The sequence below is a fragment of the Gracilinanus agilis genome, chromosome 1 (assembly GCF_016433145.1).
Source record: "Gracilinanus agilis isolate LMUSP501 chromosome 1, AgileGrace, whole genome shotgun sequence".
Lineage (NCBI taxonomy): Eukaryota > Metazoa > Chordata > Mammalia > Didelphimorphia > Didelphidae > Gracilinanus > Gracilinanus agilis.
In genome coordinates, this window is record NC_058130.1 from 99,563,709 (window position 1) to 99,707,887 (window position 144,179).

The 144,179-nt window shown below is 40.0% G+C and overlaps 3 protein-coding genes across 7 annotated transcripts in view; 2 read left to right on the forward strand and 1 right to left on the reverse strand.

Moving 5' to 3' along the window:
- The first annotated feature begins 553 nt into the window (after positions 1-553).
- SUSD3 (sushi domain containing 3) lies at positions 554-79,675 on the forward strand. Its single transcript, XM_044683549.1, has 5 exons — positions 554-745; positions 56,171-56,359; positions 62,433-62,580; positions 71,927-72,094; positions 79,001-79,675. Exons 1-5 carry the CDS (start codon positions 652-654, stop codon positions 79,224-79,226), a joined length of 825 nt encoding a protein of 274 aa, XP_044539484.1. The 5' UTR covers positions 554-651; the 3' UTR covers positions 79,227-79,675.
- Positions 48,472-49,683, reverse strand: LOC123232527 (ATP synthase subunit ATP5MJ, mitochondrial-like). The gene is made up of 2 exons (XM_044658975.1): positions 49,640-49,683; positions 48,472-48,800 (listed from the first exon to the last, which is right to left on the reverse strand). Exons 1-2 carry the CDS (start codon positions 49,681-49,683, stop codon positions 48,599-48,601), a joined length of 246 nt encoding a protein of 81 aa, XP_044514910.1. The 3' UTR covers positions 48,472-48,598.
- Positions 79,676-88,710: 9,035 nt separating the features above from the next.
- CARD19 (caspase recruitment domain family member 19) overlaps positions 88,711-144,179 on the forward strand; it is a 56,043-nt gene continuing 574 nt past the window's right edge. The window contains exons 1-6 of one of the 5 annotated variants that reach the window (XM_044683632.1): positions 88,711-88,807; positions 119,195-119,337; positions 132,240-132,393; positions 140,278-140,337; positions 141,214-141,285; positions 142,828-142,878. In XM_044683632.1, the coding sequence (XP_044539567.1) occupies positions 88,792-88,807; positions 119,195-119,337; positions 132,240-132,393; positions 140,278-140,337; positions 141,214-141,285; positions 142,828-142,878 (496 nt within the window). In that variant the 5' untranslated portion in view covers positions 88,711-88,791. Of the gene's footprint in view, positions 88,808-95,170; positions 95,285-119,194; positions 119,338-132,239; positions 132,394-140,277; positions 140,338-141,213; positions 141,286-142,827; positions 142,879-144,179 lie in introns of those variants that run through there. The other 4 variants (XM_044683683.1, XM_044683790.1, XM_044683736.1 and 1 more) reach the window with 4 other exon arrangements.

Sequence of the window (144,179 nt, forward strand, 5' to 3'; positions counted from 1 at the left end):
CTGGCGGCCCCGCCCACTGGGGGCAGTTCCTCATTTCCCAGCCCGCCCCGCAGGGCCCTGGAGCAGCTGCTGCAGGGAGGCTTGGGCTGGACTGGGCTGGGCTAGGGGAGGGTTGGAGGGAGAAAGGGCGGGGCGGCCCGGGAAGGAAAATTGAGCTCACTGCTGGGGCTGCTGGAGCCGGGGGTAGAGCTCTGGCGCCAGTTTGAGCTAACCTAACGCCGCCTCAGCGTCAACCTCAACCCCAGCCCCAGCCTGCGGTCCGCTCGGCCGGGCCGCCCGGGGACACCGGCGCTGCTCTCGGGACCCTGCGCCCTACTGGGGCTGCATGGAACTGTCACCTTTTCGGAGCTGAGCGGCTCCTCGCTGGGCTGGGCTGGGCGCGCGAGAGATAAGGAAGGAGGCAGGAAAGAAACGAGGAGAGCTGTGCGGGACAGGCTACGGACCGGACTGGACCTGACCGCCAGCTGCTGCCCTCACGCTGCCTACTCCAGCTCTTCTCTCTCTCTCCTCCTCCTCCTCCTCCTCCTCCTCCTCCTCCTCCTTTCTTGTCCTCTTCCCCAGCTCCCTCTGTACACTGTCTCTCGGGTTCTTGCCGGAACCTGGTGCCCCCGGGGGAGGTGACGGGGGCGCACCGCAAAGTGGTACGGAGCGATGTCCGCAGCCACGGCGGCATCGGGCCTCGATGTGTCCCGGACAGCGGTGCTGGCGGACGGCGGCGGAGATCCCGTGCCCAAGAACCGCACAGGTGAGATGGACCTTGGGCTGGAGTGATCGATGGACTGACTGCTCCCTGGGCTGTTTTAGGGGAAGTGGGCGAGATGAAGGAGAGAGGAGAAAGTGCCCAGGCAGCTGCCGGAGCCTTGGGCTTCGCCCGCTCCCCTAGGGGACTGGGACAGCACTGGGGTACTGTGCTCTGGAGGTGTCAAACGGCCCAGGGGAGCTGCGGGCGGAGCGACGCCCAGAGGGGAAGGAAACACCTGGATTGGGCTGGAACAGTCTTTCAGGGAGACTTCATGACTCCCCCGAAAGGAACGCTCCTTCCTCGGAGCCCAGAGAATAAGGAGGGAAGTGATGTCAAACATGGTAGTGAAATAGTCTTCCCTTCGGGTCAGATAATTTGTGGGGCTTTCAGCACAGCCATGCAAAGTACTGGGGCAAGTGACAAGTTAACTGGAGTCCTCTTTGAAGCAGAGCTGAGGCGGGGACACATGGTTTTTATGGGACTGAGAACCACTTTAACCCTCGGCACTCCCCTTTTAACCTGTCGTTGAGGTTTGCCGAACTTTGTTTTTTTAAACCAGGGCCCCTAGATCAGCCCGGCTGGCTCACAGATCTCTGTGGGCGGGAGAAGGTGCTGATGTATTTGCTTCTGTAACCCTCCCTTTTTGCTGTGGCAAATGCTCAAACTGTGTTGAAAAAGGAACTTAACCCCCATCCCCTGTGAAATCGGGGCAAGCACTAACCCCAGTGTTAGAGGTGGAGCTCTAAGGTGAGCAGCTATTTAGCCATAGATGACAATCTAGAAATGGCCTTCAGGTTTATTTCCAGAGTAGTATCAGGTTTGGGGTTTGTTTTCTAAAAAGGTTTGGTGGCAGGACCTTTAAAATAATTAAATAGATATGATTTACCTTGGAAAGGGGTCAAGGCAGCCTTCTAAATGACCAGTTTTGAGAGCTGTGATCCCTACATTCCCTTACCAAGAGAAAAGGCAAGCTGATTGAAGTGATGAATTTAGAATCTCAGATCCTTAGAGCTCATTCAGTCCACTTTACAGATGAAGAAACTGAAACCAAGAAAGGTTCGGATGACTTGTTTAAGGTGGCACAAATAATAAGGGGTAGAGTAGAAATTCTGACCTGGCTATATATCCAATATTCTTTTCACAAGCCAGACTTGGAAACTTTTTTGAGATTGGGGTGGTGGAGGTGGTCCTGAAATAGATTTCTTTGGTGTAGGGAATCTCATTAAAAAGTGATGATTGGGGCAGCTAGTGATACAGAGTCAGGGCTAGAAATGGAAGATCTTGGGTTCAAACTGTCCTCTGACACTGCCTAGATCTATGAACCAGGGCAAGTCACTTAAGCCCCATTGCCTACCCCTTAACTCTCTTCTGCCTTGGAAGCAGACAAAAGGTAAGAGTTGTTTTTTTAAATGATGATTTAAAAAATTGTGCCAATCTGCCTCCCAGTGTTAAAAGTTGATGCCTCAGCTCCCATCTCTTAGTTTAGGATCAGTGAAAGCTGCAGAAAATATTTGGGTCCTTAATCAGAAAGCAGTAGCATTCAGAAATCATTCACTCATGTTGTCCTGTCTGCTTTCACTGGTGTTAGAGGCAGGTTAGTGTTAGTGCTGTGAAACAACCTCTTTTCAGGAATTTGTTTTGGGGACCCTTAAATGGATGGAGACAAGTTACATAGACACAATTAAATTATTTCTGCTCACTCAATGGGATTTGCTAGAGGACAGTAACTTTTAAAGCCACAAAACAGAATGTGCTCCTGCAAGTCAACTTTACTAAAGTAATCCATACAAGCAGGAATTCTTCCTCCCACAAAAGAACTTAAAATGACTAGAAAGGACAGAAGATGGTTTTTAGCTCTAGGAACATTGAATTAAATGCAGTGCCTGTGAAAAGCACATTGAAAATTTTCAGGGAAAGAGCTCTTCACAGAAATGGTATATTCAGTCTTCTGCTAAGAAGAGAAATGATACTTTCCTGACAAGTGTGCCACTTGTTTCAAAGAATGTGAAGCCAGGACATTGTTCCTGCCATTAAAATGGACAGGTTAGTAGGTATGTGAGCACTTTAAAAAGAAGATTGAAACAAGGGATGGAAACATTTGGAGATTTTGATTGTTTCATGTCTCCTGTGCATTGCTGAAAAAATTTCTCCCATTCTACAGTACGACAATTTTATGGGTAGAGTAGGTAGAGTGCTGGGCAAGGAGCCAGGAAGGCTAAGATCCTACATCTCACACTTTGTAACTGTGTAGCCATGCACATATTAACTTTGCACCTCAGTTTCCTTTTCTGTGAAATGGGCATAAAATAACTAGTGTCTCTATAAAGGGGTTGTTGGGAGGTTCAAGTGAGATACAAAGCATGAGAGTGCTCTGAAAACTTTAGAGTGCTATATCCATCAATCAGCAGGCATTTATTCAACACCTGTCATGTCCAAGATTCTGGAGAAGGTCAGGAAATGCCAAGAAAAAATAAAGCCCCTGACCTCAAAGAGCTTTCATTCTATCTGGAGAGACAACATGCAGTTATATGTATGTGTGTATGCGTACATGTCAGTTCCAATTAGCAATGATATAAATGTTAACTATTGTTAATAGTATTCACTCTCCTAGCAATTCCTATAGTTCTTCTGTGCCATACAGTTCAACACTTATTATAGATTCTCTTATATGTAATGAATATACTAATTGGAGTCATAATTGGAGTGTTTTCTTCAAAAATAGGCCTTCAACTCTGCTGCTTTCAGGATGAAGTCTATATCTAAAGTCCATGTTTTGTATTTCACATAGCACTTACCCTTACCAGGACTGAACACACTATAAAATAGATCCTCAATAAAGGTTGTTAATTATGATGATTTTTAAAAAATAACATGGCCATTTATATTACCTATAGCAGACTAGTTGTCATCTGGGTGGGAGAGGGGAGGGAGGAAGAGAATCCAAATGGCAAAATGTCAGAAAACAATTGTCAAAATTTTTTTCTACATGTAATTGAAAAACAGTTAAATTTAATAAAAAATAAGTTGCTAAGAAATAGTATGATGATTAAAAAAAGATAGAGACTGATTGGAGGCTAGCAGATGACCAGATCTGGCGGATCCCTTTTCACTGAATAAAATATGTCACATTTTATGGAGGAGTGGCCTTTACACTGACCTAAACAATCATTAAAAGACCCTGCACTTTGTGGATGTCTACAAATTGAAGCCGCTTCTGACTGTTCCCAGTAGGAATGCAGACTACTAACTGGGATTCTTCCTGGTTAAAGGCTTATAAAATAGCAAAGCATAAAGTAAAATATAATCACCTCTGCTTAGGATCAAGATATTAAGGGATAGAAGAGACCTTAGAGATCATCTGTTTAAACTCCTTTATTTTGCAAATAGGGAAACTGAGCCTCATAGATAGGAAGTAACTTGTAAAAGGTCACACAAATTGTTAGTAAGGGAGCTAGAATGATAACTGAGTTCCTCTGAAAAGAAATCCAATTAGCTCACCATTGTATCCCACTGTTTTACCCTGTGTTCAATGTAATGGTAAATGAAATGTTTTCTGAACCCCTTTAATAACAGTGCATAGAAATGCATTTCATCTCATATCATCCCATCCATTGGTTTTTAGAGATATAGCGTGTATACCAGCTAGAAGCTTTTCTCATTTTTTCCTTCCCCCGTCAGTCCAGCTTTTATTTACTGCCTTATGTCCTGAGACCTTTATCTTGATTGGCTATGTCTGTTCCATATAAGCCGAGGTTATGTACAGAGGAATATGAACATAGATAAAGAGCTCCCTGAGGTCATTGGCCATCCTTTCTCCATCACCTCTGAGTATTCCTTTAAGTTACTAGGGGACAGATGCTAAAATGGTTTAGTCTCTTTGGAATAATGATCAGCCAGCATCAGGAAAGTCAGAAAACTAATGCCCTAAGCAGTTCATGCTTCCAGATTATGCTTTTTCTTACCTGCTTCTGCTGATTGCACTACTCTTGGCTTTGACCAGTTCAGGGTGTGTAATTGCAAAAGGGGAATTTTTTCCCCATCAGTACTATGAGCAAAGCAGAATTTTAATAGTTAAAATGCACAAATTAAGACATCTCCATTCCAAATGTTTATATGGCTATTTGTGCCTGACCTATGGTAGAGCCTTCCAGGCTTATATTGGTCTGATCAGCCACAGTCAGACACACTATTCATTGACCCTGACATAATGATGTCATTTTGGTCCTCCTGAGCACAAAGGACAACCACCATCACTGCCACTCCTTCAAAGGCTTCATGCTTTGGAGAGGATGTACAGTGTGTGTCTCATACAAAGATGACACCTCTGGCACATTATTACTGTTTTTCTATTGGTGGGGATGGATTGTAATAGCCCATCTTCACTGTTTCTTATTCCTCTTCTGAGATGTACCATGGTGTAGTAGAAAGAAGATAAGACTTGGAGCCAGAGAACACAGGCTTAAATCTTGCACCTAACACTTATTATTGAACCTTGTGACCCTGGGCAAGTCACTTAATCTTCTTGAGACTTGGTTTCCTCATCTGTAAAGTGGGTATAATAGTACCTCCGATAATTAGTGCATAGTTATATTGTGGGGAACCAAAGGATTTAATATATGTATATACATGCTTATACATATTATATATGTATGTTATATATGTACATATACATATTATGCTTGTATATAGCATATGCATATATATTATATGTAATAGAAATATAAGTCATTATTGTACAAAATGTTTTTTAAGCCTTAGAGTAGCATATAAATATAAACTAATTATTTTTCTTCTTAGCTTTTTTGGTAGAGTTCAGAAAAAAATTATATTGGAGGGGCAGCTAGGTGGTTCTGTGGATAGAGAACTAGGTCTAGAGATGAGAGGTCCTAAATTCAAATATGACATCAGACAATTCCTAGCTATGTGACCCTGGGTAAGTCACTTGACCCTAATTGCTAGCCCTTATCACTCTTTTGCCTTGGAACTGATACTAATATCAATTCTAAGACAAAAAGTAAGGGTTTTAAAAAAAAGAAATTATGTTGGAGCAAATCTTTATCTTACCATTATCCTTTTTTTATTGAATATTATAGAGACTATTGTATACATGGAGAAAAAACTGCTTTTTTAAATTGAGTAAAAATATCTGAATATAAGCTTATTTTTCATAAGCTTTCTGAAGGAGACTTGAAGACAATTCCAGTAGTAGACAGGAGAATGGGGATTACTTGTCCCTCATCTTCTTCCTTTATGACTGATTTCTTCTGTTAGGACCCCTATATTTTGAAAGATTTTTGGTATCATGTAACTTGGAGATATGCTGAATATTTGGTACAGTGGCATCTATTATTAAAAATGTTGATCTCAATTTTTTATGGAGCAATGTTTTCTTTGGGCATTTGTGGGCAACAGTTTGATCTGTGGTGATGTTCCAGGTCCCATACTGTTTATTTGAGGATATTTTGAGATCTGCTTCTTTGTCATCTGCAAGTATATAACATATACCTAGCTTCTGATGTACAATAGTCACCTCTCGTTCTAGATATTTGGCAGATACTAATTTTTTTTTTTTTTTAGCTAACTATGCATTGCATGATTTCTACACTACTGTTTCATTCTTCTCAGGTTTTTAGGTGGGATTTTTAAATAGAAATGGTCTTGGAACAAGTTGCTATTCTGCTTTTCCCTTATATTTTCTATTCAGATGCATAAAGTAACTGCTTTTTATCACTGAATAAAAGTATTGGGATAGCAGGGCACCTGTAGGTTCACTGAAAGCATCTTTAAGATAGCCTCAGTAGTAGGCAGGAAATAGGGATGTTATCAACTTCATCCAATTAGATAGATAGATAGGTACATATGGAGGCAGCTAGGTGGCACAGTGGATAGCCTGGAGTCAGAGGGTTTTGAGTTTGAATTTGGCCTTAGACACTTACTAACTATGTGGCCCTGGACAAGTCACTTAATCTTGTTTATCTCAGTTTCCTCATCAGTAAAATGAGCTGGAGAAGGAAATGACAAACTACTTTGGTATCTTTGCCAAGAAAACTCTAGCTGTGTCTGATTCTTCTTGACCCCATTTAATCAACTAAACAACAACAACAAAATGTGCCAGGCACTGTGCTAAGCATTGGGAATACAAATATTAAAAAAAAAATTCCTGATGGGAACTGAAGATAAAAGAGATCCAAAAACTGGGATGTGAGGGTGGGCATGTACCTGATCAGAGAAGGGCAGGAATAGATCCAAGAGAGGAATGAGTGTGATAGCTCTGGGCACTTCTTCAAATGGAAGTTCTGGGCAGAAATTCATCCATTGGCAGGGTAGATGTGGAGGGACACACAGGGGCAGAAGGATGAGAAGCCTGCTGGAATGGAAGTGGAAGAGTGTAGAAAGTCACGAATGGAGCTCGGTGAAGAGTTTCCATGTGGTTTTGATTTCTTCCATGAGGTCTCTTCATTTTGGAAGCTTTTTGTTCCACTTAGTTTGGAGATTATAACTATGTGGTGTGATGACATATATCAAAAACAGTTATTCTTAAGTTCTTATGGATCAAATTTATACCCTGACAATTGTGGGAAATGGTTTGGACTGTGATAATAGTCTGGTTCCAGTACAGTTTGTTAAATTTTGAAGGATAGGTAGGATTCTGTATTTTGTAATATGAAGAGTTGTCATCTCTCCATCACTGTGGAATAACAAGCTTCTTGTATATAATTCTTGGCCACTCGATTGGGTCTTCGTGGGTGCTAGTCGATGCTGACTTTCTGTAACCTGCAGTTACATGTCATACTATTTCTGTTGGTTCCTTGCATAGTCATTATTGATCATCAAATCCAGGCTCCTTAAAGATAACCTTTTTGTGATTTCTGGTGACAATGACAGTCTTTTATTGCTAATATGAGCTTCTCTGTTTCAGTAAACAAATCCATATGCCAGCCATTTGATTGAGGCTTATCATCATATGATTGGCATTGGTTGAGTTCATGTGAATTGTTGCCCATGAAGGGCAAACCTATTGATTCCACTCTTTGGTCTTTAGCATTTCATAGGTTCTATTTGGAGGCAAAATACTCTTAACTTTGACAAATCCCATGATCTTTGCCTATTGTTGGCCTTTACTTTTATTCTGTTGTAATGTCTAGTCCAGAATATTTCTGTAAGTTTTAAACTTGTTTATCGTCTCTTTCAGGTGTCCTTTTTCTAAAGAATACTAGCTAAGTACAGGGATTTTTTTATGGGTGACCACAGGTTTTCATGAGACAGCCTACTACAATTTGAAAGAGGTTATGACACACATTTGTGGATGGAGCATAAAGCCACTGATGTACTTTGTTCTATGCTCTTGGGAGAGAATTGGAGATAATTAAGGTTTGGTCCTTGACCTCATGGAGCTTACAAATCCAGCAGGAAAGATAGGAAAAATATACAAAATTACAATCCTTTATAACAAATATGCAGCAAGTACAGAGTAAAACAATATAAAAAAGAGCTTTTGAAAATAAAGATGCAATACAACATTGTAGTTAGAGTGCTGGGCTTGGAGTCAAGATGACCTGAGTTTTAATCCCATTTCTGACACTTTACTGTGACAATGGCAAGTCACTTAACTTCTAGATGCTATCTACTAAGTCTTACATGGATTGCTTTCTAAAGGGAATGCTACAGTCAGAGAATAGTATAGAGAAGATCATAGAGTTGAGAAAGCATTGGATTTATAAAAACAGACATTAAATAGTTTAGTTAGACTGGAGAGTAAAATATGTGAAAAGGAATAATAGAGGAAGGCTGAAATCATAGGTGACACTAGATTAAGAAGGTTCTTAAATGTTGATCTTCTATCCATCTTCTCTTCCCCCTCAACTGAGGACCTTGCCTCTTTGCTGAAAATATTGAGGCCATATGATGTGAGCTGCTTTTCTGTTTTTGTCTCTAAAACCCTTGACATCATCCTCCAGGTGGCCCATCTCTCTACATGTGAGCCTGAAACCTATCCACTCCCATCTTTTCCAGCAGATCAAAATACCAATCATTTTCTGATTCTGTATGTCTCTATTTATCTCTATCTTTGTCTCACTGGTTCTTTGATAATATGCACAAATAAGCCCCAAATCCCACTTAATCATACCATTGCCTGGTTGTAATGTTTTATATATCTCCTCCCTTGTGAAGCCAAGCTCCTAAAAAAAAGGAATCTATACTGGTTGCTTCTACTTCCTGACCTCCCAGTCGAAATCCTTTGCAATCTGGCTTCGGGCCTTATCACTCAATTGAAGCTACTCTCTTCAAAATTGCCAACAATCTCTTAGTTGGCATATCAGATTTTTTTTTTTCTCAGTTTTCATCCTTTTTTGTTGTTTAAACCTCTGTGCATTTGGGACTATTGACTACCCTTTCTTTCTAGATATTCTCCTCTTTGGATTTTTATAACACCACCACAGCTGTTTCTCCTACCTGTCCAACTGCTCCTTCTCCGGCTCCTTCCCTGGATCATCATCCATATCACTTCCTCCCCCAGCTCTGGGCATTCCTCAAGTTTTTGTCCTGGGCCCTCTCTTTCTTTCCTCCTAATCATTCTTTCTCTTAGTAATCTCATCATTCTCCATGTGGATGACTCACAGATCCATATATCTAGTTCTAGCCCCGACCTTTGATTTAAAATTTAAAACCTTCTCTGTTAGGATCTATCATAGCAGAAGGACCAGACAATTGAGATGAAGTGACTTACCCAGCTGGGAAGTATCTGAGGCCAGATTTATACCAGGTCTTCCCAACTCCAGGCTGGCACTTTATCCACTGAGCCACCTAGCTCCCACTACCCCTACTCTCTCTTGAACTTTGGTCCAACACACCTAATTGCCCATTTGATATTTCAAACTGAATGTCCCAGAGATACCCCAAATTCAATATGTCTAAAACAGAACTCATGATCTCTCCCCTCAAATCCTTCTCCCTTCCATACTTCACTGTTTCTGTCAATGACACCAGACTCCAAATATTTCCACTTCTGTCTCCACAGTATCTTTCTCATCAAAACTTTTGTCTCTACTCACAGAGTTCCAACCACCTTAGTTCAGAACCTTTCCACCTTCCCAAGTGATTTTCTGTAAATGCAGCTCTGACCATGTCACTTCTCTATTCCCATCAACTCTAGTGCCTCTGTGTTGCTTTTAGGGAAAAAAATATCAATTTCTCTCTTTAGTTTCCACCCACAACCTTGCCCTCCACTTATTTTTCTGGCCTCAATGGACATTATTCTTTCTTCCCCTGGCACTCAACTGAAATCCAGCTGAACTGGCCTTCTCTTTCTTTATTGCACAAGACATTCCACTCCCCCATCACCTGAAGCAATGCCTTTGTACCTGCCAGCAGGCAGTCCCTCTTCACTTCTGCCACATGGAATCTTTTTCTTCCTTTAAATAATAGTTCAATAATACCCGTATAACCCTGTGGAATTGCTTGTCAGTTCTGGGAGGGGGGAGGAAGAAAGGGAGGGAGATAATATGAATCATGTAACCATGAGAAAAAAAATTTTAATAAAGATCATAAATAAACAAATAATGCCTCAATCACCTCTTTCTACAGGAAGTTTTTCCTGATTTCCTGTCCCCTTCAGTCTCCTACCTGCTACTCCCTCCTCCCAAATGATCTTGTAATCATTTATTCTGCCTATATGTTCTCCATTAGAGGGCAAACTTCTTGAATATAGGATTTTTCTTACCTATTTTTATCCCTAGCACATAAGCATTTAAATAAATGCATTGATTGGCTGAAGGATAAAGAGTTTCCTTTTATTGGACTGGCAATGGGAGCTTTTAAAGTCCTATACAAATGCTAATTCTTATGATAATTATCTCCACTGTGGTCAAAGTTACACATTTGTGGGAAGGGGAATTGGAACTGGAGTGCATTTTGTGGTCATAGGGTACGGGTTTGTCTTTACCACTGAACACTAAATCTGACTGCTCCTTGGATAGTAGATGGCACAGTGGATAGAGTCCAGCATTTGGGTTCATCAAGACCTGAATTTGAATTCAACCTCAGTTATTTAGCTGTGTGACCTTGAGCAAATCACTTAACCTCTCTGCACCTCAAGTTCCTCATACTCTATAAAATAGAAATAAGAATAGCATCTGTTCACCAAGCTTTTAAGATCAAATGAGTTCACATACAAAGCACTTTGCTAATGCTAAAGTGTTATGTAAATATTAGCTATTATTTTTGACACAGTTATTAGAAAATCAAACTACTTGCAGATAAAAAGTTACTGGTTACTGATAAAGAAGTCCTGTATGTAGTCAGTCCATTGACTAATTAGCAAAGTTAGAACTGGAGCAAAGTTCAAAATCAACAAAATTTAAGGTTAGGACAAAGACAAGAAGATACTAAGAACAATTAAGAGGCTTCAACCAAACCTATTCAAATGAGCTACTGTTTGCAAATAAAATGGAAAGTAAGTAATGAAGTTGATGTTGATTGTCACTTTTTCCTTTAGAAGCTTAAATGATGTGGTGAAATCAAGAGAAGTGGAAGAACAAAGGAACCCAGAGACCATTTGAGCTCTTTGCCAAGCAAAGATAAATGGCAACTGCAGGCAACACTAGATTAGACTACAAACTCTAGGGAGGAGAATGTTAAAAGGTTGTGAACAGTGTCTCCTCTTGGAATGAGATGGAATTGAACCTGGGATGTTATTGCTTGCAGAGGATCCTTGCAGATGAGCACTGGCTCCCCAATTTGGTCTTCTAGAGTTGCCTGAGGCACTCAGATTAAGTGATTTGCTCTTAGGACTCTGTTTGTTCCCCCTTCTTCCCCACTCCCATTTGTTTTTTATTTTATTTCTTCTCAATACATGTAAACATAAATGTTCAATATTATTTTTTTTATCTTGAGTTATTTCTCCTCTCCCTCCCTCTCCTATTCCTCTTTGAAATGGCAGGCAACTTGAGGTAGATTATATGTTCAATCATTCAAACATTTCCATATTAGCCATGTTGCCAAAAGAAAATGCAGACAAAAAAAAGAATAATAAAGAAACTAAAAATTCAATCTGTAGTCAGATTCTACCAGTTCTTTCTTGGAGGCAGATAACATTTTTCATCATAAGTACTTTGGAATTCTGTATTGCTGAGAATAACTAAGACATAGTCAATCATCATACAGTACTGCTGTTACTGTGGATAATGTTCTTCTGGTTTTTCTCATTTCACTTTGCATTTGTTCATATAAACCTCCTGAGGTTTTTCTGAAAACATCCTGTTCATTATTTCTGTTTTTTTCTTTACTCTTAACTTCCATCTTAGAATCAATACTATGTATTAGTTCTAAGGCAGAATAACAGTAAGGGCTAAGGAATGGGAGTTAAGTGACTTGCCCAGGATTACACAGCTAAGAAGTATCTGAAGCCAAATTTGAACCCAGGAACTCCTGTCTCCATAACTGGCTCTATACCCACTGAACCAGCTGCCCCCTTTATCATTTTTTTTTTATGGCATAGTAATATTTCATCACAATCAAATACTATATAACTTATTCAATCATTCCCCAATTGATGGGCAGCCCTTTGATAGCCAATTCTTTGCCACCACAAAAAGAGTTACTATAAGTATTTTTGTACATATAGATCCTTTCCCTATTTCTTTGGTATTTTTGGAATACAGACCTAGTATTACAGTACTCACAGGACTTCTTGATCTTAAGTTGAAGGAGTTATCCACTGTGCCATGATGTTTCTTAACTCAGAAGACCCTTAGATGAAGTGAAGGGCAAAGCAAGTCTATAGAAAGTTTGGTTTGTGACTCATTTGAACACAATGTTTCCAAGAGCTTTCATAAATGTCTGGATTGGGGGCCTCTAAATGGCTCAGTACATTCAGAGCCAGGCCCAGAGATGGGAAGTCCTGGATTCAAATGTGGCCCAGAAACTTCCTAGCTATATGACCCTGAGCAAGTCACTTAACCACCATTGCCTAGCCCTTACCATTATTCTACCTTAGAACCAATGCACAGTATTGATTCTAAGATGGAAGGTAAGGATTAAAAAAATTTTTTTTTAAATAATATATGTATTAACAGGAAGACGTGAGATAGATAAATGGACCAAATTTTTGGAGATGATAGCTCTGGTCAGTCTTTATCTGGATTACTGGGTTCAGTTCTGGTGGAATACTGATAAGCAGGACAGAGAGTCCTGAGGAGTACAACCAGGGTAATGAAGGAAGGATCTCTTTCATGCTATATAAGGTTTTGTTGAAGGAAGTAAACATTTTTAACCTGGAGAAGAATAGACTTCAGGGAAGGGGAAGGGAGGAAGGAGCTTGCCAGCTGTGTTCAAATATTTAAAAGGCTTTTATGTGGATGAGGGTCCAGACTTGTTTTTCTTAGCCCCAAAGAGTAGAGTGAAGAGTAGTGGGTTGCCGCTACAAAGAGGAAAACTTAGGTTAGATATCAGCAAAAGCTTTCTGACAAATAGAATTATAAAACATGGAATGGAATATTTTAGGACAGTTAAGGGGTCTCCCTCACTTGAGGTCTTGAATCAAAGATTTGATGGCCACATATTGACAGAGCAACAACCATATTTGAAACTTATTATTAGGACCTTATGTCCCTTCCAGGGAAGATGAATTATTACTTTAAAATGAAGTTGAAAAATACAGTGGACTAGAATAGAAACACAATTAAGAGATCTTGTGTTGGAGATGACACAATCTTGAAAACTTTGGGGGATTATTTTTGCAAGTTATCTCAATGAAGGAAGAAATACCAAAGGAATAGAAAAAATAATGGGCAGATATTATTGAACCCTTTAAAAGGCTCTCAAGAGAATATCACATTTTTCCTCATCTTTCTGAAATCTTTATAGGCGTGATCCATGTATATATCAAGGGTATCCTTGATGAGAATGTGAGAAAGTGTAAGAATTTAAAATTAGGTTTTTATGCTAATATGAGAATTCTAAGGCAATATTGTGGTCACCGATTTAAAATATTATAGCTCAAGTCAAAATGACTTTTAGTAGCGTTTATTTACAAAGAGGTGGAAAGAATGAAAGTAGAGAAATGTAAGAAGAAGGTAGAGAAAATGTCTAGCCTATCACACTAAATGTTTGCTCTGGTGTCTGGCTCAGCCCTGGCAGGGCTTGTTAACCCTCAGCCAGAGGACCCAATGGTGTCTTATGCAAGGGTTCTATAGCCTCCAGGGAAAGGAAGGCCTCTCTGGATAATCTCTCCAGAAGCCAGGAAAGGAAGGCCTCTCTGGAACTAATCTCTCCAGAAGCCAGGAAAGGAAGGCTAGCTACTCCCTCACCCAAGATGAAGTCCAAAGGAGAAGATCCAGGAGCAGTCCTCCAAGAAACAGTCCAAGAGTCAAAGTCAAGATCCAAGCCAAAGGTCAAGTCCAAAGCCACCTCCAAAGCCAAGTCACTAGGAAAAGCCCCTCGGACAAGAAGTTCAGGACTTTTTATAGTCCTTTTTCCAGGTCATTTCCTGTCCCTTCTTCCACTTTACAGGAACCAATTACAGTCTTTCAATTTGCTTAGCACTGCCCAAGGGGTAGTCTGTGGCCTCTGGAGTTGTCATTCACTTTAGTAAGTGACTTGGGAACTCCTTTACTTAGTGTTAAGTAGGGGTGTTTAAGTTTTTGGTTGATTAATTTAAAAATTGCTGATTGAAATTTTGATTTACTCTTCACAAAAGGAATAGGCAGGTTTTCTATAGCAGATCCCTCACATCTTTATAATTACACAATTGACCCAAAGATGCAGAAAATATAAGACCCTGTGGTATTGATTGTTTTTCAATTATTAAAAGAGGGGGAAAAAAAAACATTTGTCTGAGTTAAAAGAGTCTTAAAGGCTCTCCATATGAAGGGATCTTATACGCACATTAGAATGATGTAAGATTCCCTTATAATTGCAAGCACAGAAAGAACTGATTAGTGACTGATTATTGTCTAATTAGGCATAAAAATGAAGTAAATACTCCCCAGAGATGTTAGCCAATATATCATGGAGGATATCCGGTACAAGAATCAGTAGTACTGAAATTCCCTATAGCTGGTCCTCAAAATGTTTGTGCTTGAAGATAATATTATATTGATTCAATCATATCAGTTTCAAGATAATCAAATCAAGAACTTAAAGTACCCCTATTTGACACTAAGAGAGTTGCAAGTCACTTACTAGAGTAAGCTCACACCTCTAAAGGTCATTGTTCTCTGCCTTGGACAGTGCTAGGCAAATTGAAAGACTTCAATAAATTCCCGTAAAGTGGGGGAGCGACAGGAAGTGATGTCCAGAAAACTGCTTTTAAAAGACCAGCTCAAGGATTCATTCATTCACTCTGTATCAGTGAGCCAGACTGGAGGAGAAGACTTTTCCTCTGGATCCTGAGTTGGCTTGCTGGGTGAGTAGCTGGCCTTCCTTTCCTGGCTTCTGGAGAGATTAGTTCTGGAGACAATTGCCTTGGCTTTGGAGGAGGCTAAAGACACCACTGGGACTTCTGGCTAAGGCTGGAAAATCCACGTGGAAACAGTCTTGGGGAAGCCCTATGGGGACTGAGCCTGGCTTCTTAGGAGAAGGGCTGGTAGGTTTATTAGAATCTGTCTCTTTATTTACAGTTTTCTACTTTCATTCTTTTCACCTCTTTTAAATAAAGCTTCTAAAAGTCATTTTGACTTAAGCTGTAATATTTTTTAGTAGGCAACCACAATATTACTTTAGAACTTTCATATTAGCATAGAAACCTCAATTTAAATTCTTACATCACAGAATATTAAAGGTGCTTCTTACTGAGATCTTTACTCAAGAGATAAGCACAGAAAAATATTCTAAATAAATAAATACTTTTTAAAAGGAAGACATGAGGGAAGGATACAGTGAGAAATATAATGTAAAAACAAAATATCAGTAAAAATATATTTTAAAACAATAAAAAAGAGATAAGCACAATTGGCTAAACTGGGGAAATTAAGTGGGTGAAAAATATCAGTTGCCAGATAATGACATATAGTTGTATCACCAGTTCCTTGAACTGATCCCTCATTGCTTCTATCTAGGACAGGCCATGAAGATGGACAATACTTAGAAGAGATTCAGGGAAATATGGTATAATAGAAGCCAAGGCAAGATATACTCTTATGCAGGAAACAGTGGTTAACATTGTTAAATGCTTTAGAGACAGTGAAGAAGATGGTGCCTAGAATTTGATTTGTTAATAGATAACTGGGGACTTGAGAAAAAAATTCAGTAACTTCAACATCTTGATGTTATCTGTCCTCTTCAAAAATAAAGGACAAACAACAACAGATATCAGAGCCTGATCACAAATGATGGAGTATGGAGTGAGCAGTGATACCCTGGAGGCAAGGGTATAAACAGCTTTATCAGGTTTGGCAACTGAAGAGTACAGGGAAGGATTGGATGGTAGTTGGATGAGATAAAAGTGCCAAGAGGCTTTCTTTTTTTAAAGATAAAGGTCTGCTTGTATTTGTAGGCTGAGGGGAGAGAGCAACTGATAAAGAAGAGATTGAAAATACATGAAAAGGGGATGACTGTTTGTGCAAATTATTGAAAGAGTTGCAAAGGAATGAGATCACAAATCTAGGTAAAAAGGTTACTTTTAGCAAAGAAAATAGTTAGCTTTTCTAATCTCTCCAGAAGCCAAGGAGTTTTGAGCTGTAAAAGCAGTAAGTATAAGGTAGTTTAGGACAACTTAGTTATATCTTTTCAGGAAAGTAGGAAGTACTATCATCTGCTATATGTGGTAGTGGATAGTGGGGTGCTTAAGAAGAGATTTTAAAAATTTGGAATCATCAGTTGTAGGGAATGTGAAAATTCATAAAAATATAATAAAAGTATTTCCAGGCATCCTTGTAGATCCTCTGAGAGTAGTCATAACATAAATTTGTAGTAATTGTCATCAGCACTCAATTTTGAGTTTCTCCTACAATATTCAACAACTTGGGATAGTTTCCAGATCTGAGGGTCTGCCTGGACTTTCTGAATTTTGCCCACTTTCAAGATCATAAGATTTAGAGTAGGAAGGGACCATAGAAATCAGCTAATCTGGGGCAGCTGGGTGGCTCAGTGGATTGAGAGTCAGACCTAGAGATGGGAGGTCCTAGGTTCAAATCTGGCTTCAGACACTTCCTACCTGTGTGACTCTGGGCAAGTCACTTAATCCCCATTGCCTAGCCCTTACCACTCTTCTGCCTTGGAGCCAATACACAGTATTGACTTCAAGACAGAAGTTAAGGGTTAACGAAAAGAAAAAGAAAAAAGAAATCAGCTAATCTAAGTTCCTTATTTTGTAGTTGAGGAAAATGGAGTTCAGAGAGATAAAGCAACAAGGACCTAGTGGCACAGGGTATAGAGTGCTGGATCTAGAGTCAGGAAGTCCCGAGTTCAAGTCTAGCTTCAGACACTTAATGGCTATGTGACTCTATCCTTAGTTCTCTCGACTATAACAAAAGGATAATAATGCTGCCTACCTCCCAGGGTTGTCGTGATGATCAAACAAGATAATATTTGCAAAAAAAGCATTAGCACAATGTCTGGTACAGAGTGTGGAAATTGAGTGAACACTGACTCATCTTGTGACTCAATTCTGGATCTAGCTCAGTTCTCTTTCTATTCAATTATGAGTCTAGTCCAATTTCTGTCTTGAGAGAAACTTTGTTCATTAAGGGAATTGTGAGAAAATGTTATTGTATTGTTTGAATCTAGCCCTGTTTGGCTGGAGAGCTGGACCACCTCTACCTGTTGCTTAGAAACCCTTAACTAAGGACCTAGGTTATGATGACCTGAAACCCAGTCAGATCTGAAGACTGATGTGAGGAGTTTTCTCACAATTATACATCTCATTTGACCTATAGGTTTTGTCTGAAAACTGACCCTTTCCTGGTCAATCAATTACTTTTCTATGTTCCTTTGATTGAATATGGATACTTGGGAGAATTGGGACACTTTTTTCTGATTTTACGGAATCGCACCCCTCCCAACTCTGGAAACTTATTCATTCCCTTCCTAACTCAGAAAGCCCTCAATTAGAAATCAGATTACCTAATTTTGTATCCTGTTTTATATCTTGTTAATTGTTTGCTTTTATTGCATAAAAATCTGCCTCCCCCTATATTCAGGGTCCAGTGCCAAGCTGAGGAACCCTGGTTCCGATTTATTATGCAATTGGAATGAATTGTATAATAAATCAATATGTTTAAAAATTTGAACCTTTGTTTCTCAGTTATTTCAGATTTTGCCTGTCACAATAGTAGGCTTATCATATAAGTGTTTATAAAAGGAGGAATTAGGTGGCTCAATGGATAGAGAGCTGGCCTGGAAATAGCAAGTCCTGGGATCAAATGTGGCCTTCCTAGCTGTGTAACCCTAGGCAAATCACTTAACCCCGATTGCTTAGCCCTTACTGTTCTTCTGCCTTGGAACCAACATGTAAAGGATTAATACTCTTTTTTTAATGCTTATAAAATAATTTGCTCAACGTCACACAGATATTAAATAGCAGAGCAGAGATTCAAACTCGGGTCCTTAGATTTCAAATCCAGTTCTTCAAATACACTACACTATGTGGTCCTAGGTGGGGTCTATGTGTATCAAAGCATCTAATTATCACAGCTAAGGGAAGATTCCTAGATAGTTCTTAATCAATTGTATTTGGCTTACAGATGAATGCTTCAAGTAAAATGTAAGCTCTTTGAGAGCAAGAATTTGTCTCACTTTTGTATTTGCAATCCCCAATGCTTAGTATCTTGCCTGGCACATGGTATGTCCCTAGTAAATACATGTCAAGTCATTAATGCTGTCATTCCCCTATTCCTTTCCTGTCTATGTATGAGAATTAGTTGGTTTTCAGTGGGAGGTATGTATTCTACTCAGGAGACTCTTTGCAGAAGATGGTTAGCTATCACTTTTTAAAAATTTCAGTGTTGTTCATTTAGAAAAATCTCTTGTCACATCTCACTGACTTACTTCCCACCCAGCAGAGCCATCTTTTGTAGCAAATAAATCAAGCAAAACAAATCAACACATTGGCTATGTCTGAAAATATGTGTATTTTGTACTTCTACTCTACCACTTCTCCTTTGAGACTTGACTTGCCTTTGCCCCTTTTCTTCAATCTCTTTACCATTAGTATTCTGAATTCATAATTGGTCACTACTCTGATCAGAGTTCTCAACCAATCAGTGAACATTTATTAAACATCTATTGTATGCCATGCATTGTGCTAAGAATTGAAAGTCCAAAAAGAGGCAAAAGATGGTCCCTGATTTAATGAGCTTACAATATAATAGAGAAAGTCATTCAGGATCATTTCCTTTGAGTTATTGTGGTCATTGTGTACATTATTCTCATTGTTCTGCTTATTTTGCTCAGTTTCAGTTCATACAAATCTTCTCAAGTTTCTCTGGATTCTTATCCATTATTTCTTATGGTACAATAATATTACCTTACATCCATATACCACAATCTGTTCAGCTATTCCCCAACTTATGAACACTCTTTCCTTCCAGTTCTTTGCATGCACATGGCTTCCCCCCAAGAGTTGCTATAAATACATTAGTACATACAGGTCATTTCCTTCTTTCTTTGCCCTCTTTAAGGTATATTTGCCTTTGATCCAGTTTCAGGGGTTTGTGACCTTTGCCTGTGGGCTGTGTCAAACTTGACTTTACTTACTGGAGGCAGCCAGGTGATATAGTAAATAATATGTTGGAATAAAGAAAACTTGACTTTGGGATCTTATTAGACACTTATTAGCTGTGTAACCCTGAACAAACCACTTAACCTCTATCTGCTTTGGTTTCCTTCAGTTTCTTATAAAGTGGAGATAACAATAACTCCTACCTCCCAGGGTTGTTGTGAAGCTCAAATGCGATCACAGTTAAGAAGTGCATAGCACGGTGTATAGCGCATAAATTCCTTACCTTCCTCCTCTTCATGACACTCCCTTGCATATATTCTGTGTAGTTGGAGCCTACTCCAATCTGGACTTCTCTTTTCCTCACATTCTTGTTCTGCCTTCTCTCATCCCTGTGTCTTTGCTTGTTGTCCCTTATGCCTAGAATGAACCCACCCCCACTTACCAAGCTCTGCCGGTTTTACTACTGTTCCAGTCCTTCATTCAAGGTTTACTTTAAGTGCTACTTCCCTAGATCTCCCCAACTCATCTGCCACTTTTAGCAGAACTCAGTTGCTTAGTTCCCCAAATTCTCGGACCTTTCCTCTGGGTCTGCCTCTCTTTTGCTTTTAAATGATCACCCTGGCATCACAGATTCTTAAATACATAACTTTTCTACCTTACTGTGGTGAGTGCCTTCAGAACAGGGTGTGTGAGGGAGCTGTCCTTTATACATTGTGCCAATACTGTTCCTTGCACAGAATTCTTTAGAACCTTGAGTTTTCTGCATTCCCTAGAGCACCATGTAGGTCTCTCATGTTTCTCATCCAATGCCATTCTTGTCCATGTCTCTTATAGATGATCTGCCCTCCTCAGAAGCCTTCCTCTGGCTCTTTCTGATATGACTCCAATTTAGCCCTGGGGTTCTCTGTCCATTACGTCTTTCCTTGATCCATAAACAGCCTTCCTCTTCTTCCAGTCCCTAATGATGTTTGTCATGCTGCTTTTCAAGTAGAAGTAGTGTTTAGTAACACCCAGCAACTTCCTTACACACACCATGTGTTTTTCCATTGCCTTTTGGGTTATTGTTTCATAATATCAACTAAGCATTTTAAACTTGGTGTTTGTATTGAATCAAATGGTATACATATGGTTGTGGTAGGAAATCTTCCCAAATGGGTATATTATTTTGAGAGGTACATTTAGTTATATTAGTAAATCATCCTAAGAGATAGCATAGTTGAGGGATTTTTAATCTGGAGTCCAAGAACTTTTTTTTTTTAAGTCTTACCTTGTGTTTTGGAATCAATGCTGTGTAATGGTTCCAAGGCAGAAAAGTGGTAAGGACTAGGCAATGGAGGTTAAGTGACTTGCACAGGGTCACACAGCTAGGAAGTTTCTATGGCTAGATTTGAACCTAGGACCTCCCTTCTCTAGGCCTGGCTTTCAATCCACTGAGTCACTTAGCTGCCCCCTCACCCAACTTATTTTTCAAATGATATTTTGGTAACTAAATTTCAATAGAATTGATTTCTTTTACAATCCTATATACTTTATTTTATAAATGTAAAAACATTATTCTGAGGATAGGTCCATAGGCTTCTCTTAAGAGCACAAGAAAAAGAGTTAAGAACCTCTGGTGGTGTGGACCTAGGTTCAAGTTTTGCCTTATCTCCTTACTCACTAGTTGGATGTGAGTCCGGTGACAAGTCATTTGTCTTTTATATGTCTCTGTTTCCTCATCTAGAAATTGGGGGTAATAAAACTTGAAATATCTACTTTGCAGGGTTTTTGTGAGGAACAGTACTTTACAAAACTTGTGGCTCTGTAGGCATTTGAGTCATTAGCCTAATGTCCCTCAGCACCATTTATTTACTCAAAGGCTTATGACTAAAAAGTCTCATCTCCAATAAGGAAGAGAGATGGCTAAATCAGAAAATAACAACCGATATCTTCAATCAATATCTACATCAACTTAAGATTTGCAAAGCACTTAACTTACAATCTTGTGGGTTAACTGGTGTAAGAGTTTCCCCTTCCCCATTTTATAGATATGGAAACCGAGACCCAGAGAGATTAAGTGGCTTGGCCTCAGAACCAGACAAATCCCACAGAGATAGGAATTGAACCCAAATCTCCTTCCCGAGTTAAATTCAAATACTTTCCCGTTCTCTAGACATGTCCTAGTTCAGCCTCTACCAAAATTCATCCTATTTGTGGGGAGCTTCGAAGGAAAGGAGCAAACCCTTGTGCCACTCTGAGCACCCAGCATGACCAGATGGTGTCACCAACTGGCCCTGCGGAGGAGTCTCCCTTAGCAAGCAGGCAGCATTTGCTTCTATTACCTCTCAGGCAGGTTGTGGTTTGGATAGGAATACCCAAAAGGTCTTTTTTCTCCTTGAGCATCTCTCCCTGCCTGTGCTCGCCCTGGTGGAAACTAGAGAACTCTGCTGGAGACATGTGAGTCGAGGCTGAGCCTATGGACCCCTCCCGGTGTTGCGGCAGACAAACTGAAATTAGGTTTGTCTGTCGTTTGGGCTTTTTTCATCTTTCTGTCTGTTTCATAATAACTTTTGAAGACGTTGCCTGATTATAGACTGAACTGTGTGTTGCAACAAAGGCTCTCCAGATATACCTTCAATGTATACGGCCAGATCGCCGTCTGAATAGAAACCAAAAAAAGCTGATGAGTTTTCCAGTGGGCAGAGGTCGGGGTTGACACTGAACGAAGGTTACTCTTTTCAGGGAGAAAGGAGGCTCCGTGGTTTGGCAGCTTTTCCCAGCAGCCTATCACAACCCAGTGAAAAAGGACTGATCCTCTTGAGCTTCAGTCTTGGTTTCCCAGAAGTGAGTGGCTGTTGGCCCCAGGTGTGGGTTTGCTGGGCGGGGCCGGGCTGGGGGAAGCGGTGGCCCCGTTTAAAGACGCTCCTCCGCCTTCTTGTTTTCTCTGGCGGCGAGCTCAAATCTCTCTAATCCCTTCCACCTCCCCGTTGCGAATATCTTTTAACTTTTCTAAATGTTTAATTATTCACCCCAAATACTTGCCACCAGGCCAAGGTCCTTTTACTCTGGTCATCTGCTCGAGGAGGAAAACTTATCTAAGGTTTTGCTTTGGTTCAGTTAAAGAAATGTCGGGGGGTGGGGAGTGGGGGTGGGGGGGAGGGGAAACCAGATCTTCTCTTTTTCTTCTTCCTACAGACATGCTCTGCTCTGCCCCCTGGTAACCTACATCTTCTTTCCTTATCCCCAGTCCTGCTGCCTATTTCCAATTCTGCGCTCTGGGATCCCGTTCCTTAATTTGTAAAGTTCCTTCACTTAATTTGTAATTCCCCATCTAACTCCTTAAGGAATTGCCTGTGATCCACCACTTCAGTTTCCTTACTTACTGCTCAATTACTTTCAGTCTGGTTTCTGTTCCTATCACTGAGAGGCTGGATGTAACAGAGCACCCCATGCAGACATGGGTGGGAATTAATCCGCAGCTCTGCTACTGACTACTTACTACTTGTGCGAACCTGGGCAAGTTATTCCCCCATTTAGCAGGGGTTCTTAATTTAGAGGTCTGTGAAACTTTTAGGGAAGAAAAAAAATATATATATCCCTTAACCGTCTGTCAATATTGATTCTAAGACAGAAGAGTAGTAAGGGCTAGGCAATGGGGGTTAAGTGACTTGCCCAGGGCCACACAGAGCACCAGGACTGAAGTTTGGAGAACCTGGGTTCAAATTTGACCTCAGGCATTTCCTAGCTGTGTGACTCTAGGCAAGTCACATAACTCCCATTGCCTAGCCCTTGCTGCTTTTCTGTCTTAGAATTGATACCGATAGAAGGTAAGGATTTAAAAAATATGTATATATTGATAATCATTTCAATCTAATTGATTTTCTTTGTTATCTTAGAAATTTTATTTCATGCATTTAAAAACATTCCAAGAAAGTATCCATAGGCATCATGAAATAAAAAAAGTTAAGCATATCAGACTTATTGGACCACATATGCAGAGCTGGAAGGAACTCTAGATAGAAGCCAACTAATCCAACCTCTTCATTTTATAGATGAGAAAACTGAGGCTCAAAATAGGTTTAATTGACTGTTTAAGTCCAAAGTAACATAGGATTTGAACCCTCTGACTCCAAATGCAAGGTTCTTTCTTTCTTTCTTTCTTTCTTTCTTTCTTTCTTTCTTTCTTTCTTTCTTTCTTTCTTTCTTTCTTTCTTCCTTTCTTTCTTTCTTTCTTTCAAACCTTAACTTCTGTGTATTGGCTTCATAGGTGGAAGAGTGGTAAGGGTGGGCAATGGGGGTCAAGGGACTTGCCCAGGGTCACATAGCTGGAAAGTGTCTGAGGCCAGATTTGAACCTAGGACCTCTAGTCTCTAGGCCTTACTCTCAATCCACTGAGCTACCCAGCTGCCCCTGCAGGGTTCTTTCTACTGTACTATGTGGTCTCTTTGGGGCCTCAGTTTCCCCATTTGTAAAATTAATTGTTTTGGCTGGATAATATTTAAAGTTCTTACCAATTTTAAAAGCTGAGTTCCTGTGTGTGAGCTATTGAAAGCTACTGCTTCAGGGGCAGTTGGGTGGCTCAGTAGGTTGAGAGCCAGTCCCAGAGATGGGAGGTCCTGGATTCAAATGTGACCTCAGACATTTCCTAGCTATGTGACCCTGGGCAAGTCACTTAATTCCCATTGCTTAGCTCTTACCAATCTTTCTAAGATGGAAGGTAAGGGTTAAAAAAACAAAGAAACGAGAAAACTACTGCCTCAAAGCTCACCACATCCAGTGGCCTTTTCTGAGACCTCATCTTCTTTAGTCTTTTTATAACACTTGAAATTGTTGACCGAACCTCTTCTTTCTTGAAACTCCCTCCCTGTCTTTCTTGCTGTGGAATTAGCTTGGTTTTCCTACATTCCTATCTGCCTGCTACTGACATTTCTTCCCACTTGCTAAATAAGTCTCTCCTAAGGTTCTGTCCTGGCCTATGTCTCTCATTCTACATTCTCTTCCAAGAAAGGTGTAGTTCAGTAGAGAAAGCTCAGAAGTTGGAGTTAGAAGACCCAGATCTGCCCACTTATTAGCCGAGTGGCACGTCGAATTATCACTCCAGTTCAGTTTCATTATCCCTAAGATGGGTTTAATAATAAATACTTCCTTCACACAATTTGTACAGAAAACTACAGAAATTGGGATTGCTGCTCTCTCCCTTTATTCCTAAACCTATGTTCCTGCAAATGACTCCTGAGTGATTAGTGAAGAGATTCTGAAGGTTGTTCAGTATGGGATAATCTGTTGATCAGTTCCAGGGAACTACAACTGAGTTCTAGAACCAAGTTGTTTGATCATTATAATAATACAGCTTTCAGGTTTTTATCCCCATTTCCTCTTTTGCACTGTTGTAATTACTCTGTATAGGGATAGTGGCAAGAGCCCTAGACCCAGAGTCAGAAGTTTGGAGTTCAAATCCCATCTCTGCCATTTATCATTTGTATGACCTTAGGCAAATGACTTTCTCTCTTTGGTCATGTAAGCCAACTCCTTCATTTTATTTTTTTTTTAATAAGTTTTGGGAGTTATTAACACATTTTGCTTTTCTATTACAAATCATTTTTTCCTTAGGGAGATTTTCCTCCTACATTTCAAACACCATTCAAATTGTCTTCCTTGTCATCTTCCCCCACTCAGTAAATTTCATTGGCTCTCTATCACATCCAGGAACAAATATAAAATTCTCCATTTGTTGCTTAAAGCCCTTTGTAATTTGTTCCCACCTTCACCTTTTCATTCTTCTTGTACCTTGCATCTTACCATCAACTCCTCAGTCTAGTAATACTGACCACCTTGCTGTTCCTTCCATAAAACTCTCCTTCTTTGATTATGGGCATTCATTGACTGTCCCCTTGCCTAGAATTCTTCTTCTTTATCTCTTCCCCTTGGCTTCCCTCAAGTCATAGCTGAAGTTTCACCTTCAAAGAAAGTCTTTCCTGATTCCCCTTAATTCTGGAGTGCTAAAATAATTCCCTCTTTTATCATTATTTTATTAATTTTTATTATTTTTCCTCCCCCCTTTCATAAAAGTAGTAGGGGATCCCAGATTAGCACCCGGTTGATTATTCACTAATTTATCCTGTATATATTTTGTTTGTACATAATGTTACATATTGTCTCAACCATTAAACTGTGAACTGGAGAACAGGGCTATATTCTGACTTTCCTTGTCATCCCTAGCATTTAGCACTGTGCCTGGCATATAGTGAGTGCTTAATAGATGTTTATTGACTGATTCCCTAAAACAAAGACAAACAGGTAAGTAGGTTTGACATAACTTTGTCCTCTTTATATGAAATGTATTCATCTGGGATTCCTGACCCCTTTACTGAAAAGAGGGAGTTACTTTTTTTCTCTTTATTTATTTTTTAAACACTTACTATCCATCTTGGAATCAATACTGGGTATTGGTTCCGAGGCAGAAGAGTGGCAAGGGTTAGACAATGGGGGTCAAGTGACTTGCCCAGGGTCACACAGCTGGGAAGTGACTGAGACCAAATTTGAACCCAGGACCTCCTATCTCTGGTCCTGGCTCTCAATCCACTGAGCCACCCAGCTACTCCCTCTTCATCTCTTTACCAAGCAAAGATTGAGCATTATAATTATTCACTAGTCAACTTCCTTTTCAACTCCTTCATTTTACAAACAAGAGAACTGATACCCAGAGATATGAAGTGACTTGTTCAAAGTAAGCAGACCTGGATTTCAAACCTCAGTAAAACAGGGATAGACCTAAAGTCAAAGGGCCAGAGTTTAAATCCTGGGCTTCAGTTTCTCCATCTATAAAACAAGAGCTAAGGTAGACTAGATGACTAGATGACTTCTAAAGAAACTTCCAGCTCTAAATCTAGAATTCTGTGCCCAAAACTAATCTCTTTCCCTGCCCATGCTACCATCTCCTAAAAAGACTTCCCTATTTCTGTTGATAACACCACCATTCTTTACCTGATGATCTAAACTCAAAACCTTAGAGTCATCATCTTCCTTTTATTCTCCTTTTAAAAACAGTCTAAAATATTGTTATTGATGTCTTTGTTTTTACATCAACATCATTCCCAAATAAGCCATCCATTAAAACAAAAACAAAAAATTAAAAAGAGAGAAAAGTAGAGTCCAGCAAAGTGAACATATCAACTGAGTCTAAATAGCATATGCCATGCTTCAGAACCAAGCACACCCTTTCCCCCTTCTCCAAAAAAGGAAGGATGATACATTTTCTCATCTCTTCTTCCAGATCAGGTTTGATCATTATAAAACACAGCTTTCAGTTGATGTTGTTTTATTCTTTCCCTTTACTTTGAAAAGAAAGAGAGGGGGCAGATTGTAGATGAATTACTATGTGCTTTGGTGGAGAGAGTACTCATATCAATGAGACCTCAGACCTCTTGATTATTTTAACGATCAAATGAGAAGCAAGTAAGGGTACCTTAATAATTTAAAAGACTTCTACAAGTAGGAATTAGCACTGGAATTCAATTGTTCCTTCAGGGACAACATGCAATAGTGGAAAAAATTCAGGGTTTGGAGTCAGGAGACCTAAGATGTGACCCTCAATTCCAGCAATTGCTTGCTGCTGCACAAACTTTCATTCAAGCAAAAGGTTAGGCTTAAAAATATATATATACTTGTTAGCTGATTAAAATAAAGATCCTCTGTGTTTGTCTATATTTTAAAACAGATCTATTATCATTTGGTCAGAATTTCAAAGGCTCAACCTTGTTCGTTTGTTTAAATCTTATTTTGATATCTTTTCGGTTTTACCTCATCTTTCTTTCCAAAGATATCTGTCCCCTCAATGAGTCATTTCTTGTAACAGATTAAAAAGAAAGGAAAAAGCAAGACAGTTCGGCAAAACCAGTCGATACCTTAATTGTGTCCAACAGTATAAGCAATATTGGATGTATTATTGAGGCATTGTCTAGAATTCTGACCTGAATGGGATCTAACAATTGCCTGGAAACCATGGTATCTGGATCACCAAGAAAACTTGCTAAGAAACGGCCCTTTGGGAATGGTTGTATCATTTGGGGGGTGGTGTAAATAGCCATCAGCATTTCCTGATGGGCACAAAAGATACCAAATTGTCTAGCTAATTAAGTGAAACTGGCTCTGTAGCCAGATAAGGGGTAGATGGACTCTTCTCCCCCACACAACCCCCAATCTGCTTTAGTTTTCAGTCTGTGACTCCTACCCTTCTTCAGGTCTCCCATGTTTTGTTCCTGATCCAATTCCTCCTAAAGGCTTTAAATTCTAATCTTATAAGTCCTGTGGTAAAAGGTATCCTAGGACTGAAACAAGGAGCAGTGGCATCATAGGGGTCTGCCTGTGTCAAAGGCATTGCTCTAATTTGACATGACCCTGCTCAGAGTAGAGTTGGAGGTGGAGAATTTATGAATGCTGCCCTCTCCCCCTCTCCATCCGAAGCCTATCTGGCTTGGGATGTTATTAGCAACCAGACTTTGGGGACAGTGTGAGATTTTGCAATTCCCAGAAACTGAGGTGTAAGATTACATTCAATCTATGTTGTTAAATGCAGACCATAAAAAATTTTAACCTAAGGACAAATTGCAGCCCAGAGGAAGTAATTTCCAGAATATCCCCCTAGATGTTGTTTCCATGGGAACAAATATAAGCTGACTCCTGGTGCCAGATGTGTGCAGGAGTTGTGTATGTTTCAGTCATGTTATCACAATTGTCCCAGATGTGTGAGCATGTTTGGGCCGTATTGGACCAAAGCCAAAGTGTCCATGAACCTTGTGAGAAAGCCATATTGAACCCTTCTCACTCCCCTCTCTTGCTAAGCTCAGAGAAAACTCTGGAAATGGTTGATCCATGTTATAAGAGAGATCACTGTTCTGAAAAATTAAGATCCAGACTTGTGATTGCAAAAACTATGAAATCAATTTCTGATGTGTTTTCCCTCCCATATCTAAAAAAGCTGATTAATCTAACGTATGGAAATAAATTATGCAAATGCCACCTGGGGAAATTTGGTGACTCTTCAGGAAGAGTGGAACCCACTGTGTAGGTGTTTTTGCTTTCACATTGCTGAAATTTTCCCTTGGAGATGAGAACCAATATTTATTTATTAACAAGAAAAGCACAATGATAGAATAGAACCCTATAGGTTTGGAAGTGCTGAAGAATTTTCGATTCTAAAACTCTGCTCCCTAAACCCCATTCCCTTGCTTCTCTTTCTGGGCCTTGGGCTCTGAGAGGAGATGTCAGGGTTGGTCTTTTCAGGTTCAGAGGGTTTTTTCGCTCCACCTCTCTCCTGGGTTTGGATATTTAAAGTTCTGTCTTGGGGAGAATTTTCCTCTGTATATTTATTGCATTTTTTTCCCCCTTGGGACACAGATTTGCATTTTTCAGGATTTCAAGATCCTTTTTCTTCATGATTTGGTGGAGTAGTGTATGTATTATTATCCCTATTTTTATAGATGAGGAAAATTAATTGAAATTGTTCAGTAGCAAGATATTGTTGGAGCTGAGGGTCACATCTCAGATCTCTTGACTCCAAACCCTGCATTCTTTCCACTATTGTGTGCTGTCCCTCTAGGAAGAATGGAATTCCAGTGATACTTCCCACTTATTGAGGACTTTTAAATTGATAGGTACCCTTAACGTGCTTCTCATTTGATTGCTAAAATAATCCTGTGAAATAGAGAGGGCAGGTCTTATGGAGATTTTATACGACTTGTACATTAGCTGGATTCTGCCTGAAATTCTCTTAGATACTTTGCTGCATCAATAAGTCTGAGGTCTCACTGATATGAGTACTCCCTCCAGCAATACATATAGTAATTCATCCAGGAATGAGGATTCATTGTCCCTTGTCCATGTCCTTCAGTAAATCACTTTTAGTGTATCCATCCATCCAATGTGATGGGGGTCCTTCTCTACATCTCATGACACCGCATAGGTAGTTGATACTAGTGGAGTACATGGGCTGTCCGCTGGCTATCTCCGGGCTTCCCTTTTCCAGTCATGTAGCTCTCTGATGACATTCTTTTGGTCAAATCTTGTGCATGATTCATCATTGGTGATGTGTTGTAGCCTACTTATACCCAGCATGAGCCTCTCTGTTGCCTTTTGAAGGACTCTCAATCTTAAATCTTTGGAGACTGGTTGTCAGTGACAAAAGTCCCCAAATATTTCTTTTTAAAATCTCTACATTTCCAGTCAGTGACCATCTAATTTCATATAACATTTCAACTTCACAAAAATTCAATAAAACAAAGTGTAGATAGTACCTTAGGGTGATATTTGATTTATAAAAAAATCTATGCCAGTCCCCACATAGTGAGGTCTCTAAATCTAGCCGCAGTCTGAAATCCTGATAAATCTTTACACCTATATCAGATTGAGTATTAGATAATTGGGCTCCCTGCCTCTTGTCCCTCCCGATTGCAGTCCATCTTACTTACAGCTGCCAAAGTAATTTTCCTTCAACACAGATCTGATCATATGAATCCCCTATTCAATCAACTCCAGTGACTTCCCACTGCCTCTAAAATAAAATAGAAATGCCTTTGTTTAGTTTTTGAAGCCCTTCACAACCTGGTCCCAAACTATCTTTGCAGCCTCATTGGAAGTTGTGTAAAAATTTTGTTTTGATCAATAAACATCCTCTTCTTTCTCTCCCCTAGCCTGTCCTCTGCATTGAGAAAAAAAAGAAAAAAAAAAAAAAGAAAAAAATCAAACCCCCATTACAAACATATACTCAAACAAAACAGATTCTCTCATTGGTCCTGTCCAAAAAAAAAAAAATGTCTTTATACTCTGTGAGCCTCTCACCTCTCAGGAGGTAGGTGCTATGTTTCATCAAAGTCCCCTGAGATCATGATGGGTCATTGCATTGATCAAAATTCTATCTTTACAATATTCTATTCTCCTTGTTTTGCTCACTTCACTCTGGATCCATTCATCTAGCAGTCTTGTTGAAAACTTTTCCCCTTTCCACATTCCATCTCAGCTCAGATTCCAAGCTTTTGCCCTGGCCAGCCCCCACATCTAGAGTTGTATATATGTATATGGCAAGAGTTATCTATCTAATATAGGTGCATATATGTATTATAGATTTAAAAACCAACTTCACAGACCCCATGTTAAGAACCTCTGCTTTCACACTCTTGGGTTGAGGGGAGGTAACAGTTTAGTTTTGAAAGAAGCTGGAATTACAGATTAGAAATGGGATTTCTGGTAATTACCAATGGCAGATCCTCATTATTCCTTAACTACTTTGAATCCAGAGCTTGGTCTGGAGGTGTCCTTGGTTTCTTTAAGGCTGTTCTAAACTAGTTTGAGTTCTGGCAAGAACTATTGTCAGCTGTTGTCAGAGCTATTGTCAGAGCCTAGCTAAGTCTCTCCTTATCACTGCATCATGGAGTCCTTTAGGATGCAGCTCAGGGACCATCTTTTGCCTGAAGGCTTTCCTGATCTTCCCATTTCCCAAATCCTTTGCTTTACTTTGAATATATTTGTATTTATTCACTTTATATTTATTCTGTATATGTTATATGTGTTTTTGTTTCTTCTACCATTGAAATGTTCCCTGCTCCCTGTATTTATTTCTCATCTCCTCAAGAAATAGCCTAGTGTCTTGACACACAGTGGGCATCTAATAAATACTTGTAAATATAGTAATTATAAATATAATATACAATAAGATAAATTAAAATAATAAATACAATATTGTAAATACAATAATAAATACTGAGCCTGACCAGTAAAAAGCTCTGATCACTTGGGTATATAATTTTATCACTTCCCATCTAATTCTCTGTGGTATGTGACCTCCATATGCGGACTTGGTTGAATGGGTTCTGACTTGGTCTTAAGTGCTTTGTGGCTAATTTGAGAGGTAGTAGGTAATAAAAAATAGTCATGACTGGCATTTATATAGTGACTTATGGTAAAAAGATGACTATGTGCCTCAGGGAGGTAAGGAGAGAGGGTCAGTAGGCAGGCAAATCTTGGTCATTGGAATCTGGACAGTCAAGAAGAGAATGAATAAAGTCCATGAATAAACAACTGATACAAAAATCATAATAGCTGGGCTAATAAGATCACAAGTTTAAAGCTAGAAAGATATCTCATCTAGTCTAGCCTAAAGAAGAACAGAAGAAGAAACTGAGACCCAGACAGGTTTAGAGGCTTGTCCATAGTCACAGGAGTAATATAATGGCAAGACCAGGATTTAAACTGTTTCTTTGATTCCAAGTCCCGTCCTCCTTTGTACCAACCACATCTCTGCTGCGTAAGATCCTAGGAAAACTACATAGCTTCTTTGTGCCTTAGTTTCCTCTCCTGCAAAATAGCTATAATATCCCTTGCATTATCCAGCATTCCATTGTTGTTGCGAACCTCAAAGGAGAAGCATGAGAAAAAGGGCTTTGAAAAGCATAAATTGTTCTATAAATGTGGGGGTGTCTTTTGGACATTAAAAAGGTTTATTGAGCCATTGTGAGTGCTGTGAGTCTAAGACAAGTCAGTAAACCTAAAGACCATGGATTAAAATCACATTTAAAATGTTTCACTGAAAAGTTAAAGGATTGAGATAATTTTGTTTTGATCACAAAATGTTTCACTGAAAAAGTTAAAGAGTTGAGATATTTGCATGTAGATCTATCAATGCATGAGAATTATTTATGGTACAATTTTTATCAAACAATGCTAGGGATACAGCTGGTTTTGCTGAGTCTTTAGCAGTTCACTCACCCTCCCACCCGCAGGAAATTAGCTCAACTAGGCCCTCATTTCCTGGCTCATCAGTGCAGATATTTGCATGCTTAAAAACCACTAGTCTTTCACATTGCGGGCACCTAATAAATATTTTAGTGGCTAACTGTGAATCAATTTTAATGCACTTTGACTGTAAATATCCATTTATCTCAAGGTTTCGTTGAAAACCCTTGTGCCCAAAGCAGGTGAAGTGGAAGGATGGTTTTAAATGTGGACAAAGTTACAAAAATGTAAGCATGAGTTTTAACCATGCTCTGAAGAGACAGTAAAAACAGAGAAATGACCTCCAGGGGGGCAGATCTGAGGATCTGAGAAGAGGAGTCAGAAGGTAAGACCAGAACTGTTTGTAAGGACTATGCCAGGGCTTAAGGAGAAACATGAGAGCAGGGAAGACTTCTTCTTTTTTTTTTTTAAAAAAACCCTTACCTTCCATCCATACTGTGTATTGGCTCCAAGCTAGAAGAGTGGTAAGGGTAGGTAATGGGGGTGAAGTGACTTGCCCAGGGTCACACAGCTGGGAAGTGGCTGAGGCCAGATTTGAATCTAGGACCTCCTGTCTCTAGACCTGGCTCTCAATCCACTGAGCTACCCAGCTGCCCCCCAGGGAAGACTTCTTAACAATCTTTATGTCATGGATCCCTTTGTTGGAGTCTATATAGACCCCTTTCTCAGAACCATGTTTTTGAACGTATAACATAAAGGACATAGGATTGCCAAGGAAACCAATTATATGAAGATAATTATCAATATAGATAAATATATAACTACATAAATAAACCAACTTCATGGACCCTAGGTTAAAAATACCTGCATTAGAGACTCAAATTGAGGGAAGGAAACAGCTTAGTTTTGAAGGGAAGCTGGGAATATAGAGGAAAAGTATGATTATTGGTAATAAATTACAAGTAGATTCTCATTCCTGTTATTCCTTCACTAAAGTTCTATTCTGAATCTTGAATTTGGTCTGGTGTTTGTGTTGGCTTATCCAAGGCTGTTCCAGCCATATTTCAGCTGGCAACTCTGTAGGTCTATTGTCTGAGCCTAGATAAGTTGTGACATTCTTATCACCAGGTTGGCTACAAGATGATAAATTTTTCAGCAACTCTTCTAAATTAGTTATATTCAGACCACACCACCTGCACGATAACCTTCTTCTTCTCACTGGAACTAGGACTCTGCTTCCCTGGAACTGTGGACTCTGAAAAGCAAAATAAACTGTACCTTGCCTAGATCTGGGCTACCAAGCCTCTTTTGAGACATTTCCAAGCCATCTTGTCTACATTCTGGCCCAATTCCCCCTACCACTGAAATTGGGACTATGCATTCCCTTTGGTTAGAAAGACTATAGAAAAGATATGCCTAATGTAATACTAAATGAAAACTGTCTAAACTCTGGAACACATCTCAAATGTCACAAAATGGGTTGGAAAATAGAATATACTGTGGTTTTTACAGGACATAGACATGGAGAGAGATATTGATATAGAGATGGATGGATGGAGAGAGAGAGAGATAGATAGATTTCAAATAATTTTTAATAGCTTAAAAATGAATGGAGGGGGCAGCTGGGTAGCTCAGTGGATTGAGAGCAGGCCTAGAGAGGGGAGGTCCTAGGTTCAAATCTGGCCTCAGACACTTCCCAGCTGTGTGACCCTGGGCAAGTCACTTGACCCCCATTGCCTATCCTTACCACTCTTCTGCCTTGGAGCCAATACACAGTATTGACTCCAAGACGGAAGGTAAGGGCTTAAAAAAAAAATTTTTTTTTAAAAAGATACTATGGCATTTCTCTCCCTCCCACCTCCCATTAGAAAAAAAAATCAAAACTTCTATAAAAAATATATATATAAAATCAAGCAAAACAAAATCTCATATTAGCTATGTCTAAAAATGTGTATTTCATTCTGCACCCAGAGTCCATTGCTTCTTGTCAGGAAGTGGGAACCATGTTTCATGAGTAGTTCTTTGGAATCATGGTGGGTCATTGATCAGGATTCTTATATCCTTCAAAATTGTTTGATTTATTGTGCTATTGTTGTTGTATAAATTATCCTTCCAAGTTCTACTCACTTTATGCTACATCAATTCATATCTTCTCAGGTTACACTGAAACCAGGTCCCTTCATCATTTCTTATGGTGCAGTGGTGCCTACATAATTCATATATTCAGGCATTTCTCAATAGTTTTCCTCTTAGTTTTTGTTATTTGCTAAGGCAAAAGATGCTACTGTATTTTCCCATAGAGGGATCCTTTTCTTTTTTGATCTTTTTTTTTTTAAATCCTTACATTCCATTTTGGAGTTAATACTGTGTATTGGGTCCAAGGCAGAAGAGTGGTAAGGGCTAGGCAATAGGGGGTTAAATGACTTGTCCAGGATCACATAGCTAGGACGTGTCTGAGGCCAGATTTGAACCTACCTAGGACTTCCTGTCTCCAGGACTGGCTCTAAATCCACTGAGCCACCCAGCTGCCCCCATATTTTGGTCTTTTTTGAACTCTAGGCCCAGTAGTAGAATCTCTGGGTTAAAAGATGGCAGAGTTTAGTAACTTTTGGGGCAGAGTCTCAAACTGATTTACAAAATGACTAGATATCACAGTTCCAAACAGTGCATTGTTTGGATTGTGCATTAATATTGGTGCAGAAATTTTAGAAAAGCATCATGGCAAAATGATATACCATAGCTAGAAGAAGGACCTCCACAAGTTGGGTGGTCCTTTTATGGAGGACCAATGGGAGGCCATGGATCAGAGCCCCACAGAATGAGATGTGGGTTGGCTTTATTTGCATCATTAGTATGAATATAATAGGAAGAATATTGACTTCTTCTGATGACATGCTTTGGCTTTGAGTCATGATCCACCATGATCTTATGGGGAAAAAAATTAGCAAGTGACCCAGAAAACAGAAAAGTACATAGTGGGAGGAAGGCTTCAATACAAGCTGTTGACAACTTGGGTATGAGAAGTGTCATAAAAACAACATTGAGTGCAATAATATGGGTCAGTAAGAATTGAAGAAAGTAAAAAAGCAGGTTGAGTAGATATAGTGATACCCTCTAGAGTTAAAAAACAAACAAAAAAAACAAACCCTAAGGGCATCTTTCAGGCTCTGAAAGAGTTAATCCTCTAAAAAGAATTTATTTGGACAAGAATCCTGTTGGATAAGAAGACATAAAAAGACTGTAACTTGTATGAATGGGGGGAGATGCCCGTGTTGATAAAGTCTCAGCTCCATCAATATTGTGAGTATCCATAAAGAGAAAGTCGATGGATCTGCAGTCCAGTGGATAGAGCACTGGACTTGGAGTCAAAAAATACTAGACAAGTTGCTTAACTGCTGTCTGTCTCAGTTTCCTCATCTATAAAATGGAGCTAACAATAGTATCTATCTTCCAGAGTTGTTGTGAGTATACAATGAGATAATATCTGTAAAGCATATATAAATAAATGCCAGGTATTTATTAAATATCTTTCTGCGGTTCACTGCTTCATTCTGAACACCGCTGTGGTATTGGGACCGTTTTGGGTTAATACATTTGAGAAGAGACATTAACAAGGTGTTGAGCTTCCATCAATACACACCGACACATCCATGTACTTCCTAAAACCATGATTGAACCCCAAGCCTCCAAATATGATCTGTTCAGGACAGAAGACAGCAGGACTCCCCCCTTCCTTCTATTAGGACACATTAAATTCTATTATGTCTTCTATTATAGCTCAATGGTGGAACTAGCTGAATAGCTCAGTGGATTGAGAGCCAGGCTCAGACAGGAGGTTCTGGATTCAAATTTGGACTCAGACACTTCCTCGCTGGGTGGTGACCCTGGGCAAATTACTTAATCCCCATTGCCTAGCCCCTATTCCTCTTTTGCCTTGGAAACTTAATACACAGTATTGATCCTAAGATGGAAGATAAGAGTTTAAAAAAAAAAAAAAGAAAAAAAGAACACTAGTTTTTTTGGGTTTTTTTGCTACCTCATGCTGTTGACTCATTGAGCTTGCAGTCTACTAATACTATGAGGTTTTGGGTTTTTTTTTCCCACAGAGACTATTGTCTAACTATATAAACCACCATCACCCTATACTTATGCAGCTTATTTCTAACCAAAATGTAGGACTTCTCAGACACTTCCTAGCTGTGTGACCCTGGACAAGTCACTTAATCCCCATTGCCTAGCCCTTACTGCTCTTCTGCCTTGGACCCAATACATAGCATTGATTGATTCTAAGATGGAAGATAAGGATTAAAAAAAAATAGAATTTCTCACTTATCTCTATTTCATTGTGTTAGATTAGATTGGACACTTTCGTTCAGCCTATCAAGAAAATTTGTATTTTTATTAAACTGAGAATTCTATAAGGTAGGGATTATGTCCTTACCTGCATTTTATTTCCTTTCATGTTTAACATAGTGCTGTATATACAGTAGGCATTTAATAAATGTTTATTGATTGAATAAACTAAATGTTTAGCTTGAAGAAGAATTAGCTGGGACATAATCACTGCCTTTAAACATAAAGGGCTATCACATGAGAAAATGGGATTAGATTTGTTCTCCATCCCTGCAGAAAGAGCCAACATCCAGTGGTCTGCAGTTCTAGGAGGCAGGTTTCAGATCCATAAAAGAAATATCTTCCTGCCAATCAGAGCTGTCCAGGGGTAGAACTGCCTACCTCATTATCACTAGCAGTGTTCAAGCGAATGCTGATGACCACTTGTTAGTGGCGCTTTAGACAGGACTCATCCATTAAGCAAAGAAGAGATGTGACCTAAGGTCAATTCCAGATAGAGCCTTGTAGAATTCCATTACTCCCTATGGCAAAGAGTGGCTCCATCAGTGTAATGAATAATTCTCCTTGTGAATGGCCTCAGGATATAATCTACTGATGATTTTCTAACCTAAATCTGGTCCTGTGGAATGAATAGGAAGCTTTGATTAGCAAGGACAGGAGGGCTGCTTTCAAATAAGACCATCTATTTAATTTGAGGGTATCATGACTTGAATTTTTTTTTTTTGGCTCTGGTAGGGGGAAAAATGATTAGGTGCCAAACAAATTTATTCATTGAAATTAATAGAGAATATTTTTTTAAATGTGGGCAATCATCTAGCCTGACTATCCGTCCATTCGTTGCCTTTCAACTAGCTATTTTCCCCTCCATACAGTTTCATAGCTTGTTTTAATATACATTTGAGAAAAATAGGAATGGGGAGGGTGCCCATTTGGACTGGAATAAAAGGAGTCAGATCTGCATAGTGATGCTATCAACATAGAGTAAGTGGGGAACTGAGCCTTGAATAACCAGTTAATTCATTATCAATACCAATTCATTTTCACAGATATCAGCAGTAAATGCTTACTGTGTATAGACTATACTGAGAGAAGATCCAATATTTATATTATGCTTTATATACATGATCGCATTTGATTCTCCCAACAGTTCTATGAAATGAGCAATGAGGCAGCAAGGTGGAACAATAGACAGAGGACTAGGGCCTGAACTTGGAAGACCTGAGTTCAAATCCAACCTCAGACACTTTCTGGATGTGTGACCCTGGGTAAATCACTTAAACTCCATCTCCCTCAGTTTTCTCAACTACAAAATGGGGGGATTAGTAGCACCTACTTCCCAGAGATATTGATAGGATCAAATGAGTTGATATTTGCCAGAGCCTGGCACACAGTAGACACTTAATAAATGTTTATTTCCTTCCTTCCCCTCTCTTATTTTGATGAGGATTCTGCAGCACAGGGAAATTGTGACTTGCTCTAAGATCACATAGCTCTTAATTAGTGAAGCCAGAAAACAAGCCTTGGGCAAAGGATCATAAGATTTAGGGCTAGAAGGGACCTCTGAGATTATTCAACCCAACCCTTCTTTTAAAGATGAGGAAAACTAAAGCCAGGAGAAATTAAGTGACTAGCTTTAAGTCACATAACTAAAAAGTAGCAGGGCTGGGACTTTTTTATATTTGATGCCAAACCTTTTTCTCTGGTGCTCTTGATGGCTTCTAAGATAGCCCTCATGAAGGGAATGGAAGCAGGGGACTTGGACATAACCCATGAACAGATAGCTCAAGAACAAAATAATAAATGTAGTAGATGTGAACAAAAAGCTATATAAAATGCAAGGGAGATATGGTTGGAAAGTTCATTTTGACTAAGGAAGTGGATCAGGGAAACACTTAGGGCCAGGTCAGACATTAGAGCACAATAGAAAGATGTCATTCATATAATATAATTTATTTAGCCATTCTTCAATTAATGAACATCTCAATTTCTAATTCTTTGTTACTGTAAAAAGAGCCATCCGCACATCTTAAAAGTTGCAAGGAACTTTATAGTATATTTAATCCACCACCCTCCATACCCCATTCTTCTTTTTCCATCAGTCTGATGTGTTGGAAACCTTGTTTGACCAGTGGCTTCCTAGAAAGGCCATTCTTGTTGGACAGTTTTAATGATTAGATACAGTTCTTCTCATGGCTCACTATTTCAGACAGTTCTAGTCATATTTCTCTGCCTAATCCAGGGCCATCTTGATATACATTGATCTTTCCCATCACCTTTCCACTCTTCTCCCAATTCTCCTCCACCTCATTCTGGAACTATGATCAAATCATCCCCACCATTATACCTGGATGAGATGTGTCAATCTTCTTTCCTATGACCATCCTACTCATCGACTTTTATTTAACCCTTACCTTCCATCTTAGAATCAATACTATGTATTGATTCTAAAGCAGAAGTGTGGTAAGGGCTAGGCAATGGGGGTTAAGTGACTCACCCAAGGTCCCATAGCTAGAAAGTATCCAAGACCAGATTCAAACCCAGAACCTTCCATCTCCAGATCTAACTCTAACATTGCTAGCACCTAGCTATCCCCATCCTTTCATTTTCTAAACTGAAGCCTCCTTTCCCTGGTTTCTACTTTTACCTCTTATAATACATAATTTTCAAGAACAGAAACTGCCTTTGCTTTTGTATTTGTATCCATCAGGCTTAGCACAGTGCCTGGTACCTAGCATAAAGAAAAAAAAGCCTGAGAGCAAAGTTTCTTAACAAATTGACTTTAATGATGATAGTAAATATGTCACACAAAGCCAAATGCACTGACATTGATATGCTCAAGAGACATAGAGTTAATGGATATGTAGACATCCAGCTTAGATGGAGACCCTGAGCATCTTTGGTGCCAGATCTTTATAGACAAAAGGAAGAACTTACAGACTTGTTTTCTACCCTTTCCAATAACAGGGCTAACAATTCATGTGTTATTCCTTTCAAGAGGGCTCAAAGCCAGGCAGGGGAGGTGATGGTGGTGAAATGTCTATGTCCTCAAGGGAATTTTTACAATGATCTGTGACCATTTCAGTCTCTACAGTCTTTTTTGCATAGTCATCTCAAAAACAAATCTTTATATTGGGTAAACCAATTAGGGAAGCAGGGAAATAACTTATTTACACACAAAAGGAAAGATCACATCTACAGGTCTATATGATTATTGGGGATCTGTATAATTGTAAAAGATTGCCTTAATACTACTACTACAAATTATATATAGTAGATGTCTTACACTCAGTTATTCATTTAACCAGTAACTAGAACAATCTCTTACTATTAAATCAACAGTTACAACTTAATAATCTTATTTATCTATCAATAATGATTCTGAATTAATGATAATTGTTCCAAATCAACCTTATCACTAATAAATGCTTACTACATTTTTAAAAATTCATTCATTCATTCTTTTGTTAAGTTGAAATCTCCTTTTGGGGCTGGGATCCTACTTCTTCTCAGAGGCCATTTCTTCTTCCTTCTCTGGAGTTCTCTATAGGTATTCAGTTCAATTCAACCAATATCTGTAAAAGTCTGTCATAAACAGGACGCTGTGATAGACCTGGGGCTGTAAAGTTAAAGAGTCCTTACTCTTAACATTTGAGGAGATGGAGTGTCTTTACTACCTCATGTTAAAATAATGAATGTGAAAGTTCTATATAAAGTTTTCAAGGCCTTCCCCCCTCCCCCCACTAAAACCTTTACCTTCTGTCTTGGAGCCAATACTGCAGAAGAGTGGTAAGGGTAGGCAATGGGGGTCAAGTGACTTGCCCAGGGAAGTGTCTGAGGCCAGATTTGAACCTAGGACCTCCCATCTCTAGGTCTGGCTCTCAATCCACTGAGCTACCCAGCTGCCCCCTTCAAGGCCTTTTTAAAGGCCTTTGAACTGTTATTATAGTAGGAATCCTTGGCCAAAACCCCAGGTGTGGGTTTAAGTTGGGCACACTCAATTATGAGGACATCCCAACAAATCATTCTTTTTAACTCATTCTCTAACTTAGAATTCCCCTTTTGTAGAGGAGCAAATGGCATATGTCTGAGTTGATTACTAATAAAGGGCAAAGACCTGGTTTATTCCTCTGCAATTTGGCTTTCTCTTGCAGGACATTGCTGTCCTTCCCAATGACATCCTTTTCCCATCATAGAATCACCTTTTGTAACAAAGAAGTGCAGTCAATCTGGCCATCTCCAGTCTAAGCGAGCAATATTTTACATGAGATTAGTATTCAGTGAGTAAATGAATGGATTTTCCAATTTTGCCCTGAGTCAGCCCCTGTCCCTGAAAGGTAGATTCTAGTAAGATTTAATAGAAAGAGTGTCATTAATCCTGGAGTGTGGTAATACGTGGATTTAAATTCCAACAGTTATGTACCCATGGGCATGTCACTTAATCTGTGTCAGTTTCCCCATCTATAAAACAAACATGTTTCAAATGTTGTTATATGCTGTGTAAAATTTAAGAACTATATAAATGTTATAATTATTACTGTTATCCTCCCAGTCCATCCTCTATTCAGCCACCAAAATGATTTCCTAAAGTGCTGATCTGACTATGTTACCCTATTCACTCAATATTGAGTGACTATGTCACTCAATAAATTCTAGTAGTTCCCCATCTCCTCCAGAATTAATATAAAATCCTCTCTTTGGTATTCAAAACTCTTCATAACCTAACCTTCTCTGCCCCCATCTTTCCAGTCTTCTTAAACTTTACTCAGGGAGGCTAAGTGTCAGGATGGATAGAGTGTTGGGTCTGAAGCCAGAAAGACTCAGTTCAAATATGAGAAATTTCAACTTTCTTAGCTGTGTCTCTGGGTGAGTCTGCCTCAGTTACTTCCTCTGTAAAATGAGCTGGAGAAGGAAATGGCAAATGACTCCAGTATCTTTGCCAAGAAAATCCCAGATGGGGTAATGAAGACCCAACATGAAGAAGGACACTTCTCAACAACAAAAACAAAAACATCACACCACTTCCACATACTCTTTGATTCAGTGACCACATTGCTGTTCCGAGAGCAAAACACCCCATCTCTCGACTCCTGGCATTTTCTCTGGCTGTTTCCTATGCCTGGAATGTTTTCTTTCCTCAGCTCTCCCTCCTGGCTTCCCTGGTTTCCTTTAAGTCTCAGGTAAATCCCACCTTCTACAGGAAGCCTTTTCCAATCTCTCTTAATTTTAGTGCTTTCCTCTGTTGTTTCCTGTTTATCCTATATGTAGCTTGTTTATAGGCATTTGCTCATTTCCTTAGTGTGTGAGTTTGAGGGCAAAGACTACAAGATTTTTAATTTTTGCTTTCCCTTTTATCTCTTGTGCTTAGCACATAATTGAGGTTTAAATAGATGCTCACAAACTGACTCTCTGCTTATTGACTGATTCATTGTTACCATTACTGGATTCAGTGCTTAGTTGGGTTCTGTTGCTGGAATGGAGATGGGATGGTGGAAGGCGAGGTGATGTCAAGGAACTTTCATAGAGTTGGTGCTGAAAGCCATTGAACAGTCTTCCATTTAAGGGGCTTATCTGGAGACACCAAAAGGGGCATTGAAGGATCAGTTAGGGAAGACTAAGATCCAGACCCCTCAAAAGGGACGACAGGCATCCCCAGAACTAGGGCAGCACATGAATCACTTCGGTGCACACAGGGTGCTGCTGACAGCTTTAAAACTAGGAAGAGAGGGGCAGCTGGGTAGCTCAGTGGATTGAGAGCCAGGCCTAGAGAAGGGAGGTCCTAGGTTCAAATCCAGCCTCAGACACCTCCCAGCTGTGTGACCCTGGGCAAGTCACTTGACCCCCATTGCCTACCCTTACCACTCTTCCACCTACAAGTCAATACACAGAAGTTAAGGGTTTAAAAAATAAAAAAAAAAGAATAAAAAAAAAAAAAGAATGAACAAGAAGGAATTTAAAAAAAAACTAGAAGAGATACAACCGAGGATATCTAGAGAGAGTCTTCAGCATTAAAGTCTTCAGTCCCTCTGAGAGGACGGAATTCAGGATGGTTTTGTGTGAGGACTGGTAATGGACTAATAATGTATTTCTTTCCTTATTCATTTCATTAGGGCAATTAATGCTGGGTTGGTGTAAAGGAGCTCTTTTAGTGAGCTCTGTAGGGTGTTCATTCAAACTGCTCTGTCTGATCTCCTTGACACCTGGGAGATGTGTCCATCTGCCCCGTAACTTGAAAGGAGAAAGCCTCCAAGCTGGAAGGTATGATTAAGTGCTGGGGATTTTGAAGTGTTGATCGAATTAGTCACCTTGAAGGCATTTTCTCCTGGAGTAACAGTGTCTTCCTTGTCCAATCTGTCCCTTTGCCCTGGGAATCACTGGACTTTAATTCCAACACATAATTAAGCTCTTAATTTGATCGAAGCTCTGTGCTAGACCTGAAGCTACAGAGGTTGAAGAAAAATAATCCCTGTGGCATATAACCTGAGGGGGCCAGTGATAAAAAGATGTGCCCATTATAACTGCCCTTTTTTTGTGGTAGTGAAGAACTGGAAACAAAGTTAGGTACTCATCGACCAGAGAAAGGCTATAAACAATCTGTAGCATACAAATGGAATGGAATAGCATTGTGCTGTAAAAAAAAAAAAAAAGTAATGCAAAGAACCATTGTGGTTGTTCAGTTGTTTCAGTCATGTGCAACTCCTCATGACCCCTTTTGGAGTTTTCTTGGCAAAGACATTGAAGTAGTTTGTCATTTCCTTCTCCAGCTCATTTTATAGATAGGAAACTTTTGCAGAGTTAAATGACTTACCTAAGGTAACATATTTAGACAGTGTCTGAGGTCAAATTTGAACTGACTCCAGGCCTGGCTTTCTATCCATAGAACCACCTAGCTGGCTCTACAAAATTCTTGTTGCAAAACTACAAATATCATGGCCTTAAAGAATTGCTCCATGGAGACACTTCCCCTTTGTCCTTTGCTGTAGTAGGATGACCGTGGGCATAAATTTTGCATATATTTTCAGGCTTTTTCAAATTTTGATAATTTTTGCTAATTTTTTTCTCCTTTTCCTATATTCTGTGTATATGTGTGTCTATCCACATTACACAGACACATATGCTATCTTATAGGATGACTTTTGAGGAGGGGGAAGAATACACAGAAAATTTAGGTGATGTAAAAAAAAAACAAGAAGAGAAAATAAATTTTATTTAAAATAATCCCTGCTCTCAAAAGAATTTTCAATCCCCTGGAATTAATTTTACTTTTTTTCAAAAAATCAAACTTTAAAATGCCATTTTGAGGCCTTTCTCAGATAAATTAACTGAGCATTGAGACATACTACACCATGCTTAATTATTGGATATGTTGGAAAATATATCATTGGCTATATATGTTGTTCTCTTCCAGCTGGGCAAATAAATGCCTACTCATGGCAGAATAGTCGGTAAGAAACTTAGACCTTATAGGACTGAATTCTGCCTCCTCTCACCCATAATCTGGTCACCTCATCTCATCTCTAGTTAGCTTTTCTTGGTTTTCTTCACCTTGGAGGAGAAGTGGGGATAAGAGAATGGTGGCAGAACACTCTGGGATGTGGGCAGGACCTAGAAGCAACCTTAGCTCTATCCCTTTCTTTAATAGAAAGTCTAGGATCTGAAAATAGGCACAAATAACAAATATTGCTCCAGAAGGTAAAGTAGGTTTCACCCCTCTGGCTAATTTTTGCAGTTTGTATCTGGTAAGAAATAAATAGCTTTCTTGTGCCTCCAGGAATGAGGAACTGGAAACCTTAAATGAGGAACCCAGAGCCACGTCTGCTTATTTTAGCCAACTTGACCAATTCATGTCTGAGATTGTGGCCAGCTCAACTCTTGCTCCAGCTTTCTCCACTCCCAAGAACTTCCTTACTTGCTTGTGCTTGCTCCAAGGTGCATGAAAGCAACATACCTTGAGACTCCAAATGGTCATCACACTAAAGAGGCAGGTCCGGAGCACAGTAGAGCGGTACCCAAAGTCTAAACCCACTGATGCTTGGATCCTCCATCAAGGATTACGACTCAGGTTTCATTCATCTCTATTCAACTCAAAAAGCATGATGCAAAAAGTCCTGTGCCAAAGGGCTGAGGAGATGGACCCCCGGAAAAGAATTTTGTCCTCAAAGACCTCATGTAAATTGTACCAGGAGAAGGAATGGGGACGTGACATGCACATAGATTAGGTGAGGGCAGAGGAGGGCAGACATCTAGATGTCTACAAAGTGCCCAAGTCTAGAAGTTTTTATTATTATTATGTATATATTTATTTTTACATATGTAACTATTATTTAGGCATTTATTAAGTGGCAACACAAAAACAATTTTAAGCCCAGCCCTACCTCTCAAAGAGTTCACATTCCAACAAGGGAGACTCCATGGGAACATTTATATCTAGCAAAAGAGCCCAGGACTTAGATGCTTGGTTAATGATTGAAGAAATGAATGTAAATCAGGTGCCACACATCATTTATTAACCTCAGCCTTCCCATAGAGAACCCATGTCTAAGAATCCTACTAGTCCATCGTAACATTCAATAAGGGGAGGGGGCAAAAGTCAGCTGTTTTTTGCTAAGATCAGTTTTGCATTACTGAGGAAAAAGTTGAAGAAATATCTTTTTTCTCCTGTTTAAAAAAAAATGTATTGGTGTATTTTGTTCTAACATTACAAACATCTACAGATCAGCTCTATTCTGTGAAAAATATCTTGTAACAAAGTAAAACAATTAAGTAAAATTAATATAGGCAAATATTTACAATATTACATGCATAGGAAAGTCCATGTAAATTCTATACCTTTATTATTTTATTTTAATTAATATAATTAATTTTGTTTCCCTACCCACACTGGAAAAAAAGAAAGACAAATTCCTTATATATGGTTGGGGGCATTTGGGAGCTCAATGAATAGAGAGCCAGGCCTGGGGATGGGAGGTCCAGGGTTCAGATCTGGCTTCAGACACTTCTGAGCTGTGTAACTATGGGCAGGTCACTTAACCCCAGTTAGCTAGCCCTTACTGCTCTTCTGCCTTGGAACCATTTCTAAGTCAGAAGGTAAGGGTTTTATATATAATGTGTGTATACACACACACACACACACACACACACACACACACACACACGTATATAGGAGCAGCTGTGTGGTTCAGTGGATTGAGAGCCAAGTCTAGAGATGGGAGGTCCTAGGTTCAAATCTGGCCTCAGATACTTCCCAGCCAAATGACCCTGGGCAAGTCACTTAATTCCCGTTGCCTAGCCCTTACCACTCAATACATAGTATTGATTCCAAGACAGAAGGTAAGGGTTTAAAAAATTAAATTAAATTACAATTAAACTAAAATGTAAAATATATAAATAATAATAAAGATGTCATAATGTATATATTAATAGCATAAAATATAGTATATACATTAATGATATAAAGTATATAAAATTGTATATATTTATATTAATAATTGCTAAGTATTACATGTATTATATATTAATATTTAATGTAATATATGGGGATATATATACACACACGCATATATAGTCAAGCAAGACAAATTCCTTTAGTGTTTCTGTTTATGTAACATACATGCAGCATATATATGTATATAGATAGATAGATAGATAGATAGATAGATAGATAGATAGATAGATAGATATGTGTTTACATTGTATATATAGTTGATGGAAAAAATATATGACATTCAGTCATTTCAGGGCATGCTTGACTTTTTTTTTTTTAATTTTTTTTTTAAGCCCTTAACTTCTATGTATTGGCTCCTTGGTGGAAGAGTGGTAAGGGTGAGCAATGGGGGTCAAGTGACTTGCCCAGGGTCACATAGTTGGGAAGTGTCTGAGGCTGGACTTGAACCTAGGACCTCCCGTCTCTGGGCCTGACTTTCAATCCACTGAGCTACCCAGCTGCCCCCGCCACCCTTGCTTGACTCTTTGTGACTCTATGGGAATGGTTTGCATTTCTTCCTTCAGCTCATTTTATAGATGAGGAAACTGAGGCAGACAGGTTTAGGTGACTTGCCCAGGGGCATACCAGTTAGTATCTTCAGCCATACTGCACTATCTAGCTGCCCTATGTCATGTGAACATATATGTATATACATGCCCCAGCATATATTTGCACAGATAGAATTTTATATGTTAAACCTATCACTTTGTCAAAGAGAGCATATTTCATCATCTATCCTGGTGTCTAATGAATAATCATTATCATAGTTCCTACAAAGTTGTTGGGTTTTTTTTTTTATCATTTTCATATAATTATTCTTCTGCTCAGTTCATTCTTTACCTGTTTATAAAAATCCTTAGAAGTGTTGATTTTTATAGCTGATGTGATATGATAAATTCTGTTTACTTCACTGTGCTGGGTCATATGAAGTTTCTGCATATCTTTTTACAATCATCTTATTTCTTCCTCTCTTACAATACAGAAGTATTACATCACCTTCATATACCACAACTTACTCAGCTATTTCCCAATCTATAAGCAGCCCCTTAGTTTGCAGTTTGTTTTTACCATCACAAAAAAGAGCTGCTATAAGTATTTTGTACACAGGGTATGTGCATTTTTTATAGTTTGTACATATAGTATTTGCAGGGTTTTTTATATGGATCTTTTCTGGTTTTTCATATTAAAAAATGCTCCAAATCACTACCAATCAGACAAATGAAAATGAAAGCAATCCTTAGTTTCTACCTCCTTCCCATCAGAATGGCAAAGATGGCCCCCAAATAGGAAAATGATCAATGGTGGAGGGGCTGTGAGGAGGCAGGCACATTGATACACTGCCGATAGACACTAAACTGTGTGTCCTTTGACCAAGCTAATTCCATTGGTAGACCTATACCCCAAAGGGAAGCTTGCTTTAGGGAATGGTATGGGGGAGGAATATGGAGGGAAGGAAGTTAGTGGTAGTGGTGATGTGATTTATCTACATTATGAGCCAAGACTAAAGATATTAGTAAAAAAAATTATAGCACTTTATTGGAATGTGTAGGTCCATGGCATCTTGGCTGACCTAGGGCATTCTCCTAGCTGAGCAGGAGGGAGGGTCCCAAAATGCACTTGAATTGTGTTACAGGGCAGAACAGAGCTGGAATCTGAGAAAAAACAGGCAGGTAGACTGGGTGCTGGAATCAGAGGATTTAGGTTCAAATCTCACCAGATGATTACTATCTTTGTGACCTTAAGTAAATCACTTAATTTTCTTAATTTCCTTCTTCTGTCAAATACGGAGATTGGATTCAATGGCCTTCCGGCTTTAAATCTGTGGTCTTCTGATCTATACTAGAGAATAAGGAATAATTAAAAGTGAAATAGACAGAAATTGGGAGATCTAGAGAGGTAAGATACTTGGGAATGAAGATGAGCTGTCACTGGGGAGCTAGCTGATCTGGTGGGTGAACCTGGGTGGAATAGACAAGGTAGAAGTGGAAATAAGGGCAAGTTTTTAGTGGCCAAATTTCTGAATTTCTAGTTATAGCCAAGAAACAGTGAATGTATTGCCCCAAGCCTGTTGTAGCCTGATTTCTAGGGGCAGGCTTGAATTTGTGACTGTTCATCATGAACTCACCACAGACTCTTTTGTGGTCCTCTTATCATAAAGTAAAATTCCTACCATTGGTTTTATGAGTTTCCCAGTGAAGAAATGATCTCTGAAGAAATGTTATCATGTCGACAGACCATAGTAGAGAAATGTACTTGGGTTAACGTGTATCAGCTGCTGAAAACTACTTAACATTCTCTCCCCTAAAATAGTTGTTAAGAAAGAAGACATTCCAAAGGAAACCTAGGAAGTGCTACTCAGACGATAACCAAGACAATTTGCCATTTTTTTTTTTTTTTAAATCACTTTTATTTGAGAGGCAATTATAGTTACAAAACAAATACTGAATTTGTAATGTATACATATATCAAAGTGGTATGGACTAGATAAAACAAAAAAGGGTATGATACTTCAATTGAATTGAAACATAATAATCGCCTTCCACATATGACTTTATTTCATTATGAACAAATGTCTAAAAGTTAACAAGGGAAATTGGTGAATTCCTGCTCATAGCTAGCCTGATGTTTCATATTATACATGATCCCAAAGTAAATCCAGTTAATGATGTCCATGAGCAGGAGCAGCTGCATCTGCACCTTTCAAGGCTTTGGCTCTTTTATCAGCACTTCTGATTTTGTAAACAATGAATCCCATCAAACCCATTCCTACCCAGATCTCCTGGTAAACCTGGGTGTAGTAGGGCTTCAGTGGAATCCAAACATTTTTCACCAAGTTCTGATAAAGCNTGGGTGTAGTAGGGCTTCAGTGGAATCCAAACATTTTTCACCAAGTTCTGATAAAGCATGGTTGGTTTCTGCAAGGAAGGGCGGCACGCGAGAATCCAAGCCGGCAGCGGAGTACTGCGGAAGGCCAAAGGCTCCAAAAGGTGACCCTAAAAGCCGGAGTCTCGCGGGGAATGCTGCACACAATTTGCCATTTTTAATGACTCAGTTAAAAACTGGTTCTACCAGGATCTTCTGCAGGGAATAGCCTAAGCAGTCAGCAAACTAAATCCTTCTTTGGGCTCCACTTTCCTCATAGCTAAGACTTACATAAAGCTATAAGGTTTACCATGTATGTTATCTCATTTGATCCTCACAACTACCCTAAAAGTTATGGTACTCTTATTGTCCCTATTTTCAGATAAGGAAATGGAAGCCTGGAGAGTTTAAGTGAATTGTCTTCTGTTGTTCTTCATGACCCCATTTGGGGTTTTCTTGGCAGAGATACTAGAGTGGTTTGCCATTTCCTTCTCCAGCTCATTTTATAGATGAGGAACTGAGGTAAATAGAGTTAAGTGACTTGCTCTGGGTCACACAACCAATTGAGGGTCTGAAGCCAGATTTGAACTCAGGGAAATGTCTTTCTGATTCCCAGCCCAGGGCTTTATTCACTGTGCCACCTAGCTGTCCCTAAGTGAATTGTCTAAAGTCACACAATTATTCCTGCCTCCAATATCTAGCATGCTATTTCTTGCAGCCCTAGCTGCTAATATATCTGTTGTTGGAAGGTTGGATTGGTGATCTCTTCAGATCTCTTTTACCTCTAGTAGTAAGAGGTCCTTCCCTTAACATTCAGAATTCTCTATCAGTACCCTACTGGTCTCCATCATTTTTCAAAATCATACCTTTATGTACCAACATGGCCCCACTGCCCCAAGAAAGCCAATGCAGTAACTATTTCCTGCACAAGTCTCTCATTCCCTCTTCTGAGTCTGTTTGTGCTTAGGATGTTCTCCCTCTTTCTTCTGCCAAATCTTTCCTATCATTTAATCCTATTTATTCATTCAGCAGGTATTAAGCACCTACTGTGTGCCAGGAATTTTGCTAGGCATTGAGACTTCAAAGTTAAGAAAAGCTCTTGTCACCAAGAAATTTATTAGTCTATGAGGCTGGATGTAGCATGTATGCAATTTATTATGTTACAAGATAAAATGTGAAAGGAACAAAAAAAGGTGATTTCTCTAGTTCTAGCTCCATTGTGATCATTCCTTTATTTCCCCTTCCCCTTCAACGCGTAGTATAATAGTTTATTTTTGTTCTATCTTGCATTTGTTTTTAAGCTTCTTTACAATTGTTTCTAGTAAGGGGCAGTTGGGTGGCTCAGTGGATTGAGAGCCAGATCTAGAGATAGAAGGTCCTCAGTTCAAATCTAACCTCATATACTTCCTAGCTGGGTGATCCTGGGCAAGTCACTTAACCCCCATTCCCTAGCCCTTTTTGCTTTTCTGCCTGGAACCAGTATAGGATCTACTGCAGAAATAGTCTAAGGCAAACTAAATCCCTCTTTGGGCTCCACTTTCCTCATAGCTAAGACTTACATAAAGCTGTAAGGTTTACCATGTATGTTATCTCATTTGATCCACATAACTACCCCAGAAGGTAAGGTACTCTTATTGTCCTTATTTTCAGATTGATTCTAATTGGATGCTAAGTAATTGGTTCTAATTGATTCTGAGATGGAAGATGAGATTTTTAAAAAAATTGTTTCTGGTAAAATTTCTTTCCAAGAAAGCTTGGTTTAGAGCAGTGATGGGCAAACTATGGCCTACCCACCGGCCAGATGCGGCCCCCTGAAATGTTCTATCCAGCCCCATGACATTATTCCTAATCTGACGAATACAATGAGTAGGATACAATACAATGAAACTTCAAAAGAGTTGCTTTAGAAACAGACAGATGAGCATTTCCTTTCCTTTGGCCCCCTCTTTAAAAAGTTTGCCCATCACTGGCTTAGAGGATAGGAAACTGTCTTCTCAGTTAGGAAGACCTGAGTTCAAATCCTCTCCCTGAAATATATTGATTGGGTGACCCTGGGCAAGTCACTAAATCCTCTCTGGGTCTTTTTGAAGACCCTTAAGTAACAAACTGGCTGCCTCTCTGTGTACACTGAGGGAGTTTCATTACTGTGAGTTCTCTGCATAGATGAAATAAGGTTTGATCCAAGATCTTCCACCCCACCCCCTAAGTTGTTTCATAAGTCTCACAGATAAAGGGTTGGACTTGTTCTGGAGTCACTCTTAGCTCTCCAAAGCTTTTAGTACACAGGAGATTGGTTATCCACGGAAATTTGCTGGATGAAGACTTAATACCCTACAACTTACCTAGATTTAAAAAAAGCAAAATGAAACAGGGCATTTTGATATTACATATGAAGCTATGAGAAGGCAGTGTGTGGCATAGGGAAAGGCCACCAGACCTAACAGCAGAAGGCTGGGTTTGGACTAGCTTGCTCTAAAGTTTACAGGGTTCTTTTATAAGATAATTTCCTCAGACCTTTATTTTCTCATCTGTAAAATGGGTACTGTTGACCTCATAGTGTTGTTCTGCACATAAAAATAAATCCACAGTGTCAAAGTTTTTAATAAGTATCATTGTAATTACGTGGTGAAGGGCAGCTAGGTGGCACACTGGGTCAGACAGCCCTAAATTCAGATCTGACCTTGGGCACTAGCTGTATAAGTCATTTAGCCCTGTTTGCCTCAGGTTCCTAATCTGTCAAATGAGTTGGAGAAGGAAATGGCAGACCACCCCACAGTACCTTTTTTTTTTTTTATCACCCTACAATATCTTTGCAAAAAAAATCCAAATGGGGTCATAAAGAATCAGACACAACTGAATAACAATAATTCTGTGGTGAAGAGACAATATAGTAGAGAAAGCTGACCTCAAAGTTAGGAAGATCTGGCAAGCACCTGGACATCACTTAACCTCTTAGGCCTCTAGACAACATCCTAAGACAAAGGCTTGTAGAGAAGAATGGTGACCTGCCTTGGAGAAGAGGGTATCCTCACCCAAGAATTTTTGATACCAAATGAAATCACAAGTCCAGTCCCTATCCTCCATAATTCTCTAATTAAGATAGTTTGGTATCCAGCCAAGTCAGGAGAAATGTTGCAGGTTACATATTAAAAAGGGAAAGCAGACACTGTACATTGATCTTGTACCTTTTAATTTTTAAACTTTTTAAAAGCAGAATAAATATTTTCTTTTTACATATCAAAAATAAAGTTTCTGGGCATATGGTAATAAAAACAAGAACTTAGATGTCTTGAGAATAGGGTGTAAGAGTGGAGAGGGAGGGAGGGGAAGAAAGCCTAAGAATTCCTAGAATCTCAAAGCAGGAAAGGGACCTTGGGGTACATCTGGTCCTCATTAGAACTCCAGAAAGATCAGGTGACTTTGTCCAAGTTCACACAATAAGTTAATGGCAGAAGGGAGGCTGGACCTTAATCCAGGGCGTGTCCTACTACACCAAGACAGCAATCTGGAGAATCTAGCCTAAAACTATTCAATATTCAATTTGTAATATTCAATATGGACACTGTAAATTGATACCCAGTGATGCAGAAATAAAATAGCATAGTTTTCTAGGATGGTAATAGTAAGACTAATAGAGATCACTAAAAGAAGATTATAGCTCAGATTTTCAGAGAGACTGTAGATGGCTAAGCCCCATCTTTTCCACCTTGGATGTTGCTACCAGTCTGAGGAGCAAGGCTGTGTTTCTCTCTTAAGACTTTCTTTTTTTATAATGTCTGCAAAGGAATAATTGATGACTTTTATTTGGGTTTGCCATTTCAAAAACACTAAGTGTCTAAAAGTTCCTCTCTGCCCTCAGATCTGTGTCTTTCTATCTGATCTTGCAGTGACCCTGATCTAGAACATTTAATTGGATATTGAACTAGACCTGAAAGGAAACAACTTTATGGGTTAAAACACAAGTGCAGTAAGTATTGGGCTGCCTTTACTTCTAAAGAATAGGAAGCAGTAGAAATTAAAGATGTTGAACCTCATTAATTAGCTGTTCTCCCTGTGCTTTTTAAAGATAGTCACTTTTATTTAAAAAATTTTTTAAATTAAATTTATTGATAAGAGTCAGCATTGTATAGTGGGCCAGCCTAAGAATTTTGAAGAGAAGTTCAAATATGGCAGTGGTCACATACTGGCTTTGTGACTTTGTTCAAATCATTTAACTTCTTTAAGTTCCAGACAATTCTCTAAAATTTGAAATATCCTTGCTTATTAGAGGAAATTTCTCATTCAAGTCTCCCTACAATGATAAAACCATAGATCATTCATATTTTTAAAAATACATGGAAATATTTTGTTTTGATTAGCAGACACTTTCCAACAAATACCTTTTACAAAATATATTCCCTGAAAATTTAAGGGACATTTCTGTCTTCTTTTTTTTTTTTTTTAATCTTTGCTTCTGACTTGAAATCAATATTAAGTATCAGTTGCGGGGAAGAAGAGTGAAAAAGAGTAGGAAGTTGGGATTGTGGCTTGCCCAGGGTCACATAGCTAGGAAGTATCTGTACTCACATTTGAACTCAGGACTTCCCGCCTCTGGCCTGGCTCTCAATTCACTGAGCCATCTAGCTGTCCCCATTTCTATCTTCTGGTAATTGATAAATGAATGGTACTCTTAGGAAAAGAAAAGTATTTTGTAAGAGAGAAATAGCTATTCATCTCATGTATTTGTCAGTTCTTTGTAGTTCGTAGATGTCAGACATCAAAGATTTAATTCAATAATGTTTCCAATCCACATCTTTTGTGTGATTCCATCTGCCTTAGTTGTGTTGGGACAAAATTTTGTTTTTAATTTTATATATTTAATTTTGTACAGTTAAAATTTGGGTGTGTCCAAAACTTGGTTTCCTCATCTGTAAAATGAGCTCGAAGGAAATGACAAACCACTCCAGTATCTTTGCCAAGAAAACCCCAAATGGGGTCACAAAGAGTCAGACGGGCCCCAAGTGACTGAATAACAACAATTTTGTGGTGAAAAGTCATTATGGTATAGAGATCTGAACTCTTCAAAGCCAGGAAGATCCAATTTACAAAGGCTTTGTGCCCCTGGACAAATCACTTAACCTTTCAGTGTAGTTAATTTTGTAATTATTCTATACCTTTTTTCTTTGTTTTTTTTATTATCTTTTTTCCTAGATTACATGCCAATACATTTTTTAGTAATTGTTTTCTGATATTTTGAAATCCATGTTCTCTCCCTTCATCCCCACTCCTCCCCAAGAAGGCAGGGAATATGATATAGGTTGTACATATGTTATACAATACATTTTTTTGTCAGGTTGTAAAACAAGATACATATTGCTTACCCTGGAGAAAAATTCATAGAGGAAATGAAGTGAAGAGTGGTATGTATCAATCTGCATTCAGATTCCATCTGTTCCTTCTATGGCGGTGGATGCCTTTTTCTTCATGAGTCTTTGAAGTTGTCCTGGATCCTTGCCTTGTTGATAATAGTTAAGTCATTCACAGTTGCTCATCATACATCATTGTTGTTACTATGTACAATCTTCTCCTGGTTCTGCTTACTTCACTTTGCATCACTTCATATAAGCCTTTCCAGGTTTTTTTGTGAGCATCTTGTTTGTCATTTTTTGTGGCACAATAGTATTCCATTACAGTCATATACCACAATTGTTCAGTCGTTTCCTAATTGATGGACATCCCTTCAGTTTCCAGTTCTTCACCACAAAAGAGATGTTATAAATATTTTTTTAAAAGTAGGTCCTTTTCCCCTACCTTTAATCTATATTTTGTATGGGGCTTTTTTAAAACCCTTACCTCCTGTCTTAGAATTGATAATAAGTCTTGGTTCCAAGGTAGAAGAGCAGTAAGGGCTAGGTAGCTGGAGTTAAGGGACTTGCCCAGGGACACATGGGTAGGAAATGTCTCAGGCAAAATTTGAGCCCAGGACTTCCTGTCTCTATCCACTTCATTCTCAATCCACTGAGCCACCTAGATGCCCCTAACCTATTTGCTGATTGATAATTTCCCTCTTATCTATAATTGTAAATATTATATTTAATGTCTTTAACTTAATTAATTTTACTGTTATTTATTATAAATGCCTTTTTCTGGATTTACTAACACTCTTGTCTCTGTTTACTCATTGATTCTCTAGGATTTTATAAACAGACCATCATCTTATCTTCAAGTAGAGATAATTTGGACTCTGCTTATGCTTATTCCTTCAGCTTCTTTCTTTTGTCTTCTTGCTATAGCTAGCATTTCTATCACTATATAAAATATAAAAGTAAAGACAATGGGCATTCTTGTTTCACCCTTAATTCTTTGGGGAAAGCTTCTAACTCACATTTCAACTGGGTGAAGGGGGGGGGAAGGTAATACCAAAACCAATTAATGATTAATTAACCTCAGTAGTGTTAGGCTCTCAGTGGGTTGGGGAGGAGAATCCATTCAGAGGCTGAGAAGCAATTAGGTGGAGATCATAAGTCTACTTTTTCTCAAATGAGTGAAAGAAAACTTTCTTTTTTTAGTGTTAGAAGAGAGTAAACGAGGGTGAGGGTGTGGAGCAGATCACAGGATGGTCCCTGGAGGAAAAAAGGGAACTGAAATCAGTGTTTTGCACATAGACTTAAAAAAAAACATTTAGAATAGACATTCATAAGATCTTAAGTAAAACTTAGAGACCTCAGAGCCCTTCTAATTCAATCCTCTTATTTTACAGATGAGGAAACTGAGGCCCATACAAGAAAAGGGAGTTGTCCAAAGTCACAGAACTAGGATATATTAGAAGTGGAATTTGAACCCTGGTCCTCTGACCCTAGGGCCAGTATGCTTTCCACTAGAACCATGCTACCTCTCAGCCCTAAGTACCTCAACTTCATGCTATAGGGGGGAAAGTCTTGGATTGGGAGTAGACTTGAGTCTTAGAACTACCAATAATTCATTATGTTACCTTCACCTTGAACAAATCTCTCCTGTGGTCCATAGTCTCCCCATCTCTCCATTGAGGGAGCAGACTAGATTGTCTTAGAGCTCTAACTTTCTATGATTCTGCCTATAAGGGCTTTTTGTAGTCCCTATTGTCTATGGCTATACACAGATAGAATTCACCAGAAAAAGAACGAACACCAAGAGATCACCAGTAGAAGATGATAACACGTCCCTCACAAGGATGACTTTCCTTGCCTTGTTGGATGGAGTTGAGAATAGCAGACACTGACCATGTCTTGGCCTCTGGCCTCAATCACCCAAAACACTGAGTGCCACAATCCAGTCACCTCATTCTCCATCTAGAGGATTCTTTGCATTTGTTTTCATTCTTCACAACAGATCTTTCTGGTTAAATCCACAGGTCAGTGCAGCCGAGCCTCTCCACCTCAAGGGGGCACCTTCCAAGTTATCGCTGGCAATGGTACCACTATTGGGACGATACTGATGTTCCATTGCCCTATAGGCCACCAGATGCTGGGACAAGGCATCGTTACTTGCATCTGGAGAGAGAATGGCACAGAGTGGACAAATGGGACACCAACGTGCAAGGGTAAGGACACACTCCCCTTCTTGATCCTTCCCCCAGCTTTGCCTTCTCTGTATCTAACCAAGAAGGACTCTTAAAAGCAGCCTTATAAAATGTTACTATCTGACTGAAGACCAATTAACTCCCATAAAAAGAAAAATAGTTTATATAAAATATATATTTATATAAAATATAAAAAATATAAAATATAAAATTGTGCTTCTGCTCAGCTTTCTGTTAAAAGGCTAATTATCTGTTTAACAAAGACTTTCTGCTTTTGTTAGAATTTAACACATGAAAATAAATTTAATAAGCATGGGTTCCCTAGAGAAAATGCAAGATTTGTAGGAATGCAAATACATTTGTGGAAGCATTAAGTCACAATCTTATGGAAAGGCTACAACTAATGCAAAAATACTTATTTAAACAAATAATTAGTTTGGAAAGGCATAGTCAGAGTAAACTGAACACATTTTGAGAGCTTTAAGACATACAAGACTTCAACAGCTTTTTAGAATCAATTATTCAATGATTAATAATTGCATTTTATAGATGAAAAAATAGACACATGAAGCTAGGATTGGTGTTGTTCAGTCATTTCAGTCATGTCTGACTCTTTGTGACCCCATATAGGTTTTGGGGGGAAAGATCCTGGAATGGTTTGCCATTTTGTTCTCCAGTTCATTTTACAGATAAAAAAACTGAGGCAAACAGGGTTAAATGGCAAACAGATCACACAGCTCATAAGTGTCTGAGGCCAGATGTGATCTCAGAAAGATAAGTCTTCCTAGCTTCAGGCCTGGCACTCTATCCACTGTACCACCTGACCAAGATTAAATGCCAACAAAAAGAAGTCAAAACAGAAAGCACAATGCAGGAATTTGCTGGTTGTTCTCCTCTGCCTGAATTTTCCTCTTAAGATAAAAGTAAATTCCTCCCAGATGTAGACAATGGAGAGAGGGCTCTAGGGTATAATACTTGACTCTGAGGAAAGTCTGGAGGTGCCACTCTCTGAAGTGGAGTGGTGTAAGGCTCATGAAATCAAAGGATTTGGAGGTATAGGGGCCCTTAGCATCCATTTAATCTAAGGATAGGGATAGACAATGGATCTCTGATTTCCTTGGTATAAGAAATGCCCAGGTATGCAAACTTAATACTACCAATTCAGGTCACTGAAACTTGGAATCTTAGAGGATTGCCAGAACTCTCAGAGGTTAAGTACTTTCCCAAGGTCAAACATCTAGATGTCAGAGGACTTGAACCCAGGACTCTCTGACTTCAGGATGAGTCTTCTATCCACTATACCCTGCTTTTTCTCTTTTGATTTAACACCCTCATTTTATAGAAGTGGAAAGTGAGGCTAGAAAGAAGAGATTTGACCAGGGTCACAGATCAGCAAAAATGGATGGGAATAATTAATAGACTCTACCCAGAAGTAACTGGGAATGTGTTGAAACCAGCTCATCCTAGTTTGTGAAACCAATTTCCAGTGTGAACATTAACACCTTGGAAATCTAGCAAACACTAAAAATCAGGATTTGATTTATTGGTCTGTTGATTATCTAAAATTAGGAAACTGATGGAGAAAATGTTAATACAGGCTAAGCTTCAAAAATATGTTTTTTATAAAATTTTTCCCTCAGAGGGCCATTTATTAAACATATGCCCCCACACCAAAAGAAGTAACACAATTCTGAATGATCGTTGCTGTTAAAACTGACTTCAAAACCTCAAGGAGTTGTGATTCATTACTACAGGTCCTTTCCCCACTGCTACAGATTGCAGCTGCACTCTACCTTAGGAGACAGTCTTTATGAATTGCTAGGGTTAAAAAATTCATTACCTTGTGGTCAAACTGGAAATGAGCTTCTCAAAACCTAGTAAGGCTGACCCTCAGGTGACAAATAGTCCATCACTGAGCCTCTGCTTAAAGCCTTTCCCATTTGAAAGGGCTTCTGGGGTTTCCTTCTTGAGCTTCTGGCTTTCTTGCATTCCTTTGACCCTTCTTTCCTTAACCATTCTGTAGGTCTCTATTGCTTCAGCCTCTAGAAATTATAAATTAGTGGGAAATCATGTTCCTCTCTTCTAGGCAAGCAATACTGAAGCATATTCACTAGCTCTCAATTCATTGGTTCTGTCCTTAAGAGGAAGCTTGAAGCCCAACATCTTAGTCCTCTTCTAGAGCCATGTGGTGAGTGGCCATGGGCTTAACGACCATTTTCTGGGAGCTAGGGCTTCATCTCTTCAAAGGTTTCAGGGTCCCACTACTTCTATCACAAGTATGCCCAAGGAAATAGGGATGGGCTCAGAAGGTATTTTTTTTTTTACTTTTAGTTTAGTTTTTAGTTTTTATTTCTTTAGGGGATGACTAGCCCTTTATTTTTTTTTTCCGGGTTATACATGGGTTATATATAGCAAGCAAAACACATTTCCATATTACTCGATTTTGTAGGTGAATAATTTTGTAAAACCAAAACCCCGGTCATATATGCGAATAGTCAAGGGATAAATCATATATTATAATCTTCATTTATACTCCAAGAGTTCAGAAGGTGTTTTAAGAATTAAGTTGTCATTGATCTTGTCAATAGCATCATCATTCCCCTGCCTTCCAGTGTATGCTATAGCAACTTGTAGTAATCCCCAGGGCACTGGGCTTTTTCCAGGGGCAAACACAAACCACAGGGAAAGTTAGCCAGCTTTCTGCCTTACCTGACTTCTCACCTGACTCTTCCTCTTTCATTCCAGTGGTATAGAGGAAAGAATGCTGATTCTGCAGTAAGGGAACTGGATTCATATCCACCTCTAGCATCTACTACCTCTGTGAGGTCCTTGGCAAGTCGTTTAACTTCCTTGGTGTTAGACTAGGTCATCTCTAATATCTTTTTAGCTCTAAATGTGTTTCTGTGAACAATGCAGTCAACTCTCTAGTTCAGAGGTCCGGACCAGCTTAGCTCTTGGCTAAGTTGGTTCCAGGAAGCCTCACAAGGGATAGGAATTGGGCACTTGGTAGGGTTATTGGCAATAGCTGTGACTTTCCTTTTTGGGCTATCACTTGGGGAGCAGCTAAAAGTGGCTAAGTGGATTGAGAGCCATGCCTTGAGATAGGTCTTGGATTCAATTCTGGACTCAAGACACTTTCTACTTGTGTGACCCTGGGCAAGTCATTTAATCCCCATTTCTTAGCTCTTAACCACTCTTCTGCCTTAGAACCAATATTTAGTATTGATTCTAAGATAGAGGGTAAAAGTTTTTTAAGATATATATCAATTGTCCAGCCTTCTGGATTTTGCTAACAAAGGACACCCAGCACAATGATTGGTTTTTTTGTGTGCAAAGCCCTCATTCCTTGTTGGATCTGAATCCTATTTTGGCATACCTTTGCCCTCAATTCCTTGGCAGTATTGGGGAAATATATATACATATATATATTTCCCCAAATATATATATATATATATTTTTCCCCAATTTCCCCAATATACATATACATATATTGGAACCAATGACTATTGAACATCTTTCCCTGGTCCAGCATCTAGTTCTACCTGCCATTTCCCTATTTTCTCAGATTGATGATTTGGTTAGTTTCAGACAAAAAATCTTCACCTTTCCTCCCAGAAGGGTGCATCTAGGTGCTTCTGCTTCTTTACAGAGGAGTATTTACTTTAGGTATATGTGATTTCATCAGCCTGCATATTCCCTTCACCAACACAGACCACAAGCCTGCTATAACTCAGTAAACAGACAATCTTCATCCATGGCTATGACAGAGAAAAAGTCATCACTCTATGGTCAACCTGGTGGTGATCAACTTCTCTGAAGGTGACCAGGATGACTTCCAGGTGATAGTACATTACAGGCATGTACTTGAAGACTTTCTGTGTGGTTAGGATCTGCCAGAGCTTATATGTGGTTAGCATAGCCTTCGAGAACCCAAAGTCACCTCCAAACCACAATCAAACTTCAGAGGAAAACTTAAGTGGAAGATATTCAAAAAACGATGGCTTACATTTATAGATCTCTTTATGATGTGACTGTTGTTGTCCCTGATGTCAAGAAGTCACCAATCTGAAATGTAGCTCATGGCTCAGAGTGGTGTTCTTAGAAAAGTCAACATGTTAATGACCTACAAATGGTGGGTAGTTCTTGGATTCTAGATTCTAGACAGGGAGGGAAGTGCTTTGCATTTTAGACACACTTCTAGAATGGAAACAAGACATTCATCAAGCTACTACAGTCTGATAGATATATCCCTTAAGAATATTTGTCTCAATAGCTCTTTTTGTAGTGGCAAAGAATTGGAAATTGGGGAGATGTCCATCAGTTGGGGAATGGCTGAGCAAATTGTGGTACATGTTAGTGATGGAATAGTATTGTGCTATAAGAAATAATAAGCAGGATGATTTCAGAAAAAAGATGGAAAGATCTACATAAACTGATGCAGAGTGAAATAAGCGGAACTGGGGGAGAACATACAATAACATACAATTGTATGATGATCAACTGTGAAAACTTGGCTACTCTTAGCAATGCAGTTATCTGGGACAATCTTGAAAGACTTATGACTGGAAACCACCAGAGAAAAAACTGTTAGAGTTGGTTGGATGTGGATCAAAGAATACTATCTTTCATATTAGTGTACTTATGGTTTTATTTGGGGTTTTGGTTTTATATGAGTGTGCTCTTACAACAATGACCAATAAGGAAGTGTGTTTTGCATGATCATAAAAATAAAATAAAATGAAAAAATAAAAGAGACTATTTGTCTCAATAGCTAGATAAAGTTCCAGGCCTGGAATCAGTAGGACCCAGGTATGAGTCTGACCTCAGATACTTCCTAACTGTGTCACCCTAGGCAAGTCATTTAACCTGTATTGGCTAGCCCTTGCCACTCTTCTATCTTAGAATTGATATTAGGTCAGAAAGTAAGGATTAAAAAAAAAAAAGAAGAACATTTGTCTCCTTATGTGTTAAGTCTGTGTTCATCAAGAAATCTTCACAACCCTTGTTGTGGTATCCAGCAGGTGGTACCCTATGAAAATGAAAAGTCTTTGAACAGGAACTACTCCCAGTGTAAGAATAGTAAATACTCTGATTTGTATGGGCCTTTGCAACCTAAAAAGGTCTTTCTCCTTCATTATCTCAGTTGACAGTCACAATACACCTAGGAGAAGCAGGTATCTGCATTTATTGACATTTTATAGCTAAAAGACCAAAATTTGGTGAATCTAGATAACTTGGCACTAAGGATATATATAGTAAGTTACATAATTTAATGCTCTCTCCATCATCACTCTACACCAGTGGTTCCCAAACTTTTTTGGCCTACCATCCCCTTTCCAGAAAAAATGTTACTTAGCCCCCTGGAAATTAATTTTTTTTTTAATTTTAATAGCAATTAATAGGAAAGATAAATGCACCTGTGGCCATCACTGCTTTCTCTGGATCGCTGCAGCATCCACCAGGGGGCGGTGGTGCCCACTTTGGGAATCACTGCTCTACGCCAAGTTTGGATTATATAAATTTTTGTTCTCAAGACTGATCACTTTTGGGTGAACATAGATAATTGAGGTCTTGAAGTGAAGACCAGCCTCTGGACTTCTGGAGGTAAAACCAATGAAGTGCCATCTTACCTTATAAGGTCCAGGCTGGCTCAAGCCAGCACCGGTCATGGTAGGATCAGCTGGCAGGCAAACAGCTGCTCCATCTGGAAATAGCAACATTTGTGACAGACTGACAGAACCAGTGCCAGGGCTTCCTGGGATAGGCTTATGCCAGTTGAAAGGGATGGGGAAAGTAATGGCATTTGATCTGAGGGCGCTTTCCAGCTAAGGAGCCCTGGAGAGATGAATGTTCTCTTCCTTTGTGGCAACAAATTGCCGGACCAGGCAACATCAGCATTGCAGAATGCCTCCACTGGAAACCCAAGCAAAGCATTCCAGGGGCCTTGCTGGCTGGCAGCCTAATTGTTCCCCTTTATAGGAAATCTTCTCTAAGGTAAAGCAGGGCTCTGTGGGAAGTTGAAAAAATGAGCTCATTTTCATCGGTCCTGTGATACCCTGTAAATTGTTTCCATGTCCGTTCCCCGTTTGTACAGCTCTGCCCGTCTATGAAACCTTCGGGTTTAAGGTTGCTGTGATCGCGTCCATTATAAGCTGCGCCATCATCCTGCTGATGTCCGTCGCGTTTTTAACCTGTTGTCTCCTCAAGTGTGTGAAGAAGAACGAACGGCGTCAAACGGAAAGGTACCTCATCTTGGAATCATAAGAGCTAGAGCTGTGAGGGACCTCAGAGAGCATCTAGTCCAAACTCCTCATTTTATAGAAGAACCAGAGGCCCAGTGAGGGCTTAGCGATTGGCCACAGGTCCTTTGGATAATAAATAGCAGAGCAGGAACTCAATTCTGATGCCAAATCTAGCCATTATACCATTCAAACCCAGAGGCTATAGAGTTTGTAGCAATCCTGAGATTTGGGAGAAAGATTTTATTTTCCTCCCCTTTGATTTTTTTTTTTAAACCCTTACTTTCCATCCTAGAACCAATACTATATATTGTTTTTTTTTTTAAATCCTTACCTTCCATCTTGGAGTCAATACTGTGTATTGGCTCCAAGGCAGAAGAGTGGTAAGGGCTAGGCAATGGGGGTTAAGTGACTTGCCCAGGGTCACACAGATAGGAAGTGTCTGAGGTCAGATTTGAACCTAGGACCTCCCATCTCAATCCACTGAGCCACCCAGCTGCCTCCTATATATTGGTTTTAAGACAGTGGGAGGTTGCCTAGTGACTCTGCCAGGATCACACAAGTAGGAAATGTCTGAGGTCAGATTTGAACCAGGACCTCCCATCTTCAGATCTAGCTTTCTATCCCCTGAGCTACCTAGTTGTCCACCTCCCTTCCCCAGCTTTGAATTTAATTTAATTTTAATTAGTTTAAAATTCATTCATTCATTTATTTATTTTGGAATATTATTCCTTGGTTCATGTTCTTTCCTTCTCCTCTTCCCTCCCCCTCCCATAGCCAACAAGCAATTCCACTGAGTTTTACATGTATCGTTGACCTTTTTAGTTTTAAAAAGGCCTGTAGGAAACTATTAGCTAGACTTTAGTTTGGGGATTGTTGTTTGTTTATTTTTTAAGAAATACCCAAGACATGTGTTAAAGAAGAGAACCAAAATTGAAAGATGAACAAATTTACAAAGCATTCATAGAGAGCCTAATGCTAGAAGACAGGTTTGTTCTACGAATGTCTTTGAGACTTGGTAGGAAGGAAACAACATGTGCCATACCTGGCATGTAGCTTTATCTTTTCAATTAATTAATTAATTAAGAGTTTTTTTCCTTGATTACATGATTCATGTTCTTTCCCTTCCCTCTTTCCTTCCTCCTCCCAGAGTTGACAAGCAATTCCACTGGGTTATCCATGTATCATTGATCAAGATTTCCATATTATTAATATTTGCAATAGAGTGATCATTTAGACCAGGGGTCGGCAACTTTTTTGGCCGTGAGAGCCATAAACGCCACATTTTTTAAAATGTAATTTCATGAGAGGCGTACAGTGCTCACAGTGCGCTCCTGTAACAGCACCTGAAAAAAAAAATGGACTTTATGGCTCCTGCAGAAAGAGCCATACATTGCTGACCCCTCATTTAGAATCTACATCCCCAATCATATCCCCCTTGAACCACGTGTTCGAGCATATGTTGGTTCTTTTTTTCTTCGTTTCTCCTCCCACAGTTCTTCCTCTGAATGTGGCTAGTTTTCTTTCTCATAAGTCCCTCAGATTTGTCCTTGATCACTGCATTGCTGCTAGTAGAGAAGTCCATTACATTGGATTGTGGCATGTAGTTTTTGAAAGAGTAAGCCAGCCAGGTGTGGTGGTGCACACCTTTAATCCTCTCTACCATGGAGTACAAAGCTGGTGGATCTCTAGAATTCAGAGGTTCTGAGCTTCAAATGGGTTAAGCCAGTGATGGGCAAACTTTTTAAAGAGGGGGCCAAAGGAAAGGAAATGCTCATCTGTCAGTCTATCTATCTAAGGCAACTCTTTCGAAGTTTCATTGTATTGTATCCAATTCACTGTATTCGTCAGATTAGGAATAATGTCACGTGGCTGGATAGAACATTTCAGGGAGCTGCATCTGGCCTGCGGGCTGTAGTTTGCCCATCACTGGGCTAAGCTGATCATAAGTCTACAAGAATACTATACTACAACGGGGAGATCTTGAGAGCAGAGGGGCAACCAGGCTGCCTGTGGAGAGGTGAACCAGCCCTGGCTGGAAACAGAGCAGGTCAAACCTCCTGAGCCCATCAAAGTGAGATGAGGCCCTTGGTTTTTTGTTGTTGTTGTTTGTTTGTTTTTTAAACTCTTAACTTCTGTGTATTGGCTCCTAGGTGGAAGAGTGGTAAAGTGGGCAATGGGGGTCAAGTGACTTGCCCAGGGCCGCACAGCTGGGAAGTGTATGAGGTCCTTGTTTAACCCTTATACTTCCAACCTATGTCAGAGAGACTCAGAAGGAAAAGAAGGGAGGAATGAAAGAGAAGGAAGGAAGGAAAGAGAGGAAGGGAGAGAGAGAGAGGAAGGAAAGAAGAAAAAGTGGTTTATTTCAGATGAAAATGTTAAGGAAAAAGAAATTGAATGACACTGTATATTAAGATGATATAATTCTATGAAAATTCAAGAAGCAGGAAGAGAAAAGTATGGTTGGGAGAGCATTTGGGTGAAGACTATCTATAGAGTCAGAAACAGAAGGCATCTCATCACAAGGTGAAGGAACCATTGACCTGATTCCCACCAACAGAGGAACAACAGGTATTTTAAGTAGAAATTATAGGGAACCTTGTGTCCATTCTATCTTAGAATTTATGATAATGAAGAAATAAGCTGGACATAATAACCTGATAAAGTGCCCCGAATTCCAAGGGATATGATTTTAAAAGGATTGAGAGCAAAGACGAGTAGAACCTCATAGACTAAAATTCTGAATACTCTAAGCAGAAATTATTCTGAAGAGGGAAAAGAGGAGCAATATATGTGTATATTTACTCATTTACCAATTTAGATTTTTAAATAAAAGGTGAAGTCAGAAGCAAGAGAAAGTAACCACGGACAGAGGTTAAAAATATTATACACAGCCCTGTAAGAATTGTGTCAGGGGTGCTAGAGCCTAGAACAGTGGTTTCCATTAAGTGATTTATGAACTTCTTGTGGATTCTTGATGATGGTCCAAGGGATTTGCACTGTGGTATGCTGGTAAATGTTTCAGAACTGGCTCTCCAAAAAAATTAAAAAAGGAGAGAGATGCATGACACGCTTAAGTTTAATCTTCATTACTAGCATCTTCTCCATTTCTTTAAGTTTAGACAATCAAGCCCTAATTTGTAGCATTTGTCAGTTTCTAAAATAGAAATGCTTACTCTGAAATTTTAACCATCAGCTCTTACCTGGCTCCAAGCATGACCCAGAGTTCTCACTAAAAATTCTTTTACAGTGCCTTAAGGAGTAAATAATTGAAAGAGCGTGAGTAGTATGTTAAATACCCCCGGGGGCTGACAAAACATTTTTTTTGTTGTTTTTGAAAGAGGTACAGGGATAAAAAATATTGGGAACCGCTGGCCTAAAATGAGCTGAGACTAGCAATGAATACTCAAAACATCATAAAGAATCAGCTATTCTTTTGTTTTAGAGCAATAGTTCTCCATCTTTTTGGCCTTAGGAGCCCTTTACAGTTTTAAAAAATTTGGTGACACCTCCCCTCAGAGTTTTTGCTTATATGGGTTATCTCTGTCAATATTTACCATGTTAGAAATTAAATATCTTAGTATTGCTATGAAAAGTTTTGCTCTTGCTGATTGTTCAAAAGGGTATCAAGGACCCTCAGGGGTCTGCAGACCCCACTTGAAGAATTATTGTTTTAGAGCAATAATGGGAATAATATGATAATAATAGCTAGCATTTATTTAGTGCCTACTATATGCCAGGAACTGTGCTGAGCACTTTACAAACATTATCTTATTTAATCCTCACAATAAGCCTGTGACATAGGTGCTATCATTATTCCCATTTTACAGTTGAGGAATCTGAAGCAAACAGAAGTTAAGTGACTTACTCAAGATCACACAGCTTGTTAGTATCTGCAATTGGATTTTAATTTGGGCCTTCTTGACTCCAGGCCTGGCATTCTATATCCACTGTATCACCTAGCAAAAAGAAAAAGAAAAAAGTGAGTAGGATGGTGATGATAAAAAATGAAGGAAAGAAAGCCAAGTTGCTCAACTCTTAGTTTCCTTCTCTTTTCACTTTCAATGAGAATAAACTTTGTTGGTTTTCACCCAAAAAAGTGAGGGGTCGAGTTTGTTGAGTTGGCAAGCCTAGACGAACCACGTCCTAGAGTCCTAAAAGGATTGCTAGCTGTGAGTGCTGAGTTGCTGCTGCTAGAGAGGTGTCACAGGATCAGGGAAGGTCAAATATTTTCCTAATTTTCCAAAAAAATGGAGCAAGGAAAAATTTGCAAACTATCAATCAAGCAATCAAGAAATATTTATGGAGTCAGCTAGGTGAATAGAGAGCCAGGTTTAGAGGGGGGAGGTCCTGGGTTCAAATGTGGCCTCAGATACTTCCTAGCTGTGTGGCCCTGGGCAAGTCACTTAACCCCTATCGCCTAGTCCTTACCACTTTTCTGCCTTGGAACCAATACACAGTAGTGATTCTAAGATAGAAAGTAAAGGTTTTAAATAAAAAAGAGGAAATATTTATTAGGTGCCATCTATGTGCTAGGCAATGAGGATTCAAGTGCAAAGATTGAAGTAACCCATGCTCCCAAAGAGCTTATATCCTGCGGGAGGGGAGGAGAAAACAAGCACAAAAGAAAGAAGGAAAGAAAGAAAGAAAGAAAGAAAGGAAGGAAGGAAGGAAGGAAGGAAGGAAGGAAGGAAGGAAGGAAGGAAGGAAGGAAGGAAGGAAGGAAGGAAAAAATATATATACTGTATCAGTAAAGTTAATAAATATAACTATTTAGAGAATAGTTAAATAAAAGACTGTTTCAGAGGGAAACCGTATAGCAATTAAGAGATCAAGAAAGGCTTCCTGCAGAAAGAAGATAATGCCAGAGTTACCTCTTAAAGAAAGAGAGCAGCACTGTGAGGCCGAAGTCAGGGGGGAGTACTTTCTGGCCATGTGGGATGTCCAATTCAAAGGCATGGAGATAGGAGACGGGGTGTCATGTATGAGGAACAGAGAGCAGCCCAGAGTGACCAGAGTCGAGGGGAAGTAGTGGGGCCAGGTTATGAAGAGTTTTAAAGGCTATACAGAGGAATTTGTATTTTATCCTAGAGGCAAGAGGAAGCCATTGCAATAGAGTAGGGAAGTCACAGTCAGGTTTAAGCTAAGGAAAATTACAGTGTGTAGGATGGATTGAAGGAAAGACTTGAAGCAGGGAGGCTATTTTATGATGTATGCAAGAAGTGATGAGGCTGTGGTAGCTGTGTGAGGAAAAAGAAAAGGTCAGTTTTTAAAGATGTTGTGAAGATAGAAATGATACGGATTGTTATTGTTCATCTTTTGTTTTCAAAGGGGACCAGTGACACCATGGAGATGAGCTGGCAATTGATTAGATATGTGGGGTGAAAGAGAGGAGTCCAGATTAATGAAGAAACCAAGAACTTAGGTAACTGGGAGGATGATGGTGCCTTTGACAGAAATAGGAAATATTAGAAAAAGGAAAGGTTTAAGGGAAAGAAAAGTTCAGTTTGGAACATACTGAATTGAAGTGTCTTAGGACATCTAGCTCAAAGTGTTCAATAGGCAACTGGTGCTAAAGGACTGAAACTCAGAGGAGAGACTGAGGGTGAATTTGTAGACTTGTGAGTCATCTGTAATAATAAAGATGAGAGTCAAGCCCACGGAACCTGATGAGCTTATCAAAAGAGAGAGTATGTTGGAGAAAAGAGAAGAGTTCCTAGGGTAGAACCCTGGGGAACCTCCACAGTTAGGGGACATGATATAGATGAAAAAGTCAGCAAAGGAAACTGAGGAGGAACAGTCAGAGAGGGAGGAGAACCAGAAGAGAGAATTGTCACGAAAACTCAGAGAATTAAGACTATCCTGGATGAGAGCAACAGAAAAATGATAAAGGAGAAGAAAGTTTTTTAAAGATGGGGGAGAATTACATTTTTGAAGACAGTAAGGAAGGAACCAATTGATAGGGAAGGTGGAAGATTTGAGAGCAAAATTATTAGTGAGAAAGCATACTCTAGACCAGTGAGCTTGACTTCTAGTGTTAGAAAGTTTTATATTAAGGAAAGGACGTGTGAGTCGTTATAAAGGGAAGCAGTGATCACTAAAATCCAGCATGTTCTCATCAAACTAATATTTTTTTTTGACAGACAAGTATTAGATTAAGGAAATGCTATAGACACCTAATAATTAGATAATAGCAAAGCATATAAGTAACTCTCTCATGTTCTCCTTGTAGATAAGATGAAGAAATACTGGGCTACATTTTAGCACAATAAGGAATATTTGGAACTTGTCAAATGACTAGGCACAATAGGTAGTCATTAGTCAGTAGCTAGGGAGGTCTCTAGCTGAATGCTCTTGGGATTTTTCCTTGATCCTACAATGTCAACATTTTAATCAATTATTTGGATAAGATATAGATTAATTTAATCAATGGAATGAAATAGAAAAGCACTCATTAAGTATTTACTACATGCCAAGAGCTATTATGCTAAGTGCTCGGGCCACAAATAGAAAGACCAGACAGTCTGCTCTCAAGGAGCTCACATGTTAATTAGGAAAGATAATACATAAAGGAAGACTCAGCTTCGTGGCAGATGAAAGGACCAGGAGGTATTTAGGGTCTGGCAGGCAAAGCAGCAAGGCAAATGGTAAGGTCCCACAGACCTTGGGGGCATGCCAGATGGTCCCTGACCAGCAACTGTGGAACGGAGTGGCAGGAGACTCTTGAGTTCTATTCAGAAGTGGGAATGGGAGTCAGTCTGGGGAGATCCAGGCAAAAGGGTTTGGGTAGCAGATGATAAGGACTTCAGTTCTCCATCATAGCGCTGGCTGAGGCAGACCAAGGGAAGGTCATTAAGTATTTATGCATCAGTCAACAAGCATGTATTAATCACTTACTATGTGCAAGTCACAAAGATCTCGTCAATCTTGTCAAATACAAAAAAAGATCTCAGCGGGCTAGAATACTGAGCCAAGTAAAATAAGATTGCATTTAATAGGGACAACTATCAAATTCTACATTTGGATTCAAATAATCATTCTCACAACTATAAACCACAAAAGATATGGTTTCTAGACAACAGTTTCCGTGAAAAAGATCTAGAGTTTTTAGCTGACTGGAAACTGAGTATGAGCAACAGTATAATACTCCAACAGCCAAAATAAGGTAATGCCTTTCTATTCAAGAGGACAAAACATCAGTTTTGGTTCCAAGGCAGAAGAACAGTAAGGGCTAGGGAATAAGGGGTAAGTGACTTGTCCAGGGTCACACAGCTTAGAAAAGTGTCTGAGGTCATATTTGAATTCAGGACCTCCTATCTCTGGGCCTGGCTCTCAATCCACTGTACTATCCAGCTGCCCCCCATTGGAGGATGTCAAGCAGAGTATTTCTCGGTTCTTTTGTTTTAGAAATTTATTTCTAATTTCTTGGTTCTTTTGTATTAGAAATTTAGAATTTCAAATTACGATAAAATTAGAATTTAGAAAATCAGTCAAGTAGATGCTCCCAAGGCACTTCCATATTTTAGATTCTATGATTCCAATGTAGTTAAAAATTTTAGATTCTATGATTCCAGTTGGCAGTACAAGGAACCATTCCTACATTCTCTTTAGCGCGGGGCCCCCGGGAACCTCATACCCATAATTTCAAGGTGACTGACCAAGATGTGTAGTATATTCATTCATTCATACAGTAAAATTAGTTATGCTCTTGATCTGAGCAGAGCTGAGGGCATCCATCTACTGACCAGCTAGACCTCCTTTGGTTTGGGGATCACCACAAGAGGGAGCCACAGCTGTTACTGATTTCATTTTCATTAAGTTTCAGTGGTGTCCAGAAAGAATATTTCTTGTGACTTCCATACAGCATCAGAGATTTTTAGCAATAGCCTCAATCACAGCTCTTCATGTAAGAGCAATGAGTGAGATGTACATCCTGATGTGGCTGAGGACCAAAATTTTCAAATTCTACCAAGTTTCTGTATTTTCAGAGTCAGCATCAGAGGAAGCACATTAGGGTGATGGAAATAGAGGGAGACAGGAAGAAGCCATCCTTTGTAAGAAAGACTTTAAAAGGGAAGAAAAAAAGAATTCAAAAAAACAACCTATATCTGACCCCATATTCAATATTCCAAACCCATAGTCCTCTTCCTTTGCACTGAAGGAAGGGTGGTATATTATCAGCTCTCCTCTGGGGTCAAGATTAGTCATTATAATAATTACATAGCTTATGACTTAAATTTATGTAGCATTTTGAAGTTTGCAAAATGACAAAGATAGATAAAGATATATGTGCATATATTACACATTTATGTAGGTATACATATATTTTTTTTTCTCATTTGAGCCTCACAACAATCCTATGAAATAAATACAATGAGTATTATCCCTATTTTACCAGTGAGAAACCAAGGTTCTAGAAACACTAAGGAATTTAGCCTTGGTCACACAGTAAGGGCTGGGCAAGATCCAAGCCCAGAATTTTCTGGCTCTGCATCCAGCACTAAAATCTATTTATCACTATTTTACCAACAAAGAAACTGAGGCTGCAAAGAAGTTAAGAGACTTTACTGTGGTCCTATAGCTTATAAGTAAGTATCCAAGGCAACATTTGAACACCAGCCTTTCTATCTCCCAATACAGCGCTAGACCTAGTCCCTCCCACTGTTTCTGCCCACCCCTCAAATTTAGCCATAGTGATGCTTTTTCTACCTCATCCCTGCCCCTTTGAGAAAACTAAATTGGCAGATACAGAAAAACTTTCTGGGGTGCAATAAACAGGTTTGGGGAGACAGGGAATTTTGCAGCAATCTGCAGTCAGACTGTTCTTCCACAAGCCGTCTTGTAAAATGTCTTCAGATGAGAGCCTTGATTGAGGGGTTGCAATTTAACAACAGTTCTCTTTATAAAAGATTCCTGCCAAAATATTTTTTCTTTAACTGAAAGTGAGCCACAGTTTCCTCTTCTATAAGATACAGATACCACCTCATCTGCCTTTCTCAGAGGGATAGAATGAGGATCAAATGAGAGAAGTAAGGCACTCTAAGTGGCATTTTCATCATCATCATCATTATTCTCTGATAATTCACAGCTAGTTACTAACTGTAAATTATTACTTATAGCGAATAAGTGGCAGAACTCAGAGTCAAACCGAGATATTCTGAATCCAAATCCAAGGACTCTTCTGTCATACCACCCTGCCTCCCTGATGGATTACAAAGACCTGGTATGGAAGAGGGTTGTGACTTCTTTTCCTTGTACATAGACAGAAGCCAGTCATGAGGGTCCCTGGTGGGTTCTACAGCATGTGTTCAGCCATACAACTTTTTAAAGCTATTGTTTGGCCTTCCAGAGATATGCAGTTTTGGTACCAACTCAGAAGCGAAGAGCTGGAAGATATGCAGGCTGCTCACTTTGGCTACAAGGGACGAAACAACAGCAACAACAATAGGGCCAGGAATGTGTCAGTGAGCGCTGGAGAGAATGCAGCGGCTGCGTATGACAACCCAGGCTTTTCCAGGTGAGACCCTCTTAAGACCACTGTACTGCAGAATGATTGAACTGTATGCTCACAGACCTGGAGAGGACCAGGAACGTAAATGGGGGAAACATTCCACCTATTTCCCATGTATTTTTATGTGTGTGTGTGTGTGTGTGTGAGATTAGGAACATGGATGGGAAAATCATTCCATCTATTTTATATGTATTTTATTTATATATATATATTCATATTTATATATTTTCAGGATCAGGAACATGGATAGGGAAAACATTCCATCTATTTCCTATGTGTTTTATTTACATATATATAAAATTCACATTTATATATTTTCAGGATTAGAAATGTGGATGGGGGGAATGATTCCATCTATTTCCTATGTATTATATTTATATATTTTCAGGATTAGGAATGTGGATGGAAAAATCATTCCATCTATTTCCTATGTATTTTTTTAAACATATATTCATATTTATATATTTTCAGGTCAGGAACATGGAGGAAAACATTCCATCTATTTCCTATGCATTATATATATATATACATATACATATGTATATATATATATATATATACACACTCATATATTTTCAGGTTTAGGAATGTGAATGGGGAAATCATTTTATCTATTTCCTATGTATTTTATTTATATATGTGTATATATATTAATATTTATGTATTTTCAGGTCAGGAACATAGATGGAGGAAAAATCCCATCTATTTCCTATATATTATATATATGCATATATATATATTCATATATTTTCAGGATCAGGAATGTGGATAGAGGAAAACATTCCATCTTTATTTCCTATGTATTTCATTTTATATACATATATATAAAATAAACCCTTACTTTCTATTTTAGCATTTCTAAGACAGAAGAGCAATAAGGGCTAGGCAATCAGCATTAAGTGATCTGCCCAAAGTCACATTGCTAGGAAGTGTTAGAGTTCATATTTGAACCCAGGTCCTCCTGACTCCAGGTCTGGTGCTCTATCCACTATGTTACTTAGCTGACCCTATTTTATATATTCAAATATATTTTCTTTTTTTTCTTCTTTTTTTCTTCACTTTGAAAATGTTTATTTTATTAATTGATTTAGAATATTTTCCCATGGTTACATGATTCGTGTTCTTTCCCTCCCTTTCCCCCCATAGCCAATGAGTAATTCCACTGGGTTTTACATGTATCACTGATCAAACCTATTTCCATATTATTAATATTTGCATTAAATATATTCTCAAAGAGGTCCAGAGGTTTCACCAGACCGCCGAAGGGTTCCATTGTCCTTGTCTAGAGGCAGGAACACTGAGTTAGTAGTCAAGACACCTCGGCTTTGCCCCAGCTTCACCACAAAGTCACTTGGGCTTGTCCTGTCCCTTAGTATCATCCTTTATATATAAAAAGATGGAGTTGGACCGAGGCAATTCCAGCTCTGGCACTCTGCATTCTAAGGGGCCTTCCTGTTCTGATATTCTGTGTTCAAAGTCAGAAGTGTCAAACCCATTAATACAAGAGAACACTGCTAATGTTAATATATGATTTTCTAGATCAATATGTGGCTGCGAGGATCCTTATATATGGTTTGGGGGCCTCTGTTTCTGTTTGAGGTTGATATCACCTGTTTAAAGGGTCCTCACAGTGCTTTCATTCTTTGTTGCTAGGGCTGTCCCAGTTCTGCTATTCATCATTTTAGGATTCTACTTTAAAAGCATTAAAAGTTAAATAAAGGCCAAGAAACAGTATAACTCAGAAGACTCTGAGTCTAGTAGGGTCCTTGTTTTCAAGTGCTTGGAACACCGTGCACTTGAAATAGTCTGGCATCTAGATACATGTGCACTCAGTTCTTTCTGATTTGTCTGTTCCATTAGCAATTGTCCCCTGACCAAAAGGAAGACCTGGTAATTCTATTTTTCTCCCTTGACATTTGACAGTGCTTTATAGGAGTCCAAAGTAATTCACCTGTCAGCTAGCTCTTACTGTTAATTTGCTGTGGACCTTTAATGGCCTAGGCCCCCCAGGGGGTATTGATTAGAGTTGTATAACATGCTGATCAAAACACCTTTTGTGCTATTTAATGCATTTGGACACAGTGTGGTTTGACCAAAATCTGTGGGTTGCATTTTTAGCTTTTAGGATTTCAGAAAATTGATAACACTAATGATACATGATTACCCTCTAAACCAGTTTTACAGAAAGATTAGAATCCATTTAGAACAGCTGCAGGTCTTGCAGTGTTGACATTAGCCACCCCCACCCCCCTAAAAAAAGTGTATTTTGTTGGGATTTTGTCTTTTCTGGTCCAAAAATATCAGGATAAACTGTAGTTTTTTGAAGAAAATGAACTAGGTAGCCAATGGCTAATACTAGCTCCTCATGTTAGAAAGGATCAGAAGTTCAATAACATAAATAGCACTGGGTATGTTCAAGTCTTTTTAGGGTTCAATTGAATTAGTAGCATCCCACACCACTGTTTGTTCTTCTGGCCCTTCCTAAGTTAATCTTTTCCCCAATGTGCAGCAGTCTGGTTCTCCCAAAGCATTGGAGTTTCTGCTAAATAACCACTCAAGCTCTTACAAGGTGCTATCAAATCCAGCAAGTCAACAGTGGATTAAACTTGAGGAAGACACAGATAATTTAAGGCTCTTTTCATGAGGGATATCATTCCTAGCTTTAGCAATCTATTGGCTACTAAACAGCATCACCACCAAAGAAGTAACTTTGTGGATAGAGTCCAGGACTTGGGAGTCAAAACAACTTAATCCAGATTCAGATGCTGACTGGCTGTAGGATCCTGAGCCAGTTATGTAATCTCTCTCAGATTCAGTATTTTCATCTGTAAAATAGAGATAATAATAGTACCTACTTCATAGGGTTGTTAGACTCAAATGAGATACAGAAATTAGTTTGTAAACCTTAAAAAATGTTTATTATTATTTTAATTTAGAGGATTTGTGATTGAATTCAATTTCTGCTGTTTATTGCCTCAAGTGTGAGCTTGAGCAAGTCTCTTCCTTTCTTGTTTACTATTTTCTTATTTTCAAAAAGAGAAGTTTAGCTAGATAGACCTGTACAGCACCTCCCAGCTCTAAGGCCATGTTCTTTCCTTTTCATGGTTTTAAAAAATTCTGTCATTCATTTCAGCTCCGAGAATGTTTTGCATTCCCATTGAATGTTCTATATTACAAAGTGAGGAAGGGTTCTCATGACATGCAGACCTACAATTCATGGAAATCCACCTCTCTTAGGGCAGAGCCATAAATAGTGCAGCAATGATAGGGTGAAATTGGAAAGAGATTTTCATGGAAAGAAGGAGGGGAGAGGGAATTAGAAGCCACCAGGTTGTTCCAAGACCAAGCCATCAATGCCAGGCAAAGTAGAGGTTTCATATGTTGCATAATATATCAATTACTTTTTTTTTTAAACCCTCACCTTCCATCTTGGAATCAATGCTCTGTATTGGTTCCAAGGCGGAAGGCGAAAGGGCTATGCAATGGGGGTCAAGTGATTTGCCCAGGGTCACACAGCTAGGAAGTGTCTGAGGTCAGATTTGAACCCAAGATCTCCCATCTCTAGGCTTGGCTCTCACTCCACTGAGCTACCCAGCTTCCCCCTGTATCAATTACTGCTAAAGCAGAAAGAGCCCAAAACCTCGGGTTCTAGTCCTGGTGCTGCCATTTATTAGCAATGTCATCATAGGCAAGCTACTTCCTTCTAAGGAAAGTGAAAAAACACATACGGTAAAGATAAGGGGCTAGAGTGGAATCTGTTATGTTTCAGCTGAAGTAAAAAGAAGAGGTAGCAATCATGATTTCAAACACAGCAAAAGCAAAAAGAGATCTAATTAAAGTGATAAGGAAGGGAAACTGCACCTTGCTAAAATGTACCACATGCACAAAATGGTATCGTATCCAAATTTTTAAAGGCAAGATTAAATGAGTTATGGGGGAAAATAGACAGTAAAACTATACTTTTGGAAGACCTTAACTTTCCCCTCTTGTATCTAGATGAATCTAACCAAAAAATAAACAAGGAAGAAGTTAAGGAGGTGAATAGAATTTTTGAAAAGTTAGATATGGAGAAAATTGACTGGGAATAGAAAAATACCTTTCCTCAGTACAAAAATTGATCATGTATTAAGGCATAAAAACATCACAACCAAATGCAGAAAGGCAGAAATATTAAGTGCATGATGCATTTCAAATAACAATGCAATAAAAATTACATTCAATAAAGGATCTTGGAAACAGACAGTGAGAGAAGATGATCCCTGCCCTACCTACTTCAGAGGATTCCTAAAGATGAGAGTTTGTCTGAGGAAAGCAGAAAGAAGAGGTTATTTTTAGATATTATTCTACACACCTTCCCACTTAAAGAAAAACCCAGAACAGTTTGTTGGCTACCTTTAGGCAGCCTCATCCCTTACCTCTTCAGCACTGAAAGTATAAGGGGATAATGATGAGTTCTGAGTTTTGACCCTTTTGGCCTAAGTGAGCATAGGTAAGTCACAAGATCTCTGGTCTTAGGTCCTCATCTGTAAAATGAAAGAAATTGCACTAAGATAGTCTTAAGATCTCTTCCAGCTCCAAATCTAAGATCCTAAGGGCTCTGGCTCTCGCCATGGATTCCATCTTCTCTTATAAAATGGAAAAATTGGAAGGAACCTCAGAGTTATCAAATTTAATCTAACACCTTCAACAAATAATCATCCATCCACTTTTTGCTTGGAAATCTCCAGGGAAAGTCAATTCATTACCTTCCAAGGCAGTACATTCAGTCTTGGGATTGGGAAAGGTTTTCTGTATGTATGTATTTATTCAAACATGTAAAGCAGCTTTTTGGCAACTATGTAGTCTAATGATTCTTTTCTTCCAGTCTTCTCATCATCCTAGCTACCCTCATGGACAGGCTCTAGTTTATCAATGTCATTCTAAAGTTTGAACTGAATATGGTTTCATAAATGAGCCGAATAGGGCAGAGTACAATGAGATTTCTCACCCCACTCTTTCTGGATGCTGCACCATCAATGAATGGCAGACTACCTTTTTTTGGTACCCCTTGAACTCAAGGAGGAAAGTAGACAACATCCTCTTGATATGAAACATAGAATTAATTGTACATCCCCCTCCCCTCACTTCCCAGACTTCTGTAAAGAATGTAGGCTCAAGGACATCGTAAGGAAAGTATAGAGCCTAATAAATCGTAATGGGTTTCATCTCTATTTTTTTCTTAACCAAAGCCAAAAATTACAATTAATCTGGAGGGAAGGGAAAAAATATCATAACAAAGATGATAGAGATGATAGAAATGGGGATGGTACCCCGCTAGGCATCCTGCCTATGCCATGGAAACTCTCTTCCCTACAAGGGTTCAAGAACCTCACATTGCTCAGAGCATCTATTATAGATCTCCATGGAAACTCATTCAAAACCTTTCCTTAACTCTTCCTCTTCCTTTGCACATTTTCAAATAAAAGCTTTCCTGTCCTTTGTTCCATAATTTAAGCTGACCTCTTATTGGACAATGATAACTTCATGTATCACCCTCCCAGGTAATTTCTGACTTATAGAATCCTAAACTTAACTGGAGACTTGAAATATTTCTTCCAAGCTCCCTCATCTATGAAGAAACTAAGGGGAAATGACTTGCCCCAGGCCACAAGCTAATTAGTGATTTTTCCATTTCAGGAGGGTAAGGAAACACAAGTGTTTGTATAGATTCTGTGCTCTGCACCATCCTGGAAGATGGTGAAGTAATGTGCAGTCTTCTAAAGGTTTTTAGAGTTTGAGTTACCAGGAAATTTTAGTCTTCACCTGAGGGTGAGATATTTGAGGGCAGAAGGGGAGAAGTAGAGCTTCTTTCACTCCTAAATACCTGCCACCATTGGAGAGTACTTCTGACACTATAAAAATAGAGGTGAACTCTGCAGAAGCTATTGCTTTGGGGGAAGGGACTATCCTTTATCTGATGCTGGCTCGGTATTCAGTAGAAGCAGAGAGAGTGGAGAAGGCCTGGGGAACAATTCCAGGAAACCACATTCAGGGTTTTTGTTACCACCATTTAAAGTGCTCCAAGTTTCATGGTGCCTGGCAGATGGTGAAATCAATTATGAAACAAGCACCCCACCCACATCCTTTGTCTACGTGTTTATTTTCTTTGGTCTTTAAAGGGCTCTCAAAATGGGCTGATTTAGAGCCAACAGGTCTTCTGCTTCTTCATGATATCCCCACTCTGTTTGGTGGCATTACCAAATTAGGATCATCCTCCAAATAGGAATAGTTCACAGTGTTAGCACTGGTTTTTTTTTTTTTTTTTAATCACAAAGCACTTTCATGTGTGTCATCTAATTTAACACTTTCAATAGCTCTGGGAGGTGCTAATGTCAACATTCCCTTTTACAGATGAAGAAACTAAAGCTCAGAGAAGCATTAAGATTTGCTGTGGACACATAACTAATAAGTGGCAGAGTTGGACTTGAAGTGTGATCTTTCTGACTACAAGACTAGAAGCCAATGACCCAAGGAGTCAGAAAGACCTAAGTTCAAATCTTTTAGATACTTAATAGCTGTAAATGTAAAATGAGGGGGTTAGGCTCTATAGCAGTGGTTCCCAAACTTTTTTGGCCTACCGCCCCCTTTCCAGAAAAAATATTACTTAGCCCCCTGGAAATTAAAATTTTTTTTAATTTTAATAGCAATTAATAGGAAAAATAAATGCACCTGTGGCCATCACTGCTTCCCTGGATCACTGCAGCACCCACCAGGGGGCGGTAGCACCCACTTTGGGAATCACTGCTCTATAGTTTCTAAAGATATTTTTAGTTCTAAAACTATGATCCCACAATCCTACATGACACATAAAAAAATCTTAACTTTTTCAGAGAATACACAGCATGCCAAATAACTATTTTTTTCCCTCCCCAGGAATCAGGAAGACCATGTAGGATGGAGAGGGAATAATGTGAACACTTACCAGCCAAATGAAAATGACTTATGGTCCATGGAGCAACGAGGCCAGATGCCACATGGAAGACATTTCCTTCCACGAGTCAGAGTTGGTCTATCAACAGTGAACACAATTCACCTGTTTGAAGTTTCTGGAGAAGACATGAGGATTCCTAAGAAACCTACAACATACATCCCTGGTTAGCCAAAAAAGGACAGAACTTTTTTGTGGGACCCAGACCAGACACTGCAAGGAGACCTCACTCTATGTGCCTTAAAAACTCCATTGACAGGACAGTGTCAGGCATTTGTTGGGATAATTAATCTATATCTGAAGATTGTATTCAAACATGCTTCTAGGATTATTAACCTGAGTAATATAACCATTGTTGATAATGAACAGTGATGCTGGCTATTAGCTAGCTAATCAATTGAAATCATAGCTGTCACCAAAAAATCCTGTTGTGATCTTACACAAAAATGGAAATAGCAAATTGTCGATTTTACTGCTTTGAATGTCATCAAGGAGCATAACACCTTTCAGCTGCTGAATTCCTTTAAGCTGAATTTCTTTTGTAAACTTACAAATGGGGAAACATTTTTAAAACATATTTTTGCACAGTAGAATAAGAAAATGACAATAAAATATTTCTTTCTAAAGATGATGCATACATACATATATATTTATATTTTACAGTACTAACTTTTGTATCTTCAGTTAAGCTATGTCATTGAGAAACAAAGGGTTAATGAGATGGTTTTTCACTTCATTTGAGTCCATCCTTGGACTTAAAGGGACCATGAAGGAATGTGTGGGTAACCATTCTACCTTTTGCCTGGACCACTCTTCCCAAATGATGAGACTCTGCCAGTAATTAAAATTCCTATCCATCCCCTGAATGTCAGTTCTGACCAACCCTCAAGCTAATTGTCCATAAGCAGTGTCTTTATTTTTATCCTGAACTTTTTCCCCCATGCAGGTCTTACTTTAATGAACATGTTATCTGTAATAGCACAGCATTCCCCATTTCCCCCAAACTGAGAGAGTTTCCCCTAAAAGACAAGAAAGCTGTTCCCAGAACCCAATTGACCTCTGCCTCCCTCAAAGCATACTTTTCAAGAATGCTGGGATAAATGGTGGACAGAGCTCCCAAGCAATAGGTGTTGAGAGCCAGAATAACATCACGAAGCCCACAAGAAAAGAGAAGAACAGCCTCTTCCCCTAAGTGAAGGAGAACAGAGTCCAGAGACTTGAAGACTGCATAGGACAGCCCAGAAGGCTTCAGGAAAATGGTGGAAGAGAGGGAAGAATTCCCACCCCCAACTCCTCCTTTGAGCAGAGAAATAAATTGAGACCTCTCCAGACACCTCAGATTCTGTTTTCCTCTTTCAATGGATAAGAATATTGGACTTGGAATCAGGAAGACGAGTTCAGATTCTTCCTAAGACACTAACTCTAACCAAATTACTTAACCGCTGTCTGCCTCAGTTTCCTCAACTACAAAATGGGGATAATAAATACTAGCACCAACCTTCCTGTTTTGTTGTGAGGATCAAATGAGGGAGCTCTTAGTACATTATTTAGCACATATTGTGGTTCAATTGTTTCCAACTCTTCATGGCTCCTCATGGGGTTTTCTAGTGGTTTACCACTTCTTTCTCCAGTGGATTAGGACAATCAGAGATTAAGCAATTTGCCGAGGGTCACAGAGCTAGTGAGTGTCTGAGGCTGGGTTTGAACCCAGGTCTTCCTGACTCCAGGCCCAATGCTCTATCCACTGTACCATCAGCCTTTAGCTGAAAGTCATGATATAAGGGAAGATTTTATATGCCTCATTTCATTGTCCTCACTGCCTGTATTTTTGGTAAGCTAATAAATCAGTCCTCTTAAATGAGTTGAGGCAGGAGACAAGAGTTTGAACGAGAAATTGTTTGGTCTGTTTATTTTTCCAACCCTTTCTAAGATGCTCTGAGGGAAGGGACAGAGATCAGTTGGAGATTGGAGATGCTGTGGAAAAGAGTAGACTAACTAAGTTTTCTACACAGCTTTTATTAATGCCTTTTCTATTTTAATATCAGTTATTTTCCATCTATCTCCACTGAACCTTCCTTTGTAACAAGGCAAAATAACAATATCTGAAAGTAGGTTCCAGCATTCCATATCTGGTGTCCTCCAACTCTGATGGGAGAAGAGTTCTCTGGGAACAAAATTGCTTGCAGTGAACTGTATTTTGGTGTTTCCACATCATTATTGCAAGGTCATGACTGAGGTGAAGGTAATCATGGACCTGGATGTGGGGCATTCGGTGTGATTCAGAAGATAGAGCGCCAAAAGTTTGGAGTTGTCTTCGACATGTATCACTAAGAAAATCAAGATGCTAGAGATATACATACGTCTTCTCTCTGTCAGAAATGTTTCAGCCTCCTCTTCTCAATCCCTTTCCTTCAGAACTTTGCCCTGGCATGAGGACTAGAGGAAGTTTGTACTAATTGACAAGATTATCTCCCTCTTGTTCTTCACATTTTTGGGGGAAAAGAGAAGCAAAGAAGCCACAGGAGGTGAAGGAGAGAGAAGTATAGCAGTCTGGAATGGCAGACCCAGGGACTCTAAATCCAAAGAGGTGTGGATGAACCCTATGTGAAAGGTGTCAGATGATGCTACGTTGCTGAAACCCATTTGGACTGCAGACTAAGCTGGTGATTCTTTATTTTCTTCTTTGAGGCAGCTAGTTGGTATATTGGATAGAAAGAGCTCTAGCCTTGGTTCGAGTCAGGAAAACCTGAGTTTGCATTTGACCTGACAATGTAAGAATAAAATTGAGTGGATACTCCGGATATTTTAAATTAAAGGATTTAATAATGACAAAAAATGAGGGAAAAGGGATTCCCTCAGCCAAAAGAGCAGGGCACAGAGCCAGAGACCCACACCTGCCACACTTTAACCAAAGCAAAGCCCAAAAAGAACTCTGAAACGTGGGTCTCAGCCAAATTTATCTCCCCAGTCTCTGTACATCAAATGAGGACATACTTAAAAGGATGCTGGGAATGTAGCTCAGATGTGGCAAATTTTCCACCTGCACACACTTCTGTATGCACATACATCTGTATGATCCTGGGCAAATCACTTAACTCCCATCTGTCTAAGTTTGCCCAAATATATAATGAGATAATAATAGTACCTGCCTCACAGGATCGTTTGTGAAATGAAATAATATTTGTAAAGTTCTTGGCACCTTAGTAGATGCTTAATAAATGCTCATTTCCTTATCAAGAGGTGGGTACATACTTCTGGGCCTATCTCCTTCCTTGTGGCTTATCTTTGTCTTTCCAAATACTTCGTGTATTTAAAAGTTGCTTTGATTTTTAGGCAAATATGATAACAGTCATTGAAAAATTTTTTAACCCTTACCTTCCATCCTTGAATCAATACTATGTATTGGTTCAAAGCAGAAGAGTGGTAAGGCTAGGCAATAAGGGTTAAGTGACTTGCCCAGGGTCACACATAGCTGGGAAGTATCTGACATCAAATTTGAACCCAGGACCTCCTGTCTCTCAATCCACTGAACTACCTTGTTACCCCCAATAATAGTCATTTTAGTGAGAATGACTCTGGAGAAGAGAGAGTATTTTGTTAGAGTGTGATTTCTGGATGAGGGCTTGGTGTTAACAGGGTTGATTAATTTTTACAACTTCTTAAGGCAGAGAAAAACACATTTACCAGGGTTTCTCTGGGTAAATGAATGAGTCACAGAGGCCAAGTGGTTAGCTGGTTGGTATCCAACATCATTGGCCCTATTGGAAAGAAATCACTCATCCAGAAAGGGAGGGACTGAGAGTCTGGGGAGAGAGTCTGGGGAGAGAGTCTGGGATGAAGACCTGCCTGCTTGCTCACCACCCCAGCAGGGTGACCCTGTCCTTTATAGACTTCACTGACTTTTCACTACTGGGAGGTAGTAAATAGGAGAGAGCTGGACCTTCAAAGAGGGCATTCATTGTCTGGTTTCCCAGTCTATGTTTTTTCTCCATCCTAGAATTAATACTGTGTATTGGTTCCAATGCAGAAGAGTGGTAAGGGCGAGGCAATGGGGATTTGGTGACTTGCCCAGGCTCATATAGCTAGTCTGTATCTGAGGCCAAATTTGAACCCAGGACCTCCCATCTCCAGGTCTGGCTTTCTACCCACTGAGCCACTTAGCTGCCCCTCTCCCTGAAGTCCATTTTTCAATTTTGAGCAGAGCAGATTCAGCGTGGCCCAAACTTTTGCTCTGATTATCCTTCAAGAAACTCCTCCACTTCTCTCCAACTGGCGGTTATTTTTCCTAATTTTTTAAAATTATCCACCATCACCACCACCTCCGAAAAACATTTAACTAAACAAACACATTAAAAAGATGATGTGCAAAAGACCACAAACCCTACGTTGTTTACAATTTGTTTAAAAATATGTCAATTCTATGTTGTGCTAATATAAATATCCTCTGCCTTTAGTTCCCTTTGGATTTATTTTCCTTGGATACTTTTTTCTCTTGCTGGTGGTTCTTACTAATAGAAACAACATTTCAGGAAGAATTCCCCTGGATGTCCCGTCTATCTAGCCTTTATCTGTGTCCCTTAGCTAGTTTGGCTAAGGATAGGATAAAATCAGACAGAGACAGAGAAAGGCTATATATACATGCATATGTACAAACATGTTTAAGTCTATTTACACAGGCATGTAGACTGTACATGCATATATGACCAACTCTACATGTGTGTAGACAAATACATGTGTGGTGTATGTTTGCATATATGGAGACAGAAGCAAACCAACAAAATAAAATCTCTCAAATCAGTCTAAAAACTCGGCCATTCAGTGTGAGTCAGTTGGTGTGGCACTTTCCTAGAGATTAATCTCCAAAGGTTACATTATCAATAAAAGTGAACAGGTCTGGGGGACGCAGTCCAGTAAGGTTTGAAAGCTAGTGCAAACTCAAATTCTTCCTAGCTGGGCAAGACTTCTTAATCTTTTGTCCTATGAGGAAGAGGAAAAATCATTTCGAGTCATCTATGATCCCCCAAACCAAACCTTCCCCAATGAGATGGAAGAGAAAACTTCCCAGGGCAAAGTTAAAATACACTGCCTCCATAGCCTCCTCCCGCTTCTGCTAACATCCCATTCTTGGCAAGCTGTGCCAACCATCTGCCCTGCCAACTAACTTCTGGAGCAGGCAGCGTATAGGAGTGTTCGTAGCAACCCGAGATGCCATAACAACCACTGGGGGAGGAGGCAAGTCATTGGAGCCCAGAATGCTGGGAAGGAGCCTGAGCCTGTCCACTAGACAGGGAGCCAAGGGGTCCAGGAACTTGGGGCAGTAACTGAGAAATCTTTCCTGCTGGCAGTTCAGGCATCCAGGATCTGCCTGGCAGATAAACCTTCCCAATTGACCAGATCGATATTGAACAACGACATCTTGCAAAGTCAGTTCTTGAATGACTTGCCCTCATTTCTTCCCTCCTCCTCGAGCCTGAATTTGTTCACCCAATGAGTCAGAATTCCTAATCATGACCCTGTTTTGTCACGGCCATTGTGTGTGTTCTTCTACTGTTTCTGCTTGGTTCTTCTCCCTGCCCATTGTTTCTCTGAATTCATATCCATCCTCTCCTCCAAAACAATAGTATTCTGTTATATTCTCATGAAGAAATTTGCTCAGCCATTCCCCAATTGAGCAATGACATCCTTCTTGGTTTGGTGGAAAGAATACTGGCTTTTGTGTCAGAAGATCTCAGTTTGAATCCTGCTTCTGATGCATATTGCCTGTGGGACTGGGCAAGTCACTTAACTCTCCTGGGCATTGGTTTCTTCATCTGAAAATGAAGGGGTTTGGCCAGATGGCCTCAAAGGAGCCCCTTCCATCTCTCCATCTATAAGAGCATGGATACAATTGCAGGGAGAGAGGTTGCTATAAAAACAACAAAAGTGCTGCTTTGCATATTTTAGGACTTTCCCCCCTAAACTCAATCTCTAAGTATTTATTAAGCTCTTGATATCTCTACCAGGCTAAGCGCTAAGGCACAGGAGATACATGTACACAGAGGAGCAAAAACAGTTCCTGCCCTCAAAGAGCCTGCATTCCAATAGGAGAGGCTGCATGCACTTAAATAGGTACAACAAGCTACAGAGTTAGATGAAAGGGAGGCTGAGAGGGAGCATCACTAGCATCTGGGGGGACCAGGAAAGTTTGCCTCTCGAACAAAATGGGATTTGAGCTGAGTTTGGAAGAAATCAGAGATTCTGAGAAGTGTAGATGGGTAAAGAGAGCATGCCAGACACGGTCCAGGAGACAACTGGTACAAAGGGACGTCATGGAGGAGGAACAGCAAGGAGTCTAGGACAGCTAAGACCACAGGCTATATGGAGAGGAAAGGCCAGTCCTTTAGTCCTTCAATGAATCCTTACCCAAATCAATGGAGAGTTGCTGATTCTTAGACCTGACCATCCAACACAACTAAACTCCTAACCAGGGCTGATTATAATGGCATTATATCATATGTAATAATTAATAAATTATCATTCATATATTGCATACAAGTTAATATAGAACAATATGATACAATATTATATAGTACTACAATAATATATTATTATATAGGTTATATTATCTAGATTATAACTATTATATAGATTATAAAGATTATATTATATAGTGAAGGAAGGAATTTGCAGGAACATGCAAGCAATGTGAAAATACAGGAAAGCAAAGGAGAAGAGCTTTGGAATGTTCCCAAACCACCTGACCATTCAACAATAACAGCAACTCAAGGTTTTCCCTGCCTTTTTACAATAGATTATATATTATATAGATTATAATTATAATATACTATGTAGATTATATTATATCAATTATAATAATTTATCATATAGATTATATTGTGTAGATTATAACTATTATATATTGTATTATATAGATTATAGATTATATTATATAGATATAACTATATACAGATTATATACAAAATATAGCTATGTTATAGTTTATAACCTTGTGGTTCCCATGATCTGAGCATTTGGAACCACCATCTTTCTTAGGCATCTCAGTCTTCTCCTGACCTTAACTTTCCTATTATAGTGGCACTAAGTATATTTGTTCTTTCAACTATCATTTATTAAGTGACCTCTGTATGAGTCCACCATAACATGGAAGTCCTCTCCAGCTGTCCCAGCCTGGCTCCATGTTTCTTTTCTTTTTTTTTTTCTTTTCTTTTTCTTTTTTTCTCTTTCATTTGGGCTTCATGACCAACTTTCCATTCCATTCTCACTTCTCTGTCTCCAACTCCCACTCCCACACTCCCATCTACACTTCTCCAAGGAAACTATATGTTCAGGGATTGACCTTTCCATTTCTAGTTCCCAGCCCAGAGCCTTAAACCCCAGTTGGTGTTTAATAAAGGCTGATTGGATTGGGTGGAATAGAAGCTGGGTTAAAGGTGAGAAGTCCAATTAATAGTCCAGATGTGTCCAAATATCCATGTGTTTGACATCAGGCAGGGGAAAAAACACCAAAAAACAAAAAACAACCAAAGAGCTAATTAATTGGAATTCTCTTTTCATTGGATACTTAGAATAAGGTCGTCACTGTCTTAGTCATTTTCTTTTGTTTTATAATCTGGTAGTTGCTGTTTTCACATACTTTGGGGGAAAATTAACCAACTGATTCATTATTTTTAAATATTTATTTTATTCCTGATATAAAAAAGCACTGGTGCAGGAGTGGGCATGAGTGGGCATGAGTGGGCACGGCTCCTTGAGTGGCATTTGCCACTTTTTTTTCCTAGTTTGACCCTGGGAAAAACAACAGAAAGGCACATCCAGGGAAGGACTCATGAAATCCGAGCCCAAGTCCAGACTCTGCCACTTACCAGCTGTACAACTTCAAGAAAATCTTCTCTGGTTTCCTTTCCCACAAAGCAGGGATAATAGTACTTGCCTTAAAGGCTGGGAGGAAGGGACATAACAACCACAACCAGCATTTCTATTTCACGTTAGAGTTTACAAAACACTTTCATTGTCTCATTTGGTCCTAACGTGAGCCTTGCTGGCTAAATCAGAGAGCTGAAATAAGCCGTCCTTGGTCATACAGTTAATAAGTTCCAGGCATGAGATCTGAACTCGGGTCTCTCCAGACCACAGGCTCAGCACTCTCTCCACTAGTGGAACACTTGGTAAATGTGAGCAACTGTCATTCTTATTTCAGTCTAGCAAACATTCATTCAATGATTATTATGTGCAAGACATTATGCTGAATACAAAGATGAAAACATGACTCAGGGGGCAGCCGGGTAGTTCAGTGGATTGAGAGCCAAGCCTAGAGATGGGAGGTCCTAGGTTCAAATCTGGCCTCAGACACTTCCTAGCTGTATGACCCTGGGCAAGTCACTTGATCCCCATTACCTACCCTTACCACTCTTGTGCCTAGGAGCCAACACACAGTACTGACTCCAAGACGGAAGGTAAGGGTTTAAAAAATACATATTAAAAACAAAAAACAAAAAACATGACCCAGCCCCTGTCCTCAAGATGCTTACATTCTGCTAGGGAGATTGAATGGAATACAACACGTACACAGGTAAAAAAAAAAGATATTTCATAGATAATGTCTATGTACACAGATGTTTCTATAGATAATAATGGGAGAGTAAGTGGGATACAACTATATGTAGTTGATATGATAGATATTCTATAGATAACGTATATGTAGATAATATACTCCTGGGGGAGGAGTAAGGAAATGTAAAGGAAATAAGTCAGAAAAAATGTTTTAGGAATATTTGGGAGGTGGAAGAAATAGCCACGTAAATAATATATCCTTATTAATATGTACATTAATAATGAAGGCTGGTGTAGTAAAGAAAACTGGATTGCAAGTGTGGGAGATCTGGGTTCAAATCTCACCCCTTGACACATATTAGCTGACAGTGCTCTCTAAAGCACTATGGGAAAGGTAAGTTGCAACCTAAATCAGAAAGGGATTTTTCTATACTCATGAAATGGAATGGAGGGGCTGGCAGATATGGCTGACCTTTGAGGAAATCACTATGGGAAACCACACGATTGGCATTTGGTTGTACAAGTGCAAGATCTACATAGACGTCCCCCCTTACCCCCTAAAATAATCCTTATTTTTAAGGACAAAATGTCCTTAATAATAATAATAAATTTAAAAGGACAAAAAATGTCTTTAATAACAATTAGTGAAGGGGCAGCTAGGTAACACAGTGGATAGAGAGAATAAGTACCAGGTTTAGGAGATAGGAGTTCCTGGGTTCAAATACGACCTTAGACACTTCCTAGCTGTATGACCCTGGGCAAGTCACAACCCCAATTGCCTAGCCCTTTCTGCTCTTCTGTGGTAGAACTGATAAGATAGAAGATGAGTTTTTAAAAAAATAGCATAACAAACGTGTTTGCACATTGGAAGGGAACCCAAAGCATTTTCTTTTTTCATTACATAAATCTACTGTAGGTGCCAGCGAAGGGCATCCCCTCCTTTGAAGAACCTGGGCTGAATTTAGGTTGAGCTGATCCTCACCTGCAGCATTTGCCCATTTCCCCACGCTCCCTGCCGGTAGAAGCTTGCCTTGCACACAGCTTTCACTTTCACCTCCCAGAAGCCCGGCTGGTGGTTGTCTCTGTGCAAGGGGCAGCAGCCTAGCGTCCTGGGCGAAGCTGAAGGCTGAGCTGCGGCCGGCAGCCCCCGCTCCAGCCACTCGGAGCTCCTGCAGCCTCATGGAAGATGTTTGGCCGAAAATGTAAGTGCCCGGCATTGCAGGAAAATCCTCCTTCTGTCCAGGCAGCCGCTGACAAGTTCAAAGACCTTTTCCACCCCCTGAAACTGCAGAGTTGCTAATCAGGAAGAAATGGAAATGAGGGAGACATTTTCCTGAGAAAGGTCAAGTGCTTTTTATTTCCAACGTTGGTCTGAAGCCCACTTTCCCCTCTTGTACCTTTCTTTTCTTTTCCTTATTTACCAAATTTTTCCATGATCGGTGAGGGGAACTTTGCCCCTTTCCGTCTTTGGCCTCGTCATTTTCTTCCCAGATCTATTTCCTTGACATTTATTGGGATTTCACCAAACAAACCTCCCATTGTGCTGGGGCAGTGAAAGGCTCCTATGATTTGTTCTTTGCCAGCTGTGTGGCGAGTGGGACCTCTTTTCCTCAATTCTCATCTTAGCTTGCTCAGACCAAGATGCCAGCTCCAAGACTTCACTTCTGTCTTTCTGTCTTTCTTTTAAACCCTTAACTTCGGTGCATTGTCTCATAGGTGGAAGATTGGTAAGGGTGGGCAATGGGGGCCAAGTGACTTGCCCAGGGTCACACAGCTGGGAAGTGTCTGAGGCTGGATTTGAACCCAGGACCTCCTGTCTCTAGGCCTGACTCTCACTCCACTGAGCTACCCAGCTGCCCCTCACTTCTGTGTTTCTGATTAAACTTGCCAGACTGACTTTTGGGGCTCTGCACCCAAAGAGGAGACCCCCTCTATCCTCTTCTCTGTGATTCTGTGTCTGGGGTGTGGCCTCTGAAGACAATCTCCAAAAAGGAATTCCTGAAGCAGTTTGAAGAATGGAGGAGCTGCCAAATATGACTGCCCTTCAAAGAAGTCCCTGGGGGAGGCCACACTATTGGCATTTGGGTGTACAAGTTCTGGTATGTTAAAAATCAGAGGCATTCTAATTCTACCATTAACATCAATTGGGTACATAAAATATTAAATGTGCATATCTTGTGTTTTAGAACTCAAAAATGAAGGTATTGAAATTATGGGAAATAATAGCAAATTTTGTAGAAATTTAGAAAACAAGGAGAAACAGGAAACACATTGGATAGAACACTGATACAGGAAGACCTGGGTTCAAATTTGACTTCAGATACTTCCTAGCTGTGTGACCCTGGACAAATCACTTAACCCTATTTGTCTAACCCTTGCTTCTCTTCTGTCTTAGAAATGAAACTAAGACAGAAGGTAAGGATTTTTTTTTAAAGGGGGGGGGGTGCTGCAAAGAATGCAACTAGGTAGCTCAGTGGATTGAGAGCCAAGCCTAGATACAGAAGGTCCTAGGTTCAAATCTGGCCTCAGACATTTTCTAGATGTGTGACCCTGGGTAAGTCACTTAATCCCCATTGCCTAGCCCTTACCACTCTTCTGCCTTGGAACCAATACACAGTACCCCTTTCATTGTTTATTTTCTTTGGCCCAGAAAGGAAGAACCTTGCTGACCATACCCAAACAATTAATGATAATTAGGAATAGTCCTCAGCTCTTTTGATTCTGTGTTGATTCTCTTTCCCCTTGCACATACTGAAATGATTTCCATTTTCCTAAGTTGGGAGGGGTGGCAGGGAAGATGATAGTTGGGAAGAACATAAACAAGTGTGCTGGGATCAACTCAAAAGGTTCTTGGATTGTTCTGTTTTTCTATATGAGCATTTTTATACTCCAGAAATTGGCAAATGCTACAAACCAGAGCTTGATTTACTGTTTTGTTGATTGACTAGACTTAAATAAGTAATGGCAAAAATGTTAATAATGCAGATTAAACTTAAAAACTTGTGCATTTTCTAAGAGGACCAGTAGTTAAATATTTACCAGCATACCCCGAATGTGGGCTACATGGTTTGGCTTTTTTTTTAAGTACTAGATTTGACAGGCTTCAAATGCTATTTATACTGTATGACCTTGGGAAAATAATTTATGCTTTCTGGGCCTCAGTTTCCTGCCCTGTAAAATGAGGTGGCTGGTCAGTATAGAGCTTTGACATGTTGACCCCTTTCGCAGTCTGATGAAGTCTACAAATTACTCCTCAAAATGATATTTAAAAAAAAAGTTTTTTAAAGGTGGCAGAGTGGATAGAGTACTGGTCCTAGAGTAAAGGAAAACTCCTCTTCCCGAGTTCAAATCTGGTCTCAGACACTTACTAGCTGTGTGACCCTGGGCAAGTCACTGAAGCTTACTTGCCTCAGTTTCTCATCTGTAAAGTGAGCTGGAGAAGGAAATGGCAAACCACTCCAGTATCTGTGCCAAGAAAAGCCTCAAATGAAGATTATGAAGTTGGACATGACTGAAAATTACTGTACAACAGCAAAATAAATAAAAAAAAACCCATAAGATTACAAAGGAAAGCAAAAGTTAATGAAAATAAAGATGTCATTTTCTCCCTTCCCCACCAATCTAAATTCATGGTTATCCTGAAATCTATCCATAGACTCTTTGGGGGTCTGTAGACCCCAGCTTATATAAACCCTGCCCAGCTCTGTATTTCTGCTCCTTTGAATCCTGAGAACCCAGCCTAGGTTTACCATTGAAAGCTCCGTCTAGATTTACAGTTCAAGTCATAATTTAATTTTTGAGATTTCCATATCTGGTGAAAGAGTTCAGTGGGGTCCGCTTCCCCTCATCCCAGGCACAATCACAAACAATTGGTGGATGGGGGCTAGATGCTCTGCTCCACGCCTTTTATGGCTGGGCTATCTTTGGATTTCTTAAAAATACTCCCTCCTGACCGTGAACTTTGCTAGTGAATGACCTGGCCTTATTGCTATTATGTCAGGAAATGAAAGGACACTCCTCAGAAGGCTGTTGTGAGCCATTAGAGTAAGTACCTGCCAGCCCTTTGGTCTGCCTCAAAGAGCATGCCTGGGAACACATAGACTTGGCACTCGGTGCTTCTAAAGCTGAGCCCAGCTCTCCTTGTTTTTCTGCCCCACGCCCCAGGATATACCACCCTGATATCTGTTACAACATGGCCTAGGAGTAGATGATAGGGTCAAAGATTTCAAGCCAGAAGGAGCCTCAGAGGTCATCTAGTCAAACCCCTTCACTTTGCAGATGAGGAAACTGAGGCAGAGGGAGGTAACCTTGCAAGAGGTCACCTAGAAGGGAGACCTGAATCCATATCTGATTCCTGAGCCATTGCTCTTTCTACTCTTCTAGTCCTTCTTCTGCTACATGACCTTGGCAAGTCCCTCCCTTTCTCTTAGACAATGAGAGAACTATCACCGAGGCCCCTCACACCTCCAAAAGCCAGTGTTTTTCTGCTATAACTCCATACCCCAACTCCATTCCTGCTCTAGACAGCACGGGGGGTGAGGGTAGCAGGGGGAAGAGTACAAATAATGCCACTCTGGTTGCATGACCAAACAAGGTCATGATTTACCCATTTACAATGACCTGTACCTGTAGGGCAAAGTAAGGTGAGGACATTATTCCCTGGATTCTTTTCTGAATGCTCCATTTAACACTCCAGATGACGAGTGCCAATGATGCTTTATTTATCCACTCCTGGTGTGCCTACTAGGCCATGCTCTGCTTCTAGTGATTTAGTGGAATGAATGTTGAATTTGGAGCCAAGGTCAATGTCCCAGATTTGCTATTTCCACTTTATGACCTTGGACAAATCACTTCCTCTCAATGGGACTCAGTTTCCTCATCTGTAAAAGGAAGAGAGTAGACATGGAATATCTCTAAGGCCCCTTCCATCTCTAAATCCTTTGATCCTATTTATTTTTTGCATTTGCATATCATTATCTTTGGAGCAAGCCCCTGTGGCATGGAGCAGAGTTCTGAGCAAAGTCAGAAGTCTTGAATTCTAATAAATGATTATATCCTTGACCTTGAGCAAATATCTTCCCCTTTCTGGGACCACCGTTTCCTCATCTATGAAAACTAGGTGATCTTTAAGACTTTTCTGGCTCTAAGGTTCCATGTCTTGAAGGTTATATTCTCAGGAGGCAGAAGAATCTTTCAACATTAGAGTGATGTGGTAGACCCAGCTCAGACCTGGAAGTCTAGAAACTCCATTTCTAACCTTGGCTCTGCCCAGACAATCTGTATGACTTTGGACAAATCCCTTCCATTCTCTGAGCTTCTGTCTCCTCCACTGTAGGACCACAGGACTGCACTAGATGGTCTCTGAAGTCTCTTCCTTCTCTAAATGTTCATGGCTCTCTGTGACCTCTTGAAGAGGCTATAAAAAGTTAATCTTTAGGGGGCAGCTGGGTAGCTCAGTGGAGTGAGAGTCAGGCCTAGAGACAGGAGGTCCTAGGTTCAAACCCGGCCTCAGCCATTTCCCAGCTGTGTGACCCTGGGCAAGTCACTTGACCCCCATTGCCCACCCTTACCAATCTTCCACCTATGAGACAATACACCGAAGTACAAGGGTTTAAAAAAAAAAAAAAGTTAATCTTTGGTTCTTTGGGGTTTCCTGCAACACTTTTCACTTACAAATGTGTGACATGAGTGGGTGTGTTCAGAGCACTTGCGGCTCATGGCCAAGGCCAGGGTTTGGCATCTCCTGGGTGTGGCTACATATAGGCTGGTTAGGAAGAACTGACTCATGTATAATCCTTAACTCTTTTTGCCCTATTTAGCTTCCCTGTTTTGAACTAACTTCCCAAGTAGCCACATACACCCTAGGCTCTCTTTCTCAGGAGAACTTTTCTTCTTCCTCTGCAAGCAAGATCTCAATTTCCCCCATACGCAGCCCTCTCCTAGGAAAGAAAGTCTGGGGGCAATTGCTTTGGCCTCTCTTCCATTCTACCCAGATGGTGTACTAGAGCTTGGATCAAGAAGAAGGAATGCTAGAGATTCAATCTTCTGCCTAATGCAGGACTCCAAGGCACAGAATTCCTGATAAAAAGAGATTGTTAGGTAGTGAAAAGATCTCTGGACCTAGGTTCAAATCTCATCTCCAGTGTTTTCATCTATGTGGCCTTTGGCAAATTACTTGGCCTCTGTAGGCTTCAGTTTTTGTTTTGTTCTTTGTGACACTGAGGGAGGCACTCTTGATGGCTTCTGAGATCTCTTTCATCTCTGACTTTCTCTGATCAAGAAGAGGAATCTTATTAAGTGGTTGGACAGCTCCAGTTATTAGAAAGTTCTTACTTCCAATCCCTTCTATGGAACTGGAATCTGCCTTCTTAACTTTCATTCATTTGGTCTTAGTGGATCTCCAGAGCCAACTAGAATAACCTTTCCTACTTCTGAATAATTGCTCTGTGGTTCTCTATAGAAAAGATAATGGGAAAAGCCTTGAACTTGACTCTAAAGGACAAAGGTTTGAATTCTGACTTTTTTATTTTACTTAACCTCTCTAGATTTCACTCTCCTACTTTGTAAAACAAACAAACAACCCTAAAAAACAACCACAACAAATGATAAGATTGAAGTAGATCATCTCTAAGGTCCCTTCTAGCTCTAAACCCTGTAACTTCTTCTTCTTCTTTTTTTTTTTAATAGGCAATGGGGGTCAAGTGACTTGCCCAGGGTCACACAGCTGGGAAGCGTTTGAGGCCAGATTTGAACCTAGGACCTCCCATCTCTAGGCCTGGCTCTCAATCCACTGAGCTACCCAGCTGCCCCCCTATAACTTCTTATTCTGAGACTGGGCCATGGTGGAGAGCCTTCATTTCTATTAGGTCAGAGCCTGAACTCTCTCTCTTTTTTTCCTATCACTCTTGCCTGTTCCACTCAGTTCAGTCATATCCCTGAGCCTTCAGATCTCTAATCTTCAATTTACTGCTGCTGAAGTGTAGAAATGATAATTGGGTGTGCAGTTGGGCCATAACTTGCTCTGGGTCGCTGGAGCATTTTGCTTATTTTGTTGAGATTTCAAGCTTTCTTCTTTTCAAAGTCTAAGGGGCCAAGGGCAGACCATGGTCAGATTTCTCTCCTAGGGATAAAAGATGGTGCAGTGGAGCGGGCTTGAATCGTTCTGCTTTGGCCAGCTGGTAATGCCCGCTTGGGAGCTGTGGCTTTGGTGAGTAAAGAGAGAGAATGGAGTGGAGAGGGAGCTGGAAGTTCAGTAAGATGGGAAAGATAGTGAGAGGGATGACTTAACCCGGCCCAGCTGAGGAGGGTTCTAGGATGCCAGCGGATGCTTGTCTGGGAAAGGCTGGAGGTTGAGGACTCAAGTTCCTTAGGGGATTAGGGACTGATTGGATGGCGAAGGAGGCTGGGCTGAGGGTCCGAGGGCAGGATTCCCCGGAAGGGTAGCGTAGGAGCAGAGGAGAGCAAGGGCCGTGGACCGCTGCAAGCAGAGGACAGCTGGGGCGGGAGCGGGAGGGGTGGGGGCGGAGCCTGGGGGCGGGGACCAAGCTGCCCCAGCCCTGTTCTGCCCCGCCCCGCCCGTACTGGGAAGCCCGGACCGGGACTCAGACAGGAAAGTCTGCAGGGCTGGCCCGGTCCGGCTCCTGAGCCGCTGCCCCCGGGGTTCACCGCCACCATGTCAGGTCAGTGCAGTCTTCTCGAACCCAGTGACCGTGCTGGATGTCTCTCCGACCCAGCCCAGAGAATACAGGCAGGGGCCCAGGCTGGGCCGGGGGTCCTAAGCCAGGCCTGGGGGTCGAGTGAAAGGAAAGGAAAGGGAAAGGGCCATAGCCCCAGTATCCCGCAGTGGTGCCCGTAGCCGCGTGTGCTGGGTTTGTTTGTCTGTGTCCTCCAGGGCCCAGGAGAAAGGCGGGGTGGCCCTGGCTGGGGGACAGAGAGGGAGGAGCCAAGAGTGCCACATATGAAAGGGGAGAGGGCAGTCAGTGTGGGGAGACTGAGGGTACAGCCACCTCCCCTCGTAACCACCCCTGGCCCCCAGCTCCCGGAGTCCGGTGTGTTTTGTCCAGGGGTGGGCGTCACCCAACAGTGCCCCCCCCCCCCCCCCCCAGTGACCCAGGAGATGTTTTCAGTGGCCAGGCGGGCCTGGAGTTTTCAGTTTGGCCAATCAGGCTTGGGCTGGACACAGAGTCCAGGCGCATCCTTGGTACTGGCCACAGATTTTCTAGAGAATCCCTCTGCCAACAGGAACAGACGACAGTATCCGGAAAAGGAGAATTGAGTCTGACTCAGAGCACAAGACAGGGTTTTCCCCTTGGCTATTATTTAAAGTAAACATTTGCGAAAACCAGTGGCTCCCAGTTGTCAAAAAGCAACTTCCAGCTTTTACTCCCAAAAAGAATATTCCAGTGAGCTGTAGGAGGACTTCTCCCTCTTTCATCTGGAGGGGAGCGTTAGTCTACCTCTCTCTGGCCCCAAAGTATATGTTTAGAAACTTAACTCTAGCCCCTCGGAGCAGAAAGCTGACTTTTCCATTGGTCTGGGAAAAGACTTGTTGACGGTAAAGCTCTTGGAGAATTATTAGAGTACAGTAAGTGTAAGCTGGTATGAGGTGTGTGTGTGCAAGTGTGTATATCTATTGGGTTTCCTATAAATAGAGCTCAAAGGTTTACAAAGTATTTTAGGTACATAATCTCCTTTAATCATAGATCTGTAACAGGGTATCTTCATCCTTGTGTGTGTGTGTGTGTGTGTGTGTGTGTGTGTGTGCGCGCCATGTGTATGTGCCATGGACCAAGTTGGGAGGTTGGTGAAGTCTCTGGACTTTTTAAGTACATAAATTAAATATATGGGATTACAGAGAAAATCAGTTTTAATGAGATAAAGATTTGTTTTCCCATCTAAGTTCATGGACCCCCTGAAATGTATCCATGCACTCTAGGTTAGGAAACTCTGATGGTGGCTCAGTGGATAAAAAGTCAGACCTGGAGACAGGAAGTTCTAGGTTCACCTCTTTCCTCAGACACCTCTGAGCTATGTGACCCTGAGCAAGTCACTTACCCCCATTGCCTATCCTTTTTTGCTCTTCTGCCTTGGAACCAATATTTAGTGTCAATTCTAAGGCAGAAGGTAAGGGTTTTTTGGAAGAAAGAAAGAGAAAGAAAAATAAGAAATTCTGATTTACAAGAGACCCTAGAGATTACCTGATCTAACCCTAGTATTTTACAGATAAAGAAACTGAAACCCAAAGGATTTCCCCAAATTACATAGAATTGAGATCTGAACACAAGTCCTCTAACTCCAAATCCAGTGTTATGTCTACTATACCATACTATCTTCATGAAATTAACCACTTGTAGCATCATCCTTCTTCCAAATAACCCAGGATTGAAATCTTGGTCCTTTAAATTTTCTTCCCTCTCGGTCCTACTGTCCACTCAGCTGTCTGGTGGGGACTAAGAGACAGTTACATCTATTACTATTCTCATCTCAGAAAAGTGAAGTGACTTGCTGAAAATCATATAGGGTCATTAAATAAGAGAGCTGGAATTCAAACCCAGGGCTTTTGGTTTTTAAAACCTTTTTCCCAGCCCCAACTTTGGCTATTTTTTAGGTGAAGCCTCTGGAGTAAAAATAAGACTCCAGTATAAATAATGCAACAATCATAGGACTGACACAAAACGTTTTGCTTTGAATGATGACATTCAACTAAGAAGGAGAATAATAGGAGAAGCAATTATAGTACTGCCTGTGGCCTGGACTCTCTGCTAGGACTTGCCCTTCTCCAAAGGGTAGATCTCTGTTCATTGGTTCTTGTGCTAGCCATCATTGTTTCTGCCTTCTTGTCCTGGAACAGTGAGCATGAATTGCACAGAAAAAGTAGTTGACAAAACAAATGAGACACTTAAGGCTCAAGCATTACAATTCCAGCTTGCTGTACCCACATTCAGCCTATAGTGCTGAAACTCCACCTCCCTGCCCGCCGCCCCCTTCCACCAGTGTTACTGACAGGCCGATTCAGATTACCAAGATGGAGAAAACCAGGTGACTTCCAGGCTCTGGTATCCCAGTTGCCAAAGCATGTTTAAAGCAGCATGCATCAAATACCCAGGAGTGCTGGTGAATTTAGATATGAGTGAGTTGGTGCATGCCAAGTCCAACTCAGCTATTATTGTCATTGCTGTTAGTCCTCTTGTATAGAGAGACTTTCACTGCAAGTCTTCAGTTGGCCAGTGGTTGTGCCTAACATTTATTTTAGTTCCTAAGCCTGATCATGAACGTGAGCCCAGCAAAGGAAATGCTTTCATGTATTAGTAATATTGATAATAATAACTCACACTTGCAATTTGTTCCCCCCCAACCTTGTCAGGGCAGACGATGCAAGTATTACTTCCTATAGTTTACAGATGAGGAAATGGAGGCTTTGAGAGGTTCATGGATTTGCTCATGGTCACACAATACAGGTGGGATTTGAAACCAGGTTTCCCAGCTCTGAGGAAAAATTCATAACCTCATTATGCCAGGTTAGGAATTTTAAGTTCCATTATGTTTGACAATTTATGTTCCATTAGTTGCTTTTTAAAATATATATATATATGCATATGTATATACATATACACACAGCTTATTTTAATTGCAACAAAAGGTACATGGGATCATTTCTTAAAATAGTCTTTAGTATTGTAGGTATAAAGATAGAGTTAACAACTGGATAGCCTTTTCTGCTGAGGCATCAAGTTTGGGATTTCTGTAGCCAGAGCTTGATTGGCTGCCTCTGGAGATTCCTGAGAAAGCTGTTCTTGACTGACACCCAGAGGGAAGAAGACTAGATCCTCAGATGGCATCTTTTATATTCTTGGCATTCGAGAAAGAATATTTTAAAAGATGTACATTATATTAACAATATATCATGTTCCTTCCCCTCCTTTCCTCCTCAAAGCATATGGGTATACCTATGTTTCTTACCCTGTTCTCTTTCTCATTTTTATCAAATCAAAATTGTATCCTACTTACTGTAGGCAAGGTAAGGCAAGATCATCTAAGCCCTAGTCACTGATTTACTCTAGGGCCTTGGCCAAGACCCTTTGTATCTCTAGACCTTTACCTACAGTTTGCTCATCTGTAAAATAAGTTTAAGACTAAGCCTCCTTCTAACACCAGTAGTCTAGGATTCTGCCTTTCTGTATTGCTTTGCTGGGTACAGTACCTTGAAGTACAGGCTTCTTATGAGCCCAGAAAGCCTTTCAGAAACTCTCAGCTCTATTTTTTTTTTAACCCTTACCTTCTGTCATAGAATCAATACTAAGTCATTGGTTCCAAAGCAGAAGTGTTAAGGGCTAGGCAATTGGGGTTAAGTGACTTGCCCAAGGTCATACAACTAGAAAGTATCCGAGTTCAAATTTGAACTCAGAACCTCCTGTCTCCGGATCTGTCTCTCTATCCACTGAGCCACCTACCTGCCTCTCAACAATTTTTACTAAGCATCAACCATGTACTTATTACTGAGATATAAAGATGAAAAGTAACAGTCTTGGGACTTGAACTGCAACATGTATAAGAAGAGTATTGAGCCAAGATAATAAAAAATAATATTAGTAGCTAGTATTTATATGGCAGCTGGGTAGCTCAGTGGATTAAGAGCCAGGTCTAGAGACGAGAGGTCCTAGGTTCAAATCCGGCCTCAGACACTTCCCAGCTATGTGACCCTGGGCAAGTCACTTGACCCCCATTGCCTACCCTTACCACTCTTCCACCTATAAGTCAATACACAGAAGTTAAGGGTTTAAAATAAGGGGCAGCTGGGTGGCTCAGTGGATTGAGAGCCAGGCCTAGAGAGACTGGAGGTCCTAGGTTCAAGTCCGGCCTTGGACATTTCCAGCTGTGTGACCTTGGGCAAGTCACTTGACCCCTATCGCCCACCCTTACCACTCCTGGGCTAAGGACGGTCCCTAGCCCGGATGAAAAAGGAGGAGGGTTGGGTGTGGGGCTAGCAACCCCACCCTGTAAAAACTACATCTGCTAAAGAAACTGCAACCTAAAGTAGGGGCAGCTGGGATAGCTCAGTAGATTGAGAGCCAGGCCTAGAGATGAAAGGTCCTAGGTTCAAATCCAGGCTCAGACACTTCCCAGCTGGGTGACCCTGAGCAACCCATTGCCTACTGGTTGTGGCCCTATGCTCCTAGAATGGAATCCCAGGATAAAAAAAAAAATTATATGGAGCTTTAAGGTTTACAAAGCACTTAACAAATATCTCATTTTGGCCTCACAATAACCCTAGGAGATAGGTGCTTTTATTAGCCTTATTTTGCAGATGGCTGAAGTAACATCCAAAATCACCCAGTGAATAAGTATCCAGTTGAATTTAAGCTTGGATCTTCCTAACTTCCAACACTATTGTATCACCTAGTACTGATTAGGTTGGAGGAGATAAGTTACTCCTACAATCTTTGTGGACGGAGAGATGGAGAGATATGGCTAGATAATAGTAGTTAGGTAGATTCAGGATTAGTTGAATGGCCAAGTGCATTGGTGTAGTCACTGGTGGATAGAGTAATGGCCCACAGGTGACAAGCATTTCCTCTGTGGTAGGCACTGGGGATACAAATACAAACCCCTCCCCCCAAAAAAGACAAAGCCTGCCTTCAAGGAGTTTACATTCTAATGAGGAAAAATAACACACTCGATGGAGCTTTCAAGGTTGGGGTGGAGGATTGTATTAAGGTATGGTACTGAGATCCAAAAAAGTCAGAAGCACTACTTGGAGGAGAATAAGGATTGGCAGGTCTGCGTCCTTTCCCAAAATGTAGCAACTGTAAGGGAAGCAGCATGGTAGAGAATGTTAGGGGGAGAAGGCCTTAGGGCAGTGATGGTGAACTTTTTAGAGACCCCAGTGCCAGGGTCCCCCCAGAGACCAAGTGTCATGCCCCTTCCCCTCACTGAGTGCTGGGCATGCCCTGCCTCCCCATTTACCCCACACAGGGAAGGGAGGGAATGCTCCCATTGGGCTGCTGGGCAGAGAGTCAGGTGAAAAAATGTCATCAGGCACAGTGGAGAGGGGGAAGGGAAGCAGTTCTGCCAGAGTCCCTCTGCCTTTCTAGTAAATGAACTCTGAAGGGAAGTGTGGGTACATGCCCATAGAGAGTGCTCTGTTTTCCGTCTTTGGCAACTGTGCCATAGGTTCACCATTACTGCCTTAGGGGAAGATGACTATTCCAAATCAAGAGAACCTCAGTGGTGAGAGAGGTTCCATAATGAGGTTGCGGTCAGGAAGACAAATGTTCAAATTATACCTCTGACACTTAATTGTGTGACCAGGACAAGTCACTTAAAATCTTTGAAACTTGATTCCTCATCTGTAAAATGAGGATAGTAATACCCATAGTACCTATCTCACAGAGTTGTTATCTCACAGATGAGAATATACATAGAAGATTTTATAAACCTTAAGATGCTAAGGGGCAGCTGGGTGACTCATAGGATTGAGAGCCAAGCCTAGAGACAGGAGGTCCTAGGTTCAAATCTAGCTTCAGACACTTCCTAGCTGTGTGACCCTGGGCAAGTCACTTAACCCCCATTGCCTAGCCCTTACCACTCTTCTACCTTGGAGCCAATACACAGTATTGGCTCCAAGACAGAAGGCAAGGGTTTAAAAAAAAAGATGCTATTCAAATAACAACTAATAGTATGGGATGTTAACTTGGATAGAATCCTCTAAAGGAATGCTTCAAGGATTTGTTGTTGGTCCTGTGCTATCCAACATTTTTTTTTAATCTATGTCTTAGAAAAAAGCATAAGCAGTTGTTTTAGCTAATTTGCTGGTGACACAAAACTTGGAGACACAGCTGGCAACATGTTGGATGAGAGTCAGGATCCCACAGAATCTTCCCTGGCTAGAATGTTGGGGCCAAATCTAAATAAAGTGACATTTTGTAGGGCTAAATGGGAAGTCTTGCCCTTGAATTCAAATGATCAACTTCACAGGTACAAGATAAGGAAAATGCAGCTCTACAGCAATTCTGTATTTGTGGTGGGCATTATAACAGGGATTCACTGTCTGGGTATGGTTTGAAGTAGGTTTTTCAGTTCTGTGAGCTTTTGTGCAAAGTACAATAAGAAATTTGAGGAGAGCAAGACAGAGAGGGACCTTATGGAAGTGATAGCCTTTGAGCAAAGACTTCAAGGAAAATCTGGATTTCAGCAGGTGAAGATGAGAAAGAAATATATTCCAAGTGTGTAAGATTGCCTGCCTGTCCAAATGCACAGAAGTGAGAGGGAAAAGAATGAAATGAGGAAATAATCATAACAACAATAGTAATAATTGATTTTTATATAGGGCTGTAAGGCTAGTAACATTATTATCTTTTCAAAAATCTTTACCTTCTATCTTAGAATCAATACTAAGTGTTGGTTTCAAGGCAGAAGAGTGCTAAGGGCTAGGCATGGGAGTTGTGACTTGCCTAGCTGGTCACATAGCTAGGAAGTATGTGAGGTCAAATTTGAACCCAGGACCTCCTGCCTCTAGGTGGTAACATATTCTTTCATTTGATCTTCACAATATCCCCCATGTGGTAAGTACTACAGGTACTTACATTTTACATTTGCAGAAATATTACCAAAGCTATTGTCAGGTGGGATTTGAACATATTCACGTATAGCACCTTTTCCATACCACCATACTACATATTGGTGGTTGTAGTCCAGTTTGCTGTAATGCAGAGTGTGTGAAAAGAAGTAGGGTGCAATAAGTCTGGAGAGGTAGGCTGGATGCCATATATATTCCCCAACTCCATCTGCCTAGATGGAAGGGCAGACCTCCAAAGAGCTTAGCAAAGCTGGCCATTTAGAATTAGCCTGGGTGGGAAATGTTGAATTGTTGAGCAGCTGGTCTGTTTTTACAGAGGATTTTGCTTCTGCCCCATGTTCCACTTGTCCAGTTGGGAACCAAGCATCATGCATAAGTCTCACATTTCTCATGCTACATCACTGACTGTATGCATTTGGCCCATAACAAGCCAAAGAAGAGAGGTCAGAAAATGGCTACAGACCATTACAGACCTGTTGAATGAATTGATGATGTTCAGCCTGGAAAAGAAAAAGCCTGGGGTGGCAAGCTCCGTCTTCAACTATTTGAAGAGCTACCATGTGAAAGAGATTTTAACTTGTTTCATTGAGCAACATAGGACAGAGGTACAGGGGAGCATATTTAGGCTTAAGATCATGTTGGTTATAGTATTTAGTAAGTGTTTAATAAATGCATTTTCATTCATTCAAGAACAAAATATTTTGGAATTAAGGGGTAGATCTTGGACCTGTGATTCCGTTGGTGTGAAAGAACTCCCAACTGATGAAGCTTCCTCTTCTACTGAAGGTCAGCGCTTTCTCTGCAACTTAATCTTAGAGAGTTGCCTATAATACTGGGATATAAGACAACTTGCCCAGAGTCATGCCTATATCCAGTATGTATCAGAAGCTAAATTTGAACTCAGATCTTCTTAACTTCAAGGCTAGATTTCCTTCCACTATAACATTTGTTGTTCAATCATATGTGACTCTTCATAACCCCATTTGGGGTTTTCTTGGTAAAGATACTGGAATGATTTACCATTTCTTTTGCCAGCTCATTTTACAGATGTAAAACTGAGGCAAACAGGGTTAAGTGACTTGTCATGGATCACACAGATAGTAAGTGTCTGAGGCCAGATTTGAACTCAGGAAGATGAGTCCTTCTGACTCCACACCCAGCACTCTATCCACAGAGCCACCCACTATCAAAACATTTAGATATGTCTCAAAGTAGAGTGGGCTACCTGATAAGGTTGTAAGTTTTCTGTTCCTAGAAGTGTGCAAGCAGGACTTAGCTAGCCACTTGTCAGTAATAATATAGGGAGGTTTCCTGCTCAGTTCAGGGTTGTACTATGTGAAATTTTGGAGTGTCTTCCAGTTTTGATGTTCTAGGATTCTATGTCCCAGCTTTCTAATAGTAAACTTTGGCTTGCAGTAGTCAGCCTAAGAATGGTTGTAAAGTGGAAGTGTCTTAGGTGGATATCAGATGCTACAATCCATCTAGGAACTCTTCAGGGCCAAGTAAGCACCAAATCCTTTATCTTGGGAACAAAGTTTATTTAACAAAAAAGGAATAAAGGTAACTGGATAGGTATGACTCTAACTCTATTCACACTATCTCCACCCAACTTCTACCTGGTCCCTGCTTAGGGAAGCCTTCTGTTTCTTCTTTGGGCCCTACTTAAGCTTCCCTATGCTATCTAAACCCTTTCCCAAGCTATCTGACTTAATCTAATTCCCACCAATAATTAATAAGAAAGAAGGGGGGGGGGAAGCCCTGGGTCTGGTTGCTGTACTAAGTAACCAAAGTTATAGATGGAAAGCTTTGGATTACCTTAACCAATAGGAATTTTGACAGCTGGACCACTGGCAGATGAAAACTGGACAAGGTGAAATTGGTTTCCTCCAAGTAAATCCTCTACCTGGATGCTAAGGACTTCTCCACGAAATCCTGACTCTCCAGGGAGAATCCCATAGAACAAAACCCTCCTTCAGTTTGCAATTGCAGGCAGAGAAACAAAACCTCCCTCCAGCTTGGTCAAAATCCAAGAAGGAAGTGAAGTTCAGTTATTTTCAATTGTAGACCCACAATTCCTTTCTTACCCAGAATCCTTTCCCAGGGTTTATCTCAAAATTCCCTTCTTTCTACTAACCCTAGAAACAGACCATCCCTAACTTATTCCTACATGGTGAAGATACTTTAGTGTTTCTTTCTGTCTTCCCATTTGAATAAGGTCATCCTCAAAACCAGGATTTTAAGGTACTGCCCAACATCCTTTCCTCCTTCAATATTACTGTAGTCTTCCTCTCCACATAGTGCCTGCCCTGCACAGGGCCTCTCCTCCCTTCTAGCCTCCAAAAAGCAAAGCCTGTAATCTAACGTCTGGTTTGTGGATCCTTGCCTTGGAGTCCAGAGGAGATTTTGCATGGTGTCATTACCTCTAACCAAATGTGTGTTTACTGAAGTTGCCACAGGCTATCCTAGCCCTGACTTTGTAGTTTATTATTTCAGAGTCACATAAAATGTTTGAGCTAGAAGGGATCTTAGAGGTCCTATAGACCAACCAAGTCATTTTGCTGTTAATATTAATTTTAGAGTTAGCATATTTTAGTGAACAGAGTGCTAGCTTCCAACTCGGGAAGATCTGGGGTAAGGTACCACCTCTGACATTTAGTGATCATGGGCAAATAACTTAAATTCTTAGGGCCTGGCACAGCTCATTGAGACCATAAGTTATAAAACAGAGATCCACATAAAACAAACAAACAAATCTCTTACTTTCAGGGCAGCTAGGGTAGATAGAGTCTGGAGAGCCTACGTTCAAATCCAGCCTCAGACACTTCCTAGCTGTGTGACCCCAGGCAAATCACTTAACCCCATTTGCCTAATACTTGACCTTCTCTCTTAGAGTTGTTACTAAAACAGAAAGTAAGGGTTTAAAAAAAAAAAAAAAAAGACTTACTCCAGGCCTGACACTGTATCCACTGTGCCACCTAAGCAATCCACTAGAGATCTACATTGATAGAGGATATTTCCTCAACATAAGTCCCATATGTAATTAAAAATCACAGGTTGAGAAAAGCATTAACAATAATAATAATTTATTTTTGTTTCTTCTTAAATTTTTAATTTAATATTTTTACAATGAACAAAGATCCTTTTTTTCTCTCCCACTTCAAAAAACCAAAACAAAACGCTTGTAACACATACGCATAGTCCAACAAAAAAGCAAATTTTCACATTGGTCATGGCTTAATATTTGTATGTGCGTGTCATTCTGCACCATCACTGCTCTCTCAGGAAGTGTGTAGCAAGCTTCATCATCAGCTCTACAGAATTTCCATTGGTCATTGTGTTGATCAGAACTGTCAAATCTTTGAAAATTACTAGTCTTTACAAGCATGCAGTATAAATTGTTTTGTTTTGTTTTGTTTTTTGATTCTGGTCACTTCACTCTTCTTCAGTTCATGCAATCTTTCTAATTTTCTATAAAATCATTTCATTATTTCTCATAGCACAATAGTATTCCATCACATTCACATTATAGAACTTGTTTGGTCAGCCCCAAATTGTTATTATTGTTGAGTCATTTCAGTTGTGTCCAACTTTGTAACCCCATTTATGGTTTTCTTGGTAAAGTTACTGGAGTGGTTTGTCATTTCCTTCCCCAGCTCATTTTGCAGATGAGGAAACCAAGGCAAACAGAGTTAAGTGACACCCAGGATCACATAGCGAGTAACTGTCTGAGGCTGGATTTGAACTCAGGAAGATGAGTCTTCCTGACTCCAAGTCCATTGCTCTATCTACTATACCACCTAGCTGCCTTCCTCAAGTGTTAGCTATTTTCTAATAATATCATTATTAATATTAATCATTATGTGATTGATGTTATTATGATTTAAAACCATTATTGTGCATAGTGCATTAGGGTTGACAAAGCACTGTGCATGTTTGATCTCATTTGATCCTCACAATAACCCCGTGAGTTCAGTTGTGTAATAGTAGTGTAATTGTACAACTATTTCCATTTTACAGTCAAAGATACTGAACCTCAGCGATGTAAAATGACTTGCTCAAGACCATACACTGGTAGAACTGGGATTAAAACCCAGATTTCCACTGGGTAGGATTTCTTGTGGCATCTTAACACAGATTATGAAAATGATATTCAACAGCATATTTAGGGGGAAAGTGTGCAGCAGAAGTCTGTAGTTCTACACATTGCACTCTAGGTCCTGAGAATACAAATACAAAAATCAGACATTTCTGCCCTTATGGAGCTTACATTCTATCAAAGTGACATAACATGGTTACAGATAAGGAAGTATAGAGTAGATACAAAATAAATACAAAATGATTTTTAAATGGGTATGAGAAGAATAATAAACAATTGGAAAATCAGAAAGGAGGCGGGACTTAAGCTGATCCTTGAAGGGATTCTAAGAAGGGGGTGTAAGAGAGAACATTCCAAGGATGAGACCCCAGCCTGTGCAGAGGCATGATGACAATCTATAAAATATTGTACACCTACAGTCTGTAGCCACTCCCAAATGAGTGTGGCAGGAACCAGCTGGAAAATGTATTTGGGAAATATTTAACAAAATAAATAAAAATACAATACAACATAGATAACATTAGTTTGTGCTTTTCTAAGCCAATCAGTGGGTTCTCTGAGATCTGTTTCCATTTGGCTTTTTTTTTTTAAACCCTTGCCTTCCCTCTTAGTATGAATTCTAAGATAGTACTAGGCAATCAGGGTTAAGTGACTGCACCAGGGTTATACAACTAGGAAGTGTCCAAGGACAGATATGAACCCAGGTTTCTTGATTCCAGATCTAGCATTCTCTCCACTCTGCTACCTCTCTGCTTTGCCATTTGAATTTCACACCATTGTTCTATAGAAGGGAAAGCTCATAGGTCAGTTTGGTTGGAACATAGAGTTTGTAAAGGGAAATGGTGTGCAATTTGCCTGGAAATATAGGCGGGAGATAAAGGACTTTTTTTATCCTAGAGGCAATAGGGAGATATGAGCTTCTCAAGCAAAGGAATGACATGATGAGATCTGTGTTTTAGAAATATCAATTTGGCAGCTATGTAGACACTGGATTGGAGAGAAGGAAGACCAAAGAACAGTAGAAAGCAAGACTGCAGTCAATCAGCCAGTACTGATTAAGCTGTGTGCCCAGCACTGTGCTAGAACCTGGGGAAACAAAGAAAATTTAAACAGTACCTCCTCTCAAGGAGTTTATGTTCTATTGAGGAAAACAACATGTACACATATAAGAAAATACAAAATATATAAAAGTAAATATAAAGCAACTGAGAGAACAGTGGTATTGAGGCAAGCTGGAGTTTGCCTTGTTGGAAGGGGTTAATAAGAGCATTTGTGTTAGTTACCACCATCCCTTCCTTCCCAGTAGATTTTTTTAAAGAGTGCATTAACACAAAGAAATAGCCCTCTTGGAGAGTCGCTTTCTCTGTATGCTTACATAGGCCAAATCCCTCTAAAATGTGGGGCTAAACCAGGAGGGAATCAACTCTCTTAGCTTCTCCTTGAAACTTCTAACAAAGTACAGAGCAGAGAAGTAGGACAGACTCAGAAGCAATGTATAAATCCGGAACACAGAAGATCCCTCAAGGAATAAAAACAGACAACAAAGCTGGATTTTAAGGTAACAGGGAAGGGACTCTTCTAGTAGAACTATTCGTTGAAGAATTATTCTCCAAAACAGTGAGCAGGCCAGTCAAGCAGTATGGGTCACCCTGCAGAGGGATGAGAATTAATGCGGCTGAACTGATTCAGCAGTCAGAAGATAATCGCTCCCTTTGATGAGCCGATACCAGTGTCTTTGGAGGTTGAAATCAATTAATAGACTTGGTTCTGGGTGGAGGCACCCTGCCACTGGCTTGACAAATTCTGGGTGGCATCTTGCAACATCATTGTGGCAGGCAGCAAGGTAGAAGTGAACAGAACATTGACTTTGAAATCAGAGGATTTGGGTTCATATCTCATCTCTGATGCTTTCTCTCTGTGAGACATTGGACAAGTCACTTAACCTCCCACAGCCTCAGTTTCTTCATCTGTAAAATGGAAGGATGGATTAAAGAGCCTCTGAGGTTTAGATCTATGACCTTTATGACTTGCTTTTTTTTTTTAGGGCATTCTTATTTGGAATTATATCGTTATGTCTATCATGTTCATGTTTTTACCATCATGATATTCTAAAAGGAAACTGGAGTCTTGAAGAGGAAAGTGAAGGACCAACAGGAATGAAGGGCTCAATAATACCACATCTATCATATACACAATTTTTCCACTTGGGTCTGGGTGCCCTGTAGGTGTTTGATTAGACTGGAGAGGTCACCAGGACTCTTCCTTGCCCCAGATTGCCCCTACCTCACATATCCACTTTGTGATCCTAATTTGTCTTTTTCTAGAGCCTAGAACTTCATGCACTTTGGAAGCATGTTGCCAGTTGTTTATTTTTCATTTGCCTTTTGTTTTTACTTCTAAAAAGCTAAAACATTGGTTGTACACATTAAATCTTGGGGTTGGCACCTTTATGCAAAACGCCTTTATCCAAGGTCTGCCCCTCCCTAGTCACCAGTTTAACGATTTTTCACCACTCCTTTGGCATGGCATAAACATGGCCAACTACAAGGAAGTTGCCATTGGATGCTTGTTATATATGTCCTCCATTGCAATTTAGTGTGCATCTGTAACTACTCCTACAGCCGCTTCATTTGTATTTTGGCAACTGGTTATGACTGTTACCTTTCTCCTTCCAGAGTAATCCTGATCAAATCAAAGCCATAATTTGGGGCAGCTAGGTAGCACAGAGGTCAGAGTGCCAGGCCTGGAGTTGGGAAGACCTGGATTCAAATATGACCTCAGACACTTCCTAGCTCTGTGGCCCTGGGAAAGTCACTTAACCCCCATTGCCTAGCCCTTGTCACTCTTCTGACTTAGAATTCATACTGAAACAGAAGGTAAAGTTTTAAATTTTTTTAAAAAGAAAAGTTATAGTTTTTACTAGGTTTATATACACTAAGACAATTAAAGAAAGATGAAAAGGACCCATATGTACACAAATATTTTAGCGACTCTTTTTGTTATATTAAAGAACTGAAAACCAAGGGATTACTCATCAAATGGAGAGCAATAGAACAAATTATGGTGTATGAATGTGCTGTTGTTGTTCAGTCATTTCAATCGTGTCTGACTCTTCATGATCCCATTTGGAGTTTCTTTGACAAAGGAAATAATTTATCATTTCCTTCTCCAGACAGTTAACAAAACTGAGGCAAACAGTGTTAAGTGACTTGCCCAGGGTCACACAGCTACTAAGTATCTGAGGACAGATTTGAATTCAGATCTTCCTGACTTCAAGCCCACTATGCTCTATCCACTGCACCACCTATGAAAATAATGGAATACTATTGTGTTGTAAGAAATGACAAAAGAAATAGCTTTAGAGAAGCCTGGGGAAATCCTATGAACTAATGAAGGGTAAAGAGAACAGAACTAGGAGAACAATTTCTACAATGACATCATGTTAAATATAAATAACTTGAAAATATTTAAGAGCTCTCATCAGTACAATGACCAAGCAAGACTAGCCAAGTTATAAATGCATTGGTATGGTAAATATGGAGATTAGTTTTGCTTAATTATGCATATTTGTTACAAAGGATTTGTTTTTATTTTTTTAGTGTGGGAGAAGAAAGGAAGAAGTATAAGGAAGAGACAGCCTAGCAATAGGGTTACCAAAGAGTATATTTGGGGTATTTTTAAAAAAATTAACAGAGCAGAAGGAAAGGCATCAGGAAATAGACTAGCATGACAACTTTGAAAGTTACATGTTGAAAATTATGGTATATGATGGTGATGGAATACTATTGTGCTATAAGGAATGATGAATCATGGATTTCTATAAGAACTGGAAAGACCTCCATGAACTTATGTAGAGTGAAATAAGCAGAACCAGGAGAACACTGTACACAGAAACTGAAACTTTGTGGGACGATCATACGTAATCGACTTTGCTACTAGCAGGACAATCCTGAGGGACTTATGAGAAAGAACGCTATCCACACCCAGAGAAAGAACAGTAGGAGAAGAAACACAGAAGGAAAACATATGATTTATCACTTGTTTGTATAGGTATAGGATGTGAGGTTTTGGTTTTTAAAAGATTACTCTGGGAGCAGCTGGATGGCTCAGTGGATTGAGAGCCAGGCCTAGAGACAGGAGGTCCTAGGTTCAAATCCGGCCTCAGACACTTCCTAGCTGTGTGACCCTGGGCAAGTCACTTGACCCCCATTGCCTAGCCCTTACCACTCTTCTGCTTTGAAGCCAATGAACAGTATCTCCAAGACAGAAGGTAAGGGTTAAAAAAAAATTACTCTACTACAAAAATGAATAATATGGAAATAGGTTTTGAGTGATGATATATGTTTAACTCAGTGGATTTGCTTGTCAACTCCAGGAGGAGGGAAGAAAGAAGGGAGGGAGAGATAATGAATCATGGAATCATGGAAAAATATTTTAAAATTAAATTAAATTCAAAAGAAAAAAGTAAGTTCCATGTTGAGGCAGCTAGGTGACTTAGTAGAAGAAGGTCAGGCCTGGAGTTGGGAGGTTCTGGGTTCAGATTTAACCTCAGAAACTTCCTAGTGACCCTGGGCAAGTCACTTAACTCCAGTTGCCCAGCCCTTACCATTCTTCTGCCTTAGAACTGATACTGATATTAGAATTAATACCAAGTATCAGTTCTAAGGCAGAAGAGTGGTAAGAGCTGGGCAACTGGAATTAAGCAAGATACATGTTTAAAAGAAAGAAAGTTACATGTTAAATTTATTGTATACCTAAAGGGAAAAAGAAGTTGCAAGTAATCAGAGATTTACACCTTCATGTATTATCTTCTTTTTTGCCATTCTACTTTGTGTATGAAAGTGCTCACCTTTCTTTGTTTTTTTAAACACTTTCCTTCTGACTAACGATTCTAAGGGAGAAGAACAATAAGGGTTAGACAATTGGAGCTAAAGTGACTTGCCCAGGGTCACACAGCTAGAAACCTTTATTTGTTTTTGTTTGTTTTTGTTTTTGTTTTTTAATTTTTATTTTTAGAAATGATTCATGTTCTTACTCTCCCCTCTATCCTCCCTCACCCCCCACCCCTATAGCTGATGCACATTTCCACTGGTTTTTACATGTGTCATGATGAAGACCTATTTCCATATTATTAATAATTGCACTTGGGGGAGGGTGGTCATTTAGTCTACATCCCAAATCATGTCCACATCAACCCATGTGTTCAAGCAGTTATTTCTCTTCTGTGTTTCTACTCCCACAGTTCTTCCTCTGAATGTGGATAGCGTTCATTTTCATAAGTCCCTCAGAATTGTCCCGGATCATTGCATTGCCGCTAGTTTTATTTGTTTTTTAAGTTCAGAATTTAAAAAAAAAAAAAAAAAGAAAAGAAAAACTTAGACAAAAGAAAAGCTATTGCATGCTCTGGTTGCCAGCCAGAGTAATGGAGATGTTGCGATGGGCCTGGGTATGGTGCTTTCATTCCAGAGCCACAGTAGTGTGTATACCAGTTAACTTGCTTGAGCATGTGACTCTCAGAGCTTGGCAGAAAATCTGGGCCATATGCTTGTTGTCTTAACCTAAATTCTTATGCCTTCCTGCAACCTTTCTGGGAGGAGGTTGCACATTCTGCTGTTGTGTTAGCAATTGTTTCTCCCCACAAGAGAAAAATTGATTAATCAAGTATGCAGAAAATGAGCTAGAGTCAGAAACGTGGCCACTCAGTGTTATTGAGCGGCAGGGTACTCGATGAAGTCAATAAATAGGAACTGCTAGGTTTGATGATTAGAAGGATCATAGGATTTAGAGCTGGTTGGTAGAGAGCTTAAAAATCAACTAATTCCATTCCCCTCATTTCACAGAGGTAGAAACTGTGTCTCAAAGAAGTAAGAAATTGCCCATAGTCATGGGGGGAGTCATCAGAGCTGGGATTTGAACCATCTTTTTTTTTTTTTTTTTTTTAAACCCTTGTACTTTGGTGTATTGTCTCATAGGTGGAAGATTGGTAAGGGTGGGCAATGGGGGTCAAGTGGCTTGTCCAGGGTCACACAGCTGGGAAGTGGCTGAGGCCGGGTTTGAACCCAGGATCTCCTGTCTCTAGGTCTGACTCTCATTCCACTGAGCTACCCAGCTGCCCCCTGAACCATCTTTTAACTTCAGTTCCAATGCTCTTTTCAGAGGGGAGACCGTGTGATCAGGTTCACATAGTTCTGTTAGATCTGCTCCATTCTATGGCCAGGGGCAGCTCCAGCCACAGCCAGCACCTCTCAGATACATGTATCTTTTTCCAGTTGTTATTGGGCAGAAAGGCATGGAGGAGTGAGTGTAACTCATCCCCACTTCTGGTGAAATCTTTCAAAGTGCCTGTCATCTTGGAAGTGGGTCTATAGTCTATATGGCAGCTCTGTGCCACAAGTCAATAGAGCATTGGGCTTGGAATCAGAAAGACTATCTTTCTGAGTTCAAATCCAGCCTCTGATACCAGTTGTGTGACCCTGGAGAAGTCACTTAATACAGTTTTCCTCATTTTCCTCATCTGTAAAAATGAGCTGGAGAAGGAGATGGCAAAACCTCTCTAGTATCTTGGCCAACCCTCAAATGGGGTCAAACATGACTGAAATGGCTGAACAAAAAACACACTGGAGTCTCTACAGAGAATCACAGTCACTCTCGGAGAATCATGGAACCTTATTGAAAAAGACCTTAGAGACCATATTGACAAATGCCTTCATTTTACAATAGAGAAAGCTCAGGATCCCAAAGGGGAAAGACTTAACCAAAGTTACATAAAGTGTCAGTGACCAAGCTAGGACTGAAACTCGGGTCCATTGACTTCTAATTCATCGTACTTTGTACTATAGCACAGTTCTTCTTAACTCAGAGAGTATAGATGGTTGTATTAAAACCAGGTGGTAGATGGGGGCAGCTGGGTAGCTCAGTGGATAGAGAGACAGATCTGGAGATGGGAGGTCCTAGGTTTAAATCTGGCCTCAGACACTTCTAACTGTGTGACTCTGGGCAAGTCACTTGACCCCCATTGCCTAGCCCTTACCAATCTTCTGCCTTGGAACCGATACACAGTATTGACTCCAAGACGGAAGGTAAGGGTTTTTTTTTTGTTTTGTTTTGTTTTTTTAAATGAAAAACAAAAAAACAAAAACCAGGTGGTAGACCTCCTCTGAGAGGCAATGACTGAAGAGGCAGAATGAGATGTACATTTTTGGTCATGGACCATGAGAAAATTGTTTAGTTTATGCGTATTTGTCACAAGGGTTTTGTTTCCTTTTTTTTCCCCTTCAGTGGTGATAGGTGGGAGAGAGAGAAAGTAAATGATTCTTAATTTTTTTTAAGTTTAATTAAAAAACATATAGTGAAGTCCAAAGGAAAATGAGCATGACTATATTTTTTAATCCTTACTTTCTATCTTGGTTAACAATTCTAAGACAGAAGTTTAAGGGCTAGGTCAGTGATGGGCAAACTACGACCTGCGGGCCAGATGTGGCCCCCTGAAATGTTCTATCCAGCCTCGGGACATTATTCCTAATCTGATGAATACAATGAGTAGGATACAATACAATGAAACTTCAAAAGTTGCCTTAGAAACAGACTGACAGATGGGCATTTCCTTTCCTTTGGCTCTCTCTTTAAAAAGTTTGTTCATCACTGGGCTAGGCAATCAGGGTGAAGTGACTTGCCTACGGTCATACAGTTAGGAAGTGTCTGAGGCTAAATTTGAACCCAGATCTTCCTGACTCCAGGTCTGGCACTCTATCCATGATGCAACCTTGCTGCCCCATGCCTCTTTATTCATATTATTTATAACCTTCCTAGTGAAAGTGATTGGATCTGATGAGACAATGTCTTTTGGAGATCAATTAAAAGAATCTGAAATATTTAAGTATGAGTTGAGAAGACTTTGGAGCACATAACAAGTCCATTCTAGAATTTTAAGACCTGTCTCCTGAAGAAAGAATTAGATCTATCCTGCTTGGCCCCAGAGGCCAGAAGGAGGGACCTATGGTACCCCTTACCCCCTTTGAAGAGCTCTTAAAAAAAACCCAACACTTTTTGCCTTAGTAACAACTCTAAGAAAAGCAAAGACTAGGCAAATGGGGTTAAGTGACTTGTCCAGATTTGAACCCAGGACTTCCCAATTCCAGGCTTGACACTCTATCCATTGAGCCATTAGATGGGCTCTAAACCTGGAGGTATCTACACCTCTTTTAGGTTAGCACCAAAAACGTTAGCTATTCTTTATTCTAAAATAATAATTAAAAAGTAAACCCTAAGAAGTGGAGGCTATTTTAGAGATAATATCATTCCTATCCTCTGTCCTAAGATGGAAAATTGAGACCCAGAAATGGATCATAGGAATATGGACTTATAGTTACAAGAGACCATAGAAATCATTAAATCCAATCCCATCATTTTACTAATGAGGAAGCTAGATGGCACAATGGAATCAGGAAGATTAGAGTTCAAATTTGATCTTAGATATACTTCCTAATTGTGCGATCCTGGGCAAATCATTTAATCTTTCTGTGCCTCAGTTTCCCTCATCTATAAAATAGAAATAATAATAGCACCTACCTCTTAGCATTGTTGTAAGGGAAAAAATGAGATGTATTTGCATTGTGCCTTGCAAAAGTGCTCTTTTACTAGTCATTTTTATTCAACGGAGCCTTGGAGAGATTGAGTGATTTTGTCCAAGATCACACAGTAAGTGTATAAGACGAGATTCAAACCTGTCTTCTTGAGCTTGTTTCTAGTTCTGTATCCGCAATGCCCTACTTTATTTAAAAGAAAAAAAGACTTGCTCTGCATCAAAAACCTAGGAAGTGGATGAGCTAAGACTAGAATCCAAGTCGCCTTGCTATGAGTCAAGAGCACCATATTACTGCTAATAATCATAACTGAGATTTATAGAGTGCTTTTAAGGTTGCACAGTATTGAAGTGAGAGTCACATTTTTCCTATAGCTAGTACACCCTTGTTTACAGAAACTCTAAATAGAAAATGCCTTATCAGTCTCTTGTTGTGAACCTGATTGCATTGAGGTTACCTAATCTTCAAGCTATACTGTTATCTGTCTTTGTCACCCCATTTACCATCAGCTCTGAATGGGGCTCACTGGCCTGTTTGGTCCATTTATTCTAACCCTGTGTGAAACGATTATGCCTCGGCTTAAACACAGTTTTGTTCCTGTGGGTAGAGAAAGAACCCTTAGTGAAATAGCTAAGAGCTAGGACTGACAGCTTATATCTCTTAGACCTGAATTTAAAGGCAATCCGTGGTTCATAGAGTTTGTCCTTATCCCCTGTAACACGTAGGGTAGCAGGACTCTGCTTGATTTCTCTTTGTGTGTCACACTATAGCTTTACGGGCAATTTAAGACCATAACCTCGGAAAGATAAGACTCAAAAACGGGAAGTGACAATAAAAAAGGGAAGAGAAGGATGAAAAACTATTTGGAATATCAGGGAATATGCTTATAACAGAGATAGAAAAGGAACTTGGGGCAGAGAATGGCAGGGCTAGAAGGGGTCTTCAAGATTCATCTATTGGAAACTTTTGAGGGAGGGGAGTCTGGGCAGTGGTCTCAGGTAAATGTGTATGTGTTCATTAGTCAAATGAACCCCAAGCTCCTTTTCCCCCATTTTGCAGCCAGATTCTAGCAACACAGGATGTTAGAGCTGGAGAAGACCTTAGGAGATCATTATAGAGACGGAGAGAATAAGGCCCGGAGAGGGGGAAAGAGCCTGTTTGTTGTCACTCAAATAGTCAGTAGCCGAGCCAGGACTAAGGTTCAGATGTTCAAACTTTCCACTCCTTCCACTTTAGCTCCTGTAAAAGGACAGCAAAGATAAGTTAGGCCAAGCACAGTTAACTGGGCTGACTGAAGGAGAAACCCAGACATATTGATTGCTGAGCGGTGGCAGGCCTCCAAGTGAGTGTGAAGCTCCTAAGGGGCACATTCTTGGGATCTTTTTTCTGGGAATCAGAAATAAATTGAGATGAAATTTTGGCATGATACATGTTCCTGATGCAATACAGGGCTAGCTCATTTGGTAAATAATTGATGCTTCAGTATCGAAAAGCCCTGTGGAGTGACATACTCAGATTGAAGATATTGACTTGGGAGCCCAGTTAAGTGCTTCTGTGGAAAGCTTGGGGGCTTGGAAAACAATTTGTGTTTGACCCGTTTAGCTGACGCCGTGGCTTGCAAGAAGTTCAGTACTAGGAATTACTTGGAATTAAAGAACATGGAATGGTGGAGCTGAAAGAGGCCTTAGGTATCATCTAATCTAATCCCATTTTGTTTTCAATAGTTAAACTTTTTTTTCCCTTCTGTCTTTCCACCCTCCACCCCCCAAAAAAGAAAAACAAAACCCTTTTTTTTTTATTTTAAACCCTCACCTTCCGTCTTGGAGTCAATACTGTGTACTGGCTCTAAGGCAGAAGAGTGGTAAGGGTAGGCAATGGGAGTCAAGTGACTTGCCCCGGGTCACACAGCTGGGAAGTGTCTGAGGTCAGATTTGAACCCAGGACCTCTTGTCTCTAGGCCTGGCTCTCAATCCACTGTGCTACCCAGCTGCTCCCTCAAAATCCTTTTTAACAAATAAGCAGTCAAATAAAACAAATTCTCTTATCAGTTATGTCTAAAAATGTATGTCTCATTCTGCTTATCAGCCCGTCACTTCTCTATTAGGAGGTGTGTAGCATTCTTCATCTTTAGTTCTTTTAAAATGGTCTTAAACATCATTATTTTACAGATGGGCAAATTGAGACTCAGAGAGAACAAGACTTGCCTAAAGTCATGCCATGAGTTAGTGACAGACTGGCCTAGAATTTGACAGAGACCATCTTACCCAAGGGCAGCTGGGTGGTGCAGTGGATTAAGTGTCTGGCCAGGAGTTAGGAATAACTGAATTCAAATGTGACCCCAGATATTTTCTAGCTATATGACCCTAAGCAAGTCACTTAATCCTGTTTGCCTCAGTTCCTCACCTGTAAAATGAGCTGTGGAAAGAAATGGCGAACCACTCCAGTATCTCTGCCAAGAAAACCCCAATGGGGTCATGATACAACTGAACCAACTAAACAACAACAAATTTTATCCAAAGCCAGGAGAGATGACAACTCATTCCAAAATGTATCAGAATTGAATATGATCTACATGATCTCCAGAGGAAAAATACTCTGCCAATGAGGAAATCACAGTAATTAGCTTCTATTAGTAGTTCTGGGCCAAGGACAAATCATTTTCAGCTACAAAATGTAGTCCACAGAATTGTATGGGAAATAATTTTCTTATGGACTGGACAAGAAAGCACAACAAATGATGGTCAATTGTTTCTTTGTGTCTTTACCTCTATAAATGCATCCCCATATAACCTTGTAGTTTGTTAGTGTGAGAGCTAAAACCATCTTCATGTCTGCTACAATCTGAGTTTGGCTGAGAATTAGACATTTTCTGCCTCAATATTTATTTGTATGTTGAGGTGTAAAACCAATCGGTTAGCAAACCTTTATTATATCAGTTGATAATGCTCACTTAAATGCTCATAGCTAACTTGATGAATGTCATGGCCCTCTTCTGCTATAAGACATTCAAAGGTTCCCTTATGTTTAAGAGAATAAAGTCTCTTCCCACTTTAATCCAGTCCCAGTTTGAAATAAACTGTCATTTTCCTGGTCATCAAACTGTCATCAGCCTACTTGAAAGCACCATTTTAATAGCTAACATTTATACTACCTTTTGAGGTTTGCTAATCACTTTATGTATGTCATCTGATTTGATTCTCACCACAACCCTGTGAATCAGGTGCTATTCTTATCCCTATTTTTAAAATGAAGAAACTGAGTCTAAAACAGGATAAGTGACTTGCCAATGGTCACATCACCAGTTAGCATCTGAATAACGATTTCAACTCAGGTTTAATACCACTTCATATGGCTGCCTCATTTTTAGCATATCATGTCATTCCTTAAAACTATTCCCAATGGGGGGGGGGGAAGCTGGGTAGCTCAGTGGATTGAGAACCAGGCCTAGAGATGGGAGGTCCTAGATTCAAATCTGGCCTCAGACACTTCCCAGCTGTGTGACCTTGGGCAAGTCACTTGACCCCCATTGCCTACCCTTACCACAATACACAGTATTGACTCCAAGACGGAAGGTAAGGGTTTAAAAAAAAAACCTGTTCCCAATGATTTCTCATTGCCTCTAGGATGAAGTCCAAACTATTTAGCTTGGCATTCAAAGCCTATAATTTTGTGACACCCTATCTTCTCAGGCTTAGTTCCTCCTGTTCTTCCTATATATTTGGTGTCATAGCCAATAGAGACTAATCTCTATCCCCCAGGAATATCTCAAGTTTTCCTGTCTCTGAATCTTTGCTTATGTTATTCCCAACATACCCAGAATATTCTCTTATTTTGCTTGTTGAAATCCTTCCAAACTCTGCTAAAATGCCACCTCCTGAAGCCCCTCTCTGTTTCTTCTCCCATCCCCTATCCCAGTTGGGATTGGTTCTTCTCCAGTTTGCCCCCAGAACACTGTGCTTCCCTGATGCACTGAATTATGTGCTAGGGTTATTTACTTATGTTTTCCAATGATGCAACCCCATCAGACTGGAAGCTCCTTAACAGCAGGGAATATTTTGTTTACTTTTGTATCTTCCCAGTTTGGTGCACAGAGCAGGTGCTAATAATTGCTTATTACACTGAATTCCTGTCCCCAAACCAGTTATTCACGTTGTAAGGCTAATCCCCTGAAATGGCTCTATGGGAATGAGGCTCAGGAAACTTGGAATCATCAAATGCTTCAATTCAGCATGTTTGGCTTTCACAACAGGTGAAGCTGGCTCATTCAAAGCAAGTTTTGCCAGCTCATGACAACAATTTATAAAGATGTATATTTGTTCTTGCTTTTTTTTTTCAGATCAGACTTACTGTGACCGACTTGTCCAAGACACACCTTTTCTTACAAGCAATGGCCGATTGAGTGAGCAGCAAGTTGATAAAATTATCCTCCAATTAAACCGATTTTACCCACAAATTCTCACCAACAAAGAAGCAGAAAAGGTATTGGCATTGCTGCAAATGTTTGCATCTGCTTTCATTTTTTGCTCCCCGTCTTTCCTTTCCTCCAGGACTATAAATTGAGCAGAAAGGCTTTGTATATATGGGCAGCATTGCTGTAGGGCAGTGATGGTGAACCTTTTAGAGACCACATGCCATGCCCTGTCCCTCCCCAGACTGTGTGCAGTGTCCCCCCCCCCTACCCCCAGCCTTACCCCTGACAGAGGAGGGAGAAAAGGAAGGGAGTGGCCTGATTGTTCCATTCAGGGGAGGGAGTTAGTGCAGAGGAGGGAGAGAGGGGGAAGAGAGCAGCTTCACAAGAATTCCTCAGCCTTTCTAGTAATTAACTCTCCCAGGAATGTCACATGTGCCCACAGAGAGGTCTCTGTGGGCCATCTTTGGCATGAGTGCCATAGGTTTGCCATCATGGCCGTAGGGTTTGCTTACTTCCCATCCTCAAAGGCTGAACCCTGGTGAGCTCTTTTCTGTTTGGGCTCAACTTTGGTGATAAGGGTCTCATTGTAGGACAGTACTATTAATAGGAATTTCTTTATCTCCCACTATTTCTTAGGAGACAGTATCTGACAGATTGGGAGTTTTGTAAAATCTCCCTCTGTCTCTTTAAGAGGCAGAGCAGATAGCTCTTGCCCTCTGTCACTTTAAGAGACCAAGGATAAAAGGGAGAAAAATTCAGTTAAGAAGGTCCTTCTTTCTGACTTCCGGAGAGATCAGTGGGGCATCAGTGACTCTCTGTCAAGAGACTGACAGTTACTTCTGACAGTTTGTTTCCAGATACTGAGTTGGAAAAGTTAAATAATTATTAATTAAAGTACATCAATTAGTAGTTAAGATAGGGAATTTAATATAAGTTAGACAGAATAGGCCAGAGTTAGGCCTGCTTTGCTTGGCAAGAAGATCCTGTCAAGAAAAGCAGTTAGAAATAGTTATTTAGAGATTTTAGTATAGGATTTAGATTTTAAGATATAGTACAAGAGTTATAATCTCCTATTTCCTATCCCTACCTCTCCTCAAAATAAATAAGGACACTGTTTTACCAAATAGCTCTCTGCAACTTCATCAACCTCCACCAATAATATTTACCCTCTAACAGCTATTTTCACCCATAATGCTACTCTTTCTCCCTCACTTTAGACTATACAGATGAACTGTTCCCTCTCTCTTTCCCTTATCCTTTGTATAAAAAAATTCCTAATTATGTCTCTGATTTTTCTTATTCCTCCTATGGCCAAGCTGGAAAGATTCCCAGATGTTATAGAGTCATATCTGTTACCTCTCTTGATCAGTTAAGTGGATTGACTATGTATGGTCAGAAGCCAGGAGAATTCCATTTGTGAGGACATTAGGATTTATGCCCTTGATCTAAAAGTTAATTCAGGACCATTTTCAATTCACTTCAGCAACAATTCCTCAGCAATTGTGGCACTGGAGCATACAAAGATGAATTAATCAGCAAGTGTTTAATAGATTTCTACTATATGTAGACATTGGAAATACAAGTCAAAAAAATCCTTTCAAGGAGCTTGTATTCCATCACAGGAGACAAAATATTCAAGAGTATTGGGAGGGATAAGGACTGGACTTATGATTTCGTTAGTTTAGAGAAATGTAAAGAAAATTCTATCCACCAATGCAGGTCCTCACCTTCTCTACAATTTAGTCATTTTTTTTTAAACTTTTACCTGCTGTTTTAGTATCAATTTTACTATAGAAGAGTGTGGCTAAAGCTAGGCAATCAGGGTTAAGTGATCTGCCCAGGATCACTGAGCTAGAAATTGTCTGAGGACAGATTTGAACCCAGATCTTCCTAACTCCAGGCCTGGTGCTCTGTCCACTTTTGCTACCCAGTTGCATCTCTGCAACTTAGTCCTTTTTTTTAAAACTCTTACCTTCCATCTTAGAATTAATACTATGTATTGATTCCAAGGCAAAAGAGTGGTAAGGGCTAGGCCCATGTTGGTGAACCTATGGCACATGTGTATAATTAGAAATTTTATACTTTTGAACTGTATTACCCAGGAGCCCACTGACTTCCTGTTGTTATAGACAGGAGATAAATTCCGTGGATTTCTATGTCTAGCTCTTCTCTTCCTATGAGAGCAGCTGTGAATGTGGGACTTTTGAACAGGTAGAATAGCCATGGGCACATGTTTTTATTTTGTTAGATAAATGCCTTTTTATTCCTTTATTTCTAATGATTATTAATAAATCTTATAAAATATAATACCTAATGTTATTATTATATATTAATTTTAATTTTTACACATGCCAGAGGAGGCTGCTCTCCTCCCCTTCTCTACCACACCTAAAGACATTTTTCACTTCACCTACCCCTCTGCCCAGCAGCCCAATGGGAGCACTTCCTCCCTCCTCTGTGTGGGGTAAAGGGGCAGCTCACATGCAGCATGAGGGTTGCAATTTGGCCACGCAGTCTCTAAACAGTTCACCATCACTGGGCTAGGCAATAGGAGTTAAGTGACTTGCCAAGGTGCACATGGCTAGGAAGTATCTGAAGCCAAGACCTCCTATCTCCAAACCTGACTCTCAATGCACTGAGCCACCTAATTGAACCCACAACTTAACCTTTTTTTTTTTAATTTTTTAAACCCTTAACTTCTGTGTATTGACTTATAGGTGGAAGATTGGTAAGGGTAGGCAATGGGGGTCAAGTGACTTGCCCAGGTTCACACAGCTGGGAAGTGTCTGAGGCCGGATTTGAACCTAGGACCTCCCATCTCTAGGCCTGGCTCTTAATCCACTGAGCTACCCAGCTGCCCCCCACAATTTAGTCTTAAAGAGAAGTCTAGAGAAAGCAATGAGAAATTTAGGGAATTGTCCAGGGTCACACAGACACTATGTCTATGGAAGTGGGACTTTTAACCCAGGACTCTGACTTCAAGGACATTTTGACTTTTCTCCATTATATGCCACATTGCCTCTCCTAAGTGCATAAGTATATACAAAATAAACACAAGGTGACATTGGAAGAAAGGCACCAGCAGCTGGGGAATTCAGGAAATATCTCATATAGAAGATGATACTTGCTGAAATAAGACATAGTCCCTGCCCACTGAGAATCCAGTATTTGACAAAGGGATAAGACCTAAACAGATAATAATACAAAATACACTGATAAGTATGCAAGAGGAATAGAAATATTGTGCAGTGCAGGCCTATAAGGGAAAAATTTTCTGGCTGGGGAAGCCAGAAAGGTTTCATGGAGATGGTGACATTTGAGTTGTTCAACTATTCCAGGAAATCTACCAATACCATTTTATTAAGTACTTACTGTGTGGGAGGCACTGTGCTAAGTACCAGAGATTTAAAAAAAAAAAAGGTTCCAGGGGAACAACAGGTACATAACTTTGTACCTAAAACATACATAGAGTATTTGGCAGGTAATTTCAGAAGGAAAGGCACCAGCAGCTATGAGAACTGATAAAGGCCTCCTAAATAGATTAGATTTGATCGAACATAACAGACTTCTCTACTAGCAGCAATGCAAGGCTGAGGGACTTATGAGAAGGAAAACAAGCCACATTCAGAGGAAGAACTGTAGGAGGAGAAACACAGAGGAAAAACAACTGCTTGAACACATGGGCTGATGGGGATATTATTGGGGATGAAGACACTAAACGATAACTCTAGTCCAATTATCAATAATATGGAATTAGGTCTTGATCAATGATACATGTAAAACCCAGTGGGATTGTGCATCAGCTAAGGGGGATTAGGGAGGGTTGGGAGAGAGGGAAAGAACATGAAATATGTTCTATGGGAAAATATTCAAAATAAAAATTAAAAAATAAAAACAAACAAACAAATAAAAGAAGATTGGATTTGAGCTGAGTCTTAAAGGAAAACCAGGAAACTAATAGGTGGGGTTGAAGAGATAGGGCATTCCAGGCATGGATGACAGTCAATGCAAAGGCATGAAGACAGTAGATGAAATCATTTGGCAGGGGAGGAGTCCACAGGCCAATATGATTGATATGTAGAGTGAGGAAGTAATTTATAAGAAGTCTGGAAAAATAAGAAGGGCCCAAGTTGTGAAGAGCCCTAATTGCCAATCAGAGGAATTTAGAATTAATTCTTGGTGGAGATTGGGGGCAGGTAATAGGGAGCCAGCAGAGTTTACTGAGAAGGGGAAAGGGAAGGCATAATCAGATCTATACTTCAGCTGCTTTGTCAGTTGAGTGAAGGATGGATTGAAGTGGGGAGCCTTGAGGCAGGTGGTGAGAGATCTTGTGATAGAAATAACAAGATTGGGGGATGTGTTGAATATATAGGGTTAGCAAGAGTGAGGAATTGAATAGGATACTAAAATTGTAAACCTCAGTGACTGGGAAGATAGTAATAGATCTTGATATTAATAAAAAAGTTAGAAAAAGGGAAAGTTGTGGGGGGGGGTTCTTTTGGAGGGGTGGGGAGAGAGAGATTGAGATCTGTCTTAGACATGCTGAGTTTGAGATGCCTGTGGGACATCCAGTTGGAAATATCCAAAAGGAAAAATCCAAAAGGAAATATCCAAAAGGAAAGTGGTACAGGACTATATGTAGTTCAGAAGAGAGATTAGTATTATGTACAGAGATATGGGACTCATTTGCAGAGAAACAATAACTGTAGTTATGGGAGCTGATACAATCACCAAATGAGATAGTAGAGCATGAACAGAAAAGAGGGCCCAGTGCAGAGCCTTGGAGGGCACCCAAGATTAGTGGTTATGATGTGGATGAAGAGTAATGGAAACTGAGTAGTCAGACAGGAGAATCAGAAGAGAACACTGTCACAGAAATCAAGAGAGTATATAGGAGAAGAAAGTCAATAGTATCAAATATTTTGGAGAAGTCAAGAAAAGAAGAAAACTGAAAAAGGTCAAACATTATATCTGGCAATGAAGAGATCACCTGTAACTTTGGAGAGAGCATTTTTCAGTTGAATGATAAGCATGGGAGTCAGAGAAATCTAAACCTTCTCAACATAGCATCACATGGAACAAATGAGAACTTGTTTTATTTTGTGATTATTTTGTTAAATCATATAATTGTATTGATATTTTTAGTTTTTCTTTCACCTACTGTATCCTTCTACTTGCCTTCCCTTATAATAAAAAGGTTTTAAAAGGAAGGGGGGGAAAGTTCAGCAAAACAAACAACATATCAAAAAAGGCTGATACATATGTAGAGTTCCTGGTCCCCCCCCCACTTCTGCAAGAAACTGGGGCCAACTTTGGTCAATGAAAATGTCACAGGATTCATTTTCAGTTGTTTGGTTTTCTGGGAAAGGCAGGTGATACAACAATAGATTTCAATACTTTTTTAGAAGTGCTTTTCTAGCCATATATAAGGATATGAAAAAATGCTCTAAATCACTACTGATTAGAGAAATGCAAACCAAACAATTCTGAGACATCATCTCATACTCATCAGATTGGCTAAAATGACAATAGGGCAAAATGACAAATGTTGGAAAGGATATGGAAAAATGGAGACACTAATACACTGTTGGTGGAGCTGTGAACTGATCCAACCCTTTTGGAGAGTGATTTGGAATTACATCCAGAGAGTTATAAAATGACATATACCCTTAGATCCAGCAATACTATTGCTGAGTCTGTTTCCAAGGAGATGAGGGAAAAGGGAAAGAACCTATATGTATTCCAAAATATTCACAGCAGCTCTCTTTGTAATGGCAAAGATTTGGAAATTGAGGGAATGCCCATCATTTGGGAAATGGTCAAACAAATTATGGTATACAATTGTAATAGAATACTTATTGTGCCATAAGAAATGATGAGGCCAGTTTAAAAAAAAAAACCATGGAAAGAACTACATTGAGTAACGACTAGTAAAATGAATAGAACCAAGAGAATATCACGCACAGCTACAGAATTGATATTGGAAGAATAAATTGAGAATATTACCTTCAGAGAAAGAACTGAAAGATGGAAACATGAAAGACTTAATTTTTATGAACAAGTCTTTCTCCCAAATGATACCTTCTGTGATGGAGGGAGGATGAGGAGGGGTTGGGACACTTGTGGATAAATTCTATTTAAAACAAACAAACAAAATGTTTTTCTACCAGCAACCTTGTGTGGATGATGTAGAAGTAAAACTTCTGTTTTACAGACAGGGAGGTACGGGGAAGTTATGTTCACATTCAAAAAGCTGGTAGGTGAGAGAACTGTCACTTCACTCCCAGCTAATGACTTCCATTCTAGTACTCTTTCCACAGTGACCCAGGGCTCATTTCCCTCATGAGCAATGTTTACAGCCCAGTTCTTCTTAATTTTTTTGGCATTCCCTCTCTAGAGTTTGATGAGTTCCCCTCTGATTCTCTAAGAAGGTAGAAGATAGACTAAGCATTGCTCTACTTTCTGAATCGTTCTGTGTGTCCCACTTCTGTCTCTCCAGCTGCTAGACCTTTGCCCTTCTTTGCTCTTACTCTCTGCCTGAGGAGGAAAGCAGCCACAACCTCTCTTCCCACCCTGGCAGGAAACCTGTCTGACCCAACATTTTGCTGGGCCCCCAGGAGTTAAAGATCAGACTTGTTAATCTGATTTCTCTCTTCAGTACTTAGCAACTAATTGGTTTCTATTGGAAACCATTCCAATTAAGGAGATTTAAAGTGACAGTGATGTTTATAACTGGATAGAAACTGAACTGAAAATTACTGGTTTCGTTTATTTCTGGTCCAAACCTATGACTTCAGTGGTGCAGGTCTGTAGGAAATTCCTGGTGAGGAGGTTCCCTAAAGCAGTGCAGATTGCCAATATTTCTGCAATTTAGAGTCTTGGAGAGTTGCCTAGAGGCATTGAAAGGTTGAATGACTTTAGTCTAGCATCACAAAACCAGTACAGGTTGGAAGTAAGACTTCTACCCAAGTCTTCCTAACTCTTGAGTTTGCTACCCAAGATTCTATGCTTTCTTTCTTATTATTAGGCTATTATAAAAGGCTATGTTACACACCCATAAATTGGTAAAGATGACAAAAGATGAAAATAGTCAATGATGGAGAGACTGTGGAAAGATGGGTATGTTGTACTGTTGTTGGTATTGTGCAGTGGTCCAGTTATTTTGGAAAGCAATTTGGAATTATGCTAAGAAAATGACTAAAAGGTCTATATCCTTTGACCCTGAGATTCCACTGCTATGTATATAGCCCAAAGAGGTGAATGACAAAAAGGTCCCATCCACACCAAAATATTTTTGGTGATACTTTTTTCCTTTTAACCCCTTCCTTCCATCTCATAATAGAAACTAGGTATCAGTTCTGAGTCAGAAGAGTGGTAAAGGTTAAGCACCTGGGATTAAGTGACTTGCCCAAAATCACACAGCTAGAAAGTTTTGGAAGTCAAATTTGAGCTCAGGACCTCCCCTCCAGACCTGGCTCTCAATTCACTGAGCCACCTCGCTGACCCTAGTGATACTTTTTGTAGTTGCTTATAACTGAAAACAAAGTAGATGCCCATTATTTGGGGAATAGCTAAAAAAGTTACAATTTATAAATGTAATGGAACATTATTTTTCTGTATGAAATGTTAAAAAAGAAGTATGGGAAGACTTATCAGAACTGATACAAAGTAGAATCAGAAAAACAATATCCACGAAGACTACAATAATGTAAGTGAAATGAACAATAATACAAAACAATTAAAATTGATTATGATGAAGTTATAATGAGTAAGATTAACCCCAAAGAAGAGAAAAAGAGTTAGTTCTTTCCCATATTTGGAGGAGTGGAAGAGTCTATGAGTACAGAATATCACATATAATGTTGAAATAGGTTACTTAAGATGGTTAGTTGTTTTTGTTGTTGTTTTTTTTTAACTCTTACCTTCCATCTCAGAATTGATACTAAGTATTATTTCTAAGACAGAAAAATGGTAGAGGCTAGGCAATTGGGATTAAGTGATTTGCCCTGGGTCACATAGCTAGGAAGTATCTGAAGTCAAATTTGAAAGCAAGACATCCCATCTCCAGGCGTGGCCCTCTATCCACTGAAGCTATCTAGCTCCCCAAAATTAAACTTTTTGCCCCCTTTTAAAATTCTTTATTTTAAGCAATAGTTCTCTGAACATGAAGTAGTGGACATACAGAAAGCTATAGATAATATAAAAACAAAAAAGCAATAATCAGTTGACTCACTAGGAAGAAGATATCCTTTGGGTTAGGGAGAGACAAGTATTATTATGTTTGTTTCAGGAGAGAGCGGTACAGCTAATCAGAATAATAATTCTTATTTTATAGCAATTACAGGTATACAAACTATTCATTTATTTGTTTGTTTGTTTTATTTTAAACCCTTAACCTCTGTGTATTGGCTCATAGATGGAAGAGTGGTAAGGGTGGACAATTGGGGTCAAGTGACTTGCCCAGGGTCACACAGCTGGGAAGTGTCTGAGGCTAGATTTGAACCTAGGACCTCTCTAGGCCTGACTCTCAATCCACTGAGCTACCCAGCTGCCCTTATACAAACAATTGATGTGGCATGGAGGACAATTTTTTGGTAGCAAGGATTGAGAGATGGGGATGGGTCCAAAACTGTGATTTCATCAGTGTGTTAATGTGGATAGTCTCTCCTCTAGTGGATAATGTGTCTGTAACTTAGTCTTAGAGAGTTGACCAGAGCATCAAGAGATTAAGAGACTTGTCCCTTAAATAATATATGTTTACATGTATATATATTCATGTAGTAACCTTAGATAAGTCATTCAGGCAGAATCAAAGTTTTTGAGGGTAGAAGTGTTGTTTTTTTTTTTGTCTTTGTACCTTCAGGGTCTTACACACAGCAGATGCTTAATAAATATTTTTTAATGAAATTAAAAGCAAAAATAAAGAGACTTGCCCCCTGTCATACAGACAATATGGGTCAGCAGCAATTTTTGAAGCCAGGTCTACCTGACTCCACTCTAGGTTTGACAGTCCTATATTACTGATGGAGGAAGCAGATTTATAATAGTTAAGTGACTTATTTGTCCAACCTAATTTTTTTGGTGGGGTTCTTGAACTGTAAGTTTGTTGCTATGAGAAATTACTAGTGTAAGAACTTCTTCTATTGATCTAGGTCAGGAAAGAGTACCTTCTAGGTATAAAGATTTTTCTGGAGCACTAAGAGTTTATGTGAGTTACTCATAGTAACACAGCTAACAAGTGCTGGAGGTTAGATTTCTCAACCCCTCTTAATTCTAGTGCCTTCCCTCTGTTAATTATTTCCTATTTATCCTACCTATAGCTTATTTATATATGTTTGTTTACATGCTGTCTCTCCTGTTAGATTGTGAGCTTCTCGAAGGTAGGGATTGTCTTTTTGCCTCTTTCTCTATTCAGTGCTTAGCACAGTGCCTGGCATGTAGAAAGTACTTAATAAATATTGATTGATTGATTGATTGATTGGCTTAATCTCAGGTTGTCAGGGCTCCAAGCCTGACCTATCTTCTAAATTAGGCTGCTTCTCATCCAAGTTCACATAGTTCTTTTTTTTTTTTTTAAACCTTAACTTCTGTGTATTGGCTCATAGGTAGAGGTAAGGGTGGGCAATGGGGCGGTCAAGTGACTTGCCCAGGGTCACACAGCTGGGAAGTGTCTGAGGCCGGCTTCATAGTTCTTAAATATCAAAGATAGGATTTCAACTCTTGTCTTCTAACTCTACCCTGAGTGAATTTTTTTCAAACCTCTTACCTTCCATCTTAGAATCAATACTATATTTTGGTTCCAAGGCAGAAGAGTGGTAAGACTAGGCAATTGAAGTTAAGTGACTTGCCCAGGGTCACACAGCCAGGAAGTGTCTGAGGCTAGAATTGAACCTAGGACCTCCCATCTCTAGGCTTGACTCTCAATCCACTGAGCTACCCAGTTGCCCCCTACACAATGGATTTCTAAAAGTTACTTTAATGAGCCAATGACAGAAGTGATGATAGTGGACTCCTGGTCAATGATGGGGTTGATAAGCCAGTGATCTTTGAACTATTTTCTCTGAGACCCCAGGTCCCCCAGGTAGCCCTTTGACCTCTTGATAGTAAAGTATGGCCATGGCAGCCGTATTTAATTTGTGTCTTGTTCTTCATCCCAAGCTTGATTCTTATGATTCTGTTGCTAAAGCAAGACCTGAGTGTTTCCAGTGCTTGAAAAATAACCTTTAACAAATGAATTCCAAGAGTAGGCTATTCAAACTTCCTACTTCTCCTTTGACTCATAGCGGCCACACACTGGGTAGTTAATAGCACTATTATCCAGGCTATTCACCTAGCAAATAAGAAAGTTTTGCTGCCACTCTGAGGAATTAGGATCTTGGATGAAGATCCTTGGATTTTTCCTTAGGAAAAAAATGGTTCTTTAATTGCACTGCCCTTTCACCAACCATCAAGCTTGTATCTAATCTAATAAACATTTATTAATCACCTGCCATGTGCCAGGCACTGTGCTAAGCTCTAGGAATACAATTAATAAAGACAAACTCTGCAGTCAAGGAGCTTACAATCTAATAGTGAAAGACAACATGCAAAAGGAAGCAGGTAAGCAGATGTGGGGCAGGGGAAAGAGACATGGGGATCTCGTTTCTTAGAACTGAAACCAGGCAGAACAACAGATGCAAAGTGGGGTGAACTGACAGTCCAGTTTCTGCCTTCTATAAAAGAAAGCATTAGGAGGAGTTTGGTACTCTGCCCTCCAAACAGAGAGAGAGGAGACTGAGGGAAGTGCTGTTATTCAGCTTGATGAGTCTCTTGGTGGTAAGATTAGAGGGGATGAGATTATCCTGGAAGGGGCATCTTCTTAAGTGGGAGTTGAAACTAGGGTAGAGGAGCAGATGCAAAGTGTCAACCACTATCCTTTGTGCTGAGGATAGAAAGACAGAATGTTTACATTCAATCCAGGGAGATAATGGATATGATATCTAAAAGCATTTGCAAAATGTGTACAAAATAAAATAATTTCAGAAGGGAGACACTTGCAGATAATAGGCCAAGAGGAGAATCAAGAAAGGAAGAGCTTTGAGAAACCTAGAGATTCTAAGATCCATAGGAAAAGAGAGAGTGCATTCCAGGCATGGGAGATAGCCTGTCGTAAGGCATGAGGATGGAAAATGGAATGCTGTGCGTGAGGAACAGCAAAAGGAACAGTTTGGCTAGACAACAGAGTGTGGGAAAGGGTGTAATGCAACAATAAGCTTGGATAGTGAGATTGGAGTCAGGTTGTAAATGGCTTTCAGATGAATTTTCATTTTATCCTGGAGATAATAGGGAGCCCTTTGAGTTAACTGACCAAGGAGGTGAGCAGTACTTAGGTGAAGAGGAATCATTTATAGGCAAACAAATGCCAGCCCTGGAATCACAGGTTTCAAAACCAGAAGGCACCTAAGAGATCACCTAGTCTAATGCTCTCACTTTATAGATGAGAAAACAAAGGCCCAGAGATGCAAAAAGCAGTAATGGGGTGATAAATGCTTAAAAACTAGCTCTTGGGAGAGGGGGGAAATTTACACATAACATTTTTAAACCCTTTCCTTCTCTCTTAGAATCAATACTAATTATTGGTTCCCAGGCAGAAAAGCAGTAAGGGCTAGGCACTTGGGGTTAAGTGACTTGCCCAGGGTCATACAGCTAGGAAGAGTCTGAGGTCAGATTTGAACCCAGAGCCTCCCATCTCCAGGCTGGTGCTCTATAGCCATGTAGCTGCCCCTCACACTTTAAAATTTTAATTTGCATTATTAACATTTTCTCCATTACTTTCTTAAGTCTAGACAATTAGGAAAAGAATAAATCAAATCTTGATTTATAGTCTTGGCCAATTTCCAAGGTATAAAGGATCACACTGAAAATCTGGCAAAAATTAACAGTATCAGCCAGTTCTAGTACACCTAAGTCAGTGACTCATCCAAATTCACACAGGCAGCAAACGTCAGAATGATGAGGATTTGAACTCTGGTCCTTTACTCCAAATAGAGCATTCTTTCTACCACACCAGAATCAGAAGTCTTAGACTTGCCCTAACTCTAACAGTCACTTGGTATATGATGGAAGACATATTACTTCACCATGCTGGACCTCATTCTCTCATTCCTTAATATGATAAAATGATTAAACCTACCTCTTAGGATTGTTCTGAGCAAAACATTCTATAAATCTCAAAGCACCATAGAAATGTGAGTTGCTGTTAATAATTTGATACTTTGGTGCCTCTGTAGTGTCCTCAATGTGGGCATTCTCTCCAGCCATAACCTAGTCATCCCTATCCATCTTGTGTGATACTTATCCATGTATCATCATCATCATTATCATTTAGCATTTATAGAGTACTTCAACGTTTGCAAATCACTTTAAAAATATCATCCCATTTTATCCTCCCAACAATTCTGGGAGACAGCTGCTATTATTATTCCTGTTTTACAGATGAGGAAACTGAGGCATACAATGGTGAAGTGACTTGCCCAGGATTTTTTGTTGTTCAGACATTTTTCAGTCATGTCTGACTCTTCATGATCCCATTTGGGGGGTTTTCTTAGCAAAGATACTGGAATGGTTTGCCATTTCCTTCTCTAGCTCATTTTACAGATGAGGAAACTGAGGTAAACAGGGTTAAATGACTTGCCCAGAGTTACACAGCTAGTAAATGTCTGAGACCAGATTTGAACTCAGAAAGGGGAACCCTCCTGACTCCTGGCTAGTACCCTATCCCTTCCTGGCCAGGTACTCTAACCATTGTACCACCTAGCTGCCCAGAATTACACAGCTAGTTAAGCTCCTGAAGCTAGTTTTGTGCTCGGATCTTTTGACTTCAAGATTCTATAGAGAGAACCATGTGATGTATATTATGTTGATTCTGGTTTCATTGTGAATGTAGGTTTTGAATTAAGCCTCTATCCTAATCATTCTTTCTGACTTTCAGTTCCGGAACCCCAAAACATCTCTCCGCATACGTTTATCCGACCTCCTGACCCACCTACAGAGGAAAGGTGAAAGAGACTGCCAAGAATTCTACAGGGCTCTGTACATCAATGCCCAACATCTGTACGGCAGCCTGCCAAGCAGGAAGGCCATGAGTAAGTCTAAGCCATGAGAGCTGTACTGAAGTTGAATTTAGCTGCTACCATGTTTCAAACATTTGCATTTAGCTTAAGAACTATATGTAGTTTTTTTTAACCTGTTTACTTGCCGTTGTTGCAAATCCACTTATTTTTTAGATGTCAACGCAGCCAAAAGAGATATTTCTTTTGACTTGACCTGCTTGCCCTGTTGCTCTCCTGTGGATGCTTTGTATAGAAGCCATCTGTCTTCTCCACAGTGCTTCTGGGAGGGATAGATGTGGGAGCCGCATTGGAGGAAATTCTAGGTTTGGAACAAGCTAAGAGAATTCAGGTCGTTTGGAGTTCAGTATCTGAATTGACTGATGAGAATCAGGAACTGGGAGGTATTAGGTCTGTGCTTTGGGGTCTTAGGGTACTTAATTTAACATTGGCCCATGTTACTCTGAAGGGCCTGTCTAGTTTCCTTTTTAATGTCGAGAATTTCTTTTCAGTTAATTCTGGGTAGAATTTAATGACATAAAGGAAACATCTGGGTTGCTCTTTACATGTAAAAATACCATAAGGAAACAGACAACCTGGTATACTATATATAGTATGCTATATATAAACACAAACATGCACATATACACAAATGGATGGGAGATCTAGCAGTATAAAAACACTTCCTTGGCTCTGCAATTATAGTATCCCTGATCTAAAAGGGGCCTGAGAGATCCCTGAGCTGTGTCCCTTCCTAAATAAGAATCCTACCTACAGCATTTCTAACATAGTTATCTATTCTCTTCCTAACATAGTTATCTATTCAACGTCTTGGCGATGTTAGTAGTGATGGAGCATTCACTGCTTCATCAGGTCGTCCTTTCCACTGCTGGACAAATGTCATTTCCTTCATTCAAACCAAAAGGATCTTCGTTCTTCTTTCCCAAGCCAGACACAGTACTGTCATTCTACTCCTTCTGACCCATGATGGTGCTTCAGGCATTGGGAGAAAACAGCGAATGCTCTCAAGAGCCTCTTTTCCTCTAAACTAAAAACATCCTTAGATCCTTCATCTGACATGATTTCTAGTTCCCTGCTTTGGATTATTAAAGTCCTTCCCCAGGCAGTTAGGTGGCTCAGCAAATAGAGTGCCAGACCTGGAGATCCTGGGTTCAAATTTGGTCTCAGACACTGCCTAGCTATGTGGCCCTGGGCAAGTCGCTTAATCCCAGTTGCCTAGCTCTTACTGTTCTTCTGCCTTGGAACCAATATTTAATATCTGTTCTAAGATGGAAGGCAAGAGTTTGGTTTTTTTAAGTCCTTCCTAAAATACAGAGCTTAGAAATGAATATGTGGTATGACTAGCCTAACTCGTAGTTAAACCCATTGCTTCCCTTGTTCCAACGTCTTTGCTGTCTTGAGTTAGTAGCATTTAAATAGCTCTTTAAGGTTTGCAAAGCACTTTACAAATATTCATTTGGTCCTCAGAACAATTCTGGGTGATAGGTGCTATTCTTATCCCCTTTTCACAGATGAGGAAACTGAGGCAGGTAGAAGTTAAATGACTTGCTCAGGGTCACACGGCTACAAATCTTCTAAGGCTGGATTTGAACTCAGATCTTTCTGACTCTAGTAGGCCCAGCACTCTGTCTACTGAACCACCTCATTGTTCAGCTACAAATCCAAAAAGGGTCCCTTCAGCACTGTGTTCGACAGCACATATCTCACAACAGTGTGAATATAGTCCCAGGGCCAATGAGACGTGACTACATCAGCATAATTATATTCCTGGAATATATCACTGAGACAACCCGTGTCACTGCTTTTGTGTGAAGCGTAGTGTGTAGCCAATGAAGCTGTTTTTCAGGTTCTTCACCTACAGCTGATAGAGCAGAGATCTGTAGATAACCACTCAAACCATTGGTTATTTCAGTACATGGTGGATCAGAAGAGGATTGGGAGAGCCTACCTGGTCCAAACTCACTTTAGAAACAGAGAAATTGGTGCCCAGAGGAATTAAGTGACTTGCCCACAGTCACATGGGTAATAAGGGAGAGAACTGGGATTCAGGCTATGCTTTGGGACCAGGTCTTCTGGCTCCAAATGCAGTCATCTTTCCACTTCACTGTTTCCCTTTTTTTTTTTTTTTTTAATTTTTATCTTTTAAGAGAAAAGTACATTTGCTTCAAATAGAATGAACAGTAGACAATGAGGGTTCGGTTCCACAGAAAGCACTCTTACCTCTCTTTTCTCAGACAACCTCCTGCACCGGGAGGGTGTGAGACCTTACATTCCATCTTACTTCTTTTCCCCTAGTGTTATTAATTTAAGAAATGAGCTTTGGAAAGGAGATAGGAGAGCCTTCGTACACTGGGGCTCTAAGAACTGATGAGGCCTCAACTGATCCACTCGGGTCATTCCAAGCAATGCCCAAGCTGGTAACAGAATGTGATTTGGTTCCTTTTCACTGTAAACACAACTTATCTCACTTTACTTCAGGGATAAGTACAGGGACTGGACCTGTGATTTCACTGGTGTAAGGAATCCCTGGATGAAGAAACTCCCCCCTACCAATACAGGCTGGCCCTTTCTTTGCAATTTTTTCTTAAAGGGTGACCAGAGCTCCCTCTCAGATCACTTGATAGACATTTTTTCTCCCTTTTTACAGGCAATGAAACTGAAGAGATGTAGGCTGGGGGAACAATTATGGAGGACTTTAAATGCTGGGCTAAGGAGTTCAGACTTTAGGTTATAAGCAACAAGGAGATATTTAATATTTTTGAGCAGGAGAATGATATGATTAAAGTGGTGCTATAGGGAAGGTAATGATGTTTTTTGTGAAAGATAAATTATATAGGGAGAAATCGAATGCAAGGAGACCAGTTTAGGACCTGTTAAAGTAAGCCAAGTGTAAAACAATGAGTCTGAGATATCCTGTTGATGGTAGGAGTAGAAAATATGAAACTAGTGGCAGAGAAATGGCAAATGATTTGGTGACTGGACATGGTGGATGAGGGGAAGGATGAGTCAAAGGTGACCGAGATTCTAAGACTGAGAAAGAAGGGGAAATAGTGATGCCATTAATAGAAATGAGGAAGTAGGAAAGAGGAGTAAAGATTTGAGGGAAGAAATAGACGTTCTTTCTTAGATGTGTAACCTTAGAAATGTGGATTAAGCTGGTGGAAATAGGAGACTGGAGCTCAATAGGGAGATCAGGCCTAGACATACAATTGGAAGAGTCATCTGCATGTTTGGGTGATATGAAATAATCAAATGAAATAACAGATTTTGTAGGACACTTTGTAGATCTGGGGTGCAGTGGAAAAATAGCTAGCCCGAGAATCAGAAGACATGAGTTCAAATGCAGCATCAGATACCTACAGTATGACCCTGCATATATCATTTAGTCTCTGCCTCAGTTTCCTTAACTGTGAAATGGAAATAATAATGGCACCTCTCTCCCAGGGTGGTTGTAAAGATAAAATGACATATTCATAAAGTGCTTTGCAAAACTTAAAGAGCTGTAAATACTAGCTGTCATGATTATCATTGTGGTTATTAGGCTAGATGGAATGGTGGAAACCATTCAGGATTTGTTATCAGTATTGGCTCTGTTGCTTACTCCCTTTATGCTCTCAGAAGGCCTCTGGTCCTCTGTTTTGGCTTCCATAAAATGAAGGAATTGGACAAGATGATCCCTAAGATCTCTTCTCTTCCCTTAAAACCCTTAGTCTCATTCAGAGCTCATTTCAGGTGCCCCCTTCTGAGGGAAACCTTTTCTATTCCTCCCTAGTTATTAATACTCCCTTCCTCCCTGAATTATCTTGCATTTACTTCTCCAGGTAAATGTTGTCGCACCCCTGGCAGAACACAAGTTACTTCAGCAAGAACTGATAAGATCATAGGTTGAAAACTAGAAAGGCCCTTAGAAGCCATTGAGTCCAACTCTCTCATTTTACCAATGAAGACACTGAGGCACAGAGATTAAATGACTTGCCTAGGGTCACACAGCTAAGAAGCATCTGAGAACCCATCCATGGCACCATGCTGCCTCTCATTTTGCCTTTATATCCCCAGGCCCTTGCACATGTAGTAGGCACTTAATGCTTGTTGAATTGATATTTAGCTCTAGATTTTATGATTCTTTGTTATGTTTATACTGTTTTAGTTTTCATTATTTCTGAGAGTCTATCTACTTTGCATGATAATTGAAGCTAGAGAAGGATATCTGAGCACTGAGTCTAAGTTTATGGATAAAGAAGATCCGGGTTCAATCTGGAACCAAAGGTTGGGCCTTGTATAGATTACTCTGGTATGAAGATACCTTGGGTGGGGAGGGGGGAAGGCAAATACATTTTATTTTATGCCTGACTGACTTAGCATATATTATGCTGAAAAGAGGCTTTATGGAGAGAATAAGAAATGTGATGACATTGGCCTCAAGAAGAGAAACCTTTTCTCTCCTCCCCAGTAGAGAACTTTGGACCCCCGAAATTACCTGAGCTCTACTTCTAATTGGAAAGCTAGTTTGAGTTGCTTATAGCTCTCAGCATATTAAGCATGTCAGAGAAAGAACGTTCCTTTTTTTCATTTTGCTCATTACAAAAAGGGGAGAACCTTACAATTAAAACTTTTACCTTCATATTTTATTAGCATGAACGCTTTTTTCATTTGTGAACTGGGACAATTATTTTTAAAGGCTTTCTAATTAGAAGTCAATTAAGAAGAAAATTGAAGTTAAAAGTGATGAATTTTAATTGATGATATACAGTGTAAGGTTCCTATAGCCTTAAAAAAGAAAAAAAAAATGTTACCTTATGTCTTAGAATTAATAGTATATATTAGTTCCAAGCAGCAGAAGAGTGGTAAGGGCTAGGCACTCAGGGCTAAGTGACTTGCCCAGGGTGACACAGCTAGGAAGTATCTGAGGCCATATCTAAACCCAGGATCTCCCATCTCTAGACCTGGCTTTCAATCCACTGAGCCACTCAGCTGCTCCCTGCTACAGCCTTTTGCTAGCATTTTAAAGTGATTAAACATTTCTTAATTGAGGATCATAAAATTGTTTTTGGGGTTTTGTGTGTGTGTGTGTGTTTTGTTTGTTTTTTTGGTGAGGCCAAGTCACACTTTAGTCCCATTCTTTAATTACATGAGCTGCAGAAGGAGAAAGTGACTCTTTTCTCTCCTCAGATCCCATTTTCACCTCTTGGGTGTATATATGTTGGGGGGGGGCGGGGATAGTCCTAGGCCCATTTGGTGAATTAGCCCTTTTAATTTTCCCCAATTGGCCAGCTGTTAGGAACAGAGACAATCTTTTGATGGTAAAATGTATTTTAAAACAATACAAAATCTCACAAATATTTCAAATAATGTCGGTGTGCCTCAGGATTCATTCTAGTATGACTTGTGAGAGGATCAAGGGGTTATATTTATCCACTGCAAGTCTTTGATCAGTTTCATTTGGGGAAATATTGCTCCCTGGGGGAGTTTTCACTTTTCCATGTAAGAAAGAGCTTCAAAGCCTGTATCAGCTATAGTGCCTTGAATGTCGCTGCAGAGCTAGGCTCAGGGTGGAGTCACGGGAACATGCCTGTTGTTGGAAGATTTGAGAGGTATCACATCTGCCTCCTTTGAAATACCTGGTACTGGGAGCCTCCTTATTTGGGCTCTCTGCCCTGTAGGGGCTTGGGACTGGCTTGCCTTTTGTCCAAGAGAGAAAAAAAGAAGCCTTATCTCTTCTCTGGATTCTGTACCCCACCAGGGCCCATGTTCATACCCTGTTCAAACAGAGAACCTCTTAAACAGGGTCAGTGTCTTCTGGAGGGGACTGACTACAACCTTTTGGCCCCATTGGTGAAGGACTGGAGAGGGGAGAGAATTGGTAGTCTGTATCCTCCTGTGATGGATGAACCTGGAGAGCGGTTGGCTTATTCGAGGTCTATAAGTCCATAGGTCAAAGAATTAGTTTCCTCAGTGGATTAAGACCAATGAAACCAACCAGAAATCTTTTGCCAATAATGCCACAATCAAACCACAAGCATTTATTTAAAACCTCCTACGTTCCGGGAACTGTGCTAAGAGCTGGAGATACCAATACCAAAACAGGTGTTGTGGTTTCAGGTCCCAATTTCCTGCCTGAGAGATGAGGAACCCACCATTGTTCGGAATGAAGCGCCCTAGCCTTCTGTCAAAGCGACAGTCTCATACTCAGAAAGCCTTCCGAGATGCTACAGCGTACAGTCGATTTTGTGGTAGGGAATTATTTGACATGTGCTTTCTGTAAAGCATTTCTACCCATAACTTCCCATTGGAAAATGTGCCAAAAGCGGATTCCAAAACTTTTGGACAGTTAACTTCTCCAGAAAACACTTTGGACAGAATCCAGGTGTAGCTACAATAGAATGTAGAGAGTTTTATAGGTATTCTAAGCAAACAGTGTGGTTGTTCTGATATTATCTGGCCACGCCCCACCTTAAAATAGGCAATTTTTATTGTTCATTTGTTCAGTCATGTCCAACTTTTCCAACTCCATTTGGGGTTTTCTTGGCAAAGATACCAGAGTGGTTTGTCATTTCCTTCTCAAACTCATTTTACAAATAAGGAAACTGAGGTAAGCAGGGTTAGATGACTTGTCCAGGGTCAAACAGTTAGTAAGTATCCATGGCTGGATTTGAACTCAAGAAGATGAATCTTCCTGGCTCCAGGACTAGTACTCTACCTACTGTGCTACCTAGCTGCCCAGGATGGGCAAAACTAATCACTATACAATTCTGTTTGCTAATACGTCTTTTATAATTCTGATTTTGACTTAGGAGGCCCAAGCTGTACAGACTACTTTGTTTCCTAGTCTGAGGCTCAGGATTATATTTGCTTGTGATGAACCACAGTTATAGCTGAAGTAACAATGATCTGTCCATCGGCTCTCTAGCCCATGATCTGGACTCTGAATATTAGAGACAAGGTGTCAAAATGCTTACTTGCTCTAGTGCATTCGATTGTTTTTCCACTTCATTTCTGATGAACATGCTTCCTGTTATTTCAGAGTGTTAGAACCTATAGAATGTAAGCTTCTTGAGGGCAGGGACTATTTTATTTTTGTATATGTATTACCTTCAAATAGCATAGTGCTTTATACCTTTTTTTGATCCAGCCTGGAATTTCATCTCTGTGGTAGATTCCCAGGGTGGAAACAGACCTCTAAATTTCCTCTCAATTTACAAATGCAGCATCTTGTCTTAAAGAGTTGGCTCAGAGGCATGAAGAAGTTGGGTCATGGTCACAGTTGTAGCCAGACAGGATTTGAGGCGGGATTTGAGCCCAGGTCTTCCAGACTCCATCCCTTGTACCATTTTGCTTCTCATCTTGCACACAGTAGGGACTTAATAAATGTTTTGAAAATTGAATTTTAGCATAATTTTCATTGAAGAAGAGTCCTTAATTTCTAAATCTGAGGAATACAGCAGAAAGGAAAATTCCAGGACTCAACTTTCTTAGAATAATAGACAAGACTTTAAAAAAAAAGAGATCTTTATTTTCTCAATTACATGTAATAACAGATTCCAGGCAAGTTTTCTGAAGTTATGTGATCCAAATTGTTTCCCTCTCTTCCATTCCTCCTCCCTCCTGAAGCTGATAAGCATTTTGATCTGGATTATACATGTGTTATCATGCAAAACTTAAGTAATAGACTTTCTACACACACACACACAAATACACACCAGTGTATCCTATTGTTGATGTATTTTTATTTTATTTTATTTTTTATGTATTTTTAAAATGAGACTTATTCATGTGATGTTTAATCTGCATTGGAAAAAGTAGTTCTTAATGATTTTCTTTCACTATTGCATAACTTGATACCAAAGTGTGTGTTTTGCTTCAAGTTCCAAACTAATGGTTGGTGTATTATTTTATTTCTAGAAACCTCAGATTCCACAGAACTAGACCCTGACAAGGAGAAATATAATCTAAATGACAGGGGTAAATAAAACTATCAGCCCCTTGGAGGGCATCCACTAAATTCTTCATCTCCATCTACCTCTCCATGTACTTTCTATAGTGCCAGTCACCATGGTGATGGGAAGCTGCTTCTTCTGGGTTTTGATTTATTCCTGAATAACAGGAAACTACATACTTTTTCACAACCATCTATATTCTTTGATTTTCCAGAAAACAAAGCTTTCTCCAAATGGATAAAATATATTCAAAATAGATACTGGGTGGACTTCCTGTGCCTTTTTGGAGGGTATAGAGTAAAACTAAATCAGAAGGTTAATTACCTTTTGGAAAAATTAATTCAATAGACCAGCTTATTTCTTTCCTCTCTCCTCTCAGCCCAGCCTCAAATGTGATCTCACATTTGCGTGTGAAATGGGCAGCTTCCTTCATTCATCTTGTGGGTTTGGAAGAGGAAGACTGGGAGAGGCAAGAAGGAGGAAGCTGTCTATACTCCACATGTCGCCCACTATCTTCCCCACTTTGGAATATTCTTGTCGTTTGGGTTTGGGTTTGTTCCTACTTTGCTTTTGCATTGCCTAAATAGAAGGGGCCAGATTTTCAGCCAGCTTCATTCTGGCCTTTAAATTTGTGCCCATCACTTTCCCACGCTGAACAATTTATGTTCTAAAGCTTGCATTTGTACCAGTCTTGTCTCTTCCTCCACTATGAATGTATTTTTCCCCACTAGAAATGCATGCATGTCTATGACTTCTGAGTCTCATTCTTTCTTGTGATTCAGTCCATACTGACCGTGTGTGATTCTCCATTTTGATTCTCTCTCTGTATAAGGAGAAGGCCAGTTCATGCCAGACTAATCCCAAATGACATCTTATTGATGCCTTTCTCTTTCCCTTTCAGGTCCCATGTTTTTTCTTGCTTGTTTCAGTGTGGCTGCAGGACTAGCCTTCTTGATTTATTACTGCTCCCCAGGTAAGATGGAATACTGCAATAAGTTTAAATTTCTCTCATATTTTATTATGAAACCTTAAAGTCCTGTGTGTAAAGATGAGGCACTGCTATATTACTGTGGCATCCATATGTACAAAATTTCACTATAAAGCTCACCCAAACAGACAGTGAGTCATGAAGACACAAAACAGATGGCCAGTTTGCAGGGATCTTGTGCTATCATCCTAGTAGTGAAAGAACCTTCTGGTTTTTCATGGGATTCACAGGACACAGAGGCAGTGCCAAAAGAGCCCCCTAGTCTAGACCTTTGCAGTAAGGCATAAAGGACAATCTATGCACTCGTCAAATGAAACCCTTAGAACAGTGACCCCACAACACTTGGGCTTTGCAATCTCCTCATCCTTTTAAATTCTAGTTTGTCAAGTCCCTCCTGTTTTCCTCATACCATATATAGTCCTCCCTATAGTTTCCTGACTCCCAAATAGTCACAGTCTCTGGAAAATGTGGCTCAAACCCACAGGCATGAAGGTAGGGACATCAAAAGGTCAGAAGATATCAGAATGGAAAGGTGACCTTCAGGACAAACACAGTCAAGCTTGTGATGGGCTCTAGCCTCCTTTATTGTTTAGTGCTGGGCCAGGGTCATCACTTCAATGGGAACTCACTCAAGAGAGCCGCTTGCAAAACAAACATGCACAAAACTAAAAATAGCCTTCATCTCATTTTCGGAGGTGAAATGAAATTTTGGCATGATTTAGATGAGTGAATCAGAGCTCGAGACCTGATGAGATGAAGCAATACTTTCCTCTTTCCCTAATGACATCTCTGTGCATTGCAGGGTTCACCAGGTATCTCTAGTACCACTGTGGGTGTTAGGTGTGTATGCAGATCCTGTAGGGAGGAGTGCTGACTTCTTTTTAAAACTTGAGAAAAAATAGTGCTCTCCTTTGCTTCTATTTCACCTTCAGTTCCAAATATCTCCCTTGTCCTTTTCCTCCCAAGAGAGACATCTCTTTTAACAAAGAATACAAAAGAAAACTGGCACAAAGTGGGGTGGGAAACAATTTAGTAAAACTAACCAGCCCGAAAACTAGTAAGATATTCTATGCAGTGTTCTCCACCCACAGTCCCTAAGCTTGATCATTCCAATCACACGGGAACATGTTTTCTTAATTGAACAGGCTAATCATGTGACTAGTGCCATCAATCTTTTTTTTTTTTTAACCCTTACTTTCCATCTTGGAATCAATACTGTGTATTGGCTCCAAGGCAGAAGAGTGGTAAGGGTAGGCAATGGGGGTCAAGTGACTTGCCCAGGGTCACACAGCTGGGAAGTGTCTGAAGTCAGATTTGAACCTAGGATCTCCCGTCTCTAGGCCTGGCTCTCAATCCTCTGAGTACCCAGCTGCCCCCTTGCCATCAATCTTTAAAGACAAGAAGCCAGGAACTGTACCCCTATATATAGAAGGGACACCTTCCCTTGGTGGAAAATTTGAACCAAACAATCACTGTGGTCCCTCCCAACTCTGATTCTGGGTCTCTCTAACTTGGTTTTCCTATCAGTCTGCAGGCAGCAAGTTTTGAAGCGCCTAGGACAGTGCCAAAGGCGTTCGAGTGAGTGAATAAATAAATGACTATCTTAAGTCACTAAAGGGGACAGAACAGAACAACATTTGTGGGTACCTTTCTAAAAAGACCCCCCAAAATGGACCAACAATGGGGGAGGGAAGGCATAGTTATTGAAATTGAATAAATGCATATATAAAAAATTAGTGGATGAAAGCGCCCTCCCAAATCCCACCCAGCACAACAGAAACCTCACTCTTGATGCATCTGATGGCTTGAAGTTTGCAACCCTCGACTGAGTAAGACAAGATTAGCTCATAGAGATGTACCATTGTAGATTCCTACCTTGGAACTCTGTCTGCCCTTTCCTGGTCTGATCAGGCATTATTTTGTATTCTAGCTATTTAAATATGTGTAAGTCTTCCTCTATCCCCACCAGCAGGAGCAGGGATCTTAGCTTATCTAAATTTGGGGCTTTACCTGGTGCTTAGAACTGTTAAGGTACTCATTAGTCACAAAGCGAAGGTTGGTAAACTGCATTGATTAGCTTCAATTAAGATGCTTGAATGTTGTAGTTGGATAATTTAGATAATTACTAATAATCATTTTGCTCCCTTCCGACTTTACAAAGCTCTCCTATAAGTCATGTTTCCTAGTAATTTACATTATGGAGGGATTCTCTAGCCATACTAGAAGTAAAGGAGCACCAGGGCTACACTATCTGCTCCATATCAAGGCTTCCCCGAGAATGGGACACTCTTAAGCATTGTTTCTGACTGAGTTGGATTAATGCCATTGGATAGCTTTTACCCATAAGAGATTTCTTTTCTTGAGTTTTTCTCAGTGCCTTATAAATCACTGGAAAACTTTTAGATGAGAATTTGGTAAACCCGGTGAGTGTTTCAACACATCACTTTCTATCTTCCAGGGGATTCCACCTGTGCTCAATGGGAGCCAAAGCTCTCCAATACGAGTAATGAAAAGCCTAAATTTGGAGGTAGTAAGAAGAGCTACTACAAGCTCCCCCTCAATGACTGGGAGATTCAAATGAGTTTAATGTTTCACTCTTTAGCTGCTCTTTCCCCATAATCCCAGGTTTCCTCTTCCCCCAAATTTACACCGGAACTAAGAGTAGTTTTCTTAATGCTTTTATTGTTGCAGCCAGTCTCTAGGAGGGGGAGACCCAGACTGTTTCCCTGTTTAGCCCATTCGAAGTGACTGCCTACCAACATGGGATGTACCTCATGTTTGATCACAAGAGACTTGGGATTGAGGCATGGGTGGGGGGTGTGGTACAATGAATCCTTGGCAAGTGGTAGTCATTCATCTGGAATAAGTGATGATTTTTG

Bases quoted from the DNA above. Each gene is read 5' to 3' on its own strand.
- SUSD3 (XM_044683549.1), top strand. From the start codon at position 652: ATGTCCGCAGCCACGGCGGCATCGGGCCTCGATGTGTCCCGGACAGCG. The intron at 746-56,170 runs GTGAGATGGACC...TTAAATCCACAG, and splicing joins CGTGCCCAAGAACCGCACAG to GTCAGTGCAGCCGAGCCTCT. The intron at 72,095-79,000 runs GTGAGACCCTCT...TTCCCTCCCCAG, and splicing joins GACAACCCAGGCTTTTCCAG to GAATCAGGAAGACCATGTAG.